The 144179-nt window shown below is 29.8% G+C and overlaps 1 pseudogene; it reads right to left on the reverse strand.

The window, feature by feature from the left end:
• Nucleotides 1-15123: 15123 nt before the first annotated feature.
• LOC111279365 (uncharacterized) lies at nucleotides 15124-91366 on the reverse strand (annotated as a pseudogene).
• Nucleotides 91367-144179: the final 52813 nt, after the last annotated feature.

The following is a 144179-nucleotide window of genomic DNA, read 5'->3' on the forward strand; positions in this document are numbered from 1 at the left end:
ATACTTTTAGAATACAATAAAATCTCAAAACCCTTTAAGCAAAATTAGTGAAATTAGTTATACTGAAATATTTATTTATAATAAATGAACAGATATAAATTTCTATTCAAATGACATAAATTTTTATTTAAATGGTTATAACAATTTGTATAATCATGACTTATATGAACAATCATCTATTTATATTTAAATAATTATAACCATGTTATTATATAATAATTATTTCTATTCAAACATAATTATTAAGAATATGAATCAAATTAATAAAAAAATTAAGTCTATTTACCAATAATTAAGTCTTCATATCCAAAATAGAATGCACCACATTCTAAATTATCAACAATCCCCCACTAGTTTGAAATATTGGTGCTCAATTTTTAATTTTTTACACAAATATATATTATGAATACAAGAAAGTCTCTTTTAATTTAAATTTTCGATTAGCATATATACCTTATAATTCTAACGAAGTTGTTGGTGTATAGATTAAACCTCAACTCCTAGCATTAGAATTAAAGATATAACACATAATATTTACTTATTTTTTTGTCAAAGATTTATAACTGCTTTAACATTATTATGATCATGTACTTATCATATTCATAAACATTTATAAGAAAGATCACAATTTTTATTATTGAAGCGGCACCACTTCTATGTTCATTATATAGGTAGAGTTTCCATAATGTCTCCATTGTTTTAGACATTTAACTAATAAACTCCATTAAGAGTATAAAAACTTATCTTCCTTATGCTATGGACCACACTAGTTTCTAAAATTTGAATGGATTTTACTAGTGTTTAATAGACACATAACAATAATTTATTTTTACCCATTAAACTTTGTAATTAGAGGTTACTAATTCAAAGTTGGGTTCCCATTATTGGTGTCAATAGTAAGGGTTTAAACCCATTATACTTATAGTACTAGTAACCAAATATCTTTGAATTCAATTTTTTTTATGATAATTATGCCTATTTGAGATTGAATCTCTAATATATAATAGGCTAATATGTCCAAAATTTTTATTTTGCATATCATTTATATGCTCTAAACATTATTGCCTCATTTTTATCATTTTAAGAAATAGTTGGTTTAGTTGTGGCCTTAACTCTGTACTCATAAATTTCAACCATTCTATTTTCATACTTTTATACATCTTTAATACAATTATACTTCTTATAAAACTGGATAAACTCAATAAATAAAGCAAGCCATTTTAGTCCTTTTAAGATATTTAAGGACATTTTATGATTTACTTTTATAAGTTGTACTAAACTTATTAGCTTGTATAATTTGTTTATAAAATTAGACTAAAATCTTAAAACATTGTGGTGGTAATTTTTATTTCTTTTGATTCTTATCACTCCCACCATGTACAAATACGCATTCTTTCATTAAAGAATGTCGCATTTAATTATCAAGATATCATATATACTTAATCAAGTTGTCATTTCATTTATCTTTTCACTATTTGTGACTTTTTTTTTTTTTTTTAAGTAGAAGGCCTCCAAATCCATCCTTATTAAAGAATAACTAGTAAAGATTCTATATCTTGATATTTGTTTACTCATAAAAGTTCCAAAACTTTTATTTAAACTCAATACAAGAGTATACATTAATAAGAATGAAATCAAATATAATCATTTTAAAATTATTATCTTTTTAGTAAACTCGTACTTTCTATAATCTCTTTTTAAGACTTTCATGCCAATTCTCGAAAACTTATGAATCTATTTCATCATGGACACTATTAACCTTTTTATTACCATGAGCAAAACCATGTCCATCACCCAAATAGGTCAAATAGCATTCATCTTGCTATAATTTTTTTTTTAAATTCACAAAATCTTTGAATCACTTATGACTTCCAAAGTAAATATAATTTTATACGCTCACTATATCTCAAAACTTTTAATAAAATCATGAGATGCAGATCATTTATAAAAGTCATGATTATTATCAAATAAAATTAAACATGTATCACTTTTATACAAAGACCATTGAGAAAAACTATTTGTGTAATATATACAAATAAATAATTTTCAAACTTACCAAGAGTGTGGTTCATGTAAGAGTCATAACACCTCATCCATGGATAACTCATTTAGTGGTCAATTTCAAGGCCTAGGGGTTTTTGAAAGCCAACATCATTATCAAGTCCAAACATTAATGGTGCAAATATCAATTTATACCGGCACTCTTGGCATGAAATTATAGAAACTCATGTACCATAGATACTTGAGCACTTTATTTTTCAATGTTTTGCACATAGATGCCATATATGCTAACAATAAGATAATTTGAGTATCCTTGCAAATAATCATCCATTTTCATTTTCTTAATATATGACTAACATGCATATGTTTTCCATGTCCAATTCTAGGCTCATGAATGTTTCAATTCATTGCCATATACAAAAATTCACAAAACATGTATTCAAGCCATGATGTGATAACCCATGGAACTATATAAAATGAATCATTGAGTGATCTTTGTTGATTTATTCAAATTGTTTTGAAAGACTTTAAAAACTCAATATCCACTTTTAGTAGATATAAATATAATATGAAAATGGATACATTCATTTATATTCTTGACATTGCAAGATTTACATGGCACCGCAATTCAACATGACCCTTTTATATGCATTTCTATCATAATTCAAAAGTATCTCACTTAGAGATCTCTCACAATTGCTATATGCATGGTGGATATATTCAATATAAAGTGCATTTCACCTTGGATATATACATACCCATAATCATTATATTAATAATGCATACACCTATTTTCCAAACTATAAAATATATAATCATACTTAAAAATTAAAAAAAAAACTAATATGGGCAAAATATAAAAATAGCAAATATATTATCGTAACGGTTTTGGAGACTATTAGATTAATTTGAAAACAAAAAAAAGAATTTTCGCCAATCTTTTTTGGCTAGGTGTGATTGGCAACCTATTAAAACTTACCTTTTTAATAAAATATCAAAATTAATTAACATTTATTAAAAAGATAACTTTTAGGTTTGAGAAAAATAATTTAGGTTCGGGAGTCGATAACGCGTAGTTAAAGATTAACACTCCCATAGTGCTAAAAAAAAAGGTACCAATTAATTATGTGTTATCTTTTAATTTTGACAAAAAAGGTCCTAATTTTTGTATTTAAGATTAATTTGCTTTATTTTTTTATTTTAATAAAAAACATGTTTTTATTTTTAGTTATTTGCTTGAAAAATAAATAAGAACCTGGCATATTGAAAAATCCCTAAAAATATTCAAATACTTTAGTAATATTAAAAGGAACGTTCTCACTTAAGGATTTATATAGAATTACTACCCAGACTTCTCAAGAATCCCATCCTTAGTGGCTTGTGTTTATTTTTAAAAAAAATAAATGACATACATGTAATGCAAATAATGAAATGTTAACACATATTTTATTTTTCCTTTTTTTTAACTACTTATTAATTTCTTTCTTATATTATTTAGAAGAAAAGGAAAATTTTTATTATATTGAAGATTTTTTTATAAATACTCCAATACCCTAGTAGCATTTAAAAAAAATCTTCTCACTTAGAGATTTCTTAGGCATCACTACTCGAAATATTTTAGAATCTTATCATTAGAAATTTATTTTTTTAATTATTAATATTTTATGCTAAAAGTTTTACAGCAATATAACTATTCATAAACAAATTTATTTCATAAAACACATTTTTCATAAATATTTATATATATTTTTTTAAAAAATACAAATTAAATTAAAAAAATGAACATCTTTGTATTGAAAAGAGTTTCTAAATATTTGAACACTTTAGTAATTTTTAGAAGTTTTTTCTCACCTAGGGAATGTTTAGAAATCACTACTCGTACTTTCCAGAGTTCCATTATCGGAAGAATCTTTATTTCCTTTAAACATTCAATAATAAAAATTCTGACAAAAAAATATATAATTATCTATAATGTTTATATTTCATAAGCATTATTAATTATTTCAAGGCAACCTTATTTTATAAAAACATTATTAACATGGATGATGCAAAAACATTCAAACAAAAAGCCCAAAAAATGTATAGGAATTATACCCAAATTTTAGTGTTGAAGCCCAAAGTCTCAGGTCCACCAAGTTTAAACACTTGAAGCCTAACTATTACAAAAAATAAGGCCCAAAGTGATTGGCTATTGAAATGTGTTGGCTAATGGGTCGTGAATCACAGGTTTCGATCAACCAGTCAGGGTAGGTTGGATGGTACGGGTCAGGTTGACCCACCTTTTTTTTTAGGCTATAAAACCTTTTTTTTTCTTAAATCATTTTCATTTTCTTTGGTTTTTTCGTAAATCATTTTCATCTACTTTCTAAAAAATATTATTCTTTAAAAGAAAACAGTCATCATATTTAAATAACCATATCTCAATCTTGATAGTTTTACTTCCCTTACTATTGCTGATAAAGCTGTTTCTTTTTTTTTCTACTTTTTTTCTCCTTCCATTTCTTCTCATATTTTTCTTCGTCGAACTTCAAACCTTCAAAATTCCCTTTTTTTTGGCTTCTTTTTTTGGCATTGGCACTAAAGTTCTTCCTCTCAGAAAAGACTATGATTTTTTAATTTATTATTATTTTTTGTTGTGATAGGTTTTGGATTGGTCTTTTTTTTTTTTTTGGTTTTTTTTTTGGCAAAGATGGCATGAATGATGGGGGGTTGTTTTTGTGTGATAAGTGGAGGTTACTTGTAGCTTGTGAGTACCATGGGTGGTACATGTGTGCTAGTGACAACTTAGGGATAGTTTAATAAACTATAGTCATAAGCAAGATGGTTTGGTTTCAATGGCGGTTGAATAAGTAACGCGGAAGGCATTAGGCAGTGGGCAAGGGCAATGGATTTTCTAAAAGGCAAGGTTGTTTGGGGTTTTTTTGGGTGTCTTAACAATGGAGGAAACTATGGATGGTTTGAGTTTTTTTCATTTTTTTAGGTGTCTTAGTTGTGATTTTCAGCAAAGAAAAAGGAAAGAAATTTTTTTCATTTTTTTTTAGATTTGTAATTTTCTGATGGTTGAGTTGTAGGTGATAAAGTGTAGGCTTGGCTCACTAGTGGTAGTACAGAGGTGCTGGTACTCGTATGTAGGTGGGGTAGTGATGAGAAAGTGATCCCAATGATTCAAAGGTTAGATCTGTTGGGTTAGCACAGATAGAAACAGTTTCTTTAAAATTTTGAATGGTTAGTTTCAACCGTTAATAGTGTTATAGTGGTTAATTGCATGGTTTGGGAAGGTTGTAAATGGGGGTTGGTTAGTGAATGGTTTTTTTTTTTTTGTTCTTGATAGTTTTTGATCGGGGTGGGTTTTGGATGGTTTTGTGGAAGTTAGGACTTGAGATACTGGAAATAGTGGTGGTTGAATGATGTTGGGTTTTGGTTACCGAAAGTTTAGATTCTTACTTTTTTTTTCAAACTTTCTGTGTTAGTTATGGTGATTGAGGGGTATCTTGGCTAAGGTTAATGGTAGTGATGGATAGCTAGGCATGTGTTGGGTTGGTTTAAGTTGGTGAGGTAGTCTAATATGGCATTAGGTTTCAACTATGTGATGGTTTTAGGTCATATCTGCTTTGGGTTCAAAAATGGTGATGAAAGGCATGAATGGGTAGACATGGAGTGATTTTTCTAGAAATTGGGTGAAGAACTGTAAGAGCTAGTTGGGTGTTTTTTCCTTGTGAAATTTTGCCTTGTGTTTGCCTTTTTTTGATGCTGTGTATAGTTCTGGTAAAAATTCATAAATTTGGCTTGATGTGGCTACAGGTGTTGGAGATGGTATTGAGAATTTTGGCTTGTTAAGGTAGCAAGTTATCGGCCACTTATTCTTGTTTTTTTTTTCTCACATTTGATTTTGTTAATTTTTTTTAATTTTTAAAGAATTCAATAAATAAATAAAATAAGAACAATAACAAAAGTTAAACAATAAAAATAAAAATGAAATTGTGATTTAAATTTAATTTGGGCCTAAAATTAGAGTCTCGAGCCTAAATCGAAATTGAATCAAATTGGACTTTAATATTTAGGTTTTAAATTGGATTGGATTTTAATCCATGTAAAATGATTCAAAAACAACTAATTAGAGATAAGCTCGAAACAAGTTAATCCAATTACAATGCTCAAATTAGTCCAAATCAAATCATTCTAATAGAGCAAAAAAATCCCTTAAAAACTAAATTAACTTGGACAAAATTAGGTGTCTACAATATAGGATAAAGACATAGACAACAATTTTGTCTAGAATTAACATTTCAAGGTTTTTTAAAAGTTTTTTTTTGTTTGGTTTTGTTTTTTAGATTTTCTTAATTTTTTTTATTTTCTTGGATTTTTCGTTTCTTTTCTTTTCTTTCTTTGATTTTTGTTTTCTTTTTTCTTTTTTTTCATTTTTTTTGGAAAGAAAAAAAATTAAAAAATTAAAAGTTCGTTTGAGTAAAGGCTTAACAACTTATGAAGACAAAATAAGAGATCATCCTTGAAGGTTTTACAAATCTCAACACTAAAAGGGATTTAGCTCGAAAAGACTTATGAATCTTGCCTAAAGGACTTGAGATTATGTCCAGAGGTCTTAGAAATCTTAATGCTACAAAAGCTCCTCTAAATAAAGGTTTTGAAACTTTTAAAAAAATTTTGGAGAAGCTCTTATAAGTAAAGGCTTTGAAACTTTAAAATTTTTTTGGAAAAGCTCTTTTAAACAAAGGCCTTGAAACTTAAAAAATTTTAAAAATATTTTATCCAGAGGACTCATGAATCATTTGAATTTTTGCCTGAAGATCTTGAGAATTATACTTGGAGGTCTTACAAATCATTTTTTAAAATTTTGCTTGTAAAAAAGAAAAGTTTTAATTTTTAAGATTTTTTGAATTTCGGATATTACCATCGAAGAGAACTTAGATTTCACAACCAAGTAATTTTGAATAAAACTTGGCCACAACATTTTCCTTAATCGGTGCCAATTATATTGGGTTTAAAATTTAGGTGCCAGCTAACTTGGGCTTAAATCTCATCTAGGTGTCAATTAAACTGGGCTGAATCTTTTATGAGTGCCGACTAAATTGGGCTTAGATCTCTTCTGTGCCAGCTAAATTGGGCTTAGGTGCCATTTAATCTAGGCTTAAAGTGCTAGTCAATTTGGGCTTAGATCTCATCTATGCCAGCTAAACTAGGCTTAGGTGCCAGCTAATATGGACTTAAAGTGTCAGCTAATTCGGGCTTATATCTCATCCATGCTATCTAAACTAGGCTTAGTTGTCAGCTAATTAGAGTTTAAAGTGCCAGCTAATTTGAGCTTAAAGTGCTTTGGGTGTCAACTAAACTAGACTTAATTTTCTCTGGGCGCCAATTAGACTGTGCTTAAAATGCTAGCTAATATGGGCTTAGATCTTATCTATGCCAGCTAATCTAAGCTTAGGTGCCAACTAATTTGGGTTTAAAGTGCCAGCTAATCTAGGTTTAAAATGCTTTAGGTGCTAGCTAAATTAGGCTTAATTTTTTTTGGGTGCCAACTAAACTGAGCTTAAAGTGCTAGCTAATTTGGGCTTAAATCTCATATGTACCAGCTAAACTGGACTTAATCTTCTTTGGGTGCCAACTAAACTAGGCTTAGATCTTACCTTTTTTTTTTTCTAAATTTCTTTACATTCACTCTTTCTAAAAGAAACTCGACTTATTATCATATCTCATCTTTTCGTTCATTTCTTCAATAACCCATTTTCTTTTGCAAATCAAAGTATTATCTTTTTCTTATTTTTCTCTTTTATCCTATGCTATACTTTCTTGTCTATTTTCTCTCATTTTTTTTTTCTTTTCCTCTTTTATCTTTTCTTTTTATTTTTTTTCTCTTTTTTTTTCAAACTTTTTTTCTCATAGCCTCATAATTGACATTTATCTGGATCGAGGATGATCTAGTAACAGTATAATTGCAAGGCTGGTAGTCTACTGGTGGTGCTTGTGTAGTATGGTGGTTTTAAGCATAGGGATGTGTGAACCTAGGTGGGTGCAATAGTTCCTTAATAGCAACTTCTTTTCTTGCCCTAAATGTTTCAGTAATTCCCTTTCCTCTTGAAAACCCTGACAACCTTTTCAAATCCATTAATTGTCTTTTAATATCTTACCATATTTTCACAACTCTTCTTCTCATTTTTTCTTGAGCCTGTTCAATCATTTCTATTACAGTCCTACGATCTTCCATATTGTGAACAAAACTAGTCTTAAAAAATTTAGCAAGAAATCAAAACTATTGAACTTTTATCCTTTGAAAGAAACAAGATTAACCATACTTTTCATTATGATTAATGTGCTTGACATGATCAAGGATGCATGAGCGGTGCAAAACATTATTAAGATGCATGGATGCTTGGAAGATGAATACATACATACAATGCCTAAGTGACAACAATAATAATACCTATGTAAATGTGTATGCATTGGACATGACATGATTTTATGATTTTTAAAATTCCATGAATATCTCGCTGACAGACTATCTAATATAAATGTCTCTAATGTTTTATGTAAAAAATGATGCATGCAACAAATCAAAGAAAACACATAAAACTCAAGAAAATTACTAAAGGAAGACTTTTAAATGCAATGCGAAAAGGTACGTTAATGTTTTTGAACAAATTCTCACTTTTTCCTTTTTTTTTTCTTTTTATCATTTTTTCTTTTTTTTCATTGCTTTTTTTTTTTTGCACTTTTTACCAGATCATTTTTTTGCAAGGCCCACTAAATGGTTTGATCAGTTTTAAAACTTCTCTTTTTATTTTTTAAAAATCTGGGAACAAAATGAATACATAACAACTTGATTATAAATTGAAAAGAAAATTTGGGTTGAAACAAAAGGGGTAAAATCTCTCTTTTCTTTATTTTTTAGTTTTTTTCGGTTAATAAAAAAACCTTTTAATTTTTCTTTGTTGGAAAAAACTAATAAAATCTTTTTTTTAGAGAACATTTTTTGAAAATGCAAATTTTGGACAAGTACTAGACAATTCGAACTATATGTCAAAAAAAAAATTTATTAAAAGAATGTTCTTCTTTTATTTCACCTTTTTTCCTTTTTTTTTTTTCAAAATTTTAATTTTATTTGCACTATTTGTACACTTAAATAAAGATTGTACTCAGATGTTCCTCTCATGCCCTAATCTAGGTAATTTCATTTCATTTATCTTTACACTATTTGGTGGCTGTTTTTTTTTAAGTAGAAAGCCTGCAAATCCGTTCTTATTTAAGAATAACTAGTAAAAATTCTATATCTTGATATTTGTTTACTCATAAAAGTTCCAAAACTTTTATTTAAACTCAATACAAGAGTATACATCAATAAGAATGATATCAAATATAATCATTTGTAAAATTATTATTTTTTTAGTGAACTCATTCTTTATATAAGACCTTTTTAAGACTTTCATGCCAATTCTTGGAAATTTATGAATCTATTTCATCATGAACACTATTAACCTTTTTATTACTATTAGCAAAACCATGTCCATTACCTAAATAAATCAAATAGCATTCATCTTGCTATAATTTTTTTAATATTTACAAAATCTTTAAATCACTCATGGCTTCCAAATTAAATATAATTTTATACTTTCACTATTGCTCAAAACTTTTAATAAAATTAAGAGATGTAGATCATTTGTAGAAGCCATGATTTTTATCAAATAAAATTAAACAAGTATTACTTTTATGCAAAGACCATTAAGAAAAACTATTTGTGTAATATATTCAAATAAATAATTTTCAAAATTACCAAAAGTACGATTCATGTAAGAGTCATACAACCTTATCTGTGGATAACTCATTTAGTGGTCAATTTCAAGGCCTAAGGCTTTTAGAAAGCCAACATCATTATCAAGTCCGTTCATTAATGTTGCATATATCAGTTTATGCCGGTACTCTTGCCATGAAATTCTATAAACTCATGTACCATAGATATCTAATCACTTTATTTTTCAATGTTATGCACATAGATGCCATATATGCTAACGATAAGATAATTTAAGTATCCATTCAAATAATCATTCATTTTCATTTTCTTAATATATGACTAATCGTGCATATGTTTTCCATTTCCAATTCCTGGCTCATGAATGTTTCAATTCATCATCATATACAAAAATTTACAAAACATGTATTCTAGCCATGAAATGTGATAACCCATGGAACCATATAAAATGAATCATTAAGTGATCTTTGTTAATTTATTCAAATTGTTTTAAAAGACCTCAAAAACTCAATATCCACTTTAAGCAGATATACATATAAATATGAAAAAAGACACATTCTTTTAGATTCTTGATATTGCAAGATTTACATGGCATCGCAATTCAACATGACATGTTTATGTGTATTTCTATCATAATTCAATAGTATCTCCCTTGGAGATCTCTCATAATTGCTATATGCATGGTGGATATATTCAATATAAAGTGCATTTCACATTGGATATATACCTAACCATAATTTTATATTAAAAATGCATACACCTATTTTCCAAACTATAAAGTATATAATCATACTCTAAAATAAAAAAAATCTAATATGGACAAAATATTAAAATAGCAAATATATATTGTTGTATCAGTTTTAGGAATCACTAGATGAATTTGAAAATAAAAAAAAAGTCACCACCACTCTTTTTGGCTAGGTGTGATTGACCACCTATTACAACTTACCTTTTTAATAAAATCTCAAAATTAATTAACATTTAATAAAAGGATAATTTTTAGGTTTGCAAAAAATAGTTTGGGTTTAGGATTTCTTAGGTATTGCTACTCGAAATACCCTAAAATCTTATCATTGGAAATTTATTTTTTTAATTATTAATATTTCATGTTAAAGGTTTTATAGTAATACAATTATCCATAAATAAATTTATTTCGTAAAATGCATTTTTCATAAATATTTTATGTTTTATTTCTTTTAAAAAATATTCAAATTAAATTAAAAAATGAAAATCTTTGTATTGAAAAGAGTTTCTAAATATTTCAATACTTTGGCAACTTTTAGAAGTCTTTTCTCACCTAGGGAAATGCTACTCGGACTTCTCAGACTCCCATCATCGGAAGAATCTTCATTTTCTTTAAACATTCAAAAAAAAATTCTTACAATATATATAATTATCTATAATGTTTATATTTTCATAAGCATTATTAATTATTCCAAGACAACCTTATTTTATAAAAATATTATTAACATGGATGATGTAAAAACATTTAAACAAAAAGCCCAAAAAATATATAGGAATTATACCCTAAATTTTAGTGTTGAAGCCCAAAGTCTCAGGTCCACCAAGTCCAAACACTTGAAGCCCAACTATCATAAAAAATGGGGCCTAGAGTTATTGGGCTGCTAGAGTAGGTTGGTTAATGGGTCATGGGCCCAGGTTTTGGTTAGCCAGTAGAGGCAGGTTAGATCAGTGTGAGTTGAGTTGACCTACCTATTTTTTTTTTAGGCTATAAACCTTTTTTTTTCTTAAATCATTTTCATCTTCTTTCTAAAAAAAACTCATTTCTTAAAAAAAAATAGTTGCCCCCTTTATACAACCAAATCTTGATTCTGACAGCTTTGCCTCCCTTGTTACCACTAACAAGGCTATTTCCTTTTTTTTTTTATGCTTTTTCTTCTCATTCTCTTCATTTCTTTTCTTCTCTTACTTTCCTTTTATTGAATATCAAGCCTAAAAAATTCCCTTTTTTTTTTTGCTTTATTTTTTGGCGTTGGCATTTAGGTTCCTCCCCGTAGGGAAAACTATGGTGCTTTTTTTTGTGATAAGTTTTAGGTTTTTTTTTTTTTTTTAGGTTTTGTTTTTTGTTAGAATTGCAAGGATGATGGTGGTGGTTGTTTTTGCATGATAAGTGGTGGCTACTTGGTAGCTAGTGGGTGCCATGGGTGGTATGTGTGTGCTAGTGATAGCTTAGGGATAGCTATAGCCATGAACAAGAGGGTTCAATTTTAATGGTGGTTGAATGAGTAATGTGGAAGGCATTAGGTAATGGGCAAGGGCGGTGGATTTTCTAGGAAACAAGGGTTGCTTGAGGTTTTTTGGGTGTCTCAATTGTGTAAGAAACTCTAAGAGGTTTCATTTTTTTTTTTTTTTGTCTTAGTTGTGATTTTTAAAGAAGAAAAATGAAAGAATTTTTTTTTTTTAGATTTGTAACTTTTTGAATGGTTGAGTTGTAGGTGATGAGGTGTGGGTTTGGCTCATTGATGGTAGTGTAGAAGTGTTGGTACTCGTGTACATGTGGGGTAATGATGAAAAGGGGATCCTAATGGTCTAAGGGTCAGGTCTATTGGGTCAACACAAGTGGAGATAGTTTCTTAGGAATTTTGGGTTGTTTTGGGTGGTGAGATTTTGGCCTTTGACGGTGCTATGGTGGTCAATTATATGGTTTAGGGAGGTTGTAAATAAGGGTTAGTTAGTGGATGGTTTTTTGACTCTGGGTAGTTTTTGGTTAAGGTAGGTATTGATAGTTTTGTGGAAGATAGGACTTGAGATACTAGAAATGGTGGTGGTAGAATGGTGTTGGGTATTGGCTACTGGAAGTTTAGACTCTCAATTTTTTTTTCAATCTTTCTATGTTAGAAATGGTGATTGAAGGGTGGCTTCACTAAAAACAATGGTAGTGATGGGGAGCTGGGGGTGTCTTAGGTTGGTTTAAGCTGGTGAGGTAGTCTAGTATGGCATTGGGTTTCGACTATGTGATGGTTTTGGGTCATATCTGCTTCGGGTTCAAAAATGGTGATGAGGGGGCTAAATGAGTAGAGATGGTATGGTATTTTCAAAAATTGGGTGAAGGATCGTAAAAGCTAGTTAGGTGGTTTTTTCCTTGCAAAAATTTTGCTTTGTGTCCCTCTTTTTTATGCTATGTATGGTTTTAGTAAAAATTTAGAAATTTAGCTTGATGTGGTTGTAGGGGTTGGAGATGGTATTGAGAGTTTTGGCGTGTTATGGTAGCAAGTTGCTAGCCACTTCCTTCTGTTTTGTTTTTGTTTCTTTTTTTTTTTGTTTTCTTGCATTTGTTATTTTTTAATTTTTAATTACTTCAATAAATCAATAAAATAAGAATAATAAAAAATTAAACAATAACAACAAAAATGAAATTGGGATCTTAAATTTAATTTGGGCCTAAAATTAGAGTTTAGGGCTTGAAAAATTGATTTGGACTCTTATTGGACTTTCTAGTTCAAGTGATTGAATTTTGACCCAAAATTGAACCGAATTGGACTTTAAGATTAGGTTTTAAATTGGATTGGATTTTAATTCATGTAAAATGATTAAAAAAAAATTAATCCAAAATAAGTTTGAAACAAGTTAATAAATTATAATGCTCAAATTAGTCCAAATCAAATCATTCGAATAAATGACAAAAATCCCTCAAAAGATAAATTGACTTGGATAAAATTAGGTGTCTACATATATTACTACTTTTTTAGCTTTTGCTAATTAAGACATTATCTTATGGTTTTGATAAATTTAACCGTATTCTCATAATTCTTCTATTTAACAATTGCCAAAGTAAACATAAAATTTATGCTTATTCAGGAACTAAAATTTCAATCATGCCTTTTAAACGAATAATAAATGTATGTTATGAACAAATTGTATTAATAATAAGCATAAAGCTCAAGTAATCAAAATTTGCACTGTATAAGTATTCCATTTAACTCAAAGCATGTTAATACAGGCATGATTAAAGAATATAAGCATAAAAATAAAAATAGTAAATAAGCATCTAATTAACATATGTACTAATTAACCAAAAATAATTAAAAAATAAATTTATTGGGTGACTCCATTTCTAGCCCACTTCTATTCACTTCTGTTGTGAATAAAGATCCCAATAATGATCTCAATTTTCCTTGAAACCTATTTTTTTTTTTCAAATTCTTGATAACATTGAACAAAAGAGATTGTTTATCATGTCTAAATCCAATTTTTTTTATCATATATACAAAGTCAATTTCGACTTATGGCTATTTTAGACCAATCTCAATGAATCACTTTATAAGTTCATGCATAAACTTGCTTTTTACTTGTTATCCAATCCAAAAGCAATGTCTATTTGCATGCATATGTATTTCAATCATCCAATCATATTTTCATGAAAATTATGGATCGATTTTAACTCTTTCTTTTTGTGTTTATGCTATTCCCCATCCTAACCTTTATATACATTGGGTTTTCAATCAATTAAGCTTAATTGATGAGAGAATTTCAATCAATATGCAGAAAAATTATGGCATTGTATCTAATAATTATAAATAGCCTTTTAATCATATGTGCAAATATGAGCATCTACAACATTTGGTCAATTTTCTTAGTAGTGCATATAATAAATTGCATTCTAATTTTGAATTAAAATTAAAGAAAAAACTTATCTGATATCGTGATAGAGAATTATTTCTCTTTGTTTATAATTGCTTCAAGAATTTTGATTTCACCAATGCTTTTCTAAATTTCTTTCTCTTGCATTTCTAGAAATACGAAATATAAAATTTTTTTCATAATTGTCTTTAAATTGTTTGAAAAAAAAAAGAGAATAGAATAATAGAAAAAAAATTTTAGCTTTCGGATGTAAAAAATACTTTTTTTAAAGGCAATTATGCCTTTAAGATATAATAAAGTCTCAAAAATCTTTCAAGCAAAAGTAGTAAAAATATAATCATACTAAAAAATCTATTTATAATGAATTAACAGAATAAATTTCTATCCAAATGATTATGACTATTTATATAATCATGATTTATATGAACAATAATTTATTTATATTCAAATAATTATAAATATTTGTTATATAATAATTATTTATGTTCAAACATAATTATTAAGAATATGAATAAAATTAAATTAAGTATTTCTACCAGTAATTAAGTCTTTCTATTAAATGTGAGATACATCACATTTTAAGCTGTCAACAATATATATAAATATATTTATATATTTCAAGTTGAAGGAAAAAAATACAGTGGCTAGAGAAATAGGCATAGACTTTTTGCCATCAGATGCGAAGCTAGAAAAATTAAAATAATAAAAAAAAGAGGTGCCAACTGATAAATTTAAGAGAGAAGAAGAAACCAGATATAATATCTGATGGGATTAACTATAATTTTATAAAAGGGTTACAATTTTATGGGAGGGAGGAGACGTGGCCCCAGCTGCCCCATTGGCTACTCTCCTGTTTGCCTTCATACATTTCCGAGCATGTGCATGCAGCAACTAGATTCAAAATCTAGAGAATGTCCACCTCGAGAAGAAGCATCTATCGATCTTGCCAAAGTTAAAAAAAAAAAAAAAAATCCCTTGATGGTTCGATGCATTTGAGAGTCCCAAGTTACCTACAGCTCACAACTCCTTGCAATGCTCCAGTAATTGGTTTTTGGAAATATTGGAGTGATATGAACAGTGCTTCCAGTTTTGTAAAGATATTAAACTCAAACATTGATTATATTTAATATAATGGCTACATAAATAGAATTATACATGCAAAATTAGATAGAAAAGGAAATGTATACCTCTGTCCGAATTGTTCGACTTCCTTGATGAGAACACGTGTTCAAATGCATGTCAAATACGTCGCTCACATTTTTTCCCTCTAAGAAGATAAAACATCAAAACAAAAGAATAACTGGTTCAACTAAATACATTACAAACTTCAGTTCATTGTCAACCAAAAAGTTATAGAAATTTGCATAAGTAAATAATGTCACTTGGTCAGTTTGTTTTTTATTTTATTTTATGCAACAGTTGGTCAGTTAAATAAACTAAAAAAAAAAAACCCTATAGCAATAATTCATGCACAACACAGGGACAATTTCTTGTATATGGAGAAAAAGAAACAGTAATGAGTATTGGGAAGACAACAAAAACAGAAAGCTTCCTCCAATTACATATACATACCTTTAACTTATAATCTTCTTCTACACTCTTTTCCAACCCACAAAGTCCACCAAAAGTAATTAACAAGTGGATGAAACCACTCTGTGTCCAGGAAGAATAAAGATTCCGCATGACTGCATTCCATCAATTTATAATAAAAAAAATAAGCTCAAGTGGAAAGAAGTTGATGTTAGAAAAAAAATAAACAAGGGAATAAAACTAATAATTCTTTTTTTCTTTTAATTGTGAACATGAGAAATATTTTTTTAAAGATAATTATGTCTTTATGATATAACAAAATCTCGAAACTCTCTAAAAAGAAGTAATGGAAATACTTATACCGAAAGATCTATTTATAATGGATAAATAGATATAAATTTTTATTTAAATGGTTATGACTATTTCTATAATCATGAATTGTATGAATAATTATCTATTTATATTTAAATTATTATGGTTATTTGTCATATAATAATTATTTTTATTCAGACATAATTAATCAGAATATGAATAAAATTAATATAAAAATTAAGTCTTTCTATGCAATGGGAAATGCACCACATTCTAAACTACCAATAATCTCTTACTAGTTTGGAACGTTGGTGCTTAATCTTTTAACATTTTACATAAATAAATATTGTGAATACAAAAAAATCTCTTAATTTAAACCTTCAATTAGCATATATATTTTTAAATTCTAACAAACTTGATGGTATTCACATATTAAACCCAATCTCTTAGTATTAAAATTGAAGGTATAACACACATAATACTTAATCTTTTTTCAAAGGTTTATGATCGTTTTAGCATTATTAGGTCCATGTGCTTATCCTATTCATAAACATTTACAAAAGTAACCCCAATTTTTCTTGTTGAAATTGTATTACTTCAAAGTTTATATAAATAGAGTTTCCATGATGTCTCTATTGCTTTAGACAATTAAATAATAAACTCCATTAAGGGTATAAAAAACTCATCTTCCCAACATACTGAACCACCCTAGTCTCTAAAATTTGAATAGGTTTTACTAGTTCTTAATAGAAACATAACAATGACTTGTTTTAACCTGTTAAACTTTGTAATTAGAGGTTACTAATTTAAAGTTGGGTTTCCATTAATAGTATCTAATAGCAAGGATTTAAACCCATTCTATTTGTAATATTACTAACCAAATATCTTGGATTTTAATTTTCTTCTATGGTAATTATCCGCACTTAAGATTGAATCTCTAATATAATCACTTCATAGGCTAACAGGTCCAAACTTTTCATTTTGCATATCATTTATATGCTCTAGACATTCTTTCCTTATTTTTATCATTTTAAGAAATAATTGATATTAGATGCGGCAACAACTTTGTACTCAAATTTCAACCGTTCTATTTTCATATTTTTATACATCTTTAATACAATTATACTTCTAGTACAATTAGATAAACTAAATGAATAGAACAAGTTATTTTAGCCTTTTATGCTATTTAAGGACTTTTTATTATTTTACTTTAATAAGTTGTACTAAACTTATTAGCTTGTATATTTTACTCATAGTAAATTATCCTCAAATTTTATAACACTATGGTGGGAATTTTTTTATTTTTTTTATTCTTAAAATTTATAAGAAACTATAACCCCCATGCATGTGCAAATATACATTCTTTTATTAAAAATGTCCCATCCAATTATCAAGATATCATATATATTTAATCAATTTATCATTTTATTTATCTTTTCCCTATTCTGCGATTTTTTTTAGTGTAAGACCTCCAAAATCACCCTTAATAAAAGATAAGTAGCAAATATTTTATATTTTAATAATCTCTTCTCATAACAGTTCCAAAACTTTTATTTAAACTCAATATAAGAGTATACATCAATAAGTATAATGCCAAATATAATCATCCTCAAAATTAGTTTTCTTTTAGCAAACTCATACTTTTTATAGTCTTCTTTTAAGATTTTCATACCAACTCTTGAATACTTATAAAATTATTTTATCATGGACACCAAAGCCATATCCACATAATTCATGTCATTAAGAACAACCATATATAATTTTATGTATAATCATACAATACTATAAAGTTTGTGTCTAAATTATATAATACATGAAATGTTTCACCAACAAATAAAAAGCATTTTAACTAGTCACAAAGAATTATATAACTTCTACAATTGAATTGAAATTATCTTAAATAACATGTTTATTTCTTGTTGAAAAATATTATATAAATTAAATAGTATGAATCATGCATTATTCTCTTATTAATAAAATGCAATCATGGAATATGGACCGTAAAATATGATTTTATGATAAAAACAAATATATTTGCTTCTTTTTCGAAAAGATTTATAAATTCACAATTTCTTTTATGTCTTAAAATAATTCTCAAGAATTTTATCATTTTGATTTGATAATCATGGCCTTACCAAAATATAACAAGGCTATAAAAGATTTCTAACCAAAGCTAGCAAGTACTCCATGTCCATTTTATGCTCATGACCATTTAATGCCTTAATCTAGAAAATCCACATATGACATACCATAAAATTATATATCATAAATTAAATAATTTAATTTAGAATCAAAAAATTAAAAAGAATAGTTAATAAAGAAGCAAAATTTAATGAGACTCAAGGTCTCTTATGAATTATTAATCATCAATTCTTTTAGCACAATATAAAAAATAAAAGAATAGTAACAAGAAACTTAGCTTGCATTTAGTATTTATTTTACCAAGAAACCATGAATTTGGATAATTGAAGCTTTCCATGCATGTTTCAAAATTTAGTTTTGTCAAATTTGCCAATTTCTTTTTCTTGTATCTTCTTCATGAAAATTATGAATTTCACATAATTGCCTTTAAATTGTTAAAAAAATAAATAAGAGAATAGAAATAATAGAAAAGAATTTTGACTTTGAGACGTGAAGAACACTTTATTAAAGGCAATCATATCTTTAGGATACAATAAAGTTTCAAAATTCTCTACACATACTAGTGAAAATGGTTATGCTAAAAAATTTATTTATAATGAATGAATAAACATAAATTTCTATTCAAATGGTTATTGACCATTTATAATAACCATTTATATAATCATCAATTATAAGAAAAATCATCTATTTATATTCAAATAGTTATGACCATTTAACATATAAAATTATTTCTGTATAAATATAATTATTCAAAATATAAATAAAATTAATATAAAAATTAAGTCTATTGATCACTAATTAAAATTTTCTATCCAATGTGAGATATATCACATTCTAAACAACCAACAATTGATGTCATGAATATTAACAACACAAAAGGCAATGCCAAAAAGTCTGTGCTTAGACTTTACTATTGCAAGAGTGAATTCAAATCAAATATTTGTTTTATAAAATTTGTTTGAGATTTTTTCTAATGTTGGCAAAATATTGTTTGATAGATAAGAAAACTTGCAATGGAAGAATTTTAGGAGGAAATGGATTCTTCATAGACACGTTAATATACTTATAAATAGTGGAGTCTCTATAGGGTTAGGTGTGAGAGAAAAATTTAGGAGAAATGTATGGTTTTAAGAGATAGACACCCCATAGGACTAGAAAAGATTGAGAGAGTTCATATGATTATATATGTTTGATGTTGATCTGTGAATACTCCACAAGACTAAAAAAGAATGCCCATGAGTATTGTTTGTGAGTGGATTAGAGAAGAATAAGAGAGCCCACATGCGTATGTGTGTGAATATTTGAATTGGGATCATTAATATTAGTTTTGGATTGTTAGAGATCAGTTTAAGATTTTTAGAGATAAATTTTGAATTAGTTTGATTGTATATTTATAATTCTCTACAACTAATAGATCTTTTTTCTCATTCGTAGATGTAGTTAAGTAGATTGCCAAATCACATTAAATTGTTTTTTGTGTGGATGTTTCATGGTTCACTTATGTTTTCACTTGCTCAATTGTTTAATTGATTTGGGGCTTTTTGCCCAAAAACTAATATTAAAGTAGAAGTTCGAATATTGGAAGAGGTAAGTCTGTAAAAGCTCAATTCAAGGGAGTTTGTGTTTTAAGTGATTGGTTTGTGAAAGACACTATAAGAAAACATGGTATTACTGATGGAATACTCTGTCAGTAATGCCTTCTATTCCATCAAAAATAATTTTTTAATAATGAAATTTATGCCTTAAAATTTATTGAAAAAATTGAAGTCGATAATAATCTTCCATCGATAATAATATATTCCATTGATAATGATATATTCCATCGATAATAATAAAGGTATTAACAACGAACAATTCCTTTGATAATTTCCTAATTTCAATTGCTAAAGATATTTTTTCCTAAAAATATTATCATTAAATCTAAAATTCTGCGCTATTGTCCATTAGTGACAGAACTTTCGTCAATGATGTGGTTTTTTTTTTTTTTTTTCTAAAAAGTAACAAATAACTTCTATCGCTAATAACTATTACCAACAAAAATTTCGTTGGTAATATGTCTTTTATTATGTTTTTTAAAAAAGAACAAATAAATTACATTGTTAATGAGCATTATTGACAAAAGTTTCTCCTAAAAATATAATCATTAAATCTAAAATTCTGTGCTATTGTCCATTAGTGACAGAACTTTCGTCAGTGATGTGGTATTTTTTTTTTTGAAAGTAACAAATTAATTCTATCGCTATTAAGTATTACCAACAAAAAAATTGTTGGAAATATGTCTTTTATTATTTTTTTTTAAAAAAGAACAAAAAAATTTCATTGTTAATGAGCATTATTGACAAAAATTTTTGTTGGAAAAAATTTAATGACTAAATATTCTGCTGCTATTGTTAGAATTACGTTGAAAAATACTAAATAATAATCATCAATTGATTTTGTTATTTTATATTAATTTTTATTATCCATCTCATTTTATTTTTCTCTAATTTTTAAAAATTTTAAAAATATAATTGCATGAAATTTTGTGAAAGATATTAAGATAAATACGAGCTAAAATAAATAAATTACGCATTTCATTGATTAAAAATTTAGTAATATTCTACAAAATTGTTCATGAGTCCTAACTATATAGGTAAGAACGAAAGAAATTGTTACAAAATTTGTATAACTATTCGAATAATACATGCAAGCGAAGTAGTTCAAATTCATCACAATAAAACCTACAAAATAGAGTGAACATAATTAAATTATATACTAAATTAAATTAACATATATAATAGTAGTTAGTACCAATAGATGAAATTAAACATGGAAAGAAAAAAACTAAAATTTCTCACGGACAAACCCGAAGATCAAGAAAGCAAAATCTCTTATTGTAAGATTAAATATAATCCCTAATTTTTTCTTTGTTAAGACCTCTTTTGGGATACCAACAGTTGGCATTACAAACTCAAAAGATTTCTATCTGTAAGCATTACTTTAACGGCCATAATCTATGTTGACCAAACTAGCAACCATAGATTAGTTAAACAAGAAAACCTAATTTGCCGAGCTTACTCAGCTTATTATCAATTCCATGCTTCATCATGACAATGCTCGAATAAAATAAAAAAAAAATTCACATAAGAGTATACAAAATAAGCATATATATATATATATTATGCATATACAGAGGTCATGAGGCGAATCTTGTTTAACACTTTGCGGTGTACCAAATGCTAGATGCACGGTTTTGAGGTGGAAGAGAAGTACCTTTTTAGAATGAAATTGTGGAGAATCCCCATTGCTTAAAGATTTTTTCTTCGGTAAGAGTGCCTCCAATCTGGAATATAGCCTTACTAGTCCGAGAGCTTTAAGATCCTACATTGAGTTTTATTGAATCATAAGCATATATATATATATATGTATATTATGCATATACAGAGGTCATAAGGCAAATCCTGTTTAACACTTTGCGGTGTACCAAATGCTAGATGCACGGTTTTGAGGTGAAAGAGAGGTACCTTTTTAAAATGGAATTGTGTAGAATCCCCATTGCTTAAAGATTTTTTCTTCGGTAAGAGTGCCTTCAATCTGGAATATAGCCTTACTAGTCCAAGAGCTTTAAGATCCTACATTGAATTTTATTGAATCATAAGATACTGTTCAGAATCTAACTTCATATTTTGACTATTAAGACATAATTATGGAAGCAGTATATAATCTTAGTTCTGACCTGTTCAGCTGAAACAATTGTAGTGCGAGAAAACAAGTTAGGACCAACATTTTTGCAGATATTTTACTTCAGGTATATATTGTAGCAAGTATAACAATAACCATAGGAACTATTCCTAATGCGGCCAAGTGTAGGAAATTCTGCTATTCCCAATGTTTGTGCCCTCTATTAACCAGAAAATCAATTCTAAGATGGATCAATCACACAACAGTCTATAGCACATAAAGTTAGCATATATCCAAATCCAAAACAATGAACCAAATAGAAACCTTTGCTGCAGTAACATTCATGGAGAATAAAAGAGAACTTCAGATTTTCTATTACCTCAATAAAATATGGTAAATGGAAAGATTATTCAAGGTTTTCTATTGGCTATGGATTGCCCTGTAAATACAGGTTCTAAACACCATTGACACTTGCAAAAGGATGCCACATAGATTTTAGACAGCAATGGCAAATTCACATTCATAGTTAGGCTAAGTCATAAAGAGATATAACAGAAAATTGAACATCAAATAACAGAACCAGGATTTCCTCCAAATCCAAAACACTAGCAACTTAATCACTGTTATCCAAACTAACAAAACCTACAATAATAAATGTCTCAAATTGATTTGACTTTTTGGTTGTAACTTGTTCTTTGCAAAAGATGCATAAATGTATATGTTTAAGAAAACTTCTGTGGCAAATGAACTACACAATAAAGTCTGATTAGCAATATGAACCAATAAAGCATTTTCAATAAAACTGGATTGGTGGTCAATCCAGATCTACGAGACATGGAACTTACAATTTACTTACCATAATCACTGTGTGAAATACTCTCAAACAAGTCTTGGTGGTCAAGTCCCAAAGCCTCACAGTTTTGTCCATTGAAGATGTTTTGCTTGATTGTTCAAGGCTTTATAAAATTGCTTTACTTTGTTGTCCTGTGACATCTACATACATGCAGGTCACTTAGCTGCCAGTGTCAACACCTAACCAGGTAATGCCAAATTAAAAACACAATTTTATTAAACTCAAAAGAGGGTAGACGTCAACGATGAACGTACATGTAACGAGATTGATGAAACGGATTTCTGATCTGTATTTCTCTCAAATGGACCATATTTCTCATAGACAAAAAATGGAAGGGAGTTCTAGTCCTTAAAATATAATCTAAACCTTCATATATTTATTAATTCGACACATTAAACAAAGTAAAAGCAGGATTAATTTGTGTGCGTTATCTTTTATTGATCCATACAAAAAAAGGCACATCTCAGCAAACAGTGTTTTTGGAAGCATGTGCTTCTAAATTTGGCATCAGACGTCCATGTACATCAACAAAATAATGATCCAATAAAAGGCTCTAATTTGTTATGCACTAATACCTGTAAATTTTGTGGAGGAGTTGTGAGTAGGTCTAGGTGGGGGCATGGATTTAAATAGTGTCCGCAATGTGGTATAGTGGCCACTCTTTAATGGTAGTATCATCCTCCATCACCTTTACTTATCGTAGTGAAGATGTGAATCATTATTCATACTAATAATGATATATCGCGTCTGCAAATAATGGTATACCGTTATTTGTGCTTTTCTTTAATATATCTATGAATTTTATAACATATTAATTATGAATTATGACTAAAATAAGTGAAAAAAATTATTTTAGCCTAAAATGTAAGATTAAAATATTATAAGTTACTTTAAATATAATAAATAAATATTATTATATCAAACTATTTTTTTTATCTTATGATAAATTGTGAAAATTTTTAAAAAAATTCATAATTATGATAAACGCTATTATCACTATCTTATCTATTATGTTCATAATCGTGATAAAAGCAATGTGACCGTATTTTAATTCCCCATCTATTATGTTCATAATCGTGATAAAAGCAATGTGACCTTATTTTAATTCCCTAGATGAAGGATCTTTCTAATGAGTAGGGATTGGCTTTGGCTTTGGCTTCGGCTTTGGCTTCCTTTCAAGTTTTGAATTATTCTTGTTTGAACCAAAGCTCCCCTCTGTCAACTATTATCCAAAAGAGCATCAAAAAGAAGGTTGATTTATTAACTAAATGCAAAAAAGAAAGAAATAAAGATCAAATCAAACCTTTAAAAGACAGAATTTTAACGCAACTTTCACATGAAAAAAAAAAATTTCTTTCACCTGTTGACGACCATTTTGAGGAAGTTTTTGTTCTGCTGAATCTCCATCAGCCAATGTTCATTGTCATTTTAGCTTTTAATTTCCATTCACCTTCGAAACATTTTCTCACAAAATGACATTTTTTGGTCAAAATATGCTATAGGTCTTTGTACTCTTTGAAACTTGAGAATTTAGTCCCTCTACGCTAATTCAAAGAAATTTAGTCCTTATACAATTTTGATTTAATAATTTCAATCCAATTGTTAACAATGTTAAATTTTATTTGTTAAATTGACTGAGTCGTTGTTAATTTGTTTGCGCATTAGTTAACTTTGCTAACGTGACATTTTGATTGGTAGTTATTAATTTTTGGTGATGATGTGGATTAAAATCATTGCCATGGGGCTTACATAAATCCACGTCAACATTAATCATTTATTTTATTTTAAATATTATTTCTACTTAATATTTCCTTAATATCATTAACAAAAAAATAAAATTGAGAAAAAAATCAAAACAAAAAATAGAAACAAAGACAATTTAACTCAAATTCTTTCGATTTGTCTCATTTGTACTCAAATTTCAAATTTCAAATTTCAAATTCCAAATTTCAAATCTCAAATCTACTCTACTTAATTTTAAACCCAAATTGAAATCTTGAAATTGAAAACATGAAGTAGTTGATTAGAAATGAGAAAGGGTTCAAGTTCGATGAATCAATAAACCCTAATGAAGAAATGTTTGATTTCTCTCATTTGGATTGGAAACAAGAATAGTTATGATGAATCGTTTTTCCCATTTGTTTATCACTAAATATTTTTTGCACTTTGATTGCAATCTCTTTTTTTTTTTTTTTTCTCATTGCTATTTTCACATAACTAAAGAAATGGATTTTTGAATACCTTAAACCCTAATTACTACATTGAAGAGACTAGGTTAACAAGTTAGGGTTAAATTCTTTATTAGAATTATTTTTAAAAAATTTTTACAATGTTATATTGATTGTAGTTTGATATTTATGTTCTCGTTCGATGTTGTGATATCTTATTCTAACACTTGGAGTATTTTCTTTAGCATTTTGATTGGGTTTAGCTTGTCTAAAACTGAAGAAAAAGAGAGAAACAAGTGGGAAACTGCAATAAATCAAATAATGGTAACTTCATTTTTTAGTTTAAATGTATATTTTATATATTGAGTTTAGGGTTTACCAAAAAAGTTAGGGGTCTAAAAAATGTTAAACCCTAAATTTGATGACAGAGTCACATTTGTTTTAATTAACTTTGATATTATTTCTGAATGTTGAATTAAAATGTGCTACCATGCTACGAGGCACAACCATAAAAATAATATAAATGAAAAAGTTATGTAGTTTGACCATCAACCATATTCGTTCGAGTTTCACCTTTCTAAAGAAGATAAGATGCTAAAACTGAAAGTGTTCGCAATGCATATTGAAAGGATACCAATAAAGTCGACCATTAATGACTAGTTCAAACACCAAGAGTGGTCTGATCCCTTATTTGATAAGACAGACTACTCTTACAAAAATAAAACAAAAACAAACTCTCATAGTTATTTGCCCAGCTCCAACTATTTATTCTTAAGTGAGGTTTCAACTAGCTGAAAATTCCTTCTTGGGGTATTCTTTTCTACTCCTAATGGTAGTTAACTTGTGTTTTAGTAACCTATGATTATGGAGGTGAGTCAGTGTACTATTATTGCAGATTAAAAATGCCTCTAGTCACTTCAACAAGTAATGATAATCCTATAAGGTGTTTCTTTGACTACAGTAACTATCGGTATATTTGAAATAATCATGAATGTTGAATATTGATATTGAGTCTAAAGCATGGTCTTGAAGTTTGATTATCCCTGAGATTGTGGTTGGCATGATAATAGAACGTATAATTGAAATATATGATGTACACAAGAAAATCGATGTCAATTTTTTACTTAGCATGATAAGCCAATTGAGGATGAACATCTAAAACTATGAATTATTGAATTAAAGTATGGTAGTAAAGGTTTAGAAAAAGAGAATTCAATATTGAAGGATAAGAACAGAACATTGTGAAGAATGAATGTTGGGTTGAAAAGTGATAATGAATGTAAAAGAACAATGTTTGACATTGATGATTTATTTGACAAAGTTGTTGTATTGAAAGCTAGGAATGATGTGCTAGATGTAAGATTGAAAAATGTTATGTTAGACATAAAAATGGAAGCAAAGTCAAAAAGGCTATACAAAATGAGTTTGATGTTTACTTTGTTAACGTTGTTGCATTTTGTATTGGGAGTGGGTAAGGATGATATGATTAGGAATGCTATGTTTGCTTTACCATGAGTAATTATACATGTATGAATGATATATTTTTAAGTGATATGCGAATTTTTTTGTCATTTAAGTGTATATATAATATAGAATTATGTTTTGGTTAATGATAGTACACCTAATTACAATTGAATTTCTTTCATGTAGTACCTACTATGAATAACACAAAACAATATATGATCAATTCATACCACCAATCAAAAGATGATTACAACCATAAAGCTATATATTTTCATTTCCATTTAAAATCATAAACCACAATGTTTGCAACCAGACATTGTTGTTTCCATTTACAACAAAAAATGACCAAAATGTTTGGTACAATAAAGCCTGAAGCTATAAAATTAGACAAGTATATTGGTATCAATACCATTACACACAATTCAAGCCTGGTACAAAAAAAATGCTAAACCTTTTTCCAAAACCCAAAATGTAAATATAGAACCTGGAACTATAAAACTAGATAATTAGTTGGTATCAATGCTGTAGACACCCTATTTTGTTTGAAATTTTTTAAGACAAAAATAAGTTTTGGGCTTAATAAAAAAAATTAATTTTAATTTGATTTATTTGTTATTATTATTATTTTTGGTTTAATTTTACTTGTTTAAAAAAGGTTCAAAAAAAAAAAAGAGGAAGTCAAAAAACGAAAATGAAAGTTTGAAAATCATGGGTTTGATCATCTTGCTCTTGATTTATGCACAATCAAATTCACAAGAATAAAATCACAATTAAATCCCAAACTATCAAAATCATAGAAAATCAATGAAATTAACCAAGATTAAATCCTTATATAGATAGAGCAATTACAGACACAAAGGGGGGAATTTTGTTTTTCTAGAATTTTTTGGAACTTTGGTCTTTTTGGGATTCATTTTTTGATTTGGGGATTGTTTGGGGAAAAAAGGAGACAAAAAAAAAACACAGAGTAACCCCGTATATCACAACAACTTCGCATAAAAAAATCCCAACCTAAAAGCAACCTTGCAAACCCAGAACTTGTGGAAAGCAATTTCAAGGTCGAAGACATCAACACAAGCAATCAGTGAATTAAGTTTCACAACAATTTGAACCTATAAAGGAAAATTCAAAATCAATCCAATCCATCATCAAGAAAAACAAGGTAGTAGTAGTTTTTTTTAGATATTAGGTTTTTGTTGGATTTTTTATAAAAAAGAAAAGGAAAGAAGAAGTTTCAGCAAAGGGGTTTTTGAATTCACTGGCAATGACCTGAGGTAGCACATGGTAGACCAAAGAAGGAAACAATAGCAATGATCACCGATTTTGGGTTTTGATTGTTCTTCTATTAGAGAAAGGGAGAGTTAAAGTTTTAAAGAGAAGTATAAGTTTTTTTTTTGAAACTATTAGGAAAAGATTTGATTTTTTTGAAACACACCATTTTGAAGAAAAAAGGCAGCCGTGAACCATGCTGGTGGAGGCGACGCTAGTCTCATTTGGTGGTTGAAGTTTTGGTTTTGTAATGGGGGCTGCATTGGTAAAAGGGAGTTGCACTTCTAGTTTTGCAACAATAAATGAGGAAAATAAAATGAAAAGGGCTTATAGGTTTAAAAAAGTTGGCCCAAATTTAAAGGCCTAACCTAAGACAAAAAAAGGATTAATCTTTAACCTAATCCAAATTTTGGTTTAGGCCCATATTTGAATTGGTTTGTCCTAAACCAAATTTGAGTTGATCATACTAAGCTTTCATAATTTCTCACCAGGCCAAAGTTTGGATTGGGTTTGGTATTTCTTGTGGATTTCATTTTGGTTTAGCTTAGCCTATTTGGGTAATTTTTATAATTGGCTTGTATATTTATTTTATTGCTTTTTTCCTTACATGCATTTTTAAATTCATAATGTTTTCTAAAATATCAAAATTATTATTATTATTTTTTTATAAAATCTTATCAAACTATTAGAGGATTTTTAATGAATTTAACTTTTTATGAATTCTACCAAATATTAGAAAATTTCATAAAATAATTTTACAATGAAACTATTATTAATAAAATATTTTGCTTTCATCATACCAAACTATTGGAGGATTTGCATCTTAAATTAAATCTTACCAAACTATTAGAAGATTTAATATATTTTATAAAAATAATTTTACAATAAAATCTCACCAAACTGTTGGGAGATCTGAATCAAAGTAAATCCTACCAAATATTGGAGGATTTTACTAATTATTTTCTTGAATAAAATATATTAATGAATCTGACAACGGAGTCTCTTCAGAGTGAGATATTAGTCTACATAAATACTCTTGAGGTAAGAAAGTTACTTAAATTGCGACCAAACTATTGGAGCAAATTTAGGATTAGTTTCCAATAATTAAATGATTTAGTAAAATTATAAGAATATTTTAAGGTTTGGATAATTTGAAATCAAACTAGTACCATCCTCTTGATGGGCGTTGTAAGGGTGCTATAACCTTCTTCACATGTAACCGCACTCCTAAACCTAAAATCTGATTTCATGGACTAGAATATACTATTTAAAGAAACCTAAGTCAATCTTAGGATTCCTTTTTAAATGGGACATATTCTATCAGGTGGTTATTCATACCTTAACAAAAAAGATTGGTGGTGACTCTTTTAATCCATATATAGCAGTAGGTCCATAGATCTATACGTTATGACATTATGGCGACTCCGCTGAGGAAATCAAAAGCCAGGCTAGTAAATGATTTTTTATTATCCAAGCCTAACCTAATAAGTTTAAGATTTTTTTCTCCTTGTTTGTATTTCATCTATTTATTTATTTTCATATATATGTTATTTATTTGCATATGAATAAATGACCTCTACACTTGAGTTCTATCCCTTAGCACCTTCATGAGATTTCATGTTTTCGCATGGGCTACCAAAAAACTCCTATTCAAATTTAACTTTTTTCACTTGTAGCCTATAATGGGTAAGGATTGGGATGCCTTACTAGTCCATAATGGACAATGATGTAAGGAACAATTTAGGGACCCTTAGACTAACAAACCTTTGAACTTAGCATATAAATAAACCCTAAAGGTCCGAACTTAGGTTAGAGCCATGTCTTTTCTTGTGTTAGAAAATCCTAAATAGGACATATGATAGGATGTTTATTATACCTATAAGTCTATGTATTTTTTTTTATATACTAACCTTATATATTGGTCTTTGTATTTATATATTATTTTTTATGCCTACTATCCCTTTTCTTTTACTATGCATTCACATCATTAGATTTATCATAAAGAATATTTGCCACAAAATAATTTTAACAAGGAAAGTCTTAGTTACATCCATGGAAAGCCTAGCAAAGTCCTTTACTGGCATGAAAAGGGAGTCTGAAGAGTTGAAGCTTACAAACAAAAGGCTAAAAAGGGAAGTTCAAGCACTTGAACAAGAAAATGACGAATGAAAGAGTTTGTTCGCTGACCTTAACACAACATGGTCATTCACTAATCGAGAATTAGCCTAACTTTTGAAAAAAAATGGACAGTTGCAAGCAAAGCTACAAGAAAAGGATGAGATGTTCTTTGAAGCACAAAGGTGCATCCAAATGCTAAATGGAGTGGTGGTGGAAATTAAAGCACAAATAGGGGTTGTGACCGAAGAATGTAAGCAAATGAAGAAAGCATATGTAAGAAAACATTACGAGTTGGAGTCGCTGCTTGACCAAATCACTATACTATTTACAAAGCTAAAGACATGATAGAAAAGATTGAAAAATGGAAGGCAATGGTGCCACCAGTGGGAGCACATGGTCAAGAACTAATAAATTTCCTTAATGAAGTGCAAAACTTGTATCGACAAGTTATGGATTTCTTTCCTCAATAAAGTCTAGACTTTTCATAGATGTAATTTTAATTCATTCAAGATTTTCTTTAATAACAATTTTTATGTGGTAAATTCTCCTTATTGTATTCATGCATTTTTGTTTTTGCATTCATTCTCATGATATTATCTGATGGTTCCATAGACGTCATTCTAAATTTGCACATTGTGGGAAATCAAGGTTCAAGGATAGCTCAACACTAGCATAACACCCAAGCCCAAGCCAAAAGAATGAAAGAAGATAATGCATGCTACATTAAGAAGTTAGAAAGGGTCTAAGAAGAGTTTAAATGGGAGTTGAGCAAAATTTTTAAGGAACTAAGCAAGCTGAACAAAGGCAAGACTATAAAAGGAAAGGCTAAATCTAAAGACCATTCATTACAAGATGTTATTGAACCTTTGTATCTTCTTAGCTACAGCCCATATCAAGCCCAATCCATTCAAGGCACATCACCATAGCAATTCACACTCTTTGTAGGGTACACTTACATAGGATTGCCATCTGCTTTAATTCAAAAGCAATTTTAAAGTATTACTAATCTTGTCTTCATTGAAAAGGTAGTAGAGCTAGTCCCATTCCCCAACTTAAATGACTGCAAGGAAAACAAGAAGCTAAAATAGAAAGTGGTTAAAAGTTCAGAGGACTTAAGGTCTAAACATAAGATGAACTTGCTAAAGGAGAGATTATAAGTCATCGAAGGTATAAACTTTTATGGCTCTATAGATGCAACCAACCTCTGTTTGGTCCTAAATATTGTAATCCCACCAAAGTTTAAGGTCCCTGAGTTTGAAAAGTACAATAGTGTTAAGTGCCAGATCACACATGTCATTATGTATTATAAAAAAATGATTGTCGATGCCAGTGACAAATGCATGTGTTCTAAGATAACCTTACTAGCTCAGCTGCAAGGTGATATATTCAGTTAGATCGAACTTGTATTCACTCTTAGAAAGAGCTTGCTCGGACATTTATTAATTAGTATCGCCACATCATAAACTTGGTACTTGATCTTTTTTCTTTACAAAGCATGAGAAGAAAGTAGCAGAGTCCTTCTAAGATATTCCCAACAATGGAAGAATACAATTGCTCAAGTTTAACCTCCTCTCATTGAGAAAGAAATGACAGTATTGTTCGTTAACACCTTGAAAACAACCTATTATGAGAAAATGACAGAGAACACAATAAAAAACTTTGCTAACATGGTTATCTCAAGGGAAATTTTTGAAAATGCCATCAAAAGTGGCAAACTTGAAGAGAGATAAGCTAGTAGTGCCAAGAAAGGTGGGATGCCTTAGAAAAAAAAAAGATGAGGCCCAAGTGGTGAGTTTATAAGGGTAGCAATTTAGAAGTTATACTCCATATCCACCATATGTTCATCCTACTTACTACATGGTAACCAATAATATTGCATAAGTCCTTTACCAACCTTATTAACCAACCATGAACAACATCGCTCTAAGTCATTATTAATTAGCCTTTCAAATACCTACATATGGGCCTAGTTTTGTCAACACGCTAGTTTTAAGGTATTACAATCAAACGAGTAGTTTGAGAAGATCTAGGGGCAACCAAGAGATAGCTCATACTATCCCCTTAACCTAAATAGAGTTATTTTTAGAGTTAGTCAATAATGGCCTAGTATCCTAAATCCTTTTAAAACCATTGAAACCACCCCATCCCAAATGATACAATCTTAATGCCACATGTGACTACCATAATGAGAATGTGGGTCACTCCATAGAAACATGCCTTGCTTTCAAGCACAAGGTGCAAAGTTTGATCCGAACAGGCTCGGTAAGCTTCAAATGAATCAAGAGAATTGAATGTCAATAAAGATTCTTTGCCTAATCATCTAGGGGCATGTTTTTATATGTAGGATTTAATGACGTTAATTATGTCACCAATACTATGATGATTTATTTTTCATCACTAATATATCAGATTTATCATTTATTTTATGACGATTATAGCCTTTAATGACATTTTTTCATAAATAGCTAATGAAAACTAATGTCACAAAAAATAAAGCATAATGTGACATTTAATTTTATTCTTACGTTTGATGTTATCTTACAATCATTTTTGACAATAATTGTGTTACTAATATTGCGACGATTTACCTTTCGTCATTAATATATCTAATTTTATAATTTATTTGGTGATGATTATAACCTTTAATGATGTTTTTCTTTATAAATAGCTAAAAAAACTAACATCACAAAAAAAAAGCATAAAGTAATGTTTGATTTTATTGTCACGTTTGACATTATCTCATAATCATTGATGATGATAATTTTGTCACTAATATTGTGATGATTCATCTTTCATCACTAATATATCTTATTTCATCATTTATTTTATGACGATTATAGCCTTTAATGACATTTTGTTTATAAATAACTGACCAAAACTAATGTCACAAAAACTAAAACATAAGGTGACGTTTGATTTTATTGTTATGATAGACATTATTGTTTGATTTTATTGTCATGATAGACATTATCTTACAATCATTGGTGATAATAATTTTGTCACTAATATTGTAATTATTTACCTTTCGTCACTAATATTTTGAATTTTCTCATTTATTTTTGTGATGATTATAGCTTTCAATGACCTTTTTTTCATAAATAGTTGACAAAAACTAATGTCACAAGAAATAAAAAACATAAGGTGACATTTTATTTTATTATCATGGTAAATTCACAAATAGGTGATGATATTTTGTTGTTTTCATATTAGACCTTTAGTGAAGATGCAAACTTGACAAATGTCATGATACTTAATTTTTTGTCATGGAATATATAGGGTGACGAAAAAAAAATACTTAGTGACATTATTCAATGCACCACTAAGGATCAAATTTGTTGTAGTGTCTCTTTTATGTATTTGGATTTTATCTTATTTTTCATCATTTTAATAAAAGTGATAGATTTGATGCACTTTCATGAGATTTCCTCTTTTGTATGAATCACCATTATATACTTTTACCTTTTCATATATTTTCCCATATCCATTCTTTGATTCCAAATAATGAATGCTCAAACAGTCACGATAATAATTCAAGATTCGATTTTGAAAACATCATTCATGATGATATGACTGATAAATTGAGATTGTTGATTTATTAGGACTATTGAATAAAATAAGATAACTCTAGTGAAAATTTAGCTTATTAAAAGGTGAAAGTGATGCAACACATGATCATTGCAATTTTTCATTCACAAGTCTATTCTTAGTCAATAAATGTTCCCCATTGAGAGTATTCATGTTTGAAATGATAAATTACCTTTCACAAAATGAGTAAAATTATCCTTTGCTACCTCATTTGAGCCTATTGAAAATTTATTTTAAGGAACCATAACTAAGAATCACCCCCACATTGTGGGCAAAATTTGATAAGCTTGTTTCAGGGGCAAGCCCCTTTTGTGCTCAAAATTTTTTTGAAAAATGATGAAAGAAAAAAAAGAAAGAAAAAAAAAATGAAAAAAATGAAGGAGAAATTAATGGGGCAAAATGCCAATGTGCTCCACATGAAAAGAAACAATTATTGGTTTGATAATCCTTCAAATACAATTTAAGCCTGTTTTGTCCATTTCTTTCATAATCCCTCACCCTAGCCTACTTTACATCCCTTAAAAATTTATTTTGATCAAATGTGAATACTCGAATTCGAGAATCAAGAATTGAATTGAGATAAATTTGCCATTGAATTGTTTGGGACTTTGATCAAAGTGTCACTAATGAATAAAGGGGAAAGAGAAATGAAAAAAAAAAAGATGAGAAATAAGTGTGCAAAAAAATGAAAAAAATGGAAAAACCAAAACAAACAAAAAGAAAAAAAAGACTTAAACTGAAAACCCAGGAAGGCAGTTTAAGTAAGAAGGGAGACTTAAAAATATAGCTTCATTTGAGGGTCCCAAGGATATAGATAATGTCTAAAGATCGATAATATGAATCGAATGTGTTTTGAAAGTGGATTCTAAGTTGGAGTTCAAAATTGCCTGAACAGTCATTATTTTGAATGGTTATATCCCATTTACACAATCACAACATTTTTCTTTCATTCATCTTTGAGTTATTCTTAACCTTACTTTTTTTCAATAATGAAAACCCATTTTTCTTATTCTTTACCTAGTGAACATCCCCTAAATAAATTAAAGAAATGTATCATGTTTGTCATGAATTTGAATGATGATATATAAATGAATGACAATTTCATAAAAAATTTCCATTTTTTTGAAGGAAATCTAAGATGAGAGAAGTGAAAGAAGCTTAAAAAAAAATTTAAAAAGGGGCAAATAAGGTGACACAGGTGTGAATACAATGATGGTTGGTCAACATAACCTATGAGTTGTGACCAAATGAAGAAAACAACATGGATTAAATGATGGGATATGTTTTAAAATCATTAATACTAAGAAGCTGATAAGAATATATGAGATGTTGGAGTTTTGAGAACCTTGTTACCACAATTGTAATTTCATGGCATTGATTTAGTAACATTTGCATTACATGCATTGAATCCATGATAATTGCATTTGCATCATGATTGAGGCATGCATGTGGAGCACATTTGAATCATTGTATGACATTTGCATTTGCATCATTTAGTGAGAATCTCGATTGTTGCATTTAGAAGGCATTTGATTATTAGCATGACATTTGTTTTTGTTGGGAGGAAATATTTGACTTTTGATGCCTTGAATGAGGAAGATCTTTTATTTTTGGACAAGGAAAATTTTCCATACTTCGAATGTTTTAAAGCCTTGGTTTAAAGGAACTTTTTGAATGTGAATCTCAAAATTTTCCAAATGAGAATCTTTGAAATTTTGGATGTAAAACCCTAAAATTTTTCAAATGAGAATCTTAGAAATTTTGGTTGTGAAATGTTAAAGTTTTTGTAGGTGAATTCTAAAATTTTCGATGGGAATCTTTAAGTTTTTCAAATAAAAATTTTTGATAGTTGAATATGAATCCTTAAAATTTTTGAATGAGAATCTTTGAATATTGAGGCGAGCCTTGAATTTTTTGATGCAAATCCATGAATTTGTTTATATGAAATTTTAAATCTTTTGAATGTGAATCTTTAAATATGGTTTGTGAATCTTTACAATGATAAAAATTCTTACGAACCTAAAATTCTTACAAACTTGAAACTCTTGCTAAACTTGAAATTCTTGTAAACCTTTGTGAATCTTGGCTTTTTGTGAAACTTGGAGTATTAGGATCTTTCAACTGTTGTTCTGGAACCTTGCAAATCTTTGAATTTTCAAATTGTGAATCTTTGAATTTCAAGCTAAAATTTTGAATTTTATTTTTCAACCTGCAATTCAATCCTAATCCTTTATCTTTGATCTTGGTTCAATTTAAATCATTTTATTTTTTAAACTTGTAGTTCAATCTTGGTCAATTGTGTTCGACCTTGGTTTGGTCCAGGTCATTTTTACTTTTCTAACTCTCAGTTTGGCCTGGTCACTCATTTTTTTTATCCTAGCCCAGTCCATATCTTTTTTATTTTTTTGACTCATAGTTTGTTCTCTATCACTCATCTTCGATCTCTGCTCAGTCTAGATCATTTTACTTTTTTGACTCGCGATTTGGTCTTAGTCACTCTTTTTTTTTTCTCGGCTTGGTCCAGATCTTTTTTTTTTTTAACTCATAGTTCGATTTTGATTGCTTATTTTCAATCTTAGCTCAGTTTAGATCATTTTACTCTTTTGACTTGTAGATCGACCTCAGTTACTCATTTTTTATCTTAGCTCAATCCAGATCATTTTTATTTTTATGACTTATGGTTTATTCTCAATCACTCATTTTCGACCTTAGCTCAGTCTAAGTCATTTATTATTCTGACTCATGGTTTAATCTCGATCGCTTATTTCAATCTCAGCTTGGTCCAAATCATTTTACTTTTTTAACTTATGGTTTAACCTTGATCATTAGTTTTTTACCTTGGCTTGGTCTATGTCATTTTTATTTTTTTGACTTGTGATTCAATTCTAGTCACTTATTTTCGACCTGGCTCACTCTGAATAATTTATTATTCTTACTTGTATTTCAATTGTTTGGCTTTTGAATAAAGAAGCCCATTCTCATTTTAAATTTGCTTGGTCTTTGTATAGAGGAGCTTATTTTTCAAATTGCATGCCTCTATTTAGAGGATCCTTGGGTTGTCTTGAACAAAATAGATGTCTTTTTGTCTTTGCACAATTCCTATTTCACATAATTGTGCAAAGATGGGCAATTGTAGACACCCTATTTTGTTTGAATTTTTTTCAAGATGAAAACAAGCTTTAGGCCCAATAAGAAAATTTTAATTTTAATTTGATTTATTTGTTATTATTATTACTATTATTATTATTATTATTATTATTCTTTTGGTTTAATTTTACCTGTTTAAAAAAAGTTAAAAAAAAAGTTAGAAAATGAAAAGAAAAGTTTGAAAATCTTGGATTTGATCTTCTTGCACTTAATTTATGGACAATCAAATTCACAAGAATAAAATCACAATTAAATCCCAAATTACCATAATCATGTCATAAGCCGAGACTCAAGCTCCAACTCATATGGCTTCAAGACCTAAGAATGGACTCATCCGACATCCTAGATTAGGTTTTAACCGACTGGTACATGGACACTCAAGACATCAGGGCCAGTCACCCTAACTACTACTAGACAAGGCTGTACATAAACTATTTGATAGAAAGCAAAAGAAAAATAGAAGAAACAGGCAAGAGTAAACTTGTATTACTCCAAGTTGTGGTGTGTGTACAATGAGGTTAGGGCACCTCCTATTTAATGCTAAGGCCTCCTTAAATCAATGGCTAAGATAGTTCTTATCCTAGGGCTTATAAAAGGTCTAACCTATATAGGACATTACAAAGAATTACAATTGGAAAATTTTAATTTTACATGGACTCTATTAGAAAGGAATTTGAACCAGGTTAGACTCATTCTTCAATAGTGCCCATAATGGACTTACTCTCGCACTTGTGCTTGGGTCTATCTGAAAGTTACCAAACCAAATCCTCTGGCCTGAGCTCTCTAAGCTCGTGTTTGCACCTGTGCAGCCATTTTGGGTCATGGTTTTACCTTGAAACCTCCATTGAGCCTCTGGGCTTGGTTTTCCTTATTTTCTAACTTGGTCTCGGTTGTCTTAGAACTATTTTTTATCTCATTGAGAACCATTAGGCTTGGTCATTCTCATGGATCGTGATCTTTTCCCCCACTCATTCTAGCAACATTATCGTTGCTAGGGGATGTTGCACCTAACTGCACACCTTTGTGCATATCAGCTTTGTTTTCTGCCCCTTAAACCAGATTTCTCCTGTGTTGGTTCCATACCCAAACAAGTATTCTACTGGTTGTTCTTTTAAGTATCATCAGCCCTATGCTGCATTGATTCTTTTTGCCTGCATGCTCGATGTTTCTTTCACTTTCTCTAAGTTGCCTACTGCACATTTATATTGGAAGGATCTGGCTGTACCTTGGGATTCTTGCTATGGCGTTCCATTGCCACCTTGCCTTTATATCTTAAAAGGCATTACCTTATCGATAGAATTGAAAAACATCAAGCCGTATCGCCTTAGGCTCTTTTTGATGCTCATCACCGCTACTACTTTTACCTATAGATAGTTTTTTTGCCCGATTAATGGTTGAAAGCCTTGCACACCTTGGGCCATCATTGACCATATGTTGATTGTCACATAAAAAGTAACTCAAAGGCTTCTTTTTCTTGCCTCTTTTAATAGCACTATCGACCTTGTGAAATTTGGGCTTTCCTGTAGCTTCTTATTTCCCTGAAGAATAAACATCGGTGTCTCCCTCACTCTAGTTGTTTCTTATAGGCCTTAGAGACTTGGTGCACTAAACTTGAGTCTACGATTTTGTAGTAACCCTAGCTCGACTTGATTCCTGCATGTTTTTTTGTTATAGCACGATCTTTACCTCTAGTTTCTAACCATCTAAGAAATGCTTAGGCACCATCACCTTGGGTCTTAAGCTATACTAGCAACTGTGGTAGCTCATAATGCAGCGTGATCAACCTTAAGCCTCATCAGCTCCTCTCACAAGGCTGACATCATGGCCTCCAATGCCTCATTCTGCTACATGAGCACCTCCAATACCTTATTCAAAAATCTTTTCCTATCCTCAAATTGGTCCCTTTAATCTGCAATGATCACCTCAAACTTCTATAGTTGGGTGTCTAAGGACATCACTATGTCTCTCAATCTGCTTTCTTGCCTTGCGTGTAGGTGGGCACTCATTGAAGCCCTCAGACTAGCCTTGGGTCTGGTTTTCCCTAGCCGTGCCATAACCCTAACACACTGTTAGTCACGAATGCACAAAGACCAAAGGATTACCTCAACGTTTAGTGCATTCCAGGAATTCGATCTTAGTCTCGATGAACCAGCAAACTTGTCTATTGGCACAACACATTAAGCATGCACACTATTAGGCACTAATCTGCACACTGGCTCAGCATGTCCTGCACTTTCAACTTTCAACCAGGCACTAGTCTACATACCTGTATAGTGCTAAGTACTCCTACAGTACCATAGCAGCAATCGATCGAACACTTGGTCTATACTCTTGCACATCCATACCTTGCGCACTAAAGGGTATATCACCAACATATAAGTACAAAAACAACCTAGGATTCTCGCACCATAGAATTGAATGCTTTCACCAACACGTCCACAATCTTCCTCGAGGCTAACACTGGTTTCAATAGCACCCAACATTGATCACCTCATCTAAACCAACTTCTACTGCTTTGAACTAGCTCTAAATCTACTCTAATATCACTTGTCATGAGTTGAGACTCAAGCTCCAACTTGTGTGGCTCCAGGACCTGAGAATGGACTCATCTAATATCTTAGATCAACCTTCAGTCAGACTAGTGCATAGACACTTGAACCACTAGGCCAGCCACCCTAAGCTACTGCTAGACAAGGCTGCACATAAACTATTTGATGGAAAGCTAAAGAGAACAATAAAGATAGGCAAGAGTAAACTTGTATTACTCAAGTTTTGGTTTGTGTACAATGAGGGTGGGGCACCTCTTATTTATAGCTAATGTCCCCTTAAATCAATGGCTGAGATAGTTCTTATCCTAGGGCTCATGAAGGAGGAAAATAGAATGAAAATGGCTTATTGGTATAAAAAAAAAGTGGCTCAAATTTGAAGGCCTAACCCAAGACAAAAAAAAAGGGTTAATTTTTAACTTGATCCAAATTTTAGTTTAGGCCCATATTTGAGTTGGTTAGTCCAAGCCTAAATTTGAGCTGGTTACTCTAAGCCCAGATTTAAGTTGATCATACTAAGTGTCATAATATATAGATCTGTTGACCTACCGCTAGACATGATTTTTAAGAGTCATCACCAAATTTTTTTTTGTTAAGGTGTGATTGGCCTCTTGATCAAATCTATCCAATTTAAAAAGATGTCCCAAAATTAACTTAGGTATCTTTATATAGTAGATTCTAATCCACAAAATTAGATTTTAGGTTCGAAAGTTAGTGTGAGGAAGGTTATAGCACCCTCATATCACTATCAAAAGATGGTGCCAGTTTGATTTCAAATTATGCAAGCTTTAAAAATGTTTATGCTTTACCAAAACACTTAATATTAAGAATTAATCTTAAAATTACTCCAATAGTTTGGTAGTAATTTAAAATAATTCTTTCATCTTAGGAGTATTCATGGAGATTAGTGTCCCATTTTGAAGAGGCTTTGTCATCATATTTATTGATATATTTTGTTCAAGAAAATTAGTAAAATCCTTCAATAGTTTGGTACGATCTACTTTGAGGCAGATCTCCCAATAGTTTGGTGAGATTTTATTTGACAATACTAGTAAAAATTTTATTCTTTTGAGAAAGTTTATTAAATCTCTCTATAGTTTGGTAAGACTTAATTTAAAAAGCAATACTCTAATAGTTTGGTAGGACAAAAATTATTTTTTATTTAAATTCATGAAAATTCTCCAATAGTTTGGTAGAATTTATAAATTTATTTGAAAAAATTTTTTTATTATTTTTTATGTTTTTTTAGAAATAAAAAAATAATTTTTGCAAAATGATTAATAAATAATAAGTTACTCAATAAAAATAAATAAATAATAAAAATCAGTCAAATAAAATACATGAAAAAAACTAAAAATAAAATAAAAATAAAAATATGAATATAAAATAAATAAAATTAAAATCAAAAAATAAAATTAAAATATAAAAAAAAAACCTACGATCAGGTCGGATTGAACCACGGGAAGCACACAGATCCTATTCGGGTTACGCATGGATCTGGAAGCTCAGAAACGACATCGTGTAGGGATGGTATAAAAGTCAAATCGAACCATTTTTTTTTTTGAAAGCTCATTTCTCTTTCTCTCTCTTTAGCCTTGAAATGCTCTGTCTTCTCTCTAAAAGAAACCCATGAACACCACAGAAAATTGGGAAAATTGGTCGATTTTTGGAAAACTGGTCAAAAACTCATCAAAATATTCAAACCTTGTCAAAAAACTCATCAAAAAATTTAAATATTTAAACAAAAAACCCATATTTTTTTAAAAATTTCTAGAAAATTTCCAAAAATCTAACCTTGATCCCAGAAATCTAAAACCTTAATCCTAATATTCTAGAACAAAAACTAGAACCCTAAATCCCTCTCAAATTCCAAAACTTCAAATCTAGGAGTTCTAAAATCAAATTTTCAAAAACCTAGTACCAAGTGGAATTTCCCATAATTTTAAACACAAAGCCCTTTTCTCCAAAAAATTAACTATGTCTTGTTCTGTGGTATTCTGTCCAATTTATAGGTAGTATCCAGTAGAAATTCTAGGGATCAAATAAAACCAATCTAGGCTTGAATCTTAAGATTGGATTCTGTCCGAGCATGATTTTAGGCCTTTGCCTTTGTTGATTTATCTTTGATTTGATTTCGAATTAAAACCTTTTGACCATGCAAATCCTTTGATTCAGCTGATTCAATTTTAGTTTCCAAAATTTTCGTCATAGATTTAAAAAAAAAGGAAAAAAGAATAAAATAAAATAAATATAATAATAATAATATAATAATATAATATAATAAATATAATATAATAATATAACATAATATAATATAATATAATACAATACAATAATAATATAATATAATATAATACAATATAATAATAATGTAATATACCATATGATGATATAATATAATATAATATAATATAATATATTATACTATAGTAATATAATAATAATAAAATGATAACAAATAATAACAAAAAATAATAACAGTACTAGTAATAATCGACTCAATTGACCCTGGACATAGATGGATGTCTACATCAAGCTTTCATAATTTCTATCTAGGCCAAAGTTTGGACTAGGTTTGGTATTTCTTATGGATTTCACTTTGGTCTAGCTTAGCCTATTTAGTAATTTTTATAGTTGGCTTGTATATTTATTTTATTGCTTATTTCTTTGCATGCATTCATAATGTTTTTTGAAATATCAAAATTATTATTATTATTATTATTATTATTATTATTATTTTAAAAAATCCTACCAAATTATTAGAGAATTTTTCATGAATTTAAATTTTTATGAATTCTACTAAACTATTGGAGAATTCCATAAATCAATTTTATAAAAAAATTATTATTAATAAAATATTTTGCTTTCATCCTACCAAACTATTGGAGAATTTGCATCTTAAATTAAATCTTATCAAACTATTGAAAGATTTAATATATTTTCTAAAAATAATTTTACAATAAAATTTCACCAAACTGTTAGAAGATCTAAATCAAAGTAAATCCTACAAACTATTAGAAGATTTTACTAATTATGTTCTTGAATAAAATATATTAATGAATTCGATGATGGAGCCTCTTCAGTGTGTGACACTAGTCTCCATGAATATTCTTGAGGTGAAAAAATTATCTTAAAATACTACCAAATTGTTGGAACTAATTTAGGATTAGTTCCCAATAATTGAATGATTTGGTAAAATTATAAAAATGTTTTAAGGCTTGGATAATTTGAAATCATGGATTATCGCCGTGAGGGTGCTATAACCTTCCTCACAGAAAACCACACTTCCAAACCTAAAATATTATTTTGTAGACTAAAATCTACTATTGAAAAATATCTAAGTCAATCTTAGAATTCCTATTTAAATGGGACAAATTCTGTCAAGCGGCCAATCGTACCTTAACAAAAAAGATTGGTGGTGACTCCTTTAATCCATGTCTAGCGATAGGTCTATAGATCTATACATTATGACAAATGCCATTAAATACAATTCAAGCCTAGTCTACCAAAAATACTAAACATGTACCCAAAAGATATACTTAAGTCACAAAAAAACTAATAAAAATCTTGGTCTTCAATCTTGTTGCACAGAATCCTCATCATTAATCTTATTATTTCCTTTTCATTAAAGTTGGTGTAAGGCTTTCTTGTGTTGAGTTTGTTACAATTTCTTTTTCTTTACCACTTGTTGACATATGTTTTTGTAGAATCTTCTTATTCCGTTGTGCCTAAGAATTTAAAATTTAAAACAATAAGTGAGATTCAATATGGAGATGCAAAAAAATGGTGATGTATTGACTAGTCAGTGGCTATTTTACTAGTAATTTATTTCTAGTGATGTATTGACTAGTCATCATGTCTCTCTTTCCTATAATCAACTCATTAGGTCTTCTAGGATATTTTTATGAAATCCATAGTATTAGCCTCAACACTTTAAACCTTATAAGGTAAATTAAATCAGTAATGACTTACATTGAATATTGAAATCCCACTGTCCGAGTCTTGGTATAAACCAATCCTTTCACCAAGCAAGTAGGATTTTTCTTTCCTTCTTTGCTTCTGAACTTTCAGAAATGGCTTGTATAGTTAACAAGAAAGGTATTCAATGACATCATAACTTCAACTTAAACAATAGCAACAAAATTATGTTAGAAAAGTGCATACACTTACATTTCTATTAGTAGAAATAAAAAAAAGATACTTTGTCACCTGTAATGGTTAACTTTGATCTTGAACCTTTACCAATGTCCTACATTAACCATTTATCTTGGGTTTAGGGTACTAAATATGTTAAAGAAATAATATAATTCATTTAAAAACTATATATACCTTGATCTTATTTGTAATACTCAAATCTATGGGATTTTTTCTTTTTTTTTATGCCTTGGATCCTTACCAGTAGCCTACACATACTTAAAACAATTAGTATAATAGGATTTTCATTTATTTAATAACAAAACAAGTATGAAAAAGTTTACTTACAAATTTTGATCTTTTTAGACATCCTAGCTTTTTGTGGCCTTCTCCATAGCAATACCCATATGTCATCTTTCTCTCTTGCCTTGATAAGTTGGTCCCACTATTTTCTTCGAGAGGTTCTTTTCTTTTTTTCTTTGCTGATCTACTTGGCATCTTGTTGACTAAAAGAGGTAAAACTGGTCCCTAGATGCTTTTGGGCCAATATTGCTTTCCTCTAATAGGGTTCAACATGTACTTGTATGTATATAAATATTTTTTCTTATTGAACTATGAACTCATAAAATTAAGTGGATCTAATCCCTTATACATTATTTCACTCATAACATGCTAACATGGTACTCCACTTATGTCTCATCTCCTACAAAAACATGAATGGTGCTATAACAGGATAATGGAACTATCTCTCTTGTGTTTCAAATTCTCCCAATAGACTTCATGCCTACCACTACTATTTCATTCAACCTTCTATTTTCTAGACAGTTGCCCACATGTCTCAAGCTTTTTTTTTCAATTCTGGGTCTATAATTAGTTTTTCATTTATTAATAACCTCTCTTTTTTTTCATCATTCTCTTTATTACATAGACCCTAATATCCTCTAGTATGCTAATGATAGACTTGCACTTAGCTTCCAAAATGACACCATTAAAAGTTTCACACATATTGTTATCAACGACATCACATTTAATAATGTCATTGAAGAAAGCTTGGCACCAATCTTGGACAAGCCATTTATCTAGTAACTTTTTCTTTGCTCTAAACCCTCCCTTAAGGCCCACCAAGATCCTAATTGTTTTTTCAACTTAGGTTCATTAAAAGCCTTGAAACATATCCAAAACTGTAATTGCAAGTCTTTTCCTTTATAACTGTTCCTTCACCTAGATAAATATTCGTAGCAGATATTTTCTGCTCTACTTATGGCAGATCTTATCAAACCCTAACATATTGAAAACCAAAGATAGCTCATGTATAGAACACAACAATTATAATAGTTAAGTAAAAAATTATGAAAATGTAGATAAAAGTTAAGGGCATGTTGAAAAATTATCTTCTATATACCACTTATGACAAACCATCCAAGTCCATCTTTAATATCTAAATCATCATAAAGTTATTGTATACACCATGTCTAGCTCTTTGTATTCTTTTTTTCCACCACTGTCCATACAATTAGAAACATTTAATTATTCTCATCCCTCCCTATAGCCACAAACAGGTGACCCTTAACCTACTCTTTAAGAAAATAACCATTAAGACCAATTTTGTGTCTATATTCCTTTAGAAATCCTTTCTTCAAGGCCCTAAAACATATATATAATTTTTCAAATAAAGGTATTGAATTAGGGGTTGAATTCTTAGATGTAAAAAAAAAATGGTGCTCTTGGGTTGATTGAATTCAACTCCTTAACAAAATCATTTAGAGACAAATTCTTCATTGTACTTTTCTTGCATTTTTTTAAGAACAACACCCCTAGGTGCTTTACAGATATCATAAGAGATAGTAACCCTAAATCCTTTCGAACCAATGCTTTCATATGCCTAGGCTTCATCAGTGGCATTACATTAATCTATTTTCTAAATTTTCTAGCAATAACAGAGGCTATCACCCTTTTATTCTTCAAAATGGGTAGGCATAGATGCTCAGACACATGTATTCATAATATATGTCTTATTAATATTGCACCATGAGAAAAGTATAGTCTAATTATAGCCTTTGGCATTGTATAGAACTCTAACTCTAATTTTATCATTCTTTTTGTACAAAAATTCAAACTCTTTTCTTGTAGAAAAATCACAAAAGACTTTTTTAAACAAATTTAGATTCTTAAATCTAATCCAAAGTATAAATTTTCAAAAGGCAATCTAAGATTATGATAAGTGTTTTTAGAATGTATTTTTTATAGACCTATCACTGGTGTTAGTGTAACTGCTAGGGTCTGATGAATCAAAGTAATCACTCATGTACCCATAAATATTGTCACTTTCAAGGTCTAGCATTAAAGATTCAATCGTAGCTTTTACAACTTCACCATCATCTGATTCACCATCATAGAAACTTTTTTTCTTCTTAACATAAACTCTAACATTCTGCCTAGCTTCTTTAACTCATCATCAATTATGGAATCATAATTAGAAAACCAATTTACATCCACCAACCTTTCATCACCATTTTCACTTAAATTTTCATCTGTATCATTAACATTGTCATCATTCACATTGATTTCATTGCATTCAATCCCTCAATAGATCCTAAACCCTTAATAGCGACTTCATTATTACCATTAACTTTATTCACATCATGCCTTTCCTTATCTAGCTTATTTCTTTTTGAACCATTATGAAAATCAGCTAACGTATGTGTAAGAGGCCTTGGTTTGTTTATTAGGTTCATTACTACTAATCAAAGCAACCTCATCATCAATGCCATTTGAACTTTCACCAACTTCAATTAGTTCAAGTAGAGCATTTGAAATATCACTGTCAAGTTTGGAATCCAAATGTTCTACATAAATATCTATAGGCCTACCCATCTTTAATTGAAACCATATTATTATCCTCTTTTGTTAACAACTTCAAGCCTTTTTTCAATGTTTCACTAAACTTAACAAAGTAAGTTTCCACCTTATTCCTCATATCATAACCTAAACTCTTCATAGTCCCTAATATTGTCCAATAACAAATATGATCTAGATCCTCATCAAATTTAATCATTGACCTATTCATAAATCTAACTGAACTACAACTTTTTTTTAATTATCCCCCGTGGTGGTATTGTGCTTGGCATAGTTAAGTCATACTAACCTTAAACCCTAACATCAAAATGAAATAAAAAAATAAATAAGTCTATGGTTAAGCAAGCAACTAATGTTATACGCAATAAATGGTACACATACATAATTCAATAAACATTTTATATACCAAACAATCATACATGTTATTATATAAAAACCAATGTTGTTGGCAAGTTGTAAAATGATCTAATTTAACTATGTACAAATAATTATATTCAATGGCACATACAACTAGACAAGTAAGTTATAGGACTAGACAAAAGATAATAAAAAAGAACAGGGCCACACATCACTACAATCAACTATTGCTAAAAAAAAGTCAAAAAATTTAGCAAACACATTTATTAAAAAGTGTAACCTTAACCTATCAATCTAGTTTATTCAATGTACGAATAAGGGTTTAGGGTATTAAAAAATAATCCCTTTTTTTTAGTTCTATGAAAATTTCAATAAGCAAAAAAAAGAAAAAAAGAAAAAGAAAAATGAAAATGTAGTTAAAGTGTGAAGACGATGAGCAAAGTCAAATCGTCTAACCTGATCTTGTGTGAAAGTACAAAAAAGATGAGAAAAACAAAAGAGAAATTGCTGAAATCTACATTGTTTCCTATTGAAAACTTTTAGTATTTGATTTCTCAATTTTGATTAAGGTTAAAAGTTTTTTAGATTGGGGACATTTTATTCAAGTAAAGATTTTGATTAATGTTCGAGATTGTTGAGATTAGGGATTTTACAATTTGTTTAGGTAACTAATCATTTTTCATTTTTTCAGTTTCAAACTTTTTCTTTGTTAATGATGTTAGGGAAATATTTAGTATAAATTATATTTAAAAATAAAATAAATGATTAATGCTGACATGGATTTGTATAAGCCACGTGGCAATGATTTTAATCAATATCATCACCAAAAATTAATAACAACCAATCAAAATATCATGTTAGTAAAGTCAAATGACACAAAAGCAAGTTAACAGCCAAGTCATCCAATTTAATAGATAAAATTTAACACTGTTAACAATTTAAATTAAAATTGTAAATTTCCTTGAGAGTAGAAGGATTAAATTTCCAAATTTCAAAAAGTAAAGGGACTTATGATGCATTGTGACCAAAATTTTTTATGTTATAGTTTAGATGATAATTTACCCATAAGTGCAGTAGATTCAAGTTTTCCTAGTTGATTTACCTTTACCTATTCATCTACTATAGTTTCTAAAAAAAATCAATAGCAAAACTATAAGAAACTATACTAACATTTGTCAAAAACTAACAAACTAAGATTCATTAAAAACAAAAAAAAAAAAAAAACAAATTCAAGAACTAAAAGCCCTAGATAACCCAAACTCACACATCAAAACCCTATTAAGAAATCCAATCAAAATCAAGAAATAATTGAAAAGCAGTCTCATATACCTCAAATAGATACTAAAACCAAGTTGGGGCTCGTGTGAAAGAGGGGTGAATACACAAGTAAGGGAAGCATATCTCAAAAGAGAGCAGAAGGGGGATTGTGAAGGGGTAAGAGGATACAAAGGGTGGGAAGAAGGGGAGTTTTGCTAGGTTTAGTCATGCTCAAAGGAGATTGATTAGCATGCCAAAAAATAAAGGTGAAAAAAGATGGTTTTGAGGGAATGGATAGAAAAAAATAAGCAATTTTGGGTTAGCTCTTGGTCAGAGAAGGCCTAAATGATGGCTAAAAGGGGTGAATACACAAGTAAGGGAAGCATATCTCAAAAGATAGCAGAAGGGGGATTGTGAAGGGGTAAAAGGATGCAAATGGTGGAAGAAAGGAAGTTTTGCTAGGTTTATTCATGCTTAAAGGAGATCAACTAGCATGCCAAAAAATGAAGGTGAAAAAAGATGGTTTTGAGGGAATGGATAGGAAAAAATGGGCAATTTTGGGCTAGCTCTAGGTCAGAGAAGGCCTAGATGATGACTAAAAGTCTTTTCAATTGTCGATAAGAGTAGTGCAAGGTTTAAAGTTGGCCAGATAGTTAAGGTTTATAGAGGAGGAAAGAAAGGTCTAGTAAAGATGAAAAAAGAGAAGAGATGGAGAGAGAAGTAGAAAAAATGTATTTAAAAGCTATTGGTTTTTCTTTTAAAATAAATTAAAAAAATTGTTTTTCAAGAAAAAAAAAACAAAGCTTCAATGAAGGTAATTTTTCGTCACCAAATTTGTCAGATTTGGAAAAATTATCAATAGAGTTAGCGACAGAATTCCATCAGTAATATTGGCATGATTTTAATTCTTTTGGTGGAAACAATTACCAAAGGAATTTAATTTTGTTTGTACTTGTCTACTTTAATAATGAAATTTTATCATTAATTCTGTTACTAATAATAAAAATCCAATGCATTGAAATCCTCGGTAATTTGTTTAAAATCTATTGATAGTGATAATTTTTATCAATGAAAAATTTTCATTAGTAATTTTTCACTATGTCGCTAAAAGATTTTTTATTTTTTTTTTAGTAGTGAAACATAAAGATATACAAGACAAGATTGTTACAAGACTTTTATTGCCAGTGGAGCCAAAAATATTTAGCATGAAAAGTGATAATTTGATGAAATTTGAGTCAAAATGGTGATTATTAGGAATAATGACTCAAATCTCATAATATATTTGTTTGAGATTTTTTTTAGATTAGCTAAATATTGCATGATGGATAAAAACACTTGCAAGAGAAAATTTCTAAGTGGATAAATAATTTTCATAGGGAAGTTAGTATGTTTATAAATAATTGAGTCTCTATATATTTAAGTATGAGAGAAAGATGTATGAAAGTTGTAAATTTTATGGGATAGATATCCCATAGGACTATGTAGATTGAAAGAGTCAATATAAGTGTGTATGTTTGATATTTGATATGTGAATACTCGATATGGATAACTCTTTTTTTTATATATATAGAATTATTAGAGTTTTTAGGGTATTTTATGATGAATTATTGCTTGATCCTTGAGAAAATATGGCAAAAATACTCCTAATTGTGCAAATATTGAATTTGTAGGTAAAAATATGAAAAAGTGGAAAAACAATGATTTTAAGTCAAACATGTAGCATTTTGGTGCTAAAATCATCATTTGGCCAATTTTTACTCCAACCACAACCAATTGCCACTTTTGGAAAAAATTTTCTAACTTTTCTTCATTACTTCCTTTGCATGACTAAGCTTAAATGAACTTTAATTTGAGTCTTATACCTTATATTTTTCATGATTATTAATCGTTTTTAGCTCGTTAAAGCTTTTGTCAACTTTGTAATAAAATTTCACGAGCTTATAGAGGAGGAAAAGTAAGTAGCAGTTTCAAAAAATTGTTAGAGCAATCTTGAATATGGAAATTTTCTTCATTTTTTATGGTTGATTTGGCAAATGGAAGACTTCTCATTGGCTAGAAATTGAAAAGAAATTACTAGAGAAAGTGGCACCCAAAAATTACAAAGAGGAGAAAGAATAGCTACACATTGCATGAAGAATACATGAATAGAAGTTGGCACCTAATTTTAAATTAAATGGAAGACCAATGGGTAGCAGCTAATATGGCATTTTAGAGGTTCCTTATTGGTTATAATTCTAACATTTAGAACTTAATGGATTAAAAGATGAAAACTTAAAGAGAAGAGAGGAGAAAGAGTGCAAATGAAAAACTTATGAAGCTCTTTTTAATGATAAAGACATATCTAGGTTATATGGCATCCCAGCTAGCTTTTTCCTATAATTTGATTAGTTGGAACACATCATCTTTAACCTATAAATAGGAGTAGTGGCTGGCTAAGGAGGGGGAATTTTTATTTTTATTTTTACATTTCTTGTTCATTTTTTTCTCTAGCAATTTCTCCTTTTTCTTTTAAAAGGCTATTTGGAAAAAAAAATCTTTTAATTTTCCTACACTTAATTTCATGCACTTAAAGATTCTTGCAATGCAATTTAATTTTCTTTAAGTTTCCTTACACTTTTAGTTGCAATTCGTTAACATTTGCAAAGTTGTTTGGCAATTTTTCTTTCTGCACTACTTTTGATTTTCAATTCAATTCCATGATTTCTTGCAAGTTTTAATTAAAAGTTTTTTTGCACATTCTCAATTTGCTGTACTTAAATTCTAGAAATTTTCACTTTAAAATTCAATTTTCATTTTTTTTCAAAAAATCTTGGAAGATTTAGTTGGGAAGTTGGCAACAGAGATAGCAGTAGGCGGTGACAACACTTGTGGTGTCCTCTTTCCTTGCTAGGTAATCAGTCCACTCTTTTCTTGATTTGCACTTGTTCATTTACTTGTTTACTTGTTAAATCTCATTTGCTTGCACTTTAATTGAAGCTTTTAAATATTTTTTAGTTTATTTCAATTTTTATTGCTCTATTTTTCTGTTTCATGCATTTATTTTTTATTGAAGTATATTGAGCTTGTCACTACATTGCTTTAGTTGATTTCTTTGCTTGCATTTATATTTTACATATTGGTTTAAGTTTCCTTAGCTCAGTTTAAGTCCATTGCTTTCTAGAGTTTTAATTTTTGAAAATTTAAATTTTAGCATGTAGATCTAGATTTTTGTTTAAGCATTTTTACATTTCCTTGTATTTAATTCATACAATTTCAAGTTGATGCATTTAGATTTAGTTTTATTTACTATTTTAAGTTCAACTACACTTATTCCTTGCATAATAATTAGATCCATTTGAATTCCATGTTAAGTTATGACTTTGTTACATTAGTGATTACTACTTTTTGTAATCACTACAAGTGCATAGAGTTTAATCAAGTAATAGTAGTGAGTGAATAGAGTATTATTCCACAAGAATTATATAATTGAATTGTTGGGTGAAATCAAGTATGAAAGGTGATCTACTACTATCCTTATATCTAAACTAGTGAAGAGGATTGATTATGATTGCAAAGAATAGTAAAACAAGAAAACAATCTAGAAAGCAATTGTGTAGGCTAAGATCTCAATATCCAACTGCCACTTAGAATTCTTGGATGTGGCTAACTGAAATAGAATGCTTTAAGAAAGAATCAAAAGCTTTAGAAAGAAAAGATTGATGTAGGTCGAAAGTAAAAATTTGCATAAAAGAAAGAATAGAACTCTATTTCATATAATTAAATGCTTAGAAAGAAAGAAAGTTTACTTGAATGAAAATCGAAACTTAAAATGAGAAAGAATGATTGTTGAATACTAAAAGAACATAACAATACTTTGTAAACCAAAAGAATCTATGAAAGCTTGAAAAGAATGGATCTTGAAAATAAAAGAATGCTTTAAATTAAAAAAAAAAATTAGAAAACACTTTAGTTATGGATAATCTATCACCTTAGCCAAACTATAAAGAAAACTTATAAAGAACTTAAAGAACCAAAACTACAAGAAAAGAAAAAAGAGAATAACGAAGTGGTATAAGATCAAGTGTCATGGGATACAAGAAAGCCTTTTTTATTTATAGATGTGAGTTCGGCCAATATGGGGATTTGGGATCACAAGTTCTATTCCTATCTAAACTCTAAGTGATAAGCTTATCTTGATCTTCAAAGTGGCTGGCCGATTGTGGAATCTTGCATCTTGAAAAGTCTTGGCCGAATGGGACTATCTTGGAGTGATCTTGATTGTACAAGTGTCTTGCATGCTTGATCTTGCATTCTTAGAGAATGGTTTGGCTAAGCTTAGTTATTAAGACCATGTAGTTACATTTGATTGAAACTCTTAAGATAGAATTTACAAGAGTCCTCATCTTATAAAATCTTTCTTGGCCGAATACAGTGAGGAGTCCTTGTCGAAATACAAATCTTTAATTGCATGTAGGATTCCTTTTGTATTTGGGAGAGCCAAACATATGTAGAAGTTCTAGTGCCATTAGGATTCTTTGTTCCAAGTGAATTTAAGAGTCCTTAATCTAATGGGATTTAGCTTAATCCTCTTCTTGCATGGCCAAATATGACAAGGATTAGGATAAACCTAATCTTGCATGGATCTTGCATTAAATACACCTCCTATATACATTTTACCTAAAGATTAAAAAGACATGTTAAATGCACCAAATTCAATCAAATTTCAACATTTTTAAACAAAAAATGACTTGTAAAACACTATATATTTTAGTATTATTAATCAGCTCTAGGTTTTGAGTTTTGATTTTCTTTTATTGTTTATGCAGTTCCTTTACACTTTACATTTTGTTTTTGAATACTTCATGCATTAGATTACATGTTCCTTAGATTTACTTTTATGTTCATTTAATGTTTGTTTAATTTCCTTTGCTTTACATGTTCATTGCTTTAGTTAGTAGTAATGTAAATCAACTTTCAACTTTTCAATTGAGCTAACTATTGTTAGAGTGCATTGATGACCGATACTTAGTCTAGACTTCCCATGTGATTAGTCCTCAAAGGAACAATACTATACTCTATCACGTTATTCCTTAAACAACCTATGCACTTGCAATTACACCTAATCAAGTTTTTGGTCATTGTCAAGGACTACAAGGATAGTCTTTAGTCTAATATCATCCTTTGATATGCTCTGTTGTAGATTAGGTCCCTTTTAGTGTACATAACTTTGGATAGTTACTTAGTGTACATAGCCTTAGAATATCTTAGATTAGAGAGCATACATCTTCCTGTACTTTACATAGTTTTAGTGTAGATAGGTTAATGTAGATAGCATAGTTATTAATTTATTATTTAGGTTTTATTCTATTTCTTATTTGGGAATTTAACCTTTATGAGGTAGTCGAACACCATGAGGATCATGCTAGACCTTTTTCTAGCAATTATATAGTGAAATGGCCATGTGATGAAAACAAAACCAAAAGAGAGTTAGCCTTTAAAGCCTTATCCACACAAATATACTTTTTAGCAAAAAAGATAAAGGGCTTTAAAGCTAGGAGTGATCCTAAGCTTAATCTAGTCAATAAATTCCCAAGCCAATATGATAATGGTGAAGTGGGTGATGGAATTAACCATAGTGATAGGTGTACGCTTGACCAAGAATCCCAATCTTACTCAAACATCTACATTAGTCAAACTTGGGAAGGTCATTCCAAGCACATGTGGATGCTAGTTTAGGGAAACCTTTAGTTTACTACTTAAATCCATCCCAACTCATTCTATCGAGCATTTATTTTCAAAACACTCTACACCACCTATATACTTTTCACCATCACCATAGTTCTTTCAAGTTCCATACTATATGCAAACATAACAAACTTTTTCTTCATCAAAGTACCATTAAACTTCACATCACTTTCCATCCACACAATATTCACCAACACTTCCTCTACAAGAAAAAAAACCATCCCTTGATGAGATGTTGGCCAAAATCTAAGATAACATGCTCCAAAATCAAGCAAAACTCTTTCAAACCCATGAGGGATTCACTAGGAATCTTGTGCAATTTGGTAAAATACACATACCATAAAGACTTACCTTTAAGATCCATTGCCTAGTACTATAGAGTCAAAATTAATTGGTTAGATAATGAGGGATGCACATTAAAGGAAGGTTTAGGGAGATGAGGTGTAATAAGATTTGAAGATGATGATATGGAGCCCATTATGGTGGAGATACCACATTTTTTTACAGTTATGAAGGAAGAGATAGTGGAGGTAGCGGAAAAGTTTATGGTTAAAGAGATTGATGATAATGGATCGTTTCAAGAAGTTTGCTTATCACATCTCTCTACACCAATGTAGATAAATACATGATCAAGGATTATTTAGGACTTTATTAAGCCTATAATGTAAAGTTATAGTTAAGGTATGATAAAAGTCATTTAGACTTAAGTACCTTAACAATGCATAACTTGTCTAGGATCATCTATAATTGAACTTTGAAGGTACAAAAAGTAAGCTTGACTAAATAATCACCCCTATAAACTTTGATTTCGTCCATTTTTCTTTCTTTTATTCTTTTATTTGCTTTTTCACCACTTTATTGTTTTTGCATTTCTTTTTTTTTTCTTTTATAAGTTTGATTTTTTTTCTTTTTTTGATTTCCCATTCTTTTCCAAGCTATACCTTTCCTCTCTAATAATGCATAGCTCACAAATATTGTATAAATGTCATAATGCATATAGGATAAGGGACCAAAAAGATAGGAAATATCAAAACAAGGCTATGGGCTTGTAATGTGGTTTCAAAACAAAGAAAAGGCATTATAAGGCTCAAATGGGGTGACTATGGAAGTATTAAATCAAGGTTGGCTTCATAAGGCTTAATTGATCCAAAAATGGTCTATGTCATTTTCCTAATCATGTGTCCTTCGAGGTTTTACCTCAAGAGATGATAAAAAAAAATTTTAGAATCAAGAAACACAAATCTAAAGACTAATGCAAAAACAATCTCATGTTTACATAATCAATACTATATAAAAAAAAAATACAATTCAATGTGCAAGACATCACTCACAAATGAATACCATATTCAAGAATTCACTAAACCTAAGTATCATCTCATATTTCACACATATTCAATCTTTTCCTAAACTTATATTCATTATCAATCTCAATCTATCATTGGCTTCATGAAGAACTAATTAAAGAAAGTATGATAATGACTCAAGCTAGTACATGTTAAGCTCAATTTTGAGGCAAAATCAAGGAAAATTTAAAAAAAAAATTTCAAATTTTTAGTAATTTTCCCATGCCCTCAAACTTAAGCAACACATTGTCTTCAATGTGTAAACATCAAGTAATAAAGCACAAGAAAGAGGAACAAGGAAATTCCCATATCATCATGGAGGCATGGTGATAGAATCTCCCATCTAGCTTTATTCTGAAACTAATGCATCCAATGCAAGCTTTTATTCAACCTATAAAATAAAGAAAACCACTACACAAAGAAACTACATCAATATCTACAAGAAAAGATAAGCAAAATATATAAAAACAAATATGAAATGTAAAGTTTGGGTTGTCTCCCAAGAAACGCTTTATTTAAAGTCAAAAGCTTAACTTTCACTAGTGTTAAAGAATTACTTCACACTTTCATCCTGAATTTTCCCATTTCATTCTCTTCTTTTGCACCCAATATGTAATGATAAACTTTAAGTGAACTCAGTGCTCTAAGGTAAAATTGTGCTTCACTTCTACAAATAATCTAAGTATATTGCAATATAGACTAATAGAACTAGTCATTGGCTTCAATACCAATGAGATGGGTACCATCATGGAAAATATAGATATAGGATCTATAATGAAACAATCTTGTATAAATGGTATAGGTGTAAGCTCAACAAGGGTTGTTTCTAATAGTGGAGTGAAACAACCCTCATCATAATTATTAAATAGTGCATTTTCAAACACATGCATTTTTAACTCATCATATAATGGATTCTCAAAGAATTGAGAAAATAGCATGGTTATACTATAAGGTTCACTTTTTTGTTGATTAAGACCATTGCTAAGACCTTTTTACAAATCAAGGTGAGGAATTGAGCCATCTTCTCCAAAATCATTTTCATTCACCTTTTCTTCCATGGATGGTCTATCTAGAGGAAGTTCAAAGAATAAGCTGTCTAAAGCTTTAGACATTAGATCATGGAATGAAAAATCTACTAGACAAGTAAGTTCTTTACCAATGAAGTCCTCCTCATCCATAAGCCCAATATTATATTCAAGAAAGAATGTGTCTAAAGGCTTAAATGATCTATCTAGTAGGTTCACCTTATCAACACATCTATCCACCCTATGTTTTTTCACATAATTGGATAGATGATATTCAATGAACTTGGGAAATGGCATGATTGGAATATCAATATCAACTTCTTCTTGAATGCTTTCTTTTTTCTCAACTTCACTAAATGATCTTCTATCATCAATTTCCATAGCCCTAAACTTGTCTTCTACTTCCATTATCTCCTCCTCCATAACTTTTACAAAATATGGTGTTTTTAACACAATAGGCTCATCATCATCATTAATGCATCTCAAACTTCCTCTCCTTAAATGACCTCCTAATGTATGCTCTTCCTTTTCCTCCCAATAAGGTGTTAACTCTATAATCCTAGGCATAGGATCTAAAAGGGAAGTATTCAAGGTATGTGCATTTTAAACAAATTACCTAGAATTCCTAATGCATGCCTCTAGGTTTTGTTGGTATTTTTCTTGAGTTTAAAGAAATTCAGTGAGTAACTCTTCAAGAAAAGGTTTCTTTTCTTGTATAGGAGGTGGTGATGAATATGGTGTGGAAGGAAAGTGATGTGAAAAGAATGGTGTCGTGATGGAGAGAGATATTATTATGGTGGAACATACTGTGGCACTTAAGAAACTTGTAGTGATGGTGTAGAACATTTAAGTGGTAGAGGTTATTGTGAAAATGAATGCTCAATAGGAAAAGTCAGGCTGTACTTAGATGGTGAACTAAAGGAATGTCTAGAATCCCATGTGGTTAAGAGGACCCTTTCAAGTTTGACTAGTGTAGGTGTTTTAGTAAGAATGTAATTGTTAGTCATATAGACACCTAGCACTATGGTAATCTCCATTATACACTTGACCATTATCATGTTGACTTGAAAAGTTATGTACACAAGTAGGCTTGGGATAATACCCAACTTTAATGGCCTCTACTATAGATTTTTTATAAAGTCAATTTTTTTATCAAATCTTGAAAGGTTGACTTTATTTTAATGTTATCTTCCTTAGTTAGCCATGGTTCTAGGTAGTCATTAAAATAAGGTCTAGCATGTTCTGCATAATGCTTGATTACCTCAATAGTATTAGACTCCCACATGTGAAAAAAAAACAACTCCTAAACAAAAACCTATACAAAGGAAGTTAGTTTGTAAATAACCTAAGGAAATAAAAACAAGGCAAGTTAGTACTAGCCTAACAAAAGTACATCAAGGGTGAACTAATTTATAGAAGAGTATGGTGAAAGACGATATTAGCCTAAGACTCTTTACACCTAATCCTCGATAATGACACCAAAAACTTGATTGGGTAAACTTTATGAGTACACAAGCCATACAAGTAACAATATAGACTATAAAAGTCTAGATGTCAATCCCATGAGGATTAGCTAAAGAAATTTCTAACCTAAGTACCTTTTATCCCAATATCCTTCTAAAGTTGGTTCGATCAATAAATAAGCATGAAAATTAACTATGAAAATAAAAGTGAATAAAGCATAAAAAATATAAAGCTAACTAAATGAGAAAAGGAACAAGAACAAAAAGCAAATGCAAGATATAAAATTTAAATATAGTAGCTAAATTAAGGAAAAAATCAAATTCGGAGTAAAATTGAAGTGATAAAAATGCAAGATACAAATAACATTACAAAACTGAAAATTCTTAACTAACCTAGACTAAACCATAACTTGCAACATAATATGGAATCTAAATGGCAACAAGATAATGAACTAAAGTTTAAAAATTACAAAATCAAGTAAGATTTAACATGAAAAGTGCAAACCAAAAGCTAATGCCAAAATCTAGAAACTCAAATGGATTGATGGAAGATGGTACTAAATAATGTAAAACTAAATGGATACAAGTTGTAAATTGAAAGAAAACTAAAAAAACAATATGATGTTTCAAATTGAGGAACAAAAACTAAAGAAAAATTGCAAGATTCAACAAAAGATAGTAGAAACCAAAACTGATTTTATAAGTAGAAACTAACAATTCATGGAAGAAAAATTAGATCTACAGTTCTCTAGAGGGAATGAACTAAAATTGAGCTAAAACAACCTAGATCTATGCGTTATCTACCTAAATCAATAGAAAATAAAATGAATCAACAAAAAAATCAGCTCAATGAACTCACATTCAAAAATAGTATAGAATCTGGAAAAACAGAACCTCATTAAAAAAAATTGATCAAATAGCACCTAAAAGCATGAAATAAAATGCATAAATTTTTAAACTTAACAAGGTAGCTAATAGAACTAAAGATATAAACAAAAAAGAAAGCCAAATAAATTGCCAAAGTGGAGAAAGAATCCATGCCAAAGTTAGTATCCACACACCTATTACTTGCATCTATGCGTAACTTCAAACCTTGATTCGGATTGATGTATTACAAGATTGAAGTTGGAATTCAACTATGTTGTAGCATTATGGATTAGGAAATGATAGAAAAAGATACTTGAACAAAAACAAGCAAGATTTGATAAAGATATGATTCAAAAACCATAGATAGGTCAAAGCAGACAGATTCAAAAACAAATTTGAATATCAATGAGAAATCAGTAGATTTGAGCTAGAAAATGAATTCAAATGTAAATTGTATTGCAAGATTCTAAAACCAAACTTAAAAACACTATAGAAACAATAAAATTGCATTGAAAATCAAAGGAAAAATGCTATAAAATAATGTCTGGCAATTAAGAAAATGTAAAGTGCAAAAAAGAAATGCAAGAAGTAAAGAAACAAAAATTTAAATCCTAAACTAACTATCCTTAATGGCCAGCCCTCACCTCCTATTTATAGGCAGAGGGGAAGAGCCTAAGGTCTAAAAATATTCAAAAAGATCTCTAACCATCAAAGCTTCTAAAGCCTTTCTTTTCTGGTGCTCATGGCTAAGTGCATATTGGTGCTACTCCTGGTTAGTTGGCTATATTCTTCAATAGATTCCAAGCTTTTTGCATGTGAACTTATTGATCCAATAAAGTCAAATTAATGGCCAATCATATCTCTTGAAAGTGCCATATTAACATCCTCTTCTTGGCTCTTGATCCTAACTAAAAACAGCCTAGCATTTGCATGCTTTTTCAATCATCCATGCACACATGCACCAATGTTCTTCTTGTGCCTTTCATTTTTTTATTTTGGTTTGTTTTTTTGCAAAAATTTCAAACATATTATCATAACTTATCGGTCCAAAGATTTGATCATTAGACATAAAAATTTAGAATCGTGAAAACACTGTGAGTCACCACCAATTGTTTTTTAGGGTGTGATTGGTCACCGAAAAAATTTTATCATTTTAATAAAACATAAAATGGGTTTAAAGTTTATTAAAAAGATAATTTTGGTCAATGAACATTTCCTTTAAAAAAATAATATTCTTTAAAAATGATAACTATCGGTGACTCTCCAATATTTAAGCAGAGTATCAAAAATTATTTTCCTTAAAAATTATTTTAAATTTACTTTAAATCGATTTTTAAATAATATTTTTCATAAAGGATATTTATGCAAAAAAAAAAATATGATGCCACAATTAAACATAGAACAATAATAACAATTCAAAGATATGAGATGTGAATTAGGATCTTAAAATCCCATTTTTATTTCTATTCTTTATTTAATTTTATTATTTTTGGATTAAGGAATTAGATGAAAATTTTAATGAAATAAAACTTCCTTATTATTTTAATTACAAAATCATATGAAAAATCTATAAGGAAATAAAATTTTCTAAATATCTTATTATTTACGCGACATTCAAGAATAGATTATTTCATAAAAAAATTTTCATACGAATCCTTAAATTTTAAAATGAGTTTAGAGTTTCAACTAAGGCCAATTTAGGATTTCGAGTTTCCGTTAGGGTTTTTACATTATGGTTTCGATTTAGGGTTTCAATTTGAAGTTTAAATTTTAGGGTTTCGATTTAAGGTTTCAAAAATTTATGAATCTCACTAAAAATTTCTTACCAGGCAAATTTTCTAAGCAAATTCGTATTTTGTGATTTTCCTAAAAAAAGATAAATTTTTTTTATATTTTCCTATATTTTCTTTTTCTTTAAAATTATTATTTTCACTTATTTTCCCTTATCTATTTCTCTTAAAAAATGGATTTTTTATATTTTTATTTATTTTCTTTTTTATTAAAAATTTTAATATTATTATTATTTATTAAAAAATATCGTGTGTTGATAAAAATAATAACAGAAATAATGTAAAAAGCTATTTATTTGGATGATCTAAGTTTTTTATTACTATTTGTATTATTTGGATTTTCATGTTTATTATTTATTATTATTATTATTTAAAAATAAAGAAAAGAAAAAAGAGAAGATTGAAACTGTGGAGCTTACCCTACCGTAAAAACAACAACTATGAAAGAAAAACAAAAGCTTTAAACCTTTCTACGTATAAACCAATCTCATTTCCTATTTTGATTTTGCTTTTCTGTTAAAAAACCTTCTTTTCACATTAAAACCAGTGGATTATAAGCACAATCAATGCCCCAAGCTCCTATAATGGTAGAAGGATCGAAGCCTGATGTGAAAACACCTCTTTTCCCAAGCCCCTTAAAACTTCTATGAATGCTTTCTGTCTATATGCTTCCACATAGCTTCCGGTTTACTAAAAAAAAAAAAAGCTTTTTTTCGTCATTTATACCAGAAAATATAATTCAAAAGAGGGGACTTCAACTACTTGCAGCAACTTAGTGCAGAAAAAGAAAAAAAAAAGTACGGATGAGAAGGAAAAAGCCATATGCGAAAAGCTACCTGTTTTGTTTGTTTGTGCTAAAGATTTTTTCTGGTTTTCTTTTTGTGTTGAATGCCTCTTGTTCCTTACTGTTTTCTTTTCCACTTCTTCCTCAAATGCGTCTCTCTTATATGCTTACTACTGGTTCACGTTTTGTTTCATGAATGCTTGCCTGCTTTTTCTACTTTTTTTCTGCCACCTCCCTTTTCTGTTACTACCGGTGCTTGCTTCAATCTTTTTTTTTTTTTTTGTGGGCTTACCTCTCTGGCCTCCCTGGTTCACGCCTCCCTTCCCCAAAGAAGCCACCTCTCCTACTTTCTTTTCTTTCTAGTTTTTCCTCCCACTAATGCCCACGTCCCATGCACGTTCATTCTGATCTTCCTTCTTTTTTTTTTTTTTTTTTTTTTCTGTTTGGTATTTCCCTTCCCAGTTTTTTACTTGGCTTTTTAGTTTTCGCCCTTGCCGAATTCTACTCTTCACGTTCTACTTTCTTTTTTCCTACTGCGCGTTTTCCTCCCTCGCATGGACTGCCTCCCCGTTCCTTTTGCTGCCTTATCTTCTCCTCCTCCCTTCTTCGCAACCCCCATTCCTTTCTCCCAGCTTTGTTTTTTCTCCTCCTTTTTTTTTTTTTTTTTTTTTTTTCTGCCCAACTCTTTCCCTTTTGCTTCTGCTTGCCATTTTTTGGCTTGCTTCCCGTTTTCCTGGTTTCTCCCATGTCCCACTTACCAGCCCCACTACCAACACATCTTCAAGCAGTTTTTTTTTTTTTCGTCTTTTCTCTACGTTGCCCGCCTCGATCCCTTGTATTTTTTAACCGTTTCTTCCTTTTCACAGTTGCATGGCTTTTCTCTTATGTCTACTCTTCTCTTTTTGTGTTGGTCCTCCTGGCTATGTTAAACAGATTTAAACAAAGCCAAATGGGCCTTTTGTTGTTAGGTTAAGCCCATGTTGAGGATTTAATTGGGCCATATTTTATGCGCTCATATGATTTTATTTTAGCCTCACTTGAGCCTTCACAATTTATTTTGGGCAAAGCTTTTTATTTTTATTCATTTATATATTTTTATATTTAATAATTGTGATTTTATATATACATATATTTTTATATTTATCTTTTAGATATTTTATTTATTTGAATTTTCGTTTAGTGGCCAACAACAGGCCTTTAATGGTTTTTTAAGAATAAATTTTTTATTGGACCTTTTATAAGACCATTTTAGGTATTATTTGAGCTTATCTAACAATCTCATTATGGGCCTCACATTGAGTCTCATTCTTGAGCATTTGAAAATAAACTATATAATGGGTTTGAAAAGTTATAGTCATAACCCAATTGTAAACCAAGTTCGAGTTAAAATAATAAAATATCCTAGATAAAATTAAGTATTTATAGCTATTTCTCTTTGTATATTTCTAAGGATAAGGAATAATGCAAAGACATAGACAACAATATTGTTCGGATATTACTTTTTAAGAATTTTTCTTTTTTGATCTTTTTTTTTTTAGTTTTTAGTTTTAATTTTTAAGTTTTTTTATTTTTTTGTTTTTCGATTTTTCATTTTTTCGATGTTTTTTTTTTCTTAAGATGACTGGGATTAAACTGTGAGTTGAAAAATAAGGATAACCGGGATTAAATTGTAAGTCGAATGAAGTGACTAGGACTAAATCACAAGTCGAATAAGGTGACCACTAATTTGGGTTTGCATGCCAGTTAATCTAGGCTTTCATGCCAGCTAATTCTAGGCTTTTGTGCCAACTAATTCTAGGCTTGCATGCTAGCTAAATAATGGGCTTAAAACTTGGGTACCAACTAATCTGGGCTTAAATTTTTATTGGTGCCAATTCATACTGGGCTTAAAACCTTTATTAAGTACCAATTACACTAAACTTAAATTTTCATCGGATGTTAGTTAAGCTAAGCTTAAATTTTTCATTGGGTACCAACTAAACTAGGCTTAACTTTTTATTGGTGCCAACTAAACTAGGCTTAAATCTTTTCACGAGTGCCAATAAACTAGCTTAAAACTTCATTAGGTGATAGCTAAATTGGGCTTAAATTTTTTATTGGGTGCCAGTTGAACTAGGCTTAAAACTTCATGAGTGCCAAATAAATTAGGCTTAAATCTTGATTGGTGCTAGATAATTTAGGCTTAAATCTTTTCATGAATGCCAATAAACTAGCTTAAAACTTCATTAGGTGATAGCTAAATTGGGCTTAATTTTTTCATTGGGTGCCAGTTAAACCAGGCTTAAAACTTCATGAGTGCCAAATAAATTAAGCTTAAATCTTGATTGGTGCTAGATAATTTAGGCTTAAATCTTTTCATGAGTGCCAAATAAACTGAGCTTAAATCTTTACTAGGTGCCAACTAATCTGGGCTTAAGACTTTATTGGTGCCAGATAATATTGGCTTAAAACTTAGGTGCCAGCTAAATTGGGCTTAAATTCTTTGAAATTGGTGATCCCTATAAAAAATGAAGAGGTGAAAATTTTCTTTTCAAATGGATTGAATAGTTCAACACATTGTGTTTTTTGTTCATTCAAAATGGGTTTCTCGACCTAAAGAGGATAAAAGAGGCATATATTTTTTTCATGTAATCTCACAAATGAAACATAAGTTTTTCCAAAACATGAATCCCTTAAATACCAAACATATTCAACACTTTTTTTAGCATTCAAATGTGACATTTGGATATACATCAATGTTAGCTATAAAGGCTTAAGATTTTGAAAGGTTATTTGGGAATAGGAAAAGGCTGAGATTTTCGAAATCAATCTTTCTTAAACTTCTAGGACCTTGATATTTTAAATCTTTCAAAAAGTTTTGGCTTATCTATGTTTAGTATATACCACATTCAGCATTAGGAGTGGCTTTCAAGATTTGCTCTAAACTGCCTTTTTTATAGTTTTCACCTTAGAGCCACATTTATTTTTTATTTTTTTTCTTTTATTTTTTTTCTTTTTCTTTATTTTTTTGTTATTATACCATGCACTTAAGAATTCAAACTTAATCAAAATGAGTTAATAGTCCAAACAAAAAATTAGGTAATAAAGAGGTTCCCAAAGATTCAAAGATTTCATGGCCATTTTTCTAAGAGAAGCTTTTTAATTTTTAAGCATCCATGCTTGATCCAATATGGACTTTTCACAGAATGTAACATAGGCTAAGGTTCGGGGTTGTCAAAGAAATGGGTAAACAAGGCCAAAGCAAGTGTTTAATGGTAATTAAAACCAAGGATTATTCTTTGATTTGAATGATTCACTTTGAAGTATATTCACTTTCAATTTCTTGTGCTTTCTACCCACTCATTTTTTTTGTTTTTCCTTTTCTTCATCCTTTCATATTTCTTATTATTCTTTTCTTCACTTTTTCTTTTGCATTCTTTCACTTCTTCTTTTCTTTTTTCTTTGAATAGGTCCACAACTTTCGGGAACTTTTATATTGGGCCTTTACACCAATATACGGGATTCTATTTGGATGTCACCGTTCTTAAACGCATAAATGCATCATCTTTTGCCCCCTAATGTGAAAGGAGATCCTTTGTTATGAAAGAATTTTATCAGGCTTAAAAGGATAGTAGGGGATAAATTTATTCATTAGTGAAGGGATGATGAAAGACGACTATTTGTCATTTCAAGCATGATCGCTTAAATTGAATAGTAGTTTCTTTTTTTAAAAAAAAAATTTGAACTTGAATAAAGAATTTTTCATTCCAAAAGGTTTCCTTTTTTTTTTTTTTTCTTTTATGGATTTTTGGCTATCTTGACTTTTCTTTTGGTTTTTTTCATTTAGGCCTTTGATTTTATTTTCTTTTCAAAATTTTGGATTTGTCAGGTTTTTACTTGGATTTATTTGAATTCTTTAAGTGTATGATATCATAATCATTTTTCTTTTCTTTTTTCTTTTTTCTTTTTCTCTTATGCCCCCCATAATTCATACCTTAGTTCACTTTACTAGAAATGCAATTCATAGAAAATGCCCCATTTTAACAAACCATTCTTAATGAAATATATTGCAAGAAAAGTGTCATGTGGAATAAATAAGAAAGGTCATGTGGAATAAACCCATTTAAAGTATCAAATGATTAAGTTACTTCAAAAAAAGAGAACAAATGGATTAATCATAACTCAAATTGTCCTAAAGGCAATAAAGTTTTTCTTCTTTGATCAACCTGCCCCATGACATTAGACTAAAACAATTTTGGGGTAAAGAACTAAAAAGTTGATATGTTTGAGATTAATTTTATAAGACTTGGAGAAGCTTGATTTTTGAACTTTTTAGATCTACATCGTAACATTGACACATTAAATTATCACATCTAAATTTTTTAAAATGTCATGTATGCTTGATTTTCTAGGAACCATATTTTTTTTTAAATTGGTTGTTTCATCGTTTATTGCCTAGGAAAAAGAATATCACCCTTCGATATCATGACATTATCAAGTGAAAGCAAATTTCACAAATTGAAATTCATGGCTTTTTAAGGGCCATGGCTAATGAAATAGAGTCAACTAGATGATTTAAGAATTGGTGTTTAGGCATTTGAAAAATTCCTAATAGTGATTGGCAACTCATCCTAGACTCTTTTCTTTGATCACAAAACTTTCTCTTTTTTCCTCTTTTGTTTTTGTTTTTTTTTTTTTTCTCTTGTTTTCTTTTCTTTTTTTAAGGCATTTCTCTTTCTATGACCTTAAGACTTAACTACATGAAACTTTATTCAAATCTAACATTTTTCCCTTTTTACTATTTTTGTTTCAAAGAAAACATACAATATCCAAAACTTAAAAGAAAATAAAAAAAAGCCTCAAATAACAATATAAATATATGAGACACTATGATGCACAATGTCCACTCATGTAATGCAAACATATAGACTTGGCCCAAAAATTCATATTCCCAATATTGCTCTTGAAATGACATTCAAGTTTACAAAAACAAAAGTTCCCCCCTTAGCATTTTAACTTTAGTAGCATTGACCCTCAACTCCATCACTATCAATCATCAAAATCACTAACTAGTTCATTAAATTTTACGAGATTTGCGGTAATCAAAATGTGAATTGTATCCTTAAAGGTAGTACAATCTTCTATGGAATGTCCTTCAACCTTATCATGGAATTCACACCAAGAATTAGGATCATACCACTTCGAGTAGGAAGGCTTTCTGGGTCTTACAGGAACAATAGAGATCATATGATTTTTGACAAATAAAGTGAAGAACTTAGCATAAGACATTGAGAGTGAATGATATATCTTGGCTTTTTTTCTCTTATGGCTTGTGAATGATTTGGGTTAATCCTTTATTTTATGAATATTTGTGGCAAAAAAACTAGAGCACATAGATGAAGTGGTTAAGGATAATTACCAACTTGAGATGTCAGTGACCATTGTGAATAATCAATCGCCAAATCTTCTTATATCATGGTGAAGTTTCTCTCATTTCATCCTTTAACAATTACCTTTTAAGCATATTCATCAAAAATATTCCTCTATCTTTCATTAGGAATTTTCATATTGGCACCATAATTCTTCTCATTTTTATCCCATTTTCAATTCTGCCCATAACAAATAGCGAATTTGTAAACTCTAAGAATGTATTACCAGTCAACTTATCATACTAAGGGGAATAAAAGGTATCCACAAATAAGGAATTCATCTCTCTATTAGTTAAAAGTGGTCAGACTTGCGATACAACCTCTTTTCATCTAGCAGCATATTCTTTATAACTTTCATTAGGACTATTTCTCATGTTTTGAAGGGCTAATCGATTTAGAGCTATCTCTAACAAGTGCTAGTATTGTTTCAAGAATACTTGCAATAAATCCCTTCAAGTATGAATTTGGCTACTTTCTAAACTATAATACTAATAGGCTGTTGTCTTAGTCAAACTTTCTTAAAAGGCAAGAATAAATAACTTTTCATCATCAGTATACCTAATCATTTTGTGATAGTATTGAGCCAAATATGTCTCAGGGCATCCAGTTCCATACTTCTCAAATGTTAGAACCATAAATTTAGGTCGCATAACCACATCTGGAACTAGCTGGGATTCTTTTGCATTACAAGATTTATCTTTACCTTCAACAACTTGAATCCTTTCCTCAAAAAAGACTATACCTCTTTTGTTTATTAAATTCCATGACTCCTCCCTTATGGGTCCTAAGCTAGGTCATTTGAGTTGGCATTTTCTTAAGGAAAAAGTCTTTCGATAATCTTCTCCATATCTCTTTCTAAATCGATATTCTTCTTATCCTTAGAGGAAATCAAAAAGATTATTCTTGAAGAAAATCTTTCTTTTTAGAGCATAAATGAATTGCAATATATTGAGTGGATATATAAATGAATGGATGAATGAATGAATGTATGAATGAATGAATGAATGCACCAATGTCAAGGTTCTTTGGTGTAAGGTGAGGAAATTGGAATAAGGGCAAGAATTAGAAGCAAGCAATAATTTACAAATCCAAGTTCAAAAAGACAATATCATATTAACATAAAAAAAAAACATTTCCCAAACAGAAGAAATTCATAGAGCATTTCATTTTGCCAACCAAACTATCATTTAAAAACAAAAACCTTATCCATGTTTATCATCGTGCCATCCTATTGTTCCTAATTCTTTAATCCCTTATTGTCATTGGATCGAACCATTTTGTGCTTATGAGTGATTGTACCTTGTGTTTGAAACCCTCACAATTCTTAATGGAATGCCTTATAATCCCACGATGGTATTCGTATCTTGTGTTTAGGTCAAAATATTTTAGGTACGAAAGCTTTAAAGGTTTTGAAGGCATAAGGACAACAAGGTGTCTTTTAAATAGATAAAGAAAGAGTTTTTCATATGACATGATAATATGATCTAGCTATTTTTTTTTAAGTAATTTTTGGGCAATAGATTGACTAAGAGTCTGAGGAGTTGGCAATGGTGCAAAAGTTTAAAATTAAGAAATTCATTGAACAGGTGGTTGGGGAATGAAAGGTTGAAGATGTGAATTTATTGAAGGCTACATAAAGCTTTGGGGTTGATCTCGATGCTTAGAATGGAGGTCGAATATAGACATGAAAAGGATTTGAATGCAGGTTCAAGTTTGAAACAATTGGTAAAGGTTTTATAGAACCTAGTAACTCCATCTTGGAAATCAAATTCTAGAGCTCAATCCCTTAGATGGTCAGATCATTCATCCCTTTCATGATCTTATCTAAACCTTCATTATTGCTTAAGCCACTAAATGTTTCAACATGCTCAGGAAATGTACTAGGCCCAACAAGAATCAATTGATGACAACTCCATGAGTTCATAGGACTTACTTGAACAGAAATTGGTAAGGACCTTTGAGAAGGCACCAAAATAAATTTTTTGAGTCTATCAACCGTCTTCATCAACTTAGCAAGCTATTTTGTCATCTCTCGAATATCATGACCAAACTCTTATCGACTGCATTCTAATACATTAATTCGGGCCTCCAATTGATCCTCCGTGTTTCCATCTTCTTATATCCATTAAAATAAAAGTTTTATTTCAAGGGTTTAAACCAAAAATGCTTTTGCTATTATTCTTGCTGAATGTATGACACAATTCCTAATTTGCATGCCACAAAAAATATATCTATGAATACTTGAATATGATAATGATACAAAGATATATAAAAAGTGGAACAACCCATAATATACAAATCACCTTAACATATTGGATTCATTAGTGGAGTTGTCAAACTGTCATAACATATCGATTCAGAGACTCAATCACTAGACATGAAAATTTAGAATTATGAAAAAACGGGGAGTTACCATTAATTATTTTTTAGGGTGTGATTGGCCATCCAAAAAATTTTATCTTTTTAATAAAACAATAAAATAGGTTTAAAATTTATTAAAAATATAATTTTGGTTTATGAAAATAAGATTGAGTTTGAGAGTAGGTTACGTGTGAGGAAAGATCAATACCCTCATAACACCCATAAAAGTAATACTAACTAATTATGAGCTATTTATAACTTTGGACAAAAGGTTTACATGAACTTTAATAAAATTATTTAAAAATCTTTATTTAAAAATACTATAAAAATCTCTAAATTAAATAAATATCTTAAAATTCTCTGACATAAAGACAGAATTCGAAGATAATCCTTTTTGTCTAAGATTTGCCACAATATTTCCTTGAAAATAAAAATAATATTATTTAAAAATGACAACTATTGGTGACTCTCTAACATTTAGGCAAAGTATCAAAAATTATTTTTCTTGAAATATTATTTTAAATTTATTTTAAATCGATTTTTAAATAATATTTTTCATAAAGAATATTTATGTAAAAAAAATGATGATGCCACAATTAAACAAAGAACAATAATAACAATTAACATATATGGGCATGTGAATATAGGATCTTAAAATCCCATTTTTATTTTTATTTTTTATTTATTTTTATTATTTTAGGATTAGGGAATTATATGAAAATTTTAATGAAATAAAACTTTTTATTCTTTTAATTACAGAATCATATGAAGAATCTATAATGAAATAAAATTTCTTAAAAACTCCATCATCTAGGTGGCATTCGGGAACAGATTATTTCACAAAAAGATTTTCATACAAATCCTTAAAATTTAAAAAGAGTTTGGAGTTTCAATTAAGGCCTATTTAGAGTTTTGGGTTTCCTTTAGGTTTTTTATATTATGGTTTCAATTTAGAATTTCAATTTAAGGTTTTAATTTTAAAGTTTTAGTTTAAGGTTTCAAAAATTTATGAACCTCTTTAAAAATTTCCAACATCGAAGCAAACTTTTGAAATGAGCTCGTATTTTGTAATTTTCCTAAAAATATAAAAAATTGTTATAGTTTCATATATTTTCTTTTTCTTTAAAATTATTATTACTTATTTACCCTTCTCTATTTCTCTAAAAAAATAGAGTTTTTTATATTTTTATTTATTTTCCTTTTCATTAAAAATTTTATTATTATTATTATTATTTACTAACCTTTTATTATTTTATTTTAATATTTAATAATTTCCCAACATATAGGCAAATTTATTTTTTAAACGCAATTTTGATTTCCCATCACCATCAAGGCATGGATTAAGATATCTTTTTTCCTTTTGAAAATTTATTTGTTATATTATTATAATTTTAGGAGATTCTAAAATATAAATAATAATGAAAATTTATAAATACAATCAAAGACAATATAAACATATCAATTAGTAGCATACCCTTTGTAAAGCCATTAAAGAATCAAGATCAAACATAAGCTAAAAAGAAAATCGTGTGTTGGTAAAAAAATAATAGAAATAATGCAAATAAGCTATTTATTCATATGAACTAAGTTTTTTATTACTATTTACATTATTTGGATTTTCCTGTTTATTATTATTTATTATTATTATTATTATTATTATTATTTTCAAAACAAAAAAAAAAAAAAGAAAAGATTGAAACTATGGAGCTTACCCCCACGAAAAAACAACCATGAAAGAAAAACAAAAGCATTAAACCTTTTTACGTACAAACCAATCTCATTTCCTATTTTGATTTTGTTTTCCTGTTAAAAAAAACTTTCTTTTCACATTCAAACCAGTGGATTATAAGCACAAGCAATGCCCCAAGCTCCTATAATGGTAGAAGGACCGAAACCTGATGTGAAAACACCTTCTTTCCCGAGCCCCTTAAAACTTCTATGAATCCTTTCTGTCTACGCTTCCACATAGCTTTCGGTTTACTTAAAAAAAAAAAAAAGAAAAAGCTTCTTTTCATCATTTATACCAGAAAATATAATTCAAAAGAGGGGACTTCAACTACTTGCAGCAACTTAGAGTAGAAAAAGAAAAAAAATAGTACGGATGAGAGGGAAAAAGTAATAGCCGAAAGGCTACCTGTTTTGTTTGTTTCTGCTACAGATTTTTTTCTGGTTTTCTTTTTGTGTTGAATGGCTTCTGTTCCACTTGCTTCTTCCTCAAATGCTTCTCTTTTTTTTGCTTGCTACTGGTTCACGAATGCCTGCCTGCTTTTTCTATTTTTTCCTGCCACTTCCCTATTCTGTTATTACCGCTGTTTCTTCATTCTTTTTTTTTGTTTTCCTTACCTCGCTGGCTTCCCTGGTTCACACCTCCCTACCCCAAAGTAGCCACCTCTCCTACTTTCTTTGTTTTCCAGTTTTTCCTCCCACCAATGCCCACGCCTCATGCACGTTCATCCTGATGTTCCATCTTTTTCTTTTTTTTTTTGCTTGATAAGACCCTTCCCAGTTTTTTACTTGGCTTTTTTGTTTTCGCCCCTGCCCATTTCTGCTCTTCACGTTCTACTTTCTTTTTTCCTGCTGCACGTTCTCCTCCCTCGCATGGACTACCTCCCTGTTCCTTTTGCTGCCCTATCTTCTCCTAGTTCCTTCTTCGCAGCCCCCATTCCTTTCTCCCAGCTTTGTTTTTACTCCTCCTTTTTTTTCTACCCAACTCCTTCCTTTATGCTTTCTTCTGCTTGCCGTTTTTTGGCTTGCTTCCCCTTTTTCTGGTTTCTTCCATGTCCCACATTACCAGCCCCACTACCAACACATCTTCAAGCAGTTTTTTCTTGTTTTTTTCTCCACGTTGCCAACTTCGATCCCTTGTATATTTTAACCGTTTCTTCCTTTTCACAGTTTCATGGCTTTTCTCTCATGTCTCCTCTTCTCTTCTTGTGTGGGTCCTCCTTGCCATGTTAAACAGATTTTAGCAAGGCCAAATGGGCCTTTTGTTGTTGGGTTAAGCCCATGTTGAGGCTTTTAATTAGGCCATATTTTATGGGCTCATATGATTTTAGTTTAGCCTCACTTAGGCCTTTATAATTTATTTTGGGCCAAGTTTTTTATTTTTATTTATTTATATATATTATATTTAATAATTAATTTAATAATAATTTTTTTTATATATATGTATTTTATATCTTTTATATTTTATATATTTTATTTATTTAGATTTTTGTTTAATGGCCAACAATAGGCCTTTAATGGGTTTTTAAGAATGAATTTTTTATTAGACCTTCCATATATTAGACCTTTTATTTGGTCATTTTTGGTATTATTCAAGCCTATGCAACAATCTCACTATAAGGCTCAAATTAGGCCTCACTTTTAAGCATTTAAAAATAGACCGTAAAATAGGCCCGAAAAGTTATAGTCACAGCCCAATTGCAAACTGAACTCGGGTTAAAGTGATAAATATCTAAAATAAAATTAAGTGTTTACACATATCATGAATATATTTATCTTATGTTTTACTAAAAAAATAACTATGAAAATAATACTAAAAAATTTTGCTTATTGACACTATTTTTGCATAAATTGCACCAAAAATCCTCTAAATTTGTCCAAAAACTATCTAAAATTCCACAATTCTAATATTTGTACCTACACATAAGATAAATGTGTATTTAGGACTAATTTTTTCTAAAAATCCTAAGGAACAAGCTAAAAATAAGTAAAATTGCACTAAAAATAATCATGAAAAAGTTAAAAATTTAGTTCAATTAGCCAGCCCTCACCTCTTATTTATAGACAAATAAGAGGAGTTTAAAGTCCAAAAAAATTCCAAATGATCTACTATTTGCTTGGCTTCTAGAGCTTTCCTAAACCTGTTGCTCGATACATTGTTGGTGCGCCAATGCACGTCTTTAGTCTAGTATTTTGGTTCATGCTTCAACACTTTGCAAGCTCTTCTTTCACATGTAATATGTGGTCTAAGAATATTTAATGACCAATCAAAACCTTTTAAAGTGCCAACTCAGCTCAGCTCTTTGGTGCCTTTGATCCTAGTTGATGCCTTGCAATTTTGATGTTCCTCTCATGCACTTCCATGTACCATGTTATTCTTGTATCTTTTTTTTTTCTTTTTTTTTTTGCCAAAAATTTCAAACATTTTATGAACATTTTTATCCTACATTTTACTAAAAAATGACTATGAAAATAATATTAAAAAAATTATGCTAAAATCTTAAAAAAAAAGTTACTTAATGTTAAAGTTGTAAATTTTACACTAATTTAGTCCAATCGTTCAAATTGCACCAAAAATTCCTCCTAATTGTATAAAAAATTCCACAATTGCTCAATTCCATTATTTGTACCTACACATTAGATTAATGTGTATTTAGGAGTAATTTTTTCAAAAATCCTAAGGATCAAGCCAAAATATGAATCAAATTACACTAAAAATGAGCATGAAAAAGCTAAATTTTAGTGCAATTAAACCTCCAAACTTAAGCTTTTACTTGTCCTCAAGCAAAACAAGATTTAACAAAAATCATAATATACTCTCAATGCTTCATTCAACATAAATGCCTCATAGATTGAAAAATGGATATAACCAAAGCAAAATATTAAATAAGTGCTAAGATATAAGAATCTACCTAGGCTAAGATCTTTCCTAACTATAGTTCCGCATGCAAGCAACACCTCTCATATATCATTGCATGAAATATAGTAATATTATGCAAAACATGAAACTTTAATAATAAAGATCAATAAAGTATACTCATGTTCCATAAGTTATCACATCTCTCTTCACTAATATAGATAAACACATAACCAATGATCATTTAGGACTTTCATAAGTTTGTAATGTAATGCTAGGGTCAAGGTATGATAAAAGTCATTTGGGTCTAAGTACCCTACACTACATCACATGAATAGGATCATCCATGGTTGAGCTTTCAAGGTAAGAAAGGTAGGCTTGACTAAAGAATCCCCTTAAACTTTGATTTTGACTATTTTTTTCTTTTCTTATTTTCTTTGCTTTTTCACCACTTTATTGTTTTTGTTTTTTGTTTTTTCCTTTTTTTTCTCTTTTACAAGCTAGCTTGACTTTTTTTTTTCTTTTTTGGTTTTTTTTCAACTTTCCATTATTTTTCCAAGCTCTACCCTTCCTCCCCAATTATGCATAGCTCACAAATGGTGGATAAACGTCCTAATGCATATAGGATAAGGGACCAAAAAGATAGAAAATATCAAACTAAGGCTATTGGCTTGTAATGTGGTTTCAAAATGAAAAAGGCATTATAAGGCTTAAATAGGGTGACTATAAAAATATTGTATCAAGGTTGGCTTGAAAGGCTCAAACGATCTAAAGATGGCCTATATCATTTCCTTAATCATGTGTCCTCTAAAATTTCATGTTGAGAAATGTTTAAAACAAATTCCAAAATCATGCAAGACAACTCTAGAGACCAATGCAAAAAAATCTCATGCTGACATATTCAATACTAGATAAAAAAAATGCAATTCAATGTTCAAAGCACACTTACAAATGAATACCATATTCAAGAATTCACTAAACCTAAGATCATCTCATATTTCACACATATTCAATCTTTTCCTAATGCTATATTCATTATCAATCACTACCTATCATTGGTTTCATGAAGAACTAATAAAAAAAGCATAATAATGATTTAAGCTACCATATGTTAAGCTTAATTTCAAGACAAAAATTAGGGAAAATTAAAAAAAAAATTTAAATTTTGAGCAATTTACCCATACTTCCAAACTTAAATAACATATTGGCCTCAATGTGCAAGTATTAAAAGAAATAAAGCACAAAAAAGAGGAATAAAGAAACTCCCTTATCTTCATGAAAGCATAGTGCTTGAATTTTCACTTCTTGCTTTGGCCAAAACTAGTGTATCCATTTCAAGCTCTTATTTAACCTACAAAACAAGAAAACAACAACACAAAAAAGCTATATCAACATGTATAATGAAAAGTATAATTGAAAGAAAAAAATGAACACATGAACAAGTATATATAACCTAATCAAATGTGCAAAAGAAAACAATCATGCAAACACGTATGAACACTAGCATACATAAAAAGAGATAGCTTGAATAATATAACTTGGGTTACTTCCCAAGAAGCACTTTATTTAAAGTCAAAAACTAGACTATCAAAATAAGCTTAACCTTATAGGTTCGTAGAAATCACTCCACACTGAATTCCTAAATCTAAACATTTCAAAACATTTTTTCCATCTTATCACAAATATGGTCTAATGGTGGATCATGTAAGAAAGCAAGAATAGCAGTAAACTTTTCAAAAAAACCTTTTACTTTACACCTTAAAGGACAAAGGTAAGTGGGCTTGGTTTTGGCATCCAGCAAACTGATTTATCATAAACGTGAACCATATCACATCCTTTTTGCATCATATTTACACCCTCTCTCCTAAAAGGATTACAATAGGTATGATTAAATTAAAAGGGCTCAAAGACTGGTAAATCAACCAAAGCATTTATTGTATGATTTGGCAATGGATTGCCACTAACATTGGGTGTTGCCCTCCCATTAGTATCAAAGTTAATCAACCATTCCTTAATCAGATTTTATCCCTTGTGCTTCAAAGCAGTGTAATTTTCTGTGAAATGATAAACTATTTTATAATGATAATCGTAGTGAGCAGTAGAATCATTCCACTTTGGATAAAGAGGTTCAAGTGGTTTTATGGGGACAAGAGTGACCAAATAATTTTTGTAGAGTTTTCGGTACAAATTTGTATAAGTCATTGGAATATGATCGAATATGGGCTTTTCTTGGTTATTTTGTGGTTCTCATGTACCACTTATTAGGTTGGCTAGATGAATAGAGGGTCTTGCAATAATCAAGGTATTAGGGTTGTATGTGTGGATAGGTGGTCTGAATGTTAATTGATAAGTGGATAGATAAGAAGGTCATGCGACTGGTTGGTATAGGAAAGCTACAGTATTATTTATGGTGAGGTATGATGTGAAGTAAATGGGTTATGGATAAAGATGGTAGTTTATGAATTGTAACCTTTGAAACTTACACCTTGAGTTTCATTTTTCTTTTTCTTAGGCATTCTCTTAGCAACAGAGGACTTTCCTCATTTAAGTTTGTCAATCTTAATGGCATTTTCAATGATCTTGCCTGAGATCACTATATCAACAAAATTTTTCATCACATTCTCTATCATCTTCTCATAATAAGGCAACTTCAAAGTGGTCACAAACAAAACTATTATTTTCTTTTTAGTTAAAGGTGGCTGAACTAGAGTAGCTATAGCTTATCATATCTAAACAGACTCCTTAAAGGACTTAGTCACTTTCTTCTCCATACTTTGCAAAAAAAAGCGATCAGAAGCCATATCTATAATATGATGATATTGATTAATAAAAAAATGAGTCAAATCCTTCCATGATTATGTTCAGCTTTTGTCTTATGAGACATACCACCTTACAATAGACCTAGTTAAACTATCTTGGAATACATGCATAAATAACTTCTCATTACTGACGTAGGTTGTTATTTTACGACAATCATTGTAACATGCATAATAGGACATTTGGTAACATCATATTTTTTAAACTTTGGTACCTTAAACTTTAGGGGTACCACTATATTTGGTACCAGATGAAGTTCAACGACATTCATAAAATTATAAAAATCAATGCCTTTCATAGCTTATAGTCTCCTATTGAGTATATTCATCATGTGATTCGTTTTAGAGTCTTTTAAAGACTCAACCACCTTTAATTTCAATTTTTCCTTTAAATCGTCCAAATTGGAAACTTGGACTGGTTCAACTACCTTTTCAGTAAAGGCAAGATTGATGTAGTTTTGAGCATTTCCTTGGCTAGGCACAAGTGGCATTCTCGAATAATTATAGTTTAAAAATGTAAGCTATTATAATGGAAAGCTTTAAGTGGATTGGGCCAAATATGGGCCATAACTTGAAGAATATAATGGATTGATAACTTTATGTAAAACATCTTCTTCCACTGCCTTTCTCTTATTTTGCTTACCTAAAGCTTCAAGGATCTTGCTTAGTTTTCCTTTGATTTTCTTTTAAGTTCTTTCTAATTTCTCAACATAGCTTGTATTTTTTTATTCCATTCTTTTAGCTTGAGTTCGAGTGTTGTACTGGTGTTGAGCTATCCTTGAACCTTATGTATCACAATCTTAAATTAGTGACTCATTTATGGACTAACATGATTAAGAATTGATTGTGAAAGAATGCAATGCATGAAAAAAATATATATTTACCCCTTTAAAGATTTTCAACAAAAATGAACTTTCACTTATTCTACAAAAGTCTGTTTTACATCAAGTCTATTATTCTTCACTTATAAAAGTGTTTAATTTGCTCATATTGGTCCTTGGCTTCCTGGATGAAGTTCAACAACCACTACCTATACTCTCTTACCAATGTGACCAAAGTTCTCAAAGCTTCAGCCTCTTTCACCATTTCTCTTACCTTAATCAATGCCTTGCTTATTTAGGTTGCAATATACTCTATTTACCTTTATCTTTCCAACCCATCTCTTTTGCCAAACTATACTTAATAGGATAACTCCTTATGCTCCTTTATAAATGCCATGATATGATTTCTTTGTTCATTTAGTTTCTGCTTCAGTGTTTGGATATATCTTCTAAGCACCACATTCTCTTTTTGGGCTTCAACATAATCCTCTTCCTTCTAGGAACATTCTCTTTTCAACTTTTCATTTTCGTAATTCAAATCAATAATATTTATCTCTTTGGCTTTCACCTAACATAGCCTCTTATGGTCTTGTCGTAATTCCATCAACTCTTTAAGGGCATTGCCTATTCCCTAATAGCCTTTTAAGCTTTACTCTCAGCTACCAACCTCTTTATGTTGTTAATGAAGTTTAGCCAAATCATTAACTATTGTATCACATTCCTTGGAAATCTTGTGTACTCTGACCTCTAACTTTTCTACTTTATCTTTCTATTATTTCCTCTCTTCGTACAGCTTTTGAATCTTTTGCTTCATCTTCTCTTTTTTAGCTTTGAATTTTTTCTTTGCAAATACCAACTTTAAGGGTATCTCATCCAACTCTTGGTTCACTGGTTGGCAACAATCTTTAGGAGTAAACATAGCATTTTTTCCCCTTTTGGCTTCTCCCATCAAATACCTATGAGTGACTTTGTTAGTTAATGACCTAAGACTTACTCTCTGAGGCTTCTTCTAAGCTTTGATCATGCTATCAATTTTTTAAAATGTTTTAGGCTCTTCATATAAACAATCAAATAGGTGGAGCCTGTGTGTCATGGGAACAAACTGTTCAACTTCATACTATCTTTTCACCATTAATGGTGCATAGCTTTTTGACCTTCATAAGCCTAAAAGTAGAATCCTTATTTCATCTTCACATTGATACAGCATGGGTTCTCGATTCATCCATGGAACTAACTATTTCACTTGACAAGTTGTGAGCTTATGCAATAAATACTCTCATTCTTTCTTGGACTTCGCTTATAGCCTTTCACTCTTATAAAACTCTTTGACTAAATTTCGATTGCAAAGATAGAGTTTGGAGAAAATCACTATTCTTGCATTCAAAATGGCTTTTTATCCATAAAACAATAATAATGTGCAACCCAAAAAGCATGCTCTATCATTTTATCTACAAAAATTCAACGATTTGATGGTTTCTACCAATATCACTGATGAAGGATTACATCCTCTTTCAATCTGCTCAAATAAATCCACAACTTTTATCTTAATATGGCCTAAGACTTTAGGCAAGATCACTATTCCATATATTGCTAAGGCAAACACATTCATTCCTTGGTCATCATCAGAATGTTTAACAATGAAATCTCAAAAAAATTCTCGTGGAATACCTTTATGCCTTTTATTTCTTGAACATGTGAATCTATGAGCTCATTTTCTATCCCTAAAATATGGGCCAACTTTTTATGATATCCTAGCTTTGATTTTTTCACATAAACCCTATCTGGATATTAGAGATACATACCCACTAGAATCAAATACTCCTCTATGATCGGCACCAAATCAATTTCATTAAAAATGAAATAATAATAGGGGTCATAAAATTATACCATTGCCTTGATGAGTGAATTTTCAACCTTCACCGATAAGAGATATGCAATATGCCTAAATTTCTGACAAAAAGCTTGTTGCTTTGAAGGAACCATGTTATTCCATATGCCTGATAAGTCCTCAAATCATTTTGTTTAAGGAACAATCAAACTTCTTTAGGCAAGATAAAGATATAGCTAGATGGTCAACAATATCCTTCCTCTCGTTGCCTTTTTTCTGACACTGCCTTTACATCAATAGGTGACTCACACTTGAAGAACACAAATGAGGTGCAAACTTGATGTTTTATAGGTTTTATGAATGCTCTTGTTAAAGATATCTTTAAGGTAAGAATGATATGCAATTTGTATGCATGTTTATAAATATGTAAGAAAACAAAAATAAAGAAATTGGTTAATTATCTCAATATAAAATAAAGGACAAACACATATTAATAAAACATAATACAATATGCAACAACAATATGACTCTAAATTTCGGATTAACTCTAAAAGGTAAAGGGAACATGGCTTTACCTACAGATTAGGCTTATAAGGTTAACTATATGTAGCTTGGGCCACTTCTAAAATATTCTCAAATTGTTCCTTACATCAGTGTCCATCACAGACTAGTAAGGCACCCCAATCCTTGCCTATTATAGGCTACAAATAGAAAATGTTCAATTTGAGTAGGAATATTTTGCTAGCCTATACGGAGACTTTAGGAGTCATCACTTCAGTATCCTTAAATAGTAGATTCTAATGAAACTAGATTTTAAGTTCGAGAGTGCAATATGCATAAGGAAGGTTATAACACCCTCACAATGTCCATCCAAATAATGATACCAGTTTTATTTCAAATTATCCAAGCCTTAAAATATTCTTATAATTTTACCAATTAATTTAATTATTGAAAATTAATCTTAAATTTACTCCAATAGTTTGGTAGTAATTTAAAATAATTTTCTTACCTCAAGAGTATTTATGGAGACTAGTGTCTCACTCGAAAGAGACTCTGTCATCAAGTTCATTAATATATTTTATTCAAAAAAATAATTAGTAAAATCCTCCAATAGTTTGGTAAGATTTACTTTGATGCAGATCTCCTAATACTTTGGTGAGATTTCATTGTAAATTTATTTTTAAAAAATGCATTAAATCTTTAAATAATTTAGTAAGATTTAATTTAAGGTTCAAATCCTGCAATAGTTGGGCAGAATCAAAACAAAAATATTTTATTAATAATAATTTTTTTACAAAAATTGATTTATGAAATTCTCCAATAGTTTGGTAGAATTTATAAAAATTTTAATTTATGAAAAATCCTCCAATAGTATGGTATGATTCATGAATTTATTTCAGAAATATTTTTAGTTTTTTTTAATGAATAAATAAAGTAAACTTCATAAAAATATATATAGAAAAATAATAATAATAACAATGTATTGTTCAATTTAAGATATAATAATAATACTAATAATAATAATAATAATAATAATAATAAGAAAAATAAGAAAAAATAAAAGAAAAAAATCAAAACAAAAAATAAGGTAGAAAAGGAAAAGCGAATACCTACGATCGGGCCGAGTTCAACATGTAGGCAACACGAGGCAACGAGTCATGCAGGTTGGGAGCTTCTCTCCGAAATGACATCGTCTAGGATCTATATAAAAACCATAAATTTTTTGTTTTCCTTATACCTGCCTCTATCTCATTCTCTCTAAAATCTGTTTCTCTAAACTCCCCAAATTCAGAAGGTCGAAAATTGGATTTCACTACCGATTTCTAGAAATTTCACCATGATCTAGCCGAAAAATTCAATCTTGATCGAGAAATTCAATTGGAAACTTTAAATGTTCATCCCAAATACCAGATTTTTTCAAAAAATTCAAAAAATAAACTACCAATTCCCAAAGTCAACTCAAAACTCTTAAACTATAAATAAAACCCAAAACCAAAAAAACTAATTTCAAAAAAAAAAATCAAGACTTAAAACCCCAAAAACCTAAAAGCTCTTTAAAATCTAAAATATATTTTTTCCTTTCTCTATGGCTTCTGTCTAATCTCTGTCATCCCCTCTAAATATTATTTTGGCAAAATTTATAGGCTTTTTACTAGAAATCTTAAGGATTGCATTAATTAAAAGAAATTTTTCAGATTCGCATAAGGTTTTATTAATTAACAGAAAATCAAATCTGTCACCTTTAATCACTGTGTGATTCTTGGCCTAGGTTTTTATCCATGCCCTAATTATGGTCAATGATCTTTAATCCCAAACCTTAATCAGTTTCTAGAAAATATTTTGATTTTCTTTCATTCTTTTTTTTTTAAATAGTAAAACTAAAAAAAGAAATTGATGTTGGGCTCCAAGCCAAAACAACTAATCATGTAATGGGCTTAAAGCCTAAAATCACTTTGAAGTCCAAATATTCAAAGCCAATTAAAAATGATGGGCATTTCAAAAGCCTGAAACCCAAGATTCGGTTAAGGATCCCAAATGAAACTCGAGGTTCGATTACAAACCTTGAACAAAACTAGAAATTCAATTATGGACCTCGAAAAAAACTCAAGATTCGATTTGGGCCCCAGACAAAATGGGGTGTCTACACCAATTTTTTGCTCTTTCATTTTTTTTTCTTTTGCTTCACGCACTTTGTTTTTGGCTTTAGTTTTTCACTTTTGCTACTATCTTGCTTCACTGTTTCTTTTTTTTCTTCTCTTCTTTTTCTTGGTTCTGTGTCTTTTTTTTTTGTTTTATTTTTTTTCATTTCTGTCACCAACCCAACTTGAATCATTTCTTTCTTCATGTCCTATACAGTAATTCCCCACATTTCCAGCTCATTCCAACTTCATGCCACCATTTTTTTTCAATTTTTTTTTTATAATTTTCCTCACATGTTGCCATTTCCTTTCATGTTTCTCACGCAACTTCTTGTTTTCACATATTGTTTTGCAAACCAATTTCATGCATGCTTTTCTCTTTTATTTATTTATTTTTTTTGCATGGCTATACCTCCAAGTAAGGTTTACCAAGTAGCCCATTTCTTGGCCATGCTTTAGGCTTTATGAAGAATATAGCTTGTAGCCAACTTAAGTCTCTTTTCATTTTATTTATTAGTTTTTTGGCTTTGGCCTTTTATTTGTTTCGGCCAAGCTTTTTGTTGCTTTGGCTTTGTATTTATTTGTGTTTATATTTTATTATTTTTATATTTTATGTCTACATTTTTTAAAATTTTTATTTGTTTTTATATTTTTATTTTTCATATTTTTCATTTTCATTTAATGGCCAACAATGAGCCTTCTAAAAAGAAAGTCTTTTATCAAGCTTTTTATTGGGCCATTTTTGATATTATTTGAGCCAATGCAATGGGCTTCACCATGGGGCCCATATTAGGCCTCATTCTTGAGCATTTAAAAATGAACTGTGAAATGGGCTCGAAAAGTGATGATCAAGGCCCAATTACAAAGAAAAACTCAGATTAAAACAATAAAATATCTCACATAAAATTAGGTGTTTACATTCTTTATTACTTCTTTTGCATGATTAAGCTTAATTGCACTTCAATTCAAATCTTATTCCTTATATTTTTCATGATTATTAATCCTTTTTAGCTCATTAAAATTTTTGTCATCTTTGTAGTAAAATTTCCTGAGCTTATAAAGGAAGACGAGCAAGTAGCAATTTCAAAAATTTGTTAAAGCAATTTGGAGCTAGAAATTTTTTGCATTTTTTATGTTTGAGTTGGAAAATGGATAACTTCTCATTGGTTGGACATTGAAAGGGAATTTTTAGAGAAAATGGCGACCAAAGATTACAAAGTGGAGAAGGAATAGCCACACATTGCATGAGAAAATATGAGTTGAAGTTAGTGCGTAATTTTGAATTAAATGGAAGGCCAATGCATAGCAATTGATGTAGTTTTTTGGTGGCTTTTATTGGTAATAATTCTAAGTTTTTAGGGCTCAATGGATCAAAGGAAGAAAGCTTGAAAAGAAGATAGGAGAAAGAGCACAAATGGGAAGTTTATGAAACAAGCTTTGATGACATGAAAATATCTAACTTATGTATCATCCTAGCTAGTTTTTTCGTATAATTTGATTAGTTGGAATACATCATCCTGGGCCTATGAATAGGAGTAGTAACTAGCCAAGGAAGGGGAGTTTTAGTTTTTTTCTTTTTTTTTTTTTTACATTTGTTGTTTGTTTTCTCTCTAGTAGTTTCCTTTTTTTTTGTATAAAGCTGTTTGGACAGAAAATCTTTTAATCTTTTTGCAAAATTTATTTTTCTTTCAGTTAATTTTCATGCACTTTATGATTCTTGCAATGCAATTTAGTTTTCTTTAAGTTTCCTTGCACTTTTACTTGCAATTCTTGTACATTTACCAAGTTGTTTGGCAATTTCTATTTCTACACTACTTTTGGTTTTTGATTCAGTTCTCTACAATTTCTTACAAGTTTTGATTCAAATTTTTTCTGCGCATTCTCAATTTATTGCACTTCAATTCTAGAAATTTTCACTTCAATTCTTGGAAGATTTGGCTTGGAAGCTAATACTAGAGACAACAGCAGGTGTTATCAGCACTTTTAATGTCCTTTCTCCTTGCTGGGCGATTAGTTTTCCTTGATTTGCACTTGTTCATTTACTTGTTTTCTTGTTAAATTTCATTTGCTTGCACTTTAATTGATGCTTGTATGTATTGTTTGGCTAATTTCAATTTCAATTACTTTGTTTTCCTATTTCATACACTTACTTTTTATTGAAGTTTATTGAGTTTATTACTGCATTGTTTTAGTTGATTTTTTTTACTTGCATTTACAGTTTACATGTTGATTTAAGTTTCCTTAGCTCAATTTAAGTCCATTGCTTTCTAGAGTTGTAGATTTAGGTTTTAATTTCTGAAAATTTAAATTTAAGCATTTAGATTTAGATTTTGGTTTAAGCACTTCTACATTTCCTTGCATTTAATTCATACAATTTCAATTTAATTCATTTAGATTTAGTTTGATTTATTGTTTTAAAGTTCAACTGCACTTCAATACCTTACATTAGAATTAGATCCATTTAAATTCCATGTTGAGTTATGGTTTTTTTGCATTAGCTTTAGGTTTCGGGTTTTGCATTTTTTTTATTGTTCATGCACATCCTTTATGCTTTACATTCTATTTTTGAATAATTCATGCAATAGATTACATATTTCTTTAGATTTACTTTCATGTTTATTTGATGATTGTTTAATTTTCTTTGCTTTACATGTTCGTTTTTTTAGGTTAGTAGTAATATAAATCAACTTTGAACTTTTCGATTGAGCTAACTATAATTAGAGTGTTATCAATGTATTGATAACCTGTACTTAGACTAGAGTTCCCAAATGATCAATCTCGAGGGAATGATACACTACTCTATCACTTTATTACTTGAACAGCCTATACATTTGCGGTTACACTCAATCAAGGACTAAAGGAGACTATTCATGAGTATCATTTATGAGTGGATTAGAGGAGAATGAGATGGCCTAGATGGGTATGTGTGTGAACGTCTAAATAGGGATCCTTAAAGATCAATTTAGGATTGTTATAGAGTAGATTAGGATCGTTAGAGATCAATTTAGAATTTATATGATTGTATGTTTATAATTCTCTACAACTAGTTGATATTTTCTCTTATGTATGGATGTATCAAGTAGAGTGTCAAATTACATTAAATTGTTGTCTCTTATAAGGATGTTTCATGGTTCAATTACACTTCTACTTGCTTGATTATTTAATTGATTTGGGGCATTTTACCAAATAGTTACTAAATGCTAGTCACTGGCTAAACTAATCACTAAAAAGGTAATGTACCTTCTAACAATCGCCTATATATGGCTAAAAACCAAGCTGAGTAAACAACAACAATTAATTTAAGTATTAATAATATTGGAAAACCCATTAAAGGAGAAATAAGTGCATAAGCACATAAAAATTGAAAAAGACTTCCTATTGTGAGTTTGAAACCTTGTTTTACACCTATATGGCTGGATATCCTAACCAACCCTTTCAAATAGAAAAGAAAAAAAAAAAAACATAAAGACTTGTCATTCAAATGCTTTTAAACATAGCACATAACAGACACAAGGATTTCGAGTGGACGACATGTTCTATGTATACTATATGAGTTCAGTTGTCAACTATCACCTAGTCTTTATATTTCTGTTGTAATATGTTCCCTACATAAGATGTTCATAACATACCAATTGAACAAACCAATGGATTAATGTATATCCCTTCAACCCAGTCCAAAAAACATATTGAAAAAATAGTGATGGCGGTGAAGCATATTAAATAAGGTTAAGAAATCATTAGCATTTAGATTTTCATATCATTAATACCATACATTCAAAATGGTAATTTCTTCTCAGCAACATGTGCATGTAGCAGTGCTTTACTCTGGGCTTGGATCTTACAATTTAACAAAATTTCTATAATTATTAGAATTTTTAAGAGATAGTGACAAATCAGAAAATAAATTTATAAAATAGCAAGTTTTACCCATAATAAGTCATACCTAAAGGGTCTAATATGAATAAAAGTATTCCAAAAAGCAAGTAAAGTAAGCTGTGATGAATTAACAATCAGCCCATGCTTTGATCTACCGATCAAGTGATCATACCCACCCCCTAAAAACATCATTGAAGCTATCATTCGATTAGAAATAGTTAGAAAAATTATAGAAAAGAGAGGTAGTAATTTAAAGTATATCATCAACGTATATATACCTTGTATGGACAATCCATGAATATTGAATGGATGTTAGAAGCATACTGACTTTATACGCCCAATATTTTCCAGTTTTTTCCCTAGGCTTGGAAGATGAGACAACTTCGCGTGGTGAATCTAGAAAATGGGAATAAGATAAATGCAATTTTATGAGGTTAGCACGTATGATCTCATCTACATCAGTGTTATACAAGATAAAGTTTGGAGACACTTATAACCTTAGAAAATTTTAAAAAATGAGCATCATTTTGAGTCCTAACGTAAGAAAATATTCTAAAATAAGGCTCAAAGAAAGGGTTTATCAATGAACAAAAATGACAAAAATATTCTTTCATCCATAATTCAAGTCTGACCAGCAATATTTCATTATTAAACATCCATTAAATGCAAATTAAAAAATCACAAGCAATCACTCCATTAGTGGTGGAGCAAAGGCATGCAAATCTGCATTAGCCAACAACAGATGAAATAATAAAAGAAATCAACTTAAAACCTATACATTGAGTCATGTATAAATTTTCAGATAATACAATAAATTGAACTTAAGTTAACTATCACATGACCCCAAAAACATAAAATAAGGCTAATATATATTACCAAAATCAAGGTTATGGCTAGTTCCCATGGTACGATAACCTCTTATTCTAGGTTCAAGTACTTGATCAACCACAATATTCTACATTAAAAAAAAACCATGAAATAACCCCCAAAAAATCTTCATTAGCATATCACTTTCTTTATAAAAAGGACTCATACAAGTTTAATCTGAATGAGATAAAAATCCTATGTACGTATCGTTGGGCTTTTCAATGCAAATTAGATTAAAAAAAAAAGAATTACAACCTTATCAAACTTAGAGGAGGAAACAAATTCAATCCTTTTTCATTGCCAACATTTTTGCAAATTAATGTGAGTGTACTGGTAATATTGTAAAATATTTATGATAACCCCATTAAATGAATGCCAAGAAATTATCAACACAGGATTAAATGTTTGTTGGCAAATATTTGATTTCCTCTTTTATTTAAAACTTATATACTCCAAATGAAACAAAATGAGAATAAAATTCAACAAATTTCAACTAATGACTTCAAAGAACAAAGAAATAGATATGTAGGAATGTGTTACTTATATAAGTCGATTATGTCTCATAATGTATCAGTCTAAAAATTCGACCGCTAGATGTAAAAATTTAAAATTCGTGAAAAATACGATGAGTCACCACCAATCATTTTTAGGGTGTGATTGACCATCCAAAAATTTTATTTTTTTGATAAAACAATAAAATAGGTTTAAAGCTTTATTAAAAAGATAATTTTGATCTATAAAAACAAATCAAGTTCGAAAGTCGGTTAAATATGAGGAAAGATTAGCACCTAATTGGTACCAATTAATTATGTGCTATTTGTAATTTTGGATAAAAATGGTTTTTATATGAATTTAATTAGAATTTTTTTTATTTGTAAGAAATAAAATTAGTTTTAAAAAAAAAACTTTATTTAGGAATGCTATGAAAATCTTCAAATAAAAGAAATACATTCAAAGTCTCCAACATAAAGGCAGAATTCAAAGATAATCTTTTCATTTAAGATTTACCATAACATTCATTCTAAAATAATAAAATAACACTATTTGTAAATGATAATCATTGATAACTCTTCAACATCTAGATAGAGTTAAGGGTGTAATCAAGCCGAGTTGAGTGATAAAATGAGAAGCTTGAGCTCGAACTCAACTCCCAACTCGTGACTTGATACTCGACTTGAACTCGAACTTGATCGAGTTTCATTTTTCTAGTTCGAGCTCAATTCGTGATCGAAATCGAGCTATTTAAGCTCGCTCGATTAAGCTCGATTAATATATAAAAATAAGCTCGATTTGTATACTCGACAAGAGTACAATTATTTGTGCTAAACTCAAATTCAAGATATTTTATTAATTAAAATAATAAAAATATATTTAAATATAAAAGCTCTATTAGGCTCGCGAGCTACTCGAGCCGAGTATAAGAATATTTGAACTTGATTCAATCGATGAGCCAAGCTACTCGAGCTCGAGCTCAACTCAATAATAATCGAACTGAGTTCGATTTTTATTCGAATTGAACCCGAGTAACTTGTGAGTACTAATGTATCATTTACACTCCTAGGCAGAGTACCAACAATTATATTTCACATAATGTTATTTTAATTTTATTTGTTCAAAACTAAAAAAAAAATTTAAGAACACTTTTTATGTAGTTAAAAAAATGAAAAATAATATAATTAACATTAAACATCAACAAACATATATATGAATTATGAATACATACATTATTCTAAAAAATGAGTTATATACAGATAATGATAAACTACGAATTTAAGAAATCAGGTCTTCAAATATAAAGTGGCCGTTGGACTCTCTAACATTTAGACAGAGTTTGGGTATGAATTTTTATATTAAAATTCCATCCTATTATTTTATTATTTTGTATTTTTATAATCATGGTTTTAACAAAAACAAATTTATTTTGAGTTGTGAAAATGTATGAAAATTTTTAATGAAATAAAATTTTCTAAATACCCTAACATCTAGATGGCATTTGAGAATAGATTATTTTATAAAAAGTTTTCATACAAATCCTTAGAAATTTAAAACGAGTTTAAGGGTTTTTGGTAAGTTTAAAATTTTATAACTTCTTTAAAAATCTTCAATATCTAAGTAGACTTTCAGAGTAAACTCATTTTTATAATTCTTCTAAAAATGAATTTTTTATTCTTATATATTTCGAATATATATTTTCTTTCTTTAAAATTATCATTATTATTAATATTGCTATTATTATTATTATGCATAACTTTGAAGGGCATGAAAAATAAAATACATCAAACATGGATTTTAGTACGAAAGCTTAAATTAAAACGAGCATGAGAATCGGAATAATAAGGAAATTAAAAATGTATGAAATTAAACTTATAATTAAATTTAAATAATCATAAAAAAACTTACATGGGTATATTTAAAATTAAACACACATAAAAATAAACTTTATAGGAAACAAACTTTAAGCCTTATATTTTTATAAAATTTTATTTATTACAAAATTTTAACTAGAATGAATTTTCTAGATTTATTCCTTTTTGACTAAACAAGAATAAAGTAAGGAAAAATATTCAATGCAACATCCTTACAAAAATGGTTCCCCATGCCATGACTTTGGACATGATCTTATGCAACGTCTTTACAACAATGGCCCCACGTTTGACTTTCAATGCTCATGAAAACAAATATTTATTCACTACAAAATTCTAACTACAAAAAGGTTGTCAAGATCTATTTCTTTTAAGACAAACTAAAGAAAACCAAGGATATGGCCCCCGCATTGGCTTTTAATGTTTTAAAAAAAATTTATTCACTACAAAATTATATTTACAAAAAGATTGTCAGGATCTATTTCTTTTAAGACAAATTAAACAAAACCAGGGATATGGCCCCACATTGGTTTTCATGCATGCTTAAAACGGATTACCTGTAGCAAACCATAAAAGAACGAGAAACAACTTGTAAGCTTTAAATAACTACTGTCCACATAGAAAAGAAACAAGTCAACAAGCATAAAAGATGAATCCTCATCATATATACCACACAAGAGGAAGATGCACATGCCAAGCATTTGAGACCTCTTCTAATTTTTTTAGAAGCCTAAACCAAACTAGAGCTTTCGTCCGGCTTCTTCCTTTTTCCCTTAAAAGACTCTTTTTCTTTTTTTTTTTTCGTTTATAGTTATTCTAACCTTTGTCCCCTCCGATTTTTTTTCTAGGTTTTTTTCTCAAGAAAGTTCCTTTCCTTTTCCTTTTCTCCTTATCAGACCTCCCCCTTTTTCTCAAGAAGGAAAACCACCAAAATATCTTTAAAAGATTAAAAATAAGCTTTTGAATCAAATATCATTCAAGGGCCAAAGTTTCTTTTTTTTTTTTTTAAAGGAGCAATCTTTAGCCATTGGATCAAGATTCAATAAGAGATCCATTGGTCCACATTATTTACTGCAAAGATTGGATTTTTATAGGCCTTAAACTATACGAAAAGACCATTTTACCTTTAGCACAAAGTTTTCAGTATTTAGGTTGTTTTCTTAGAAATCAATGTTTCCATTCTCATTTTTGGGATTTTAAAGCATCGAAAATCATGAAATATTATAAAATTGAGATATAAAAAGTTTCATGAAAATCTTAGCTCAAGAATGTCAAATTATGAAAATACCCATAAGGGTATTTTGGTAATTTCACACCTTTTGGGGTATTGTTGTAAGTTTAAATGCACCAAAAATCATGAAATATTATGAAATTAAGATTTAAAACTTGTTATGAAAATCCAAGCTTTATGCCAAATTACAAAAATGCCCCTAATTGGGCATTTTAGTAATTTTATAATTCCTTAAGTGCTACAAAAATTTTTTGTATTTTAAAAATCACCAATTTTAACCTTAAACCATCTTGCTTCCAATTAGGTTGTCAATTTGAGAATTAACCTACGTTCTATCCATTTTGACTAATTTTTGTGTAATTTTGACTTTGTTTGACTAATTTTAACTTTATTAACCAAGTTTAATTAGATTTGACCTAAGTTGACTTATGATCTCCAAATGGGCTAATTTGTAGGCTCTTTATGGGTTGTAAGTGGTCCTCCTAAATGGTTTATATGACGGTCTTATATTAATGATTCTAGCCCATATTCGCAAATGAGCCCGAGTCAATCATAATCGCAAATGAGCCCGAGTCAATCATATTAAAAAGTGTTCTAGGCAAAATTTGGTGTCTATATTATGTTGTCATCTAAATTGACTATTATCTTTTTCATTTGTTTCATGAGAAGTTGAGTACTATCTTGGAACTAATGTCAATGTCAACTCATATAGCTACTATCTCTTTCCCCATTTCTTTCTTTCTATTTGTATCCATGTTAAATTTTACATTTGATAACAAAATAGAAACTATACTTATAACAAGTTGAAAATATAGAAACTCTAAAAAGAAAAGATGTACCTTATTTAAACCTACATCAACCATTATTTCAATAGAACTTGTAGCAATTTCTTTTAAATTCACACTTATAAAGTTATCACAACAAATGAAGTCAAATAAAGGATTCAATTCAGTCTCACCATTAATCAAGCCACATCTTGAATTAGGCAACAGTTATACTATGATTCCACAAAGAAATTACAACCAAGTTCTTTATGATCGGCAACCTAACATTATCATTTCTTTGTAAAACTAGTAATCTTAGTTTCTATCATTTACAAGTGCAAGCTATATCAATTTATCACTACATAATTCATATGTGCTATAATTCACTTTTAACAACCACATACCTAGTAAGAAATCTACAACATTGTAGATGTTTTTAATTGATAAAACACAATTATTTGATAGTTAACCTACTTGAAAATTAAAGAAAAAATTATCAAAATAAATAACTCATTTAAAACATATATTCATTGTCTTATCTGCCATATGATGTATAACAGAGAATAATGTACCAACAAAACCAACCTTCCCGATATGGAGACCACTCATGCTTGTGAATATGGTGTGGGGAATTATCATAATGTATAGATCTATGGACCTACCACTACACATAGATTAAAGGAGTTACCACCAATATTTTTTGTTTAGGTGTAATTGGTCATCTGATCAAATATGCCATATTTAAAAATGAGTCCCAAGATTGACTTAGGTATCTTTAAATAGTAGATTTTAGTCCACAAAATCATATTTTAGATTTGAGAGTATAGTTACGTGTGAGAAAGGTTATAACATTCTCATAACACCCATCCAAAGGATGGTGCCAGTTTGATTTCAAATTATCCAAGCCTTAACCATATTTATGATTTACCAAAATATTTAATATTAAAAATTAATCTTAAAATTACTCTAACAGTTTGGTAGCAATTTAAGATAATTCTTTCACCTTAAGAGCATTCATGGAGACTAGTATCCCATCTTGAAGAAGCTTCATCATTGGATTCATTTAAATTTTAGTTAAAAAAATAATTAGTAAAATTTTTCAATAGTTTGGTAAAATTTACTTTGATGCAGATCTTCTAATAGTTTGGTAAGATTTCTTTGTAAGTGGCTTTTTAGAAAATATACTAAATATGCCAATAGTTTGGTAAGATTTAAAATGCAAATCCTCTAATAGTTTGGAAAGATTAAATTATAAAATATTTTATTAATAATTTTTTTGCAGTCAATTTTAAAATTCTTCAATAATTTGATAGAATTTATAAAAAATTTAAATTCATGAAAAAACCTCCAATAGTTTGGTAAGATTCATGAATTCATTTTTAGAAACATTTTTTTATTATAAACTTTTTATTTTTTATTTTTTTTAAAATGAAATTTATGAAAGTATTTAAAATAAATCATTTAATTTAAAAACAAGTATAATAAATTTTAAAAAAATTTAAAAAATAAAACAAGTAAATTAAATAGAAAATAAATAAAGAAATATATAAAAATAAAATAAATAAAATTGTAATTGGAAAATAAAATAAAAAAGAAAGAAAAAAAAAAACTTGTGATCGGGTCGAGTCCAAAAGTGAGTCACGCATGAATCCTCGCAAGTTGAGACACAAATTACGCTGAATGAAATGGCATTGTTTGATGCTAGCTTAAAAGTCAAGGTTTTTAGCTTTTCTTTAGAATCCTTTAGCTTTTTCTCTCTCTCTAGGATTTTTTGGCTCTACTTTCTCTCTAGAAACCCCAGAATAAGCCAACCAAAACTAGGTTGATCACTAGTTTTTGGAAAGGTCGAAATTCGATTGAAAACTTCAAAGTTTGCTAGAAAATTCAATTGAAAAATTCAAACCTTCAACCCAAAACCCAAATTTTTTCAAAATTTTCTAGATTTTTCCAAAATTTCCTCAAATCTTTCCAAAAAATTCCCCTCTTTCAGATTTTTCAAAGATTCCTAACAATTTTGCTTTTTCACCAAACTCAGAAACCTAAATTGTTAACTAACCCTCAACAAAATTGACAAAATAGTATGAACCTAGAACCAAGACTCTCTTCCCCTTTTTTCTTTTTCTTTCATTACTTAATTTATAATCGATTATAGTAGAAATTTTAGGGCTTAAACCGATTTAGTCCAGACTTGAATCTTGGGATTGCTTTCTGTCTGATTTGATTGATAGTCTTAGGTTTTAAATCCCTTCGATTCGATTCCTAGTTTTATGCCAATTTGTTGCTTGATTCTAGGGAATTGATACGATTCTCTTTCTTTTCAATTTCCTTGTTTATTAGAACATATTAAGAAAAAGAAAAGAAAAAAATAATAACAATGATAATAATAATAATAATAATAATAATAATAATAATAATAATAATAATAATAATAATAATAATAATAATAACCAAAGTTGACCTTGGACACAAATGGGTGTCTACAATTGCCCCTCTTTATATAATTTCTATGAAGCTGAAATTGCATAAGGATAAAAGACATCCATTTTGTTTAGGTATCAAATCGAAATTGAAAGTTAAAATGATTCAAATGAAGTCAAATTAGAATGTGAAAATGACTGAATTGAATCAAAGTCGAAAGTGAATGAGTTGTGCCAAAATGAAGATGACTAAGACTGAGCTACGGGTTAGAAAAAATAAAAGGATTTGGACTGAGCCAAGATCAAAATAGGTGACTAGGATCGAATCATGAATTAGAAAAATAAAATGATCTAGAATGAGTCTAGGTTGAAAACAGGTGACCGGGATCGAATCGTAAGTCAGAAAAATAAAATGATCTGGAATAAGTTGAGATCAAAATAGGTGACCAGAATTGAATTGCAAGACTAAAAATAAAATGATATGAATTGAACCAAGATCAAAATGAGTGACCAGGATCGAACTGTAAGTCTAAAAGATAAAATAATCTGGATTGAGTCAAGATCAAGATGAGTGATCGGGACTGAACCACGAGTCAAAAAAATAAAAATAATCTGGATTAAGCCGAGATCGAACCAAGTGACTAGGATTGAACCTCAAGTTTGAAAATAAAATGATCTAGACTAAGATGAGATCGAAATGAGTGATCGAGATTGAACCATAAATTAGAAAAATAAAACGATCTGGATCAAGTCAAGATCAAAATAAGTGATCGAGATTGAACTGTAAGTCTAAAAATAAAATGATCCGGACTGAGTTGAGATCAAAATGATTGATCGAAATTGAATCGCAGATCCAAAAAATAAAATTCAAAATTTTTAGCCTAAAATCCAAAGATTCACAATCTAAAAATTCAAAGATTTGTAAGGTTCCCCAATAGGAGTTGAAAGATCTCAATACTCCAAGTTTCATAAAAAATTCACAAAAATTTCAAAATTCACAAAAATTCAAGATTCATAAAGGTTTGCAAGAATTTCAAGTTTTGCAAGAATTTCTATTTCGCAAGAATTTTCAATTTTATAAGGATTCACAAACAGTATTTAAAGATTCGTATTCAAAAGATTTAAAGTTTTAGATAAACAAATTCATGGATTCACATCAAAAATTTCAAGGCTTACCTCCAAAATTCAAAGATTCTTATTTAGAAAAATTTGGGATTCACATTCAAAAATGCTCTTTTAAACCAAGGCTTTAAAACTTTAGAAGTTTAGAAACTTTTCCTTGTCTAAAAATGAAATATCTTTATCATTCGAGGAATCAAAAGTCAAATATTTTCTCCCAACAAAAACAAATGTCATGCTAATAATGCAAATGACTTCTAAATGCAACAATCCAGATTCTCACTAAATGATACAAATGCAAATGTCATACAATGATTCAAATGTGCTCCACATGCATGCCCCAATCATGATGCAAATGTGATTATCATGGATTTAACATAATGCATGTAATGCAAATGTTACTAAATCAATGCCATGAAATTACAATTATGGTAACAAAGTTTTCAAGATTCCACTATCTCATATATTTCTTCTTAGCTTCTCAGTATTAACGATCTTAGAACACATCCTATCTTTCAATCCATGTTATTTTCTTCATTTGGACCTAACTCACAGGTTATGTTAACCAACCCATTATTGTATTGAGTTATCTCATTTGACTTTTTCAAATCATCTTTTCAGGTTTCTTTCACTTTTTTCATCTTAGATTTCTTTCAAAAGAATTGAAAATCTTTATGAACATTCTCATTCATTTATTTACCATCATTTTAACTCAGGACAAATATGATACATTTTCTTGACTCATTTAAGGGATATACATTTGGTAAAGAATAAGAAAAAAAAAGATATTTATTATCGAAAAGAAATATGGTCAATGACAAATCAAAGGTGAATAAAGGCAAAATACCGTGACTATTCAAATGGGATATCAATATCCAAAATAATTATTGTTCAGACAATTTTGAACTCTAACTCAAAATTCTCTTTCAAAAATACATTCCATCAATATCCTAAGTCTTTGAGCCAATCATCCTTATTCTTGGAACCCTCACATGAAGTTATTTTCCTAAGTTTTCATTTTTACTTAAACCACCTTTTCATATTTTCAATTTAAATCATCATTTTTTCTCTTTTTTTTTTTTTTTTGCTTTTTGTTTGTTTTGTTTTTTCATTTTTCATCATTTTTTTCATACCCCTTTCTCATATTTTCTTTTTATTTCATTTTCCTTTGATCCACCAATGATAATTCAATCAAAATCCCAAACAATCCAATGGCAAATCTACCTTAGTTCAATTCATGATTCTCTAATTTAAGTATTCACATTTGATCAAAATGGATTTTTAAGGGACGTAACGTAGGCCAAGGTGAGTGGATATGAAAAAAATGGATAAAATAGGCACAAATTGTATTTGAAAGGTTATAAAACCAATGATCATTTTTTCATGTAGAGCACCTTGATATTTTGACCCATCAATTGTTCTTTTCATCATTTTTCAAGAAAAATTTATGCACAGTAGGGTTTTACCTTCTAAAATCACTAAGGATAAACAAGTTTCTCAAACTTTACCCCTCAATGTGGGGGTGATTCTTGGTTAAGGTTTCGTAAAAGAAAATTTCAAAAGGCTCAAACAAGGTAACAAAGGATAATTTTACCTTTGTTTCTTTTTTCTTTTTAAGGATAGAAGAAAGATGATCATTTCTCATCTCGAACATGAATACTCTCAATGAAGAACATTTATTAACCAAGAGCATACATGTGAATGAACAATTGCAAAGATCATGTATTGCATCACTTTTGAAATTCTTCACTAGATTTATCTTCTTTTTACTCACAAGTGCTAATGAATCAACAATCTCAACTTATCAATCAGATCATCAAGAATGATGTTTTCAAAATCGAATCCTGAATTATTGTCATAACTGTCGGAACATTCATTATTCGAAATCAAAAAATGGATACAATGAAAAGATGTGATAAGGTAAAAGTATGTAACAGTGATTCACACAAAAGAGTAAATGACATGAAAATGAATCAAATATATCACTTTTATTAAAATGATGAAAAATAAGATGAAATTCAAGTACATAAAAGTGATCCATCTTATCAAGAAATCCTAAGATGATAAGTAGTTTTAATTAGCCTTTTCAAAATCATGCCCCTAGGTGATTGGGCAAAAAATTTTTATTGATATTTAGTTTTCTTGATTTGTTGAATCTTACTAAGCTTGTTCGGATCAAACTTTGCACCTTGTGCTTGAAAGCATTGCATGTTTCTATGGAGTGACCCGTATTCCCATTATGGTAATCACATATGGCATTAACATTATACCATTTAGGATAGGGTGGTTTCAATGGTTCCAAAAGGACTGGGGATACTAGGTCATTCTTGACCAACTTTGAAAATATGCCTGTATAGATTCTGGGGATAGGATCAATATATGTTCTCTCTTAGTTGCCTTTAGATCTTTTCAAACTACTTGCTTGATTGTAATGCCTTAAAACTGACGTCTTGACAAAACTAGGCCCATATGCGGGTGTTTGAAAAGTTGGTTGATAGAGACTTGGACTGATGTTGTTCATGGCTGGGCAATGAGGCTAGTAAGAGAGTTGTGCAATATTTTGGCTATTGGATAGTAAGCAGGATCAATATATGTTGGATATGAATTATGGCTTCTGAATTGTTGCTCATCAAAACTCACCACTTGGGCTTCAGCTTCTTTTTTTTTACGCATCCCAACTTTTTTGATACTATTGGCCTCTCATTCCTCAAGCTTACCACTCTTGATGGCATTTTCAATAATCTCCCCTGAGATCACCATATCAACAAAGTTCTTTGTTGCATTCCCTATCATCTTCTCATAATATGGTGCTTTAAAGGTGCTAACGAACAATATGATCATTTTTTTCTCAATTAAAGGGGGTTGAACTTAAGTAGCCATATCCCTCAAATGTTGGACATATTCTTTGAAGGACTTTGTTGCCTTTTTCTCCATGCTTTATAAAAAAAGATGATCAAGGGCCAAGTCTATGATATGACAGTACTGATTAATAAATGAGCGGATCAAGTCTTTCTATATTCGAATACGAGTTCTGTCCAACTAAACATACCATCTAACATTAGACCTAATAAATCTATCGTGAAACACGTGCATAAGTAGCTTTTCATCACTAGCATGGGCAACTCTTTTTTTTACAATATATAGTGACATGTGTGATTGAGCACTTAGTATCATTGTACTTCTCAAACTTAGGGACCTTGAACTTTGGTAAGATTACAACATTTGAGACCAAGCAGAAGCTAGCTACATCTATGGAGCCATAAAAGCCTAAACCTTTTACTACTCGTAGTCTTTCTTATAGCAAGTTCATCTCATGTTTAGAATTTGAATCCTCTAAACTTTCAACCACCTTTAAGTTTAGCTTTTCATTCTCTTTGAGGTCATCTAAATTAGGGACTAGGACTAGCTCTATTACTTTTTTAGTGAAGACAAGATTAGTAAAACTTTGAAATTGCCTTTGAATTGGGTAGATGACATTCCTGTGTAAGTGTACCTTACAAAAAATGTGAACTGTTATAGCGATGCACCTTGAATGGATTGGGCTTGATATAGGCTGTAGCTAGAAGTTATAGAGGGTTAAAAATATCTTGTAATGAATGGTCTTTAGGTCTAGCCCCTTCTTTTATAGTCTTTCCTTTGTTCAGCCTGTTTAGCTCTTATAAAATTTTGCTCAACTCACCTCTAATCTCTTCTTAGGCCCTCTCCAACTTTTTAATGCAGATTATGTTATCTTGTTCCGTTCTTCTAGCTTCAACCCATGTAATTTACCTATGGTGAGCTATCCTTAAACTTTGATTTACCATAATTATGGTGCAAATTTAGAGGGATGTTTATGGAACCACCCAATTATGCATAAGATTGAATACAAAAATACATGAATGCAATAAGAAAGATTTAATGATGTGAAAACATGTATATACAATAAAAGAAAAGGGATTAGTAAACTTGATATATACAAAGAACAATATAATATATACAAAAACAATGGTGAGGGTTAGTATATAAATAATATATGCAAAGAAAATATATAAATTTACAAGTAAAATAAATGTCCCATCATGTATCTTATTAAAGATTTTCTAACACAATGGAGGGCATGGCTCTAACTTGAGTTTAGATCCTTAAGGTTTACTTATATGTGACGTTCATAGGTTTAATAGTCTAAGGGTTCTCAAATTGTTCCTTACATCATTATCCATCATAAACTAATAAGGCATCCCAATCTTTGCCATTATAGGCTACAAATGGAAAAGGTTCACTTTGAGTGGGAGTATTTCGTTACCTTATGTAGAGACATGAAATCTCATGAAGCCGTAGGTACTTTACTCCCTCATAAGGGATAAGACTCAGGTGTAGAGCTTATGTTATATATATGTAAATGAATGACAGATATATGAAAATGAATAAATAAATAGCTAAATAAAATAAAAACAAGGAAAATCTCAAATTTATTAGGTTAGGCTTGGATAAAAAGAAATAATTTATTGGCCTGACTTTCGATCACCAAACTATCATAATGTACATATCCATGGACTTACCACTAGACATGGATTAAAAGAGTTACCACCAATCTTTTTTACTTAGGTGTGATTGGTCACCTGATCAAATATGTCTTATTTAAAAAGGAGTCCCAAGATTGACTTAGGATCTTTAAATAGTAGATTTTAGTTTATGAAATTAGATTTTAGATTTGGCAGTGTAGTTACGCATAAAGAAGGTTTTAGCACCCTCATAGTGCCCATCCAAATGATGGTACTAGTTTGATTTCAAATTATCCAAGCCTTAACCATATTTATGATTTACCAAAATATTTAATATTGAAAATTAATCTTAAAATTACTTTAATAGATTGGTAGCAATTTAAAATAATTCTTTCACTTTAGGAGTATTCATGGAGACTAGTGTCACACTCTAAAGAGGCTCCGTTCTTAGATTCATTTAAATTTTAGTTAAAGAAATAATCAGTAAAATCTTTCAACAGTTTGGTAAGATTTACTTTGATGTTGATCATCCAATAGTTTGGTGAGATTTTTTTATAATTTTTTTTATAGAAAATATACTAAATCTTTCAATAGTTTAGTAAGATTTAAAATGCAAATCCTCAAATAATTTGGTAAGATAAAAATAGAAAACATTTTAATGATAATTTTTTTTTTGTAATCAATTTATGAAATTCTCCAATAATTTGGTAGAATTCATAAAAAATTTAAATTCATGAAGAAACCTCCAATACTTTGGTAGCATTCATGAATTCACTTTTAGAAACATTTTTTTATTATATATTTTTATTTTTTATTCTTTTTTAAAAAATGAAATTTACGAAAGTATTTAAAATAAATCATTTAATTTAAAAACAAGTAGAATAAATTTTAAAAAATCTAAAAAAAAATAAAACAAGTAAAATGAAATAGAAAATAAATAAGAAAATACATAAAAATAAAATAAATAAAAATGCAATTGGACAATAAAATTAAAAAAAAAAAAAAGAAAACCTGCAATCTAGTCGGGTTTAAAAATGAGTCACGCGTGGATCCTCATGAGTTGGGATGCGGGTTATGTCGAATGAAACAGCATCATTCAGTGCTAGTATAAAAGCCAAGGTTTTCAGTTTTTCTTCAAAATCCTTTAGTCTTTCCTCTCTCTGGGATTTTTTTACTTTGCTTTTTCTCTAAAAACTCTAGACTAAGTTGCTGGAAACTAGGTTTGATCACTGGTTTCTAAAAACCTAGTTAAAATTTGTCTGAAACTTTAAATTTTGTCAAAACATTTAACAAAAAAATTCAAACCTTCAACCTAAAACCTAGTTTTTTTTAGAATTTTTTTAGATTTTTTCAGAAATTCCCCAAAATTTTTCAAAAAATTCCCCTATTTCAGATTTTTCAAAGATTCCTAATAATTTTATTTTTTCACCACACTCAGAAACCCAAATGTTAACTAACCCTAAACAAAATTGACCAAATAATATCAACCTAAAACCTAGACTCTCTTCCCTTTTTTTTTTCTCTGTATATGATTTTCACACTCAACTTATAATCGATTCCATTAAAATTTTTTAGGCTTAACGTATTTAGTTTAGGCTTGAATCCTGGGATTGGATTCTATCCCATTTGACTAATAGTCTTAGGCTTTAAATTCCTTCGATTTGGTTTTTAGTTATATACTTATAGGGAATTGATACGATTCCCTCTCCTTTTAATTTCTTTGTTTATCAAAACAGATTAAGAAAAAGGAAAAAAAGAAAATAATAATAATGATAATAATAATAATAACAATAATAATAATAATAATAATAATAATAATAATAATAATAATAATAATAATAATAATAATAATAATAATAATAATAATAATAATAATAATAATAATAATAATAACAACAACAAAAGTTGATCTCGAACACAAATGGGTGTCTACATGCATCAAAACAAAGGCAACATTTCTTATAAAATGCAAAAAAAAAAAAACAGTAAAATCAACTTCAACTTCACTTTCATTACAAGTAAAACAACAATAGCAAAAGAATCTCATCTAATTCTTGAATTTGTAAAGAATTTTGATATGCACCACATATCTTAGGCTATTATGCTTTAGAAAAAGAGCTTTTATTAGATATTAGGGGCATTACAAAATCCTAACAAGAAAAGCTACTCTACTTTTGTTTGATTTGAACTATTTTATCGAAAATACACCATTACTCTATGACTTATTCTTATTGTCAAATACTACTACCTATTTATATAAACCTCAAATCAATTAATTTAATTAACTAATTAACGAAAAAAAATGTAAGACTAAATAAGTGAGAAATTAGGTAAAATATCTCATCAATTCTAAAAAAATGGTTGCAGCTTGAGCAAATTGACTTGTAAACTAAAAAAAAGGGGAAAGCCAATAAAACAAAAAAATTTAGTGAAAGAACATAAATAATGAATGGAAACAGAGGTTGCTTACTTGAGTGGTGAGATCGAGAGATTAGGCGTTGTCAATAATGGAACCAGCAATTAAAATGCTAACGATAGAAATTTCATCAGTGTTTACTTCACTGTTAGTATCTTTCACTGCTTTAGTCTTTTTCTTCTACTTTTTCTTATGAGAATCATCATTGAGGAGACTGAGATTTATTTGGTTATTTCGACTCTTGCCTTACACTATGTTTGGATAAATATTAATAAAGGAAAAGAAAGGAAAGAAAAAGAAAGGAAAAGAAAGTTTTTTAAAGGAAAGGAAAAGATACATGTAACCCTTGTTTGGATAATTAAAATTAATAAAGGGAAGGAAAGGAAAAGAATTCTAACAACCATTATTTGGATATAGAGTGAAAAAGAAAGAAAATGATTCATTGACATAACGTCTAGATTCAGGGATCTATCGCTAGACATTGACTTGAAGGAGTCACCACTAATCTTTTTTTATCTAGGTGAGATTGGTCACCTAAGGAATCTGTCCTTTCAGGGAACACCTAAGTTTAAGGGTCCCTAAAAGAATAGGTTGAGATCTACTAACCAGAACAGGGTTCGGGAGTTCGGTTACATGTGAGAAAGGTTATAGCACCCTCACAATGCCAATCAAAAGATGGTACAAGCTTAAATTTGGGTTATCCAATGAGCCTTAAAATTTTACCAAGTAATTAACTATTGAAAATTATTTTCAATTGACTCTAATACTTTTAGCAGAAAATTAAAAAAATTCCCTCACCTCAAGAGTATGCAAGAAAACTACTGTTTCACTTGCAGAGGCTCCATCGTCGGATTATTTAACATTAAAAAAAATAAAAAGAAAAAAAATTATTGTTTTTGTACAAGAAAAATTGATACTTTCAACTTTTCCCAAAAAATATTTTTTTGGAATTTTTAATTTCGAGGAAAATTGATACTTTTAACTTTTCCTCAAAAAAAAAAACCTTTTTTTGAAAATTTATTCTTAAGGAAAATTGATACTTACAACTTTTCTTCAAAAATGTTTTTTTGTTTTTTTTTTAATTTTATTTAAAGAAAATGAAATAAATAAAATAAATAAGAATAAAATAAAAATTAATAAATCAATAAATAAATAAAATGAAAATAAATAAAAAATAGAAAAAAAATATTAAACAACCTTAATAAATAAACAAAATAAAATAATAATAAGAAAACAAAAAAAAAAAACCTGGAACGGCTCGACTCGGCTTGAGGAAGAAAAACGGCTCGGAACAGCTGCTCAGAGGTGTTGGCTCGGCTCGGCTAACCGTTCGGAGGGGCAAGTCATGCGTGGGTCGACGCTTGGGTTGGGTCAGATCTTGGCAAAACGCGCGGATCCTCTGGGTTATTTAACGCAGAAACGACGTTGTTTTGGAATGGTATATAAGGCTGATTCCTTCGTTTCTTCAGCAAAAACCTTCTCCCCTCTCTCTCTTCTTTCCTTTTCTCTCCCTTCTCTTTAAAATTTTTGAAGAACTCCGGTTGAATATCATCGGATTCTGAAAAATTCATCGAAATCTAAGTTTTTTACCGAAAGTTCACTGAAAAGTTGGTCGGTTTCTAGGAATCTTCACCGAAAACTGGGCATCGGCCAAAAACTTCAAACTTGGCCGAAATTGTCATTGAAAAATTCAATGTTCGTCGAAAAATCTCCAAAAAATTTCCCCGATTCCTAAAGCTATTCTAATGCCTCTAAACCTTTTTTAGCTTCAAATCTCTTCTGTCTGCCTTTTTCTCTCAACCAGTAGCTGTTTTTCTCTGTTTTCTATGTGTTTCCTTTGATTCTGAGGGTCTTTTTATAGGGATTGATCAAAAGAGTTTCTGATCAATCCCAACTCCTCTTTGGATCAAGATTCAATCATTGAATCCAACATTGACTCTTCTGATTGAATCCCAATCCAATCTTCAGCCGAATAAATAAAAAAAAAAAATCAAATAAAAATATTAATGAAAATAAATCAGATAAATCAAAAAATTAACAGATAAATTATAGCATAAAATTTGATAAATATACATATAAATATTAAAAGAAAAAATAATAATAATAATAACAAGGATATATATATAAATAAATAATAGTAATAATAAATAAATAATAAATACATAAGATAAAAATAAAAAAATATATATAAAAATAATAATAAAAATAAAAATGTAAAATACAAAAAAAAAAAAATAGACTTACTTATTTGGACCAGGCCCAATTAATCCAAGCCTGGACCAAATTGGGTGTATACAACTGCCCTTTTTGCATATTTTTTGTGAAACAAAAATTGTGCAAAGACGTAGACACCCAATCAAGACTCAACTCGACATTTTTTTTTTAAGATTTGATCAAAACTCCTCTAAACAGAGGCTCAACGACTTTGAAAAAATAAATGGCTCCTCTAATCAGAGGCTCGACGACTTTGAAAAAATAAATGGCTCTTCTAATCAGAGGCTCAACGAATTTGAAAAGTAAATTGCTCCTCTAAACAGAGGTACCATGACTTTGAAAAGTAAATTGCTCCTCTAAACAAAGGCACCACGACATGACTTTTAAAAAGTAAATTGCTCCTTTAAACAGAGGCACCACGACTTTGAAAAGTAAATTACTCCTCTAAACAGAGGCACCACGACATTGAAAAGTAAATTGCTCCTTGACAATCATGTCCAAAGGAGTTGAAAATTGTGTTTGAAGGAATTTCAGGAGATTATGCCCAAAGGCCTTATAAATCAACCCCGATACCAAAAGACATCCTATTTCAAGGATTAGGAACTTACCTGACAAGGTTTTTTTTTTTCAATTTTGAAAATGTCTTCACATCTGTCTCTTCTATGTGGGATTTTGGAATGCCCCTGCTTCTTGAATTTATGTAGTATATGCTATGCAATGCATATGAATTTCAAATGCATGCTATTCAAATGTTGGCCAATTAATTCTTATTCAATGTATGGTACTCAAGTTTCTTAAGCTCTTTTCCTGGGCATCAAACCCTTTGATTCTTCAAAAATCAGATTACGCTGCTCTTTTGAGATCGAACCAGTGTAGCTCTCAATCATCTCTTCCACTCGCATTCTTCTTGTAAAAAATCTCTTTTCAAATTCAATGTCCTCATCAGGAACTGAACATCTCTATTCTGCCTTTATCACTTTTGACTTATTCAATGTAATGTAAAAATCTTTCATGTTGTTATTCATTCATCAATCATTATTTCAAACTCAAAAAATAAGAATGCATTTGCACATTTCTTCCATTGTAGGGTATTAAGAAGAAAAGAATATGAATGGTTGAGAAACAGTCACCAGAAAAAAGACACAAAGAGTGAAATAGAATGTCTTTTATTAGCAAAATATTGACAAACTTTGGCCAAGAAAGAATTACAAGGATAAGTGTGGGGACAAAGCCCAAAAATGAACAATCGGATGATCATGATAACATATCTCAAGGTTTTTCTGAAAACCCAACCCTCTGATATATTTAACAACTTGGAGCTCCTCCAAATTTGCTAGTCTCCATGCCAACAAACTTTTAAATTCAACGCCATATTCTCCTTATCTAAGCTGCCTTTTCAAGTTTTCAACTTAGACAAACCCCCTATGACTCAAACCGCCCTTTTAGGGTTTTCGCCTTGAGTCCTCCTTTTTCATTCACTTTTTTTTTCATTTTTTTATTTTTTCATTTTTTTCATTTTTCATTTTTTCATTTTTTTTCAAGCATAGTATTTCTTCACAGCATCAGAATTTATAGGATGGGGTAAATCATTTCCATCCATCTCAGTCAGTATCAACATTCCACCCAAACAAACCCATCTCACCACATACGATCCTTTCTAATTCGAAGTCTATTTTCCTCTACTGTCGTGCTAGATTGAGAGGATTCTTTTCAAAACCAACTCTCATTCTCGAAAGCAACGGGGTTGAATTTTCTTATCATGATCCCTTATCATTCTTCTTTGATATAGTTGACCATGGCACAGTGCAGTCAATCTCTTTTCTTCTATGAAATTTAACTGCTTATAACGTTCTTGAATCCATTCAGCTTCTTCCAACTCAACTTTTTTTAGAACCCTCAAGGAGGGGATCTCTACTTTCACTGGTAGTATAGCTTCCATCTCATAAACCAAAGAAAATGGGATTGCCCTAGTAGAGGTGCGAACTGATGTTCGATATGCATGTAATGCAAATGACAACTTCTCATGCCAATCTTTGTAAGTCTTGGTCATTTTTTCCAAAATCTTTTTTATGTTCTTATTGGCTGCCTCAACTGCCCCATTCATTTTCGGACGGTATGGTGCCGAGTTATGATGCCTGATCTTATATTGAGCACATATTTCTTGCATCATCTTACTATTTAGATTCTTGGCATTGTCTGAAATAATTTTCTCTGAAAGTTTATATCTACAGATGATCTCTCCCTTTATGAACTTGCAAACCACAGATCGTGTCACACTTGCATATGATGTTGCCTCTACCCATTTTGTGAAGTAATCTATCATCATAAAAATGAATATGTGTTCGTTAGAAGCCTTTGGGGTGATTGGACCAATGACATCCATGCCTCACATTTAGAATGGCCATGGTGGTGCCATAACATGTAAAGCAGATGGTAGAGCATGGATTTTATCAGCATATATCTGGCATTTATGGCATTTACAAGCATAATCAATGCAATCATTCTTCATCATCAACCAGTAATATCCTACTCTCATGATCTGTCTTGCCATCATATGTCCACTGGTATGTGCCCCACATATTTCATCATGCACCTCTTCAATGATTTTTTTCGCTTCAGTCTTACTTACGCACCTCAATAACACCTGATCCTGACTTTTTTTGTACAGAATATCCCCATCTAGGAAAAAACTCATAGCCAATCTTTGGATGACCCTTTTATCATTTTTTGTTGCTTGAACTGGGTACTGTTGATCCTTAATATACTGTAGGATATCATAATACCAAGACTTTCCATCTTTTTTTTCTTCCACATTAGAGCAATAAGTTGGTATATCCTTAACATCTAGCTTGATGGGCTAAATGTCGGTATTGTCATTAATTCAAATCATTGCAGCTAGAGTAGCCAATACATCAGCAATCAAATTCTCTTCTCGATGTAAATGGTCAAACTGGATATCTTCAAATTGTTTCATCAACTCTAGAATATACTTATGATATGGAATGAGTTTTGAATCTTTCGTCTCCCATTCTCTTTTCAACTGATATATAACTAGAGCTGAGTCTCTAAACACTTTCAGTGCTTTCACTCTTCTATCTATAGCAGCTTGTAAGCCCATGACACATGCCTTATATTCAGCTATGTTATTTATGCAATTGAAATTTAACCTTGCTATTACAAGGCAATATTGTTCTTCTGAAGAAATTAAAATTGCCCCAATTCCATGCCCCAAGGCATTGGCAGCTCCATCAAAGTACATTCTCCAACACTTTTCTCTATGCTCCCCTTCTTTCAGTTAAGAAATAGTCATTAGGTCTTCATCAGGGAATTCCAACTTCATTGGCTTATACTCTTCAGTAACACGATCTGTAAGAAATTCTGCTATAATGTCCCATTTTATTACTTTTTGTTTCACGTATATAATATCATATTTCGAGAGCATTACTTGCCATCTAGCAATTTTTTCAGACAAAGAAGGCTTCTCGAAGATATACTTAATTGAATCTAGTTTTGCTATGAGCCATGTAGTATGATAGAGCATATACTGTTTGAGTCTTTTGGTAGTCCACGCTAATGCACAATACATTTTCTCCAATGAAGAATACTTGGATTCATATTTCGTGAACTTTTTACTCAGATAGTAAATAGCTTTTTCCTTTCGGCTAGTCTCATCTTGCTGCCCCAGCACACATTCTATTGAATTTTCACATATAGTTAAGTATAAAATTAAAGGTTTCCCTGAAACAGGTGGCACCAATACTGGAGGGTTTGACAAGTATTGCTTAATTTTATCAAACGTCTCTTGACATTCCTCATTCCATTTTTTAGGATTATTCTTACGAAGAAGCTTAAATATGGGATCATATTTGTAAGTAAGCTGAGATATAAATCAGAAAATGTAGTTCATTCTCCCCAGAAAACCTCGAACTTCCTTCGGTGTGCTAGGAGGTGACAAATTATGAATGGCCCGTATCTTGTTTGGATCAACTTCAATTCCTCTTTCACTGATCATAAAGCTTAGTAACTTCTCTGACTTTACCCCAAAGGTGTACTTGGCTGGGTTTAATTTGAGCTGGAATTTTTTCAACCTCTCAAATAACTTTTTGAGGCTGATAACATGATCTTCATCCTCACACGACTTTGTAATCATATCATCTACATACACCTTAATCTCTTTGTGCATCATGTCATGGAAAAATGTTACCATGGCCCTTTGATATGTTGCCCCAGCATTCTTTAACCCAAAAGGCATGACTTTGTAGCAAAAGGTTCCCCACATGGTCATGAAAGTAGTCTTTTTCATATCATCTATAGCCATTTTTATCTAATTATACCCTGAGAAACCATCCATAAAAGAGAAAATCGAATGCTTAGCCGTGTTATCTACTAGTGTATCGATATGAGGTAAAGGAAAGTTATCTTTTGGGCTAGCCTTATTCAAGTCCCGATAGTCTACACACATTCATACATTTCCATCCTTCTTAGGAACTGAGACTATATTGGTTACCCAATCTGGATACTTAGCCACTTGTAAAAAACCTGCATCAAATTGTTTTTTCATCTCTTCTTTAATCTTTAGTAGCATTTCAGGCTTTATCCGTCTCAGTTTCTATTGAACTGGCTTACATTCTAGCTTTAAGGGTAATCTGTGCTCCACTATCTCCGTGCTCAGCCCTGGCATATCCTGGTAAGACTAAGCAAATACATCTATAAATTCTTGAAGTAGGTCTGCCAATCATTGTCTATCTCCTGATGAAAGTGAAGTGCCCATTCTGACTTCTTTCTTATTCTCTTCATCTCCTAAATTCACTAAGTTAACTATCTTTTGGTGAGGCTCAATTGGCTTATTTTCTTGTTCAATCAATCTCATTAAGTTTGGAGGCATAATATATTTCTCAGAATTCTCTCTATTGTCAAGTTCATCAATGTTAATTGAATTCTCAAAGCTAACCTCTTGATTGTTATCATGATTAATTGAATTCTCAAAGCTAACCTCTTAAAGCTAACCTCTTGATTGTCAGCTACTTCTTGCAATGAGGGAACTTGTTGGCTTGTATTTTCTTCAACTCTTTTTCCCTTATTCAACTTATTGAGAGCATCCAAAATTTTGCTCAACTCACTTTCAATCTTCTCCTGTGCTTTTTTTAACTTTTCAAACTTTTGAGAATTTTTCTGCTTCATTTGTCTTGCTCTGGATCTTGTGCTGTATCGATGAGCAGAGTTCTCACTAGATGGAGCTATCCTTGAACCTTGAGTACTATGTCTTAGAATTAGTAAATTTGTATGACTATCATATGGTTACTTTATGAATGAGAATGCAAAGAATGAAAAATGCATGTATGCAAAGAACATTTACCTCAAAAATGGTATTCAACTAAAAGATTTCATTTATTCAAAAAATTTTTATCTACAATGAGTTTATCATCCTAGAATTATAACCATAAAAGTTTTTGATCTGTTCATATTGGCCTTGGCTTCCTCGATGAAGTTTAATAGACGCTGTCCATGTTCTCCTATTGGGGTCACTACTCGTTTCAATGCCTCTGCCTCTTCCACCATCTCTCTTGCCTTGCATACCACTTTACAGATTTGGGTCATTAGGTGCTTAATGTATTTCTGTCTTCCTAAGTTCTCTCGTTTACCACACTAGACTTGGTATAATAATTCTCTATGTTCCCTAACCAATGCAGCAATGTGGTCTCCTTGTTCATTCAACTTTTACCTTAGCCTGCTCAAGTAACTATTTAACATGTTATTCTCTGTCTATACTTCGGTACTTTCTTCTTTCAATTCAGCATACTCTTGCTTCAATCTTGTATTTTCCTCAGTCAGCTTGACAATGGTTATCTCTTTAGCCCTTTCTCTCACACATAACCTTTTATGCTCTTGGTGTAGCTTTGCTAGGTCTTCAATAGTTGTATCACGTTCTCTAGCAATTTTATGAACTTTAACTTCATAACTTTCGGCTATATTTTTCCACTAGGCTTTTTCTTCTTGAAACTTCTAGATTTCTTACTTTAACTTGCCTTTTCAGACTCAAATTCTTTTATTGCAAGCTCTAATTCTGATGGTGTCTCTTCAAGTTTTTCTTCTGTTGGTGGTTGAGATATTTCATAAGTGAATATCATTTCTTGTCTTCTTTTTGTTCTCCAAACCCAGTATCCTGGGGTGACTTTATTAGTAAATGGTCCAGGACTCACTTTTCGAGGATTTTTCCATGCTTTAATCATCTCATTCATCCTTTGAAATGCTTTAGGCTCACTGTAAGAGAAATATAACTGATAAAGCCCATAAGTCATAGGATTGAACTGTTCTCCCCCAAATTGCCTTCTCACTAGGAGTGGTGCATAATTTGTCACTCCCTATAAACCCAGAAGTGGGACCACTGTACTATCCCCACATTGATACAACATAGGCTCACGATTCATCCATGGGGCCAACCATCTCACCTTGGCACTTTTCAACTTTTGTATGAAAGTTATCCATTCTTGTTTAGACTTTCATTCGGACCACCCACTTTCACAGATTCTTTGATCAAAACAAAATTACGGATATAAAGCTTAGAGAAAGCACCATTTCTCTGTTCAAAATAGCTTTTCATCCATAAGTACAATAACTGTATGCAACTTATGAAGTGCCCTCCATTCCAACGACAACAACTCAAAGATCTGATAGTCTATGCTAATATTATCGTTGAAAGATTACAGCCATTGATCACACTCTCGAAGAAGTCAACCACCGCTATCTCAATATATCCCAAAACCTTTGGAAAGATCACCAGTCCGTATATGGCCAAGGTAAATATATCTAACCCCCGTTCTTCATTGGCATGTTGCATCAGAAACTCATGAAAGAACTTTTAAGGTAGGCAAACCTGTTCTTGTTTCTTCTTTGTATGAAAATCCATAATTTCCTTGTCTATCCCTATGAGTTGAGCCATACCTTTACGAAATCTTGACTTATGGTTTTTGACATATATCTTGTCAAGAGCCTTGAGGTGCAAACCTAACAAAATTGAATATTCTTCGATGGTAGGAGTCATATCAGCTTCATTAAAGATGAAACACTTGTATGTAGGATCCCAGAATTGTGCTGCAGCTCTGATTAGTTGATCATCAACAACTACTGCTAGAAGGTGTGTTATATGCCCGTGTCTCTAGAAAAATTGCTCTTGTCTTGACGGACTCATCTTCTTTCAGATATCAACCAAATCCTCTAAATTGTTCTGTTTGAAGAGGAGAGATGTTTCTTGAGACAGAGTACAATCATACCCGATTGGCAACCAATCTCCCATATTCAATTGAATCTTTTTTTATTGGGCCCTTACTTCATTGGGTATCCCACAAGGTGCTAATACGGATGAAGAACAAACTAGTCGTTCAGTGGAGTCTATGAAAAAATTTGTTGAAGACCGTTTTTCAAGCAAATGTTCTTAATGCAACTTTATGATATGCGAATGAACCAATGAAAAAGAATAAGAAAAAGGTTAGTATACCCAGAAAAAGAATAAATAAATAACTAAGTAAATTTAAACATCACACAGAGTAAAAGGAATGAATCCTATGCTTTTGGTCAATTCTAAAAGGAAAGAGTGATGGCTATATCTATAGGTTAGGCACACTTAAAGTTCACTATATGCGATTTTAAGGTCAAAGTCTAAAGGTTCCCAAATTGCTCCTTACATCCTTGTCCATCATAGATTAGTAAGGCACCCTAATCCTCACCCATTACAGGCTACAAGCGGAAAATGTTCAATTTGAGTGGGAGTATTTTGCTAGCCACTGCGGATGTATTAGACCTCACGAAAGTAATAGGTACTTTACTCCCTCCTAGAGGGACGGAGCTCGGGTATAGAGCTCATGTTATGCACATGCATATGAATGACATAACTAACAAAGTAAATAAACATGAATGAATAATAACACATGTATACAAAAAGGTTCAATTTTATTAGGCTTTTGGAAAACATAAATTATTTGCTGGCCTGACTCTCAGGGTCCCCAGTGGAGTTGCCAAACTATCATAACGTCTAGATCCAGGGATCTATCGCTAGACATTGACTTGAAGGAGTCACCACCAATCTTTTTTATCTAGGTGCGATTGGTCACCTAAGGAATCTATCCTTTCAGGGAACACCTAAGTTTAAGGGTCCCTAAAAGAATAGGTTCAAGTCTACTAACCAGAACAGGGTTCGAGAGTTCGGTTACATGTAAGGAAGGTTATAGCACCCTCACAACACACATCAAAAGATGACACCAGCTTAAATTTGTGTTATCCAATGAGCCTTAAAATTTTACCAAATAATTAACTATTGAAAATTATTTTCAATTGACTCTAATCCTTTTAGCAAAAAATTGAAAAAATTCTCTCACCTCAAGAGTATCAAAGAAAACTACTGTTTCACTTACAGAGGCTCAATCGTCAGATTATTTAACATTAAAAAAAATAAAAAGAAAAAAAATGATTGTTTTTGTGCAGGAAAAATTGATACTTTCAACTTTTCCCCAAAAATATTCTTTTGAAATTTTTAATTTCGAGAAAAATTGATACTTTCAAATTTTCCTCAAAAAAAATATTTTTTTGAAAATTTATTCTTAAAGAAAATTGATATTTTCAACTTTTCCTCAAAAATGTTTTTTTGTTTTTTTTTTAATTTTATTTAAAGAAAATGAAATAAATAAAATAAATAAGAATAAAATAAAAATTAAAAATAAATAAATAAAAAATAGAAAAAAATATTAAACAACCTTAATAAATAAACAAAATAAAATAATAAAAATAATAAAAAGAAAACGAAAAAAAAAAAACTTGGAGCGGCTCAGCTTGAGGCTCGGCTCGGCTTAAAGAAGAAAAATGGCTCGGAGCAGCGGCTCAGAGGTGTCAGCTCGATTCTGCTAACGGCTCGGAGGGGTGAGTCATGCGCGGGTCAACGCTCGGGTCAGGTCGGATCGAATCTTGGCAAAATGTGCGGATCCTCTGGGTTACTTAACGCAGAAACGGTGTCATTTTGGAAGGGTATATAAGGCTGATTCCTTCATTTCTTCAGCAGAAACCTTTTCCTCCCTCTCTCTCTTCTTTTTTTTTTCTTCCTTCTCTCTAAAATTTTTAAAAAACTCTGGTTGAATATTCATCGAATTCTAAAAAATTTATCGAAATCTGAGTTTTTCACTAGAAGTTCGTCGAAAAGTTGGTCGATTTCTAGGAATCTTCACCGAAAACTAGGCATTTGGCCAGAAACTTCAAACTTGGCTGAAATTGTCACCGAAAAATTTAACGTTCATCAAAAAATTCACCGAAATCTGAAAATTTTCCAGAAATTTCCAGAAAAAAAATTTCGCAGAAAAATCTCCAAAAAAGTTTCCCAATTCTTAAAGCTATTCTAACGCCTCTAAACCCTTTTTAGCCTTTAAATCTCTTCTGTCTGCCTTTTTCTCTCAACCAGTAGCTGTTTTTCTCTGTTTTCTGTATGTTTCCTTTGATTCTGAGGGTCTTTTTATAGGGATTGATCAGAAGAGTTTCTGATCAATCCCAACTCCTCTTTGGATCGAGATTCAATCATTGAATCCAACATGGACTCTTCTGATTGAATCTCAATCCAATCTTCAGCTGAATAAATCAAAAAAATAAAAAAAATCGAATAAAAATATTAATGAAAATAAATCAGATAAATAAAAAAATTAACAAATAAATTAAAATTAAATAACAGATAAATTATAACATATAATCTGATAAATATACATATAAATATTAACAAAAAAAATAATAATAAGGATATATATATTAATAAATAATAGTAATAAATACATAAGATAAAAATAAAAAATATATAAATAAAAACAATAATAAAAATAAAAATAAAATACAAATGTAAAATACAAAAAAAAAAAAAAGACTTAGCTATTTGGACCAAGCCTAATTAATCCGGGCCTGGACCAAATTGGGTGTCTACATTCATTATAATAATTTTTTTCAATTATAACCTTTTATTACCTGTGTTTTTAGAACATTCTTGTGTCACGGACCTAAGGAAGAGTCCTGAATCCCACATCGAACATAATAGAGGGTCCCTGGGGTATATAAAGGTTCACACCATCTCCGCCTTATGAGGCACCTTTTGTAGGATAAAACCGTGAGGCTAGGGGGCCAGAGCGGACAATACCTCACAAGGGTGTGAACCGTGGCAGGAAGGCTGATCTGGGATGCCGGAAGGGTGAATGACCCGGGTCCCCGAGCCGCGCGGGTTCGGAGCTTAATTCTCGACCCGTGACACTTGGACTATGATATATTTGTTATCTTGTCTGACTTTGCAATTACTGCTACATCAATGTTTTTTAATCAAGTGAAATAGGAAGATGTTTTACAAATATGCATTAATGAATTTTGAGCTAATTTGACATCTCATAAACACAAAAAATACATCTATTTATATTCAACTATTCATCAAAATCAAATCACCAAAATATTATTAAAAAAATTTTATATTGGAAGATATATATGAAATTTACTTTAAAAAAAAGATGGCTTTAAAAAAATTATAGAATGATTGTGATTTGCTTAGATTTTTTTTGTTAGCATTTTAGTATTAATAAAAAAATGGACATAATAATTTTTTTATAAAAAAAAAAGTTTTTCAACTTTCCTTTCCCTAGCTTTTCCTCCAAATTGATATATTAAAAAAATTGAATTTAAAAGGGAAACCAATAATTATTTGATTTCCACCTCTTTCTTTTTAAATTAAATATTTATCCAGACAAAGAAATGTAAATTTGGTTTCCTTTACTTTCTTTTACTTTACTTTCCTTTCCTTTCTCTCCTTCCAATCCAAACACACTGTTACTCTTTTCCATTTCCCAATCGAGTTTTCTAGGCTGTGGATGTGAAACAGTAAAACTAGACTCCCCTTAGAAAATGGTTTTGAGGGCTTTTGCAAGTTTTTGCATTTTGTGGAGCATGGGCCCAAACATAGCCAGAAAATAAAAGTCTGCGTATCAAACGATCAGCAATTGTCGCCTACAAAGAGTAAAGGAAAAACGAATGTATGAATTATAAAGGTTCAAACACAAAACGTACTATCAACTAAGCTGGCGTGCTGAAATAATACCATCCATGCTCTCTAATTTTTATTTTTTTCCACTTAAAGGCCCTAATCTTTCAATTGTTCTATTTGAATTTTAATATTTTAAAATGATTTTATTTTGTCCTTCTTTTAGATAATTTTATTAACAATTAGAATTTGCTTACCCATTATGTAAGTTTTTGAAAAAGAAATTTGTGTTTAAAAGATGAAAAAATATTAAGTGACTAAAATCCTGTTAGTTTTTTTTTTTTTTAAGAAGCAGGTAATTTATTTTTTAAAATGGAGTTTCATTAAAAAAATTAAAATAATATTGTTTAAACCAAAATCCACACATCCAATAGGAGAGTTACATGCGGTAGCTTAGTCTAATTTGAAAAAGAATGATGACATAAAATGTTGACAGTTAATTAAGGATTAACAATGGTAGAATGGAAACACATCAACTATCAAGAATTCTTGATAGGTTCGTAAATAACCTGGTATTTTTGTGTGGCAAGAGTTTAAAGCAAAGCAACAAACTTAACACTTAGTTGTCCTAATAATGGAACTCCATTTGGAAAAACAACACTTAAAAAAGAAGTTGTTAGCAACCAAACTAGCTAAAAGTTAGCACAAGATTTCAAGGATAGATTAGTTACTGATTTTGTGGAACAAGCCTCTAGTTTGCCAATAGAGCTGTTGCTTAGCCAATATTGAAGTTGGTTGGTTCGTAAAATAAGGGAAATGATAATTGGGAAAAGCTCTATAAATAGAGGTAGCACCACGTAGTAAGGGACACACATCATGCACACACCTATTTTAATTCAACTTTTGCAACTTAAATTCTTAACATTTTTCTCAAGTCTTTAAGTTTTCTTTCTTTTATCAAGCACCTATGAACAATCCCTTATAATAAATTCTGTTTTCAGTGGCAGAATTGCTTTGTTTGGTTATTATTGTAGGCTTTCTAAGCATTTGACCAATCAATAGTCGATTTTTAATGTATTGGTTTTGAGTTCGCGCAATTTTCTTCTGTTTGAGAATTGAATCGATAAGCTTTTTCTTTACTCATTTTCATTCAACTTCAATTATGTTAGAATTGTCCATTTGATTTTAAGTTAATTTTTGGCATTTTCAATTACTACTTTTAATGTACTAAGCATTTTGTACAGACCCAATTCTATCTCTTAGAACTGGAAGTGACTATGGTCAATGGATCTAGACTGATGCAGCAGTCTTCATAAAAAGTTGATGCTTGCATTGCTTGCTTCAAGAAGACTGGACATAGATGGAAAATGGCCTTGTCTGAATTAGAGTTCGTTGGATTGGCTCAAAATGGTTTAGACATAGAGCTACGAGAAAAGTTTGAAGTTATGGAGTTCAAAGACTTCAATGAGCTATCTACCAAAGTGGCTAGATATGAAAGCATGTTGAAGGAAGAAACCCAAAGGAAAAATTCATCATATGGCACTTACTACCAATATCCAAATTTGAACTTGGAATAATTGAGGTAGTAGGGGATAAGTCATTAATTTGAAAAAATTTAGTGAAAGTCACTCATACGGTAGACCAATCAGTTGAAAGCTACCAACACGAGAGTGGAAGACAATACAAGCTCGTTGCTTTCAAACTACAAAAATCTTTTAGCACTTGATGAAATCTAGAAACATCAAGCTACCACTTGGCCATAACCTACCACACTAGAGGTGAGAAAATATTTCAAAATTTTTGCTATAATATTGGGTCTCTTAAAAACAATTTCCAATACATAAATTGTTTGAGAAATTTTTCTAAAAGTTTTTAAGCTTTGAATAACATGAAATTAGTTGGTATTGTCCTTTGGGTGGGTGTTATAAGGATACTGTAACATTTTTTACACGTAACTATACTCTCGGACTTAATCTAGTTTCACATACTAGAATTTACTCTATTAAGGAACTAGAGTTAAGCTAAAAATCTCTTTAAAGGGGAATAGATTTAATTATGTGGCCAATTACACTTAAAAAAAATATTGGTGATAATACCATGTCTTATTTTTGCAGTCAAGTTTTTGGACTTATAAATCATAATAGATAGATTTCCATGGATGCTAAAAGCATAGAAAAAAAAAAAACAATTTTCCAAACAAGCAAACCAAGAAAAGCAGATAGTAAGATAAAACAGAATGTTCAACAAGTAGTAGGTATTCAATGATCAGGCAAAATACATGTTAATAACATTACACAAACCTGACTTCTATCTCATTAAGGTTGCAACTGCCAACCATTAAAGAACCAAGGTTAGCAATCTCCAATCAGCAATTATATGTTTCAATGGATCATATTAGAGGTTATAACAAGTGTCATAACGTACAAATCTCTAAACTTGATCATTAGCACTAAATTAGGAGTTGCCATCAATTTTTTTAATAAGGTGTGATTAATCATCTAATAAATCCATCTTTTTAAAAATATCCTAAGATTGACTAATAGCCACTAAAAAAAATAGGTTTGTTTTACTTAACAAAACTTAATTCTGTAATAAGATTATGTGTATAAAGGTTATAGCACCCTACAATGCCTGTCTTGAAGATCATACCAATTAATTTTAAATTATCCAAAAGATCTTGACTAAATGTTTTTTACTTTTGTTTAAGTTTCATCCTTTAAATATTGAAAAAAAATTAAGTTTTCTTTATCAATCCAGCATAATTTTCCAAAAGAAAAAATCATCATCCTCTTAAAAGTATTCAAAAATCTCAATCATTTTCATTAAAAAGCTTCGTCGTCAGATTTATTATGGATTTTATAGAAAAGACTTGTTATCTAATCTTAGAATTTTCACTATTTTAATTTTTAAATTTTACTCTTTTACATGAAAACAAATATAAATTATTGTTATTAAAATTTTCATCTAAATTTTTCATCAATATGGATTCATTTAAAAAAGACTTGTCGCCTAAAAATTTCTAAAAGAAAAATCAAACTTCACAAATAATTAACATTTAATTCAACAATTTATAAAAAAATTATTTGATATTCATAGATATAAATAGACAAAAAACAAATATATAAAAAACAATAATATAAATCTTAAGCAAAAGGAAAAATAGGTTAGACAAATAAGTAAATAAATAAAAATTAATTAATTAAATCAAATAAATCGAATAAAAAATTAAATGATACAAATATATTTAAAAAGAAATTGAAGACTGGCAATTTGGGTTGGAAACTTACGAAGTCATCAAGAGGATAGTCAGGTTGAGCCCCGGATCTTAAAATTTTTATGCCTAAAACACAAACATTTAGCTTAGGTATAAAAGTTCACTTTTTTTGTTTTTCCTCACTTTTCTGTTTCAAATTTCTCTCTCTAGCACTAACTTCTCTCTTCATCTCTCTACCCAAAACCCAAAAGCCAATAGCACTAAGAAAATCAATAAAAAAATTCAACAAAACCCAAAAGCCAAGGATAAAACCCAAATCTCGTCATTAAAAATTGCAAACCTCAACTTGAAAATTCAACCTTCACCAAAATTTTCAACCTTCATTGAAAAATTCAAAATTTTTCACAAAATCAAACTTTTCCCAAAAAATTCCAAAATAAGAAGAAATTGTTTCTTAAACCCGAGTCTTAACTTCTTTTCTTTTTTTTAGAATCTAAACTTCCTGAAAAAAACATAAACTAACAATCAACCTAAGAATTTTATCCGAAAACTACCAAGACTAATGAACATTGCCATAGCACTTTTTTTCTTTTATTGTTGATTCTTTTCTTTGATTATTCTCTTGATTGTTGATAGACCCTTTGTGCTAGGTTGTGAATTCTTTAAATAGGAACCTAATCCTAAGTAAAATAGAACAAGAACTCCCTTGATTTTGTTTCACTAGGTTTCAATTCTAGAATTTAATTTTAGTTCTTATTCGGATGTCCTCATAAAATAAACCAAGTGTTGATCAAATATTTTAATCCTAATTAACATAGAAATCTTGATTGAAAATAACTCCGATCATTTTCCAAGTCCAATTCAATTTCAGACTCTTTTCTTTAGAAAAAAAAATCAATAATAAAAAAAAGACAAATAAAAATCATAAAAATAAAATAAAATTACTAGCAATTTATCCTACATCCAACTATAATAAATCGAATAACATTTTGGACTAAATGGGTTATCTACAGTTGTCTCTCTTTACTCATTTTTGTGCAAAGATAGAGATAGCCATTACATTTGAGTCTTAATCTACCTAGATAGATTTTTAAAAAAACTTCTCTAAACAGAAGCTCAATAACTTTAAAAAATTTAAAAAGGCTCTTCTAAATAGAGGCTCAATGATTTTTGAAAACATAAAAGGGTTCCTCTAAATAAAGGCTCAATGACCTTTGAAAACATAGCAAGCTTCTTTAAATAGAAAAATAAAATAAAATTACTAGCAATTTATCCTACATCCAACTCTAATAAATCGAATAACATCTTGGACTAAATAGGTTATCTACAATTGTCTGTCTTTGCTCATTTTTGTGCAAAGACATAAATAATAAAATCAATAACAAAAAAAAATAAAAATCATAAAAATAAAATAATATTACTAGCAATTTATCCTACATTCAATTTTAAGAAATCAAATAACATCTTGGACTAAATGGGTTATCTACAATTGTCTCTTTTTGCTTGTTTTTATGCAAAGATATAGATAGCCATTACATCCAAGTCCTAATCTACCTAGATAGATTTTCCAAAAGAACTCCTCTAAACAAAGGCTCAATAACTTTAAAAAATTTTAAAAGGCTCTTATAAATAGAGGGTTAATGATTTTGAAAACACAAAAGGGCTTTTCTAAATAAAGGCTTAATGATCTCTGAAAACATAACAAGTTCCTCTAAATAGAGGCAATTTGACTTTGAAAAATATAAAAGGCCTCTCTAAACAAAGGCAATGTAACTTTGAAATTTAGAAAAACTCATCTAATTAAAGATAACATAACTTTGAAATTTAGATAAGCTCCTTTAACCAAAGGTAAATGACCTTTTCAAAGGTTTAAAAACTTTCTCTTGAAATCTTTCCCTCATTTAAAGGTTCAAATTTTATCCAAAATCTTATCTTTGAAACTTTCCTCAACTGAGGACTAACAATTTCAAAACTTCTTTTCATGATAAGTTTTTTAGCCTTTTTCCTAATCAACATCCTAAGTTAAAATTTTTTGTATGTAATGTATGGATTGTAAAGCATGAATGTAATGTCAAGAACACAATACATGTAATGCCAATGTTATGCACTTATAATTATCATTAGAAATTTTTAGGATTCTTTTTCCATCTTCCTTTCTTTTCAACTTCAAGCAATCAACTTCAAGACTAGCTATCAAGTTCTACCAATAGGCTTATGAACCAAAATCTTCACTTGCCTATTTGATGACATATGAACTTTTTCAAAATGTTTTCTATTTCATTTGAAAGCCTTGAGAATTAACATTTTTTCGAGATTCTTTCATCACTCTTATTTTCTTTTCAGTTTGCCCATGTCAATCAACCTTATTTTCAAAGTAATGCAAGGGTATTTTATGGACTTTACCATTTATTTATCATCATTCTATCTTCATGACAAATGCAATTCATCACATATTTACTCAACTTATTATGGAAAGGCAACAATGATGAAAAATAAGATAAATTGAAGGAAAGGGATACTCAATAAAAGAATAAGTCTAGTAAAGGAAAAGGCAAATGAATAATTTCAAAGCATATTGATTGTTGCTTTTTAGATAGCCTACAAGTGCACAGATCAAGTAATAAAAGGAAGTATTCTAATATCATCTCCTCAAAGATCATAGAATGTAATGTTGGGTTGTTCATAATTACCAAAAGCGAAAACCAGGATCGTATATCTAAACAAATGGAAATTTAGGGTTTGGTTGCAAAAAAAAAATTAAATGTTAAAAACAATGTGTAAGAAAGGATCTTGACTTCACCAACTGTCACTTGAGAAGTAAAAAAGATTACCAATGACTAGATCAAAGAAAATAAGAATTTAAAGCTTGAAAATTAAAGAAATTTAATAAGGCCGAATGCTTGTAGTGAACTTGGAGTAAAGATTGCATGAAAAAAACTTAAAGAACAATAAAGAAAATGTAGCCAAATATTGCAACAAATAAAAGAAAGCTTGAATCAATCTAAAAAGAAAAAGAATGCTTTGCTAAAATAAAGATTGTAAAAACAAGATTACAAACTTAAGCAACAAAAGAAAAGATCTTTGGAAAAATACTTCTTGAATTAAACTAAAAGAATTTAAATAAACAAAAACTTTGTAGTTATTGGCAAATCTGTCACCTAAGCCAATAACTCAACTAAGGAACTAAAAGAAATAAGAACTAAGAACTAAAAAAGAAATGAAAAGTGAAGAATGGGATGATAGAAAGGGGTGAATGGCCTTTCTATTTATAATAGAGGGTTTGGTCAAAGGGGATAGGAATATAATATGTGTTTTCAAATTCAAACACTAGGTGATAAGGTTCATCTTTATCTTCTAGGAGGCATAGCCAAATAGACTTTTTCAAGCTTGAGCATGCTCGGCCAAATGGGGTCTTGATGGTGCAATCTTGGCCTTTGATTGAATCTTGATCAAATCTTGATAATTCTCTTCCATTGGATTTGGCTAAGGCTTGAAAATTCAAGAATAAGTTGATTTTTATCCATTTCTTGAAATTCAAATTGATAAAATCCTACTCCAAGTTAAAATCTTCAAGGTTAAGCAACAAGTTTTGTAGCAAGCTTTAAATTCCTCTTGGCGAATGGACCTAACCCTTATTATGGTGAAAATTGTATGATAGTTCTTTTGGAGTCTTAGCTATATAAGATGATGCTTGTAGAGTCCATGCTTTTGCAAATTAATCCTCCTCCTTGCATGGCTTAATGGATAGAGTCCTTATGCCATACAATTACTTTATGGCTAAGAAAAAAAGTCATACTTAGATCAAAACTTCTCTTTGGCTAAACATGATAGAGTCCAAATAAGCTTGGATTAGCATGCAATCCTTATTGGAAGTGCTCTTAGCTGAATGCATCATTGGGAGAGTCTTTGTGGAATTGAAACTCTATGAATGTGGGACAAAATGGTTCAACTATAAGCTTCCAATATTAGGCCAAAATTGCACCTCGCATGCTTGCATGCATGGCTTGCATGAAAATGATGTCCATTAGCTTGAAAACCTAAAATCATGAAAACAACATGAAAAGCACAAAAAAATCCAAATTTTAAACTTTAACACCAGTTTTTCATGTAAAAACTTTATATAATTAGATGCTATCACATATCACTAGGATAAATGTTTGGATGGTATAACAACATCCAAATAATGAATATTTAGATAATTTTTAACAATAATATATAATTCTTTCTTAAAAACTTATTTCATTGACGCCTTTGATCTTTTTTAGCTTATCAAACTAAATTTTGCCCTTATCCCATAGGATTCTTAAATGATATCGATTTTTTTATCCCAGATTGTCTTTTTACGTTTTTAGCCTAGTTACATCTTACTTGAATTGCCCTTTTGGGTTTTCAATTTAAGTCTTCATTTTCCCTATTTTTTCATTTTTCATTTTTTTATCATTTTTCATTCATTTTTTCTTTCACTCACTATAGTAATTCCCATCAAACTCCAATCAATCCCAAAATATAAGAAATGATTGTAATATCATTATCCTTTGATTATACCACAATCACTCCTTAGTTCAATCTATAATTTTTCAATTCAAGCGTTCAAATTTGATCGAAATGGAATTTTAAGGCACATATCGTAGGCTAAGGTTAAAAGGTATGAAAAAAAGGATAAAATAGGTCTAAAATGTATGGGTTAAAGTTCAAAAGATCATTTATCCTCATTTAAAGGACATTGGCATTTTGCCTCATGTTTCAATTTTTCATTTTCATTTTTCATTCTCAATTTTTTCATTTTTCAAGAAAAGTTTAAAATTAAAAGGGAATTTTCTTCTTTACCCCTAAAATCATTTGTGACCTGCACTTTCTCTTTTTTACGAATAGGTTTTTGCAAAAATTTATCATTGAAACCTTTTTATAACCCTTTTTTTTTTATATAGATAAATCTTTTCCTAAAAATTTACCCCTAGTGTGGAAAGTCTTTGGTTGGTTTTCTTTAAAAGGAATTTAACAAGCTTAAATGGTGTAACAAATTGATAATTTTATTATTTGTGTGAAAGAAAAAGAAAAATGGTCATTACATTTTTAAGGTGGGTAAGCTATTAAACAAAAAATATAACTATTCTCGAGGCCCCCACCGACATCTCTAGACTCCTTAATGTTGCAATCAGTCATTACATCCTAATTCAAGAATTTTAACCCAATTCCCTTTTGACCTTTATACCTAAGTCAGATGAATGATTTGCATGTCAATATTGCTATGGCCCTTACTAGAGTTTCCTTTGGCTTCGCCCCACTCAAGCATAAATCTTTCTCATCTTAAACATGAGTGCTTTCATTGAAAAATATTTATTAAATAAAAACAAACTTGTGGAAAATTCACCATAAAAAACCACATGCTTATAAAACAACTCCACTTTTGTCTTCCAATGGGTGAAAACTGGATGTTAGTTTAAACTCTCCTTATATAAATTCATCTTTCTTCTACTATAAAAATCTTAATAGAATAAAGGTTCCAATAATCAATGTCATCAAGTATGAATGAGATTTTCAAAATTAAATCCCGAACTATTCTCAGAATTATCCAAACATTCATTACTTAGAATATAGGAATGAGAAAATATGATAGGAAATATAAAAGCAATGAGGAATAGAGAAACATGTAATAAAATGCACTTGCCATTTTTTGTTGAAATGAAAGACAAATATATGACTAACACATAAAAGACCTTCCTAATGTTCATGATATTCAAAGACTTGTATCACTTCTTAAAAACCCCTAAAGTGACAAGAAACTTTAACTTTTAATAAGAGCCTTCTTAAAATTATGTCCTCGTATGGTTACATAAAGGATTTTTAATAACATTTGGCCCTTTTTCATCTTCAAAATTCACTAAGCTAGACTTGACAAAACTTTGCACCTTATACTTCAATGCTGTGCAATTTTTTGTGAAATGGCCTACAACCTTAAAATGATAATCACAAGTAGCATTGACATCATATCACTTAGGGTAAGAAGGCTTCAAAAGTTCCAAATAGATTGGTGCAACTAAATGATTCTTTTTGGGTCGAGGGGGTAACTCAATATATGTCATAGAAATTGGGTCAATGGGAGATTTTCCTCTTTTGTTGCTCACCACATTTTTTGGTTAAGTAACTATTCAAATTACATGTGTAGGATTAGGTTTAAGTGCTTGAAAGTTCATTGCACACTTGGTTGTCCTATTAGATGATAAGTATAGGGATTTTGAGAGATGTAGTTCACAGCCAATTAGTAACATTAGTAGATAGGGTAAGGAAAATGATGATATATAGTAAAGCCTCTAGCTTGTTGTTCTTTATAAATCATAGTTTGGGCATCTCTTTAATTTTTTCTTTAGTACCCCACTTTTCTTTACAATGGTAGTTTCTTCTTCATCTAGCTTACCATTATTAATGGCATTGTCAATTATATCACCAAAAATTACCATATGTAGACACCCCTCTATGTCCAGGATTGATTTTCGTTGTTATTATTATTATTATTATTATTATTATTATTATTATTATTATTATTATTATTATGCTATTTTATTATCATTATTATTATAGTATAGTTTACAATGTAGTGTTATATTATATTATATTATTATTATTACGTTTAGTATTGTTATTATTATTATTATTATTTTATTTTCTTTCTTCTTTTGTTTTTTGTTTCGATCAATGGCGTGAATTTGGGAAATTGAAATTCGATCAAAAGAATTCAACATAGTCAAAGTTTTTATTGCATAATTAAGGGTTATAAATCCAATCCAAAAAATTAGCAAAGAACGTAGACCTAAAAGTGAGGTTTGGATAGAATCCTATCCCAAGATTCAAGCCAAGGATTGATTCTATCAGTTTCCTAAAAATTTGTCCTAAGAATGCTTATAAATTGAACAGCTCTTAGAGGATACAAACATGATTACGCGGCGAAAAGTTTGGTGTAAATCTAGTTGTTACCTTAGAAATAGTTTTTGGGCAGAAGAGAGGTTTATGAGATTTTGGTTTTGGAAATTTTGGGTTTGGTTTGAAATTTTTGGGAAAGATTTACATTCTGGATTTTTATTCTAGAGTGCAAGGATTAAGATTATGGGATTTCTAGTAAGAGTTTAGGTTTTTCTGAAAAATTGGGGTTTCTTGGGTTTTTCTAGGTTTTCTACATTTTTCTAGGTTTTTTTGGGTTTTTGGGATGAATGTTGAAGTTTTTGATTGAATTTTTCGGCAAAGATTAAAATTTTCAGCTAGTTTTTGGCTAGATTTCCATAAACCAATGGGTTTTGCCTAGTTTTCAATAATGTTCTAGGGGCTGTTCTTGATTTTCTTAAGAGAAAGCAAAGAAAACTAAACCTAAAGAGAGAGAGCAGAGGACGTCTGAGGATAAAACACTAGGAATTGGCTTACATAGTGAATCAAAATAGTAGCGTTTTGGGCAGCCCAAGATTTGCACATGACCCGTTGACCCATATGTTAACCTGACTCGAATCACAAGTTTCCCTTTTTCATTTTCATTTTATTTTTTAAATTTATTTTATTTCATTAGTTTAAGTTTTTATTTTATTTTATTTTATTGGTTTTTATTTATTTGCATTTAGTAAGTCAATATTTATAAAAAAAATATATTTTCTTTATGAGAAAAAAAAGAATAATAAATACAAAAATAAATATAAAAACCTTTTTCAAATAAGTTTAAAAGACAAAAAAATAAAAAAAATCTTTTTCAAATAAAAATCCATACAAAATAAATTCATGAATTCTATCAAACTATTGGAGAACTTTTATGGATTTATTTTTTAAAATAGAATCCACCAAACTATTTGGAAATTCTATAAATCTTTTTTTAAAATAATAATAAAAAATAATTTTATCCTCCAAACGATTGAAGGATTGCTTTTTAAATTAAGTCTTACCAAACTATTGAGAGACTTAATGAAATTTTCAAAATTTTTATAAATCCTTTTACAACAACATTTCACCAAATTATTAGGAGATCTGCTTCAAATTAAATCCTATCAAACTATTATAAGACTTTACTGATATTTTTTTATAAAAAATGTTAATATATTCAACGACAGAGTCTCTTCAGGGTGGGATAGTAATTCCTGTGAATACTCTTGAGGTGAAAGAATTATCTTAAATTGCTACCAAACTATTGGGATAATTTTAAAACTAATTTTAAATATTTAGTATTTTGGTAAAAACATAAACATTATTTAAGGCTTGGATAATTTGGAATGAAACTGGTACCATCCTTGGGATGGGCGTTGAAAAGGTGCTATAACCTTCCTTACACATAATCATACTCCCGAACCTAAACTCTAATTTCGTAGATCAGAATATACTATTTAAAGACACCTAATCCACTTTTGAGATTCTTCTTTAAATATGATAGATTCTTCTGGTGGCCAATCACACATAAACAAAAAAGATTGGTGGCGACTCCTCTAATCTATGTCTAGCGGTAGATCCATGGATCTATACATTATGACAGTTTGGCAACTCCACTAGGGAAATCGAGAGTCAAACCAGCAAATGATTCTTTATTATCCAAGCCTTGCTTAATAAATCTGGAGATTATTTTTTTTTTCCTATTTACTTCTTTTCATACTTGCTTAGTTATTTATTTATTTATTGTATATATCTACCATTCATTTGCATGTACATAACATAAAGCTTTCCACCCGAGCTTTACCCTTAGGAAGGAGTGAAGTACCTATGTCCTCATGAGATTTTATGTCTCAACATGGGCCTGCAAAATACTCCCATTCAAATTGAACCCTTTCCACTTGTAGCCTATGATGGGTGAGCATCGAGGTGCCTTACTAGTCTATAATGGACAATGATGTAAGGAATAGTTTGAAAACCTTTTAAAAGTAATTCGAACCACATATAGTTAACCTTAAGGGTCGGAACCTAGGTAGAGCCTTGCCTTCCCTTGTGTTAGAGAATCCTAAATAAAACACATGATTGGATGTTTGTTTTACTTGTAAGGCTATGCATTATCTTTTCTTTTTGTATATGTTTGTATGTTAACCTTGTATGTTAGGCTTTGTATATTATTTTTACTAATCCTTTTCTTTTATCATGCATTCACATCAACATAAGGAATATTTGCCATAAAATATTTTTAACAAAGAAAATCCGAATTACGTCTATGGAAAGCCTAGGCAAATCTTCTACTAGCCTAAAAAGAAAGTCTAAAAAGCTGAAGCTTGTAAACAAAAGGCTAAAAATGAAAGTCCAAACACTGGAGCAAGAATAGGATGGATGGAGGAATTTGTGCATCAACCTTAATACAACAAGGTCATCCACTAATCAAAAATTGGCTCAACTATTGCAAGAAAACAAATAATTGCAAGCAAAATTACAAGAAAAGGATGCAATGCTCTTTGAAGTGCAAAAGCACATCCAGATGCTAAATGAAGTGGTATTGAGAATCAGAGTGAAAATAAAGGCTATAATTGAATAATATAAGTAAATGAAAGAAGCATATGTGAAAAAGTATAACCAGTTAAAGTCTCTATTTGATCGAATCATGGTGGCCATTTACAAAGCCAAGGACATGATAGAAAGGATTGAAAAATGGAAAGCAAGGGTGCCACCAGTGGGAGTACACAGTCAAAAGTTGATAGATTTCCTTAACAAAATGCAAAGCCACTATCGATGATCCATGAGTTTTTTTTCCCAATAGTTCTAAACTTTTCATGGATGTAATGTTAGATTTGGTTAAAAATAACTTTTAATTCAATAAAGATTTTCTTTGATAATAATTGCTATATGGAAAATTTTCCTTATTGCATTCATGTATTTTGTTTTAATATTCATTCTTATGTATAATTTGAGAGTTTCATGGACATTATTTTAAATTTGCACATTGTGAAAATCAAGGTTCAAGGATAGCTCAACACTAGTATTACACTCAAAGTAAAGCCAAAAAGATGGAGCAAGACAATGCAAGCCATTTTGAGAGGATCGAAAAAGCTCAAGAGATAATAGAGGGGAAGTTAAGTAAGATTCTTGAAGCTCTAGAAAAGATGAACAAAGAAAAATAATTAGAAGAAGATACCTCACATAGAGGTATTGAATTACCATACCTTCTAGGCTTTGGTCCACACTAGACCTAGACCATCCCAAAGTTTTAGCCACAACAAACTACATTCCCAAATTACAAGAATGTTTAAAGTTATACCGATCCTATCTTCATTGAAAAGACAAATAAGCCCAGCCAAATTCCCAAAATGGATGAGGTAAAAAAAGAGGTGAAGTTGCAAATGATTGTACCCTCAAAAGATTCAAAGATTAATCAAGCCATGAGCATGATTGAGAAAAGACTAAGGGCTATGGAAGCCATTGATTTCTCTGGCTCTATGGATACCACCTAGCTTTGTTTGGTCCCAAACATTACGATTGCTCTGAAATTCAATGTACCAAAATTTAAGAAGTACGATGGTACTAAGGGCCCCATTACACATATCACAATATACTATCGTAAAATGGTGACACATGCCAGTAATGAGAAGCTATTCATGCATGTGTTTCAATATAGCTTGACCAAGTTTGTTGCAAGATGGTATGTTAAATTGGATAAGACTCACATTAAATCATAAAAACATTTGACTCGATCTTTCATTAACCAATACTGCCACATCATAGATATGACTTTTGATCATCTTTCATTACAAGGGATGGAGAAAAAAGCATGTAATTCTTTTAAAGAATATGCCCAAAGATAGCACGATGTCATTGCTTAAGTACAACCTCCCTTAACAGAGAAAAAAATGACTGTGCTATTTGTAAGCACTTTAAAATCGCTATACTATGAGAAGATGATAAAGAACGCGACTAAGAATTTTGTCGATACGATGATTTCAGAAGAGATCATTGAAAAGACAATCAAGAGCGATAATTTGGAAGAAAGAGAGTCTTCTACTACTAAAAAGATGTCCAAGAAAAAAAAATGAGACTCAAGTTATGAGTTTTGATAGACAACAATTCAAAAACCACCCTCAACTAATTTATCCCACATTTCAGTCTATTATGAGTCATGCTTCTGCTATAGTTTCTAATCAACTCCATGACTTTCTTATCTGTCCACCCCTATGTCATCTATTCAACCAACTACCCAACAAGTGGTGTGCGAGAATCATGAAATTGAGAAAAGCCTACATTTGACCCTCTCCCTATGAGCTATACAAATTTGTACTAAGAGCTTTACAAGAACTATTTGATTACTTTCATTCCTGCAAAACAACTTGAACCTCCCTATCCCAAATGGTATAACTCCACTGCTTGCTGTGACTACCATTTTGGGGTGGCAGGCCATTCCACCAAAAATTGTATCCCTTTGAAATGTATAGTGCAGAGTCTAATCAAGGAAAGGCTGATAAATTTTGATATCGATGGAAACACAGCATCCAATGTTAGTGTTAACCCATTTTCCAATCATCCAAGGGCATAATTTTGGAGAGGTTAATTGAAACTGCTTATTATCTTAGATTTCTTAAGAATACAGATTTTTTTATGTACTTGGATTTTATCTCATCTTTCATCAGTTTAATAAAGTGACATGCTTGATACATTTTCATGATATTCTTTTTTTGTGTGAATCCCCATTATCTACTTTTACTTTCTCATACTTTTTTTTCATATTCATTCTTTGATTCCAAATAATGAACGTTCAGATAGTCATAACCATAATTCAAGATTTGACTTTTGAAACCATCATTCATGATGATGGGACTGATAGATAGAGATTATTGGGACTGTTGAATAAAAAAAAGGTAAATTGGGTGAAGGACTTTAAAAGTGATGCAACACATGATATTTGGAATTGTTCATTCATAAGCCTACTCTTGATCAACAAATGTTCTTCATTGAGAATGTTCACACTTAAAATGAGAAATGGCCATCTTTCTTCTATCCTACAAGAAAAAAAGAGTAAAATTATCCTTTGCTTCCCTATTTGAGCTTGTTGACAATTTTTTACAAGGAACCTTAACCAAAGATCACCCCTACACTAGAGGGTAAAAGTCGATAAGTTTGTTTACCTTTAGTAATTTCAAGGGCAAACCCCTTTTGTGCTCAAGTTTCTTGAAAAATGATGGATAAAAAAAAGAAAAAACAAAAAAAAATAAAGGAAAACAAAAACAATGAAGAGAAATTGTTGGGGCAAAACACCAATACGCTCCACATGCATAAATGATCATTCGTTTGATTACAATACAAATACAATTTAAGCCTATTTTATCCATTTTTTAGCAACCTTTACCCTAGACTACATTACGTCCCTTAAAAGTCTATTTTGATCGAACGTGAATAATTGATTTGGAAAATCAAGAATTAAATTAGGGTAGGCTTGCCATTGGATTGTTTGAAGTTTTGATCGAAGTGTCACTGATGGATCAGAAGATAAATAGAAAAAAAGGCATGCTAAAAAAAAAAAAGAAGAAACTACAAAATTTGAAAAAAAAAAAAAGAAGCAAAAACAAAACAAAAAAAAAAAACACAAAAAAGCAAGAAGAAGAAAAAAAAAAGGAGAAAAAAAAAAAGAAGACTTAAACTAAAAACTTGAAATAGTAGTTTAAGAAAAAATGAAAACTTAAAAAAAAAATTCATGTAAAGGTCCCAGGAATAAGGATGATTGGCTCAAAGATTGAAGATATTAATGAAATATGTTTTTGAAAGATGATTTTGAGTTTGAGTTCAAAATTGTCTGAATAATTATTATTTTGAATGTTAATGTCCTATTTGAATAAACACAGCATTTTACTTTTGTTCACCTTAGAGTTGTTCTTGACCATATATTTTCTTCTTTTAATAATAAAAAGCCATTTCCCTTATCCTTCACTAAATGGACATTCCCTTAATGAACCAAGGAAATTCATTATATTTGTCACTAATTTGAATGATTGTAAATAAATGAATGACATTTTTCATAAAGAGTTTTCCATTCTTTTGAAAGAAATGCAAGATGAGATAAATGGAAGAAGCATGAGAAAATGATTTCCAATGGGGTAAACAAGGTAACCCAATGATGAATCCAATGATGATTGGTTGACATGACTTGTGAGTTCTGATCAGATGAGAATAATGGCATGGATCAGCTGACAAAATTTGCTCAAAAACTATTAATATTGAGAAGGACTAGTGGAGTCTTGAGAACCTTGTCACCATAATTGAAATTTCATGATATCAATATTACATACATTGTGTTCACATTTGCATCCTAGATAGGACATGCATTTGCATCGTTGCATTATCAATTATCACTTATTCGATCTCGGCTCAATCCAGATAATTTTTTTGACTTATAGTTTCGTCTCAGTCATTCATCTTGGACCTCGACTCAGTCTTGGTTGCTTTATCTCTGAACTCACAATTTCATCCTGGTCATTCCATCTCAACTCAATCTAAATCATTTTTTTGACTCGCAATTTCATCCCATTCATTCATCTTCGACCTCAACTTAGTCTTGGTCACTTTATCTCTAGACTCGTAGTTTGACCTCGGTCAGTCAATCTCGACTCTATCTAGATCATTTTCTGACTCGTGGTTTCCTCCTAGTTATTAATCTTTGACCTCAACTCGATATTGGTCACTTTATCTTTAGACTCATGATTTTATCCCGATCATCTAATCTTGACCCAATCTAGATTATTTTTTTGACTCACGATTTCATCCCAGTTATTTATCTTTTGACCTTGACTCGATCTTAGTTGCTTTATCTTTAAACTCATAGTTTCATCTTGATCATCTGATCTCGACTCAATCCAAATCATTTTTCTAACTCACAATTTTGTCTTAGTCATTCATCTTTGACCTTGACTCAATCCTAGCCGTTTTATCTTTAAACTCGTGGTTTCGTCCTAGTCATTTGATCTCAACTGAGTCCTACACATTTTTTTGACCTGCAGTTTCATTTTGGTCATTCATCTTCAACCTTGACTCGATCCTAATCATTTTATTTTTAGACTCACGATTTCACCCCGATAATTTCATATTGACTCAGTCCAGATCATTTTCCTAACTCGCGGCTTCACTCCTATTATTTCTACTTACTAATTTGACTCATGAAACAAAATGAATGTCTAGATCTTTGCATCATCCTTATTTAACAGAGACATGTAAAGAAAGGCAACTGTAGACACTAATCTGTGTTCGGGATCAATTTTTGTTGTTATTGTTATTATTATTATTATTATTATTATTATTATTACTACTACTACTACTACTATAATATAGTATGCTATTTTATTATCATCATCATTCTTATAGTATAGTTTATAATATAGTCTTATATTATATTTTATTATTATTATTATTATTTTATTTTATTTCTTCTTTCCTTTCTTGTTTCGATTAGCAGTGTGAATTTGGGAAATTGAAATCCGATCAAAAGAATTCAACATAGTCAAAATTTTTATTGCATAATTAAAGGTTACAGACCCAATCCAAAAAATTAGCAAAGAACCTAGACTTAAAAATGAGGTTTGGGCAGAATCCAATCCTAGGATTCAAGCTTGGGATTGATTCTGTCCATTTCATAATAATTTATCCTAAGAATGCCTATAAATTAAACAACTCTCAGAGGACATAGACACAATTACACAGGGGAAAAGTTTGGTGGAAAGCTGATTGTTACCTCAGAAACAGTTTCTGGGCAGAAAAGAGGTTTTTGAGATTTTAGTTCTGAAAAATTTAGGTTTCGTTTAAAATTTCTAGGAAAGATTTGGGTTCTAGATTTTTATTCTAGAGTGTGGAGATTAGGATTATGGTATTTCTAGGTAAGAGTTTAGGTTTTCTGAGAAATTTAGGGTTTTCTAGGTTTTTCTAAGGTTTTTCTAGGTTTTTGGGGTTTTTTTTTTGGGTTTTTAGAATGAATGTTGAAGTTTTCGGTTGAATTTCTAGCAAAGATTGAATTTTTCAGCCAGTTTCTGGCCAAATTTCCAGAAATCGGTGAGTTTTGCCTAGTTTCCAATTGATGTCCTTGAGGCTGTTCTTTATTTTCTAGAAAGAATGCAGAGAAAACTAAACCTAGAGGAGAGCAGGGGATGTCTAAGGATAAAATGTTGGGAATTGACTTATATAGTGACCCAAAACGGCAACGTTCTGGATAGCCTAGGATCCATGCATGACCTATTGACCCGTATGTTGACCCGACCCAAATCGTAGGTTTCTCTTTTCCATTTTCATTTTATTTTTTATTTTATTTTATTTCATTATTTTAAGTTTTTATTTTTTTTTTGTTTTTATTTATTTGCATTTAGTAATTCGATATTTATAAAAAAAAAAATCTTTTCTTCTTGGAAAACAAAAAGAATAATAAATAAATAAACCTTTTCAAATAAGTTTAAAAGATAAAAAAATAAAAAAAATATTTTTCAAATAAAAATCCTTACAAAATAAATTCATGAGTTCTACCAAACTATTAAAGAATTTTCATGGATTTATTTTTTAAAATGGAATCCACCAAACTATTGGATAATTTCATAAATTATTTTTTAATAATAATAATAAATAATTTTATCCTCTAAATGATTGGAAGATTGCTTTTTAAATTAAATCTTACCAAACTATTAAAAGACTTAATAAAATCCTCAAAATTTTTATAAATCTTTTTATAATAAAATCTCACCAAACTATTGGAAAATCTGCTTCAAAATAAGTCCTACCAAACTATTAGGAGACTTTACTGATTTTTTTAATAAAAAAATATTAATAATTTTGATGACGAAGCCTTTTCAGGGTGGGATACGAGTCCCCATAAATACTCCTGAAGTGAGAGAATTATCTTGAATATCTACCAAACTATTAAGACAATTTTAAGACTAATTTTCAATATTTAATATTTTGGTAAAAACATAAACATTTTTTAAGGCTGGATAATTTGGAATCAAACTGATACCATCCTTAGGATGGGCATTGTGAGGGTGCTATAACCTTTCTCATGCATAATCATACTCCCGAACCTAAACTCTAGTTTCGTAGATCAAAATCTACTATTTAAAGATACCTAATCCACTCTTAGGACTCTTCTTTAAATAGGATAGATTCTATTAGGTAGCCAATCACATCTAAATTAAAAAGATTAGTGGTGACTTTTCTAATCCATGTGTAGCAGTAGGTCCACGAATCTATATGTTATGACGCCATGTTAGCAAATTTTTTTATGGAATTGCCAATCATTCTTTTATAGTGTGGGCCCTTCAAAGTACTAACAAATAAGACAATTATCTCCTTATTAATAAAAGGTGGTTGAATTTGAACTGAAGCATCTCTTAACCTTGGGGCATACTTCTTAAAGATTTCACTAGCTTTTTTCTACATAGTTTGTAAAGATAAGTGATTAGGAGCCAAATCTATGATATATTTAAATTAAGTGATGAATGCCTTAACCAATTCTTTCCAAGAACAGATATGGGTTCTATCCAACTGGATATATCATGAGATTGTCTTGAAATACATGAATCATAAGCTTCTCAGTACAAGAGTGTGCAACCATTTTGCAACAATACATGGTGACAAGTCAAAGGGCATTTTGTCCCATCATATTTTTCAAGTTCTAAAACCTTGAACTTGGGGCAAATTGACCACATCAAGTACCAAACACAACTTAGATACATCCATAGACCCTCAAAAGTCTATTCTTTTAACGACTCAGAGTCTCTTTGCTTTTAGATTCATCTTTTAAGTAAAATAGTCATCCTTTGCCTTAGAAGTGCTTATCTTTAGTTTTTCTTGTTCCTTAGGATCATTTAGATTAGGAACTTGAATAGGATCAGGCACTTTCTTCCCAAAAGTAAGATTGGTATAAGTTTGGAATGGTACTTGAGGAGTTGCAGATGGTATTTCAAAATATGCATATGGATATACCCTAGAAAAAAAAAAAAAAAGCTATCATGCTTTTTCCCTTTGAGATGTGTGCACTTGGTATAGGCTATCTAAGAGGATATAAAGGATCCACCACATCTTGTGATGAATTATCTTGCAAAATGTGTGTCTTCTCCACAATTTTTCCTTTGTTCATCTTATTAAGCATCTCTATAATTTTTTCTAACTCTCTTTTAATTTCTTCATAGGACTTTTCAACTTTTTCAATTCAGCTATCCTGTTTCTGCTTCATGATCCCTATTTTAGCATAAGTGCTACAATGATGGCAAATAGGCTGCTTGAAATTCTTTGATGATTGAGTTATCCTTAAACCATTTGTTACAACAATTAGGATGATACATTAATAGATATTTATGATAATAATCATCCTAATATGTTGGAAAATTTTTCCTATATGCATGAATGAACAAATAAATATATGCATTGAATGTTACCAATTTAATGATGCATGAACTTTGAACAATTATATGCACCATTAATGCATGAATGCATGTATTTGAAAGATAGAATCAATGCATAACAATTTAATGGATGCATGTGTTAATATTTTTACCACATAATAATTTAATGATGCATGATTCATGATGCATGAATGAATGTATGCATGCATGAATGATGCATGAGAGGCAAAAAAACCACAAAATTTTCCAAACTCATCATAAAAGTCATACAAAAGTCCTTTCATGTGTCCTAACTTGTTTTACATTCTATACAATGGATGGATTATGCCTCTACATTAAGATTGGGGCCTTATGGTTCACTATATGTAGGGCTAAGATTCTTACAAACTAAAGTCCTAACTTATTCTTTACTAACATCTATGGCGGATTAGTAAGGCACTCCAATCTTCGCCTATCATAGGCTATAAATGAAATGATTTAATTTAAGTGAGAATACTTTGCTAACCATTGGGGAAATTATTATCTCACAAGAGCGTAAGTACTTTACTTCTTCCTAAAAAGAACTAAGCTTAGGTGTAAAGCTTATGCTATGCACATGTACATGTAGTTTGTAAAGGAACAACTCTTAAAATGCCCCACAATTATTTATAGAAATAAATAAATAAATAATGGAAAAACAACAAAACAAAAATTAATATATTAAAATAACATCAAGATCATTCAACCAAAACATAGGATAACATAGGAATTGCCAAACTATCATAATGTATAAATTCATAAACTTAATTAGTAGACATTAAACTAGGAGTCCCACAAACTTTTTCTAATTAGGTGTGATTGATCACTTAAAGAATCTATCATTTTAAAGATATTCTAAGTTTGACTAAGGGTTTTTAAAAGAATATGTTATTATCTACTTAATAAAACTAGATTTGGGAGTTCAGTTAATGGATGAAAAATGTTATAGCAACCCCACAACACCTATTTTAAAAATAGTACCAATTAATTTTAAATTATCCAAAAGGACTTGACTTAAAAGAGCTTTTATTTTTGTTTAAGTTTCATCATTTAAATATCGAAAAAAAATTTAGCTTTTCTTCATCAATTTTGTAGAATTTCCCAAAAAACTCTTTTTCACCTTAAAATTATTCAAGAATTCTAATTAGTTTCTTGAAGAGATTTCATCGTCAGATTTACTAAAGATTATTCCATACTTATTGTCAAATCTTAGACTTTTCACTATTTCTAATTTCTAAATTTTACTCTTTTACATGAAAATAAATATCAATTATTATTATTGAAAATTTTGTCTAAATTTTTCATCAATCTAGATTGTTTTAAAAAAATTTCTCGCCTAAAAATTTTATTAAAGAAATAAATCAATCTTGATTTTTAGAATTTCATTATTAGAGTAAGTTTAATTCACTCTCAAAATTTTGCAAATTATTCTATTATTTATGCTTATTTTTCCTTGAAAAATAAATTTCAATCATTATTATTGAAATTTTAATCTAAATCTTCCATCAATTTGGATTAATTTTTTAAAAAAAATTCACTTAAAATTTTTTTAAAAATCAATCAATTTTGATTTTTAGAATTTCATCATTAGAATAATTAAAATTTAATTCAATAATTTATACAAAATTATTTTTAGAACTTATAAGGGAATACAATGAAATCAAATTAATTATTTATCTAACCTATAAATTTAATTTAATTAACCTACTCCTAATTTTTAAACAAAATCAAACAAATACATGAACAAATAAATAAATATTAATAGATATAAAAAGACAAAAAAATATAAAAAACAATAACATAAATCTTAAGCAAAAGGAAAAATAGGTTAGTCAAATAATTATTTAAATTAATTAATTAATTAAATCAAAATAAACAAATTAGATCAAATAAATCAAATAAAAAATTAAATCAAACACATTTATTTTAAAAAAAAATGAAAACTACCAATTCGAATAAAAAACTTACTAGATCAACAAGCGGATCTCATCAGGTCAGGCCGTAGATCTTAAAATTTTTTATGTTGAAAATGCAATTGTTTGGCCCATGTAAAAAGTTTACATATTTTGTTTTTCCTAAGTTTTTTGTTTCAATTTTCTCTCTCAACCCTAGATTTTCTTACCCTCTTTTCACCTTAAATATAAAAGCCAAGAACACCAAGAAGATTGGCAAAAAATTCAACGGAACCCAAAAGTTGACCACAAAACCCAGATCTCATCTTTGGAAACTACAAAGCTTAACAAAAAAAATTTAACATTCGCCAAAAACTTCATTGAAATCTTCAATCTTCATCAAAAAATTTAAAATTTTTTAGAAAGTCAATCTTTTCCCAAAAGATTAAAAAAAAACCAAAAAAGTTTCCCAAAACTCAAGTCTTAACTTCTCATTTTTTTTTTTTTAATCTAAACTTCCTAAATCAAATCTAACTTACAATCAACCTCAGAATCTTATCCCAAAACTACCCAGAATAAACAATGCCAGAGCACTTGTTTTCTTTTTTTTTTTAATTGCTGATTCTTTTTTTCTAATTATTCTCTTGATTGTTGAAAAATCCTTTTTACTTGGTTGTGGACTCTTTAAATAAGGACCTAATCCTAAGTAAAATAGAACAAGAACTCCCTTGTTTTGTTTCATTAGCTTTCAATTTTAAAATTTAATTCCAATTCTTATTTAGATGTCCCAAAAAAAATCAAGTGCTAATCAAATATTTGAATCCCAGTTAACATAGAAATCTTGACCAAAAGTAACTTCAATTCTTTTTCAAATATAATTCAATTTTAAACTTTTTTTTTAAATGAGCCAATAATAAAAATTGAGAAATAAAATGCATTAAAATAAAATAAATAAACTAAAATAATAATTACTTAAAATTTTGTCCTACATCGAACTTTAATAAATTGAAGCAGATTAGCCAAATAGGCCCACAAGTATCCACACGCTTCATAAACACCTTTCCTTACTAAAAATTTACAAAGGATTCCACATTATTTGGATTACATTTGCATCTATTTGTCGATCCAAGGAACTACTTTGAGTTTCCTAACACAACTAAACACATAAAATGGATAATGATCATTTGCACACTACCTCTCAAAGGCCTTAAGTGTTTGTTGCACCATTTTCCCCTCACACATGATTCTTCCCCCTAATTATTATTTTCACAATGTTACATTCCTTAAATTCATCATAAAGCAAAACTTCAGTTGTCATATGCAAGCTAAAGCTATTGATAAGGAAATTACATTTTACATTAGAAATTTTCAAAATGTTAAGAAAGCACACAATCCAAGAAATCTACTAGGAAAGTCTGAATGAAGAATAATACAGAAAAAAAAAGCCATGCCAACCTCATAAAATAAAAAATACTATGTGATAAAAGCAAGAAACCCATGTTTACTTGTCTAGCATAAAAAAAAAAAAAAAAAGATACATACTAAAGAGAACTAGAAAGCAAACGGATAAATCCTTAACAACTATGAAACACAATCAAGTCACCATTAATAGAAGTATTATAAAACATAATTAAACAAAAATTTTTAGATAAAAAATTTAAATTTAAAGAAATTACTTAATGAATGATCAATCATTGGGGCACTTGTGAAGGAGATGGCTTATGCCATTGTGGTTGGCAATATAGATCCCTACCAAGCTATTACACAGGCATAGTAATTTAACAAGACATTTAGGAAAGAGAAATCTCTAGGAATTGTAAGGAAAAAGTGATTAAAATCATTAGGAAATCGTTCGAGAGAAGAGGCAATAGTGAAAATGAAAGAAGAAAGGAAGAAGGTAAGAAAGAAAAATTGCAACATGGTTAATAGAATTTAGGTAAGAAATTTTATAGAGAAAAATCCCTAGGAAAAGGAGAAATTTGGGAAAAAGATCATAAATGAAAACAAGATAGAGATGCTATGAATTTGGGAAAAAATTACTAAGTTAGATCCTAATAACGATAATTTTATCTAAAAACATTAAATTTCACTATTTTTTTGTTCTTTTTGTCATCAACCACCCAAGTTTCAATAATGTAGAGGTGTTTTGCTAGATAAATATTGCTAAGTAAAGTCAAATAATGAGTTTGTCTTAAAAAAACATTGCTAAATGCACTCAAATCTTTTTCACATGCTTTATATTTCGCTACTACAAAAATCGCTGACTATTGTGTATATTTTAGTGGCGTTTTGTAGGACAAACGCCATTATTTTTAATTTTAATGGTGTTTAAGGTATAAATGCCACTACCATTATCAAAACATGAAGCTTGTAGCTATTTTTAATAAAACGCAGCGAATAAAATGCTATGAAAAAACCTTTTCTATTATAAGTTAAATAATGCCAAAAACAAATGAGATGTCCCCTCATATTACTTGGGGTGATGGATCCTTTCTTGATTACTCATCCACCTTCATATGCTTCGGACCGTATGTAAAAATATCATTTTAGTTCTAAGGAACTTTGACTTGTACAATTGAAATCAAAGTATGATAATTCACATATAAGGTGACCCAATGCCTCAAGTTTAAGTACTAGTTACAGATAGCACATGAGAACATTTTCATAGACACTTAAGTGAAATACCAAATAGAGTTCTAATAATGAGCCATGTTTAGTAAACTTGTTCCCTAATAAGCACCTACGTGTTGGGCCCAAGTATATCCATATTTTAACTTATGAGATTAGTTATTTTTCATATGTAAGGAGGCTCAATATATACCAATCTTTTAGCATTGTTAATGCCTTATCTCAACAATACATTGACAAGGAATAGTTCAAGTACACAACTTTGATATAAAAGGATCTCATAATTGTAACTCTTTACAATTCCTTTGCAATGGCATTATGTTCCATAGGCTTAATCCAATTAAAACTTTGATAACTCTTTATTAATGATGAAGGCAAACCTTTCAATCACTAGACTATAGTTATGATTTTCATGTCAAAGAATCTACAAGATGCCTCAATGATCTATCATCCGTCTATTTCTCATGATGCCACCTCATTGAATCTATAATTTTGGAAGACATGAAAAGTTGTTGAAGTCTTGTATTAATAAAAAATAGCATAAAAACTTAACAGGGTTTTTTTTACACAAACCTTATCACTATCCTCATTCAACCTTTCATTGGGGTTTTTATCCACCCAATGAGAAATACCATACAAATTACAACATTTTTTTTCTATCACCCCAATACAACATACAATCATTAGGATAACTATGAATTTTCTCATATTCGAGACATAAATCCTTGATCATCTTATTTGTTCCTTACAAGATTCATGGATTTTTGCAAAAGGAAACATTTTTTTTATAAAATCTAATAATAAAGTCAAAGAGTTTCCCATCCATCCACATAAAGATTTCAAGTGAAAAAGATAAACACAAAAAGATAACCTTGAATGCTTCAATCCCTTATAAAGTTCTTCATTCATATCCTCAAGCAACCTATAAAACTTTGATGCTTCTCCTCTAGGTTATTGGTCACCTACACCTATCCTAAGTTCACCAAATTCATTCATTTCAACATTAGACTGATTAAATCCATCATTTTGGGGAGAAAGATTATGAAAATATTGGTTATGAATGTTAAAAGCATCTCGCAACATGCCTTCAATGTCATCTGCTATAAAAGGATCATGTTGGTGTTTGAGAGCCCTTAAAGTTGAAAGAACTCTAGTGGAAGACCTTGATGATACAAACTTTCCATGAAAATACCAATTAGCATATCCCGAGAGAAATCTAATACAAATTAAATGTTCAAAAACAACTTCACGCATTTGCCAATTGATATTAGCACACTTCACACATGGACATAATATCATATTATCTTCACTTGTATTCTCAATGCAAAATTAAAAAAATTTTCCACTCAATCTCTGTACTCTTGACTTAATCTTGACTTTTGCATCCAACACTTATCCATTTAATACTTACTATATTATCAGACCAAATGTATATAAATAATTTATATGAAAACTAACATGTAAAATACTTAAGTTTACTATGTTTTAAACAAAAGATAATAACAAGACCAACACTTACAGAATACAAGAACTCCTTATTGTGAAGTATTTTATCAGCTACCTAATATTATGAATGTTAAAACTCTATTGCTAACGTAGATAGTACCCTAGAGTATATTTGTAGTTGGGGTTGAAATAAGGCAAAACAGGTACAAAAAAAACCTAAAAAAAAAAGAAAATAAAGGGGAAAGGAAAGTGGATGATGGGTTAAAAATGGGTATTTAAGGAAGGTGGGTTTTGGAGAAAATTGTTTAAACCAAAAAGAATATCACAAATTGCAAAAGCTGAAGAAATAGGCGAATGAAGTAAAAACCAAAGTAAATAACTAATGAATAGTCAAAATAGAGTTCTAAAAGACAATGCTCGAATACTAAAAGCTGAAGGAAAAGGAAAGTAAATTGTAGTTGGTCTGGAAAGAGAAATAGTAAAATAATGAAGATGAAGCTTGAAGTTGGTGTTTGGATGCGCTAAGTTTGGGGACAATTTTATTGGATTAGATTATTGAAGGCGTTTACTAAAAAAAACCCCTTCAATAATTTCCTCTTAAATATTTTTTGAATATATTACAAGTGCCTTCAACAAAGTCATAGTAGAATTGTTTGAGATTATTAAAGGCGTTTATGCCCTAAAAATGCCTTCACTAATTCGTTTACTCCAGAAAAACACCTTGACTAATTCGTTTTAATTTTTGAAAGAATTTATTGAAAGAATTTACTGAAGGTGTCTTGTAGTGAAAAATACCTTCAATGTTCCACTACACAAATTTTAAGATGGTTAGTGAAGGCGTTTATTCTAGAAAAACGCATTTACTAATTCTTTTTAATTTTTGTACAAAATTATTGAATGCATTTTTTTAGAACAAACACCTTCAATAATTTTTTTTTTTAATTTTTGGGATTATTAAAGGCATCTTGTAATGAAAAATACCTTTAATATTTCAGTACTCAAATTTTAAAATGGTTAGTGAATGCGTTTATTCTAGAAAAATGCCTTCACTAATTCCTTTTAATTTTTGTACAAAATTATTGAAGGCGTTTGTTCTCAAAAAACGCCTTTAATAATTTTCTTGTAAAAATTTTTAGGATTATTAAAAGCGTCTTCTAGTAAAAATGCCTTCAATATTCTACTACTCGAATTTTAAGACGGTTAGTCAAGGCATTTATTCTAGAAAAATGCCTTCACTAATTCTTTTTCATTTAAAAAAAAAATTATTGAAGGCATTTTCTTAGAACAAATGCCTTTAATAATTTCCTTTTAAAAATTTTTGGGATTATTAAAGGCATATTCTAGTGAAAAATACCTTCAATATTTCATTACTCAAATTTTAAGATGGTTAGTCAAGGTGTTTATTCTAGAAAAAAAATTTCACTAATTTTTTTTTTAATTTTTGAAAAAATTATTAAAGGTGTTTTTTTAGAACAAACACCTTCAATAATTTCCTTTTAAAAATTTTTTAGATTATTAAAGGCTTCTTCTAGTGAAAAACACCTTCAATATTCTACTACTCAAATTTTAAAACGGTTAGTGAAAGCATTTATTTTAAAAAAATGCCTTCAGTAATTTGCTATAATTTTTTGAAGGAATTTATTGAAGGCATTTCCTGCATAATACACCTTCACTAATTCCCCCCATTCTTATCATGGAAATATTAGTAAAAGCAGTTTTCTACTAAAAATGCCTTCAATAATTTTTGTTCAGAATTATTAATGGCATTTTTTGAGGAAAAATGCCTTTAATAATTTCCTTTGAAAATTATTTTTTGGATTAGTAAAGGTGTCTTTTAGTAAAAAAAATACCTTCAATAATCTCCAACTAAAATTTTAAAGGGATTATTGAACGCATTTTTTTAAGAAAAATGCCTTCACTTATAATTTTTATATTCATTCCCCTGTCTTGAACATCGGAATCACAAACTGTTAGTACAAAAAATGATTAAAAGCTACACTAATCAACCAAACCAAACCCATAAACACATCTCTATTAGACTTTTGGTTTCTTTATCCCTATCGTTGCCACTGACCTTAAACAAATCAATGGCACACACATTTCTATTTACCGATATATCTTATTTTTTTGTTTATTTTATTATTTATATTATTCAATAAAGTTATTTTTTTTTGTCCTTACGATTTACATATGCATATATATATTTTTATTAATTTCACCATAAGCATAGTCAACCAAGCACCTTTCATTTCATGTACATTGTTTCTGTGTAGTTTTCTTTAAATATTGCGGTTTGCTTAATGGTATTATGTGATACTTTGCTGAATGGTATTGTATGATATTGGTATGCTGAATTGTATGCTAAATGGTTTGTTGAATGGTGTTTCTGAATAGTTTGCTGAAGAGTGTTTCTAAACACATTGCTTATTGGTTTGTTGAATGGTGTTTCTGTACGTAGTATGGTATTGGTTGTATTTAATTATGTATAATGTTAAATTTAGACAATCATTTTGTGTATTTCATATAATTATGATCAAAATCGCAAGTATTATAGACTTTGAACAACATAATTCTCCTTCTATTAAACATGCACAAGACACACCTGTAGGCCAAAAAAAAAAAGAAAGGGGCCGAAATAAACAAATTAAAGTGAGTGACACAAAAATTCACGTTGACTTCAATCAAAGTGGGTAGCCTGTGTCTGAAGGAGCTACCATGTTGGCTACTCATATTGGAGCCATTGTCCGTAATAAGATTTCAATTACATACAGTAATTGGCGACGAGTTTCTGATGATCTAGAGGATGATATATGGTAGTCGTTTATGGTATATTTATTCAATTATTTTGTAAAATTTGTTAAATGATCATTTAATTGAAATTCAATGTGTTCATACTAATTGTGTTAAATTATTTAGGAATGGTTCAACGTCCTAATTGACTGTTAAAATATTGTGTTGCAATCTGCTAGAAAACTATTCAAAGACTTTAAAAACAAAATTGACAACCTAATATATTTTACCACTGGCTGATCAAGGTGATGTATTGGTTGTTCTACCTATGTCATATGCAAATGTAATAAGTGTTGAAGATTGGACAAATTTTGTTCGATATTGACTTTCAAAAGATTTCTCAATACACAAACCCATTACCAAAAAAATTGTTTATAAGTTTTTATGCAATATATCCTTTAATCTTCATATGTGATTAACGTAATTTCTTTTTTTTGTAGAAAATCAAAGAAAACCAACGGAACATTCAGGTCAAACAACAATATCAACATCGGACAGCAAGAAAAGGATATACAAATGTGAAGTATGAGCTTGTATGTATTCGCACACTTGTTTTATACTCATTAATGAATATTTATGAACATTCATTTCATACATTCTGATTCTTATATTACAGTAATTTAATAGGAATCAGTGAGTTCTAGCATCGAAGTTTCCAGATGAGATGTCTGGAAACAAGGAAATCTACAAAAAAATGGATCCTCTGTAGATAAAGCAACCAAATAAATGACAAAAAAGATTGTATGTATAACTACTTTTTTAATATCATGCATTATTGGCATTGTGGTTGTATGCATGACTATATACTAGCTTGTATAGATTTGTTGTTACAGCCTATCTTATTATTGTCTTTCAGGATGATTATGCTGCCAAAGTCAAATTTGGTGAACTGGGAACCTAGTATAGCAAAGATCCATTGTCTTTAGCATTAGTCACTAAAGAAAG

Source organism: Durio zibethinus, chromosome 27 (genome assembly GCF_047325235.1).
Source record: "Durio zibethinus cultivar Kanyao isolate XHJ-2024 chromosome 27, ASM4732523v1, whole genome shotgun sequence".
NCBI classification, from domain to species: Eukaryota; Viridiplantae; Streptophyta; class Magnoliopsida; order Malvales; family Malvaceae; genus Durio; species Durio zibethinus.